Source organism: Neofelis nebulosa, chromosome X (genome assembly GCF_028018385.1).
Source record: "Neofelis nebulosa isolate mNeoNeb1 chromosome X, mNeoNeb1.pri, whole genome shotgun sequence".
NCBI classification, from domain to species: domain Eukaryota; kingdom Metazoa; phylum Chordata; class Mammalia; order Carnivora; family Felidae; genus Neofelis; species Neofelis nebulosa.
In genome coordinates this window covers 1,643,052-1,786,517 of record NC_080800.1, presented here as the reverse complement: position 1 = coordinate 1,786,517, position 143,466 = coordinate 1,643,052, and the positions used below count along the sequence as shown (strand labels likewise).

The window sequence follows — 143,466 nt, the reverse complement described above, 5'->3', positions numbered from 1 at the left end:
AGAGAAGAAGCCGTTTAGACTTTCTGACAGTGAATAGAAGCTTTTTCCTATTTGTACCTTTTTTTAAGAAAACACGGGCAAGATTGGATCTCGAATGAACAGTGACTGGTTGTGGAGGAAAGGATTAAAACGTGAGTATAACAGTGTTATCTTTAAACATCAGTATTCATAGAGCACTAGGATGGCCACTGACCTCTCCCGCGGGCACAGGGATAAAGCCGACAAAAGACCTGGGAAGACCCACACTGGCTTTGCCCCTGTGGCTTTACAACATCCGTGTCAGCTCAGGGAAATCCTTACACACCGTGAAACTCGTTGTCCCCGGGTGGAAATGGAGGTCATGTGGCGCATTCAAAAACACCCTAATCTGTGCTACACGAGCTGAGCCGTCATGGTGGACCACTTCCCTCCAGATTTGGGGAACCCAGTCTCCTCTGTTCCCAGAAACCGGAAACTGGCCAAAGCCCTCAAAGCTCCCATTTACAGCCCCAAAGTTCTTTCTAGTCCTTGAGAATTAGTGTTCCGTCACTTGCTTTGCATATGCGCATATGAACCTACAAGAACAGAACACTGCCCCCCTCCTCCCAAAAAAGGCTCTTTTTATGTCATTTTGTCATGGAAAAATACGCTCAAGAAAAAGCACAACTTCCAAGTGTGGCTTGATGGCGTTTCTGCTAGGTGAAAGGAACAGTGACACCACCCTCCAGGGCATCTAAATTGTGAAATATATCATATTGGCTTTTCCATTTCTCTTCCAATATTTGTAGGATTTCGAGTTTTGCTTCTTCTTTGACCCTCATATTGGAGGATCCTCTTTGACTTCCTTTCTGTCTCTGTCTCTCGGTGGTCAATCTACTTAGGAGTTTCAAGATGAGATGTGTTTCTCAGAGGGACAAACACCACTCTGTGGTGAAAACGAGGACAGAAATAGATCCGAGGAAAACAAAGAACTATGTGCATTTCAGTGTCGTAAAGAGGAGCTTGTTCAGAGGTATTTGTTACATGGTCAAGGATGAGTGCCAAAACCTAAGGTATTTAGACTGAATTAAATGCACATTAAAGATGCATCGGTTTTATTTTTTTTCTAATTGATTTATTGGGGGGGGGGCACATAAGCGGGAGAGCGGCAAAGAGAGAGGGAAAGAGGGAATCCCAAGCAGGCTCCACACTGTCAGTACACAGCCTGTTCGGGGTCTTGAACCCAGGAACCGTGAAATGATGACCTGAGCCGAAATCAAGAGTGAGACGCTTAACTGACTCAGCCACCCAGGTGCCCCTACACAGGTTTTATTTTTAAAACTTATGGGTCAGGAGTGCCTGGGTGGCTCAGCCAGTTAAGCGTCCGACTTCAGCTCAGGTCATGATCTCGCGGTCCATGAGTTCGAGCCCCGCGTTGGGCTCTGTGCTGACATCTCAGAGCCTGGAGCCTGCTTCAGATTCTCTGTCTCTGTCTCTCTCTGTCCCTCCCCTGCTCATGCTCTGTCTCTGTCTCAGAAATATAAAAAAAAAAAAAAAAAAAAAAAAAAAAAAAACATAAAAAAAATTTTAAAAAAAAGTTATGGGTCAATTCATAAATATTTTAGAAGGAACAGTTTTAAATTATCAACCTTATTGTGTAATAATTTACACAATATAAAATGGATGCAGGTTAATTAAATGTCAAGACCAATGACACGTGACAAGGAAAAAAATGTTAATGTTACACTCACGGAACTGCCATGAAAATCTATCTGCCCACGGCCAAATCCAAGACCCAGGCATCCATGGATTTTGCTTTCTGCAACGTTACATTACATTGCCGTTTTCTACAGTTTCACATAAATAGAAGATACTATAATACTGTACATACTCTTTTGGTGCTTTATTCCTTAATTTGAGGATACTGGGCTTGAAATTCATCTATGGGAGTTATACATCTGTGCTCTCTTCTTGTTCACTGTTGAGTACTATTCCATCCTAGGCAATTTGTTTATCTGTTCTTCTATCAATGAAACATAGGATTTCTGTTACTCTCTCAATGGAATGGAAGTAGTTAATGGCTATTACAAATACAATGTTTACCAGAAAGCCCAATGACCAAAGTTTAGAAGATAGAAAAAAAAACTCTGATAAAAATATGGAAAGGACTGAGTTCCATAAGAAGACAAACAAATCGATGCTGACGACATGAACACAACATCCAACAAAGCTTGGGTCAGAAGATGTGTAATTCTACTCCTGTCTTTCACCACAATCTGTTCCCATCTGGCTAGTTAAAAGTGTTGCCCCACGCATGTTGAGGATCCTAACCCATGTGTTAAACTGTCTCCCGCTCTAGACTATCACACACACAAGCTGTGAGGAATCCAGTAATTTGGAAACTTTGGGACATAGAGTTTACAACGAGCACAAGGTTATGCTGTTCCTTAGATGTCAGACAAGCCTCACTGTCACTGATGTGACCGTGATGTGCAAGCATGATACACATTTTATACATGAGTGGTTGTGTTTACAAGAAAGTTCAGACAACGTAGTCGTTGATTCATCTTTATTTTTCATTTTGAAAATTCTTTCATTTAGGATTTTCCTACGGTCGTAAGAGCACATCATGTGGATCTATCCTGTTGAGTTTTTACCTGCACTAAATAATACTGTTAACTACAGACACGATGTTACAGAATTTATTTATCTTGAAAACCTGAATGTTTATATGTGTTGAACAGCACCTCCCTATGCGTTTCTCCCCAAGCCTCTGGCAACTTCCATTATACTTCCATGTTTCTACAAGTCTGACTAATTTAGATGCCTCATGGAGGTGGAACATTGCAGCCTTTGAATCTACCCTGTATTTAAGCCCTGAATGTGTGTCTGGCCCCAGAAAATCACCACGAGGCTACAGAAGAAAAAGATACCTTCCTAATTACTGGGGACATGGAGATAATTCTATGATAAAGAAACAATTATGTATTCTTCCCTAAAACACAGTGATGATTCTAAGTAACTCTGTGAGTCCAAGAGGTAAAATCCCATACTCGATGAATGTGAAATTCCTGTGGTCACTTTAATGGTAATAGCAGTTGTGTGAGATTTACATCATAAATCAATTCATGATGCCTATTATTAACCTTTAGGGAGGAGGGATGATTACCTAAATTTTTTGGTGAGATTACAAGGATGCCAGCAGGTGACTGTCCTCAGAGATGGGATGAGTTTGGCCTTGGGGCTCAGTTTACTCAGTAAGGTTTGTGAACTCACTTCTCTTAAGCAAGAAATAATACTCTTGTTCCACTTGTGCAAATATCCTGAGGAGAAAGAACCTATGTACTCTTATTAGCTCATAGACACTTGAAATATCCAGGATTCACCCATGAAACTGAGTCACAAAAGCATAATCGTGTCCCTGAAGATCGTTGAACTGAATGACTGCCATGTCTGATCCCCAAAACCATTGACTCAAAACCATTGCTCTGACTTCTACGTCAAGAACGCATGAACTAGCTCCTGACAGACCTGTCTTCCCAGAGATCACAGCTATAATCTCTATACTAAATGCAAAAAACAAAACAAAACAAAACAAAACAAACCCAACACATTAAGTAGTGAAGGATCTGGAGAGTGAACACAACAAGGCGGGTTCAGGATGAGAGTCAACATGTGGAAGGAGGGACCATCAAAGGGTGAGGTTTCCCAGGTTTCAAAACTTCTAATCTGAGAGTACCAGGGGCAGCTAAAGCTCGGGTAGGATTGGAGGGTGGAGCCCAAAATATCCAAAATGCATGTAAAGGAAGGTGAACATGACAGAAAGAAAAGAAAGGGCTTGAATGGGATCTCTGGAAACACTGCATATGAGTGCTGCCCAGATCTGTGTCTGATGTCAGAACCACACACATCCAGAGCAAACACAAAATGCCCAGTTAAAGAGAAAACATGGGGAAAAGACTGGCAGCTGAGCCGTTACCTAGTAGCCCGAGCTCTTGATTTGAGTCCAAACACGTGAATTCCCTGAGAAAACAAAAACATCAACACTCTTTCGATGAATATAAGAGACACCAGATTCCTCACTCTACCATTCACAATGTCCAAGATAGAATCCCGAATTACTCAGTCTACCTACAGTCAGGAGGACGTGAGCCACTCCCAAGAATAAAAGAAACAAAAATATCAACAGAAATCAACCCCAACTTGGTTAAAACCATCTTGGTTTTAAAGATGGATGGTTTAAAGATGGTTGGTTTCAAACCATCCATCTTGGTTTTAAAGTCCTTGGTTTTAAAGGCCTTAAAGCAACTGTTATCTTTATGCCTAATGACGTAACGAAAAATACGTTCATAACAAAAACAAGGTTGGTAAGTCTAAATGTAATGAACTAAATGTAAACTCTAGAATCAAGCTATACAACTTCTATACTGAAAATGCCTAAAAACTAAATAGAGCACAAGGGGGAGACAGTCAATAATTTGAAAACATATCAGCAGAAATTATCCAATTTTCAGATCAGAGAGAAAAAACTGTAAAGGAAGTCTTACAAAACAATCTCAAAAAAAGTCTAATTTGGAGTCACCAGAGAGAAGGAGAGAGAAAAAGGTGGAAGCATTATTTGAATAAATTAGAAAATACTCAAAATGTTTTGAAAGACAAACAATTTACAGATTCAGGAAGCTCAGGAGAACTCACATAGGATAAATATGAAGAAAAACATGTCTAAGCACATCATAAACAAAATGCTAAAAGCCAAATGTAGAAGGAAAATCTTGAAAGCAGCCTGAGAAAAATGATACATGAGATCCAAAGGAACATCAATTCAAATGACTGTCACATGCTTGTGAAAAAAAGGAGGCATGGGGATTGATGTATTTAAAGGGCTAAAATAAAATAAAAATCAACAGATAAATCTGGAACCTGTGAAAATACCTGTCAAAAATCAAAATGAAATAAGTTTTAGATGGACCTTAAGGAAAAAGTTAAAGCTAAGAGAACCCATCATCTAAAGACCTACACTACAGGGGCGCCTGGGTGGCGCAGTCGGTTAAGCGTCCGACTTCAACCAGGTCACGATCTCGCGGTCCGTGAGTTCGAGCCCCGCGTCAGGCTCTGGGCTGATGGCTCGGAGCCTGGAGCCTGTTTCTGATTCTGTGTCTCCCTCTCTCTCTGCCCCTCACCCGTTCATGCTCTGTCTCTCTCTGTCCCAAAAATAAATAAAAAACGTTGAAAAAAAAATTTTTTTTAAATAATAAAAAATAAAAAATAAAAAAAAAATAAAGACCTACACTACAAAAAAAAAAAAATACTAAAATAATATCTTTAGTCTGAAGGGTAATGATGCCTAATGAAAACACAAGTCCCCAGAAAGAGACAAAGAACATGAGAGATAGTCAATATTGAGCTAAGCAAAGAAGACTACTTTTTTCTCTTGATTTCTTTAAAATATATGTTGGGTTTAAAGCAAATAATTACACTACTGGGGGCTACATCATACACATAGTTGTAATACAACACCCAGAGCATAAAGAATGATGGAGTGCTGGCAAATAGATATATGGAGTAGCAAAGTTTCTCCATTTTATGGGAAGTGATGAGATAAACTCTCATTAGACCATAAGCTGAACACATATATTAGAATTTCTAGATCCCTCACTAAAAAAATGCAAAAGAGGAATATAAGAAAGACCAAAGATAAAAGAATATTCTAATTTTTTAATGTTTCTTTATTTTTGAGAGAGAGAGAGAGAGAGAGAGAGAGCAGGGGAGGGGCAGAGAGAGAGGGAGACACAGAATCTGAAGCAGGCTCCGGGCTCCGAGCTGTCAGCACAGAGCCCGACATGGTGCTCAAACTCACACACCGTGAGATCATGACCTGAGCTGAAGTAAGACACCTAACTGACTGAGGCACCCAGGCGCCCCGAGAAGCACTTTAAATATAAAGCCACACATTGGTTAAACTGATGAGGAAAAGTACATCACTTAAATACTAAACAATTTTTAATGTAATTAAGTTTTAACATTAAAGCTATGTTTATTTCAGCTTAACTGGACTTCAAGATACATAGCATTACCAGATGTGAGGAGGTAATTTGCCTATTGATCAAAGATTCGATTAATCAGGAAAACAATTGTTTTTAAAGGCTTCTAGTACCAGAGAGCTTCAAAATACAGGAAAACCGAGTTAAATAAAGGGATAAAAAAATCCAAAATATTGGCTGTTGGTGTTTTAAAACTTTCAGCATCATTTTCTTTTTTTTTTTAATTTTTTTTCTACATTTTTAATTTATTTTTGGGACAGAGAGAGACAGAGCATGAACGGGGGAGGGGCAGAGAGAGAGGGAGACACAGAATCAGAAACAGGCTCCAGGCTCCGAGCCATCAGCCCAGAGCCTGACGCGGGGCTCGAACTCACAGACCGCGAGATTGTGACCTGGCTGAAGTCGGACGCTTAACCGACTGTGCCACCCAGGCGCCCCTCAGCATCATTTTCAAATAATAGTTTGAGGAGATTATTCTGTTCTCTTATAGCTTCCCTTGGGGCCATTAGCAAATCTAGTTTTGTTTGAATACTTTGTATTTTATAGGAAATCTGATTGATTTACAGATCTTTTCTTGGTCCTTTGTAATCTGCAGTTTTCTCATGATTCTTCAAGGTGTGAATTTATTTTTGTTTATCCTGTTTAGAATTGTTCTCTGCATGTGATGCCTGAATACCTTTCATCAATTAAAAACTTTTCCATCCATTTTTTTTTTTTCCATTTTAGATATGGCCTCTTCTCTACTCTTCCTATTCTGTACTTTAGGGAACATGATGAATTGCAGTTGACAACAATTACAACATTCATAACAATAACACCGATTTAGTGCTCACTGTACGGAAGGTGATTTCAGGTGAATTAATGCATGCGATGTTCACAGCCACTCCATGCAATAGATACCGGTTTCCCCCCAATTCACACAGGAACACACCAAGACACAACACATCCTCTGTAATCAAAAGTTGCCAGGAATCAGAACCAACACCTATAGGCGGGCATTTATTTTGTAAGCGGGAAGAGAAGGAAAGAAGAAAAGACCGGAAGTCAAGAATTGAAAAGTAGTGTGGGACCACTTCCACTATCATGAACACCTTCTGCTTCAGGCTGAAACAAAATGACTGATTACAAAAATAAGTCATCTGGACTTAAGATCCCCAAGTAGAAGTTTCTACCACAACTACGTAAAAAGGATGCCATCCATCCTACCATTTCTCACCATCTCCTAAGCGCCACGGATCCATAGGAATCTGCAGAAGGTTTCCTAGCTCTACCTTTTTGCTTGAACAATGACACAATTATATAAAGATATGACACAAGTTCTCTACTCCGGGGGCGCTGGTGTCCAGATCCATTTTTGCTTCGTCGAGCTCCCGGATGTGACTTGAAGAAAGAACTGAAGTCTGAGGGTTAAAAAAAATGGCGGAGGGCATAATTATTCATCCCACAAGGAAGGGAGGAATCAGCTGAGAGCTGCTTCCATGAAGTCTGTAACAGTGTGTTGGTGGTTGGTAACAAGTGGCCCCTTGCTGCTCACCAAGCCGTAGAGAGGATGTCATCTTCTTTGTCACACCCACAAAAAGGGAAAGTCCCACAGCAGGGCTGCAGCCACGGTTTCCAAATGGTGTTGAACACAGAGAACTGCTGTGGGACAGGTGTGAGAGTCCGGCGATGCTCTTTTATGGCCGCCTCGATTTTCTTGACCACTGAGCCAAATAAGGCTTCATTGTCAGGGCTAAGAGGCCGGGCCTCAGAGGGGTCTCTTGAGATGTCAAAGAGCAGTGGAGGATCATGGTGGGTGACATCTCCAGAACATGAACATATTCCACTTCCATAGCAGGCATCAGCTCCGTCCGGGGAGAATTTGGGAGTCACGTAATGGACCTTCCACACCGTTGCACCTGGAAAACAGAGCTCTGTTGAAAGTGCCATCGTTGTTATCATTTTAGGACTCGTTCCATGGAAACCTATTTCTCAAATGCTTTCGCCAACAATCAACCATCCTGTGCACAGAGTTACTTAGCAATTGTAGCATTTCCTCAACTGTGAGAACAACACACAACTTTGCTGCAAGTTTGAAAACTTTTTACCTTATCACAAGGGCGTGTGGAAATAATAGTTGTTACCTGAATGGCTGCTATAATTCCAGAAGTTGTGAGTCTGATCACTACTTTGCTCTGACTTGCCATAGGCAAAATGGAAAGTTTCCTTTTCTTTTTTCTTTTCTTTTCTTGTCTTTTCTTGTCTTGTCTTGTCTTGTCTTGTCTGGTCTGGTCTGGTCTTGTCTTGTCTGGTCTTGTCTTGTCTTTCCTTTCCTCTTGTCTTGTCTTTTCTTTTCTTCTTGTCTTTTTTTATTTAAAAAATTTGTTTAACATTTATTCAGTTTTGAGAGTGAGAGAGACAGAGCGTGAGCAGGGGAGGAGCAGAGAGAGAGGGAGACACAGAATCCGAAGCAGGATCCAGTATCTGAGCTATCAGCACAGAGCCTGATGCGGGGCTTGAACTCATGGACCACGAGATCATGACCTGAGTGGAAGTTGGATGCTTAATTGACTGAACAACCCAGGTAGCTTTTCTTTTTTCTTTTCTTTTCTTTCTTTTCTTTTCTTTTTCTTTTCTTTTCTTTTTCTTTTCTTTTCTTTTCTCTTTTCTTTTCTTTTCTTTTTTCTTTTCTTTTCTTTTCTTTTTTCTTTTCTTTCTCCTCTTTTTATTTGAGAAAGAAAGCGAGAACATGAGTGGGGGGAGGGGTAGAGGGAGAGAGGAAATCTCAAACAGGCTCCATGCTCCGTGCAGAGCCTGATGTGGGGCTCGATCCTGCAACCCAGAGATCATGACCTGTGCCAAAATCAAGAGCTGGACTCTCACCCAACTGAGCCAGCCAGGCACCCCAAAATTCTAAAGCTAAATACCACTTTCAGGTCTGAAATTGACAAAGGTCATCTGGCAAGGTCAATCATTCCTTGTTCTATTCCTTCTCCATCTGTCTGTCCTTCTTTCTTTTATCTTTCATTCTTTCCTTTCTTTCTTCCTGTATCAGTGGTTGGCAGTTCTATTTCCAGAGATCGATTTTAGACAGAAAACATCATAAGCATTTCTCAGCGTCCGGTCAATGAAACTTTCATAGAAGTCTGTGAGTGAGGTTTTACAGAAAAGATATGCTTTCCTAATCAATCACCTGACTTTACCCTTCCCCCAGATGGTGTTGAACATTGTACCACCTCTGTGCTTCCAACTTCTGAAATCTTGATTATGAAAATATAAGTAAAATTCTATTTGTTTAACCCTCCATCATTAAGTTTAGGAAGTTTTGCTGTTGGGGGGGGGGGCTGTTTTTCTTTCATTACTCACCATTGAACATGTCCCTAAGTATAGAGAAGCTAGAAGAAAGAGGTTTTTGTCAGTTTGTTCTTGTTTTATGTGGGCGATTAGTCCACACTGACATGAAGAATGGATCACACCACAAGTGATAGGTCTCGTGGGAGAAAATTTTTATCTTTTCTGCAGATTAAGTTAATTCCCATCACGTAAGGATTCTGAAACTTTATCCAACTGCCTTTGATAGAGCTTTTCCTACAGATGTAAGGAAATGAGTATCTTTTGTTAATTTACATTTGTTTTCATGAATCATCTAGCACGAAGGTAAGGCAGAGACAGTTCATTGGAAGGGGACAGGACAGTTGTGTGGGTTACACTGCAGAGCTTACTCCTTGTTGCTAATTACTTCACTGTCCTTAGTTGTGAGCATTCATATTCTCTCTCTGTCTCTGGCATATTCGTGCACATGAGTTTACATACACCTGTAAAATCCTACCGCAGTACAATGGCCGCTTATAATTAACTTCCCCAAGGAAAAAGAACCTCAAACAGCTGGGTGCTGTTTGTACATGGTACAACTTCCCCCAAGAGGGAAAGGAAACGGGGCTATGTTCTTATTGTGTCCCCACACTCCTGCCATCTCCATACTTACAGTCCTTCTGATGCCACCTGGCTGTGTGCAGGTAGACCCCACAGTAGTGGAAGAGGAACTCATGGTCCGAGTGGGATACCCTGCCTTCCAGCAAGGGCATTAGATTCTGGCCATCAATCACTCTTTGAAGAGAAGGAGAAATGCAGAATGCGGTGAGAGGGGCACGGTTTCGTCACACATCTTAAGACAAAAGGAAAAGAAGGGGAAGGGGAAGGGGGAGGACAAGGAGAAGAAGGAGAAGGAGAGGAAGGGAAGGAGGAGGGGGAGGACAAAGATGAAGAGAAAGACAAAGAAGAAGAAGGAGAAGGTGGAGGAGGAGAAGAAGGAGATGGAGAAGAAGAAGAAAGAAGAAGAAGAAGAAGAAGAAGAAGAAGAAGAAGAAGAAGAAGAAGAAAGGACTTTAAGCTTCACTACACATCTTCACCCATTATATACCAGTAACGACAACAACCACAAAAGAAAAAGGAGGAAATGTCACACAGTTTCCAAGACAGTGGGAGAGGTGAGTGGCTGGAGATACTATTCTGATACTTGGAAGACAGTATGAATGAGCGTCATGGATTAGAAAATTGAGCTCCTGACACTCATTTGATTCAAGAGCATCCCCCCCTCAGATGAGCAGATACCAGTCCCCACACACGGAATTAAACCACTAGAGCATGGACCACGTCTCTTCATCTTAAAGCCCATAGATAAGTACAGCCTCATTCATACGTTGACACAAATGCACTTGTATTCAGTCATTCACCTAATAAATATCTGCTTAATGTTCTGGACGATGTGGTGGATATAAAAGTGAATGAGAGTCCACCCCACCCATGAGGACAGCCAAGCCTGTGTCTGCATACGTGTAGGAGAGACAAAGTAGAACGTGTCCTAATCGGGAAACATCCATCCACCCACCACCCACTAAGGGGAGAAAGATGTCTGCCCATCTTAACGGAATATTGAAAATTGAGTGATATACCACACATACACATAGAACATTTTCTAACACATCCAAGTGCCTGTCAAATATATCTGCCAAGGTTAGGTGCAAATACCGTTTCCATACCTGTCCTGGGGCAATATCCCTCCACCTACATAAGACAGGGTCGGATAAATGTCCATTAGGCTTGTTGGTTCGTCAATCACTTTCCCAGCCTCCAGGACCGTCGGCCACCGGAATATTCCTGGGACACGAATGCCCCCCTCCCATCCGCCCATTCCTTTGCCACCTAAAACCAAAGATGAAAGCCAAGGATGAATTCAAGTCAATCATATTTCTCCACTCAGTTGGAAATTACGTCTAGATGGAATGTTTTCTGTCACTTGCCAAATTCTTGTTTCCAAGCAGTTGAAACTCCACTTGTGAAGCAAGTGCTGATCTAATACAGTGCTATTATTTTGTGATGACAATGATTGCCATGGAGTTTCAATACTATGAGAAAAGACAACATTCTGTAAGCTTTAAGAGAAAAAAAATGAGGTTCTCTGGGCTGGGTGAAAGGAAATTCTTCCAAAGTAGAACAAACATGAAACATTCATGGAACACCTTTTCCATGTATGTTACTCTGACGGTACAATTTACAAAGAAAACACAAGACAGTGTCTCTCTATGTAGAAGTGGGGAAAACATTAAATGGGAAAACATTTAGGGTCCAAGATACTGGTCTTGTCAGTGTTCAAAGCCCCCGCCCCCACCCCCACCCCCAGTCTACAGCACCATTCTTTATGGAAAACTTAACCAGCTCTCTGAACTGGATTTATGTTTGTTTTATATATGGATAAACAATGAACAAAAAAAGCAAACATAAACCCACCTTGACACATACTTGGTCATATTTAATGGCCGGCAACTGTGTAAGGCAGCTATAACAAAATTAATTGTCTGCCCAAGACACCCAAATTTGTGTGCCAAATGGACTCAGCCCCTCCTGGTGAGCCGGACACTGGTTCCAAAGGTAAAACTCCTCGACAACAATTCAGCCATGTCTCTTTCAGAGGTACCAGAAGGTACTTTTCAGAGTGATGGTCTTGTGCACACACAACCCCCCCCCCACACACACACACACAAGCAATGTGAATATAATTTAATAGTGACATCTCACTTGATGGCACATATAGAGTGACTTACTTTTACTACATAACTTTTTCCCTAGGATTGTCACCAATTTAGTCTATGCTAATTAATAGTATGCCTACAGCAAGTTGACATGACCTGCCAGAAAAGGTGGATACTTTTAGGAGGTCACTTGTTGTCAGTTACAATGTATAATGTACCTGTCCTATCTATCTTCTATCTAATATCTATCAATCAACCGACTGATCAATCTATTGATCTGTCAATGTATCATCTAGCCATATATCTTGTCTATCTATCTATCTATCTATCTATCCATGCATCCAACCATCAATCCATCCAACCATCCATCCATCCATCCAACATCTATCTATCTATCTATCTATCTATCTATCTATCTATCTATCCATGCATCCAATCATCCATCCATCCATCCATCCATCCATCATATCTGTCTGTCTGTCTATCCATCCATTCATCCATCCATCTATCCATCCATCCATCCATCCATCGATCCAACATCTACCTATCTATCCATGCATCCAACCATCCATCCAACTATCTATCTATCTATCTATCTATCTATCTATCTATCCAACCATCAATCCATCCAACCATCCATCCATTCATCCATCTATCCATCCATCCATCCATCCATCCATCCATCATATCTGTCTGTCTGTCTATCCATCCATTCATCCATCCATCTATCCATCCATCCATCTATCCATCCATCCATCGATCCAACATCTATCTATCCATCCATCCATCCATCAATCCAACATCTATCTATCTATCTATCTATCCATGCATCCAACCAACCATCCATCCATCCATCCATCCAACATCTATCCATCCATCCATCCATCCATCCATCCATCCATCTATCCATCCATCATATCTGTCTGTCTGTCTATCCATCCATTCATCCATCCATCTATCCATCCATCCATCCATCCCATCCATCCAACATCTATCTATCCATCCATCCATCCATCCATCCATGTATCTATCCATATATCTATCTATCAATCATCTATCTATCTATCCTAAATTGTTTCATAAAGTACAAGGAAATCCTAAAGCTATGATTTTTGTAATGATGACAACTTGGACACGCTTTCACTTTGTTTTGATTGGGGTTTGGAGTGGTAGGAGAGGAGTAGCAAACACCAAGACTCTTCTTTTTGTTGGCCCCGCTTTGCAGATCTGTAAGGGCAGGCTCAGGAGAGCTACTGAATAACCCAGCATGGCACACATCAAAGACAGGCAAAAGAACTCCCTCAATGAGGAGGAAGGCCCCCGTGCTAGATCATTAATTCCTTTCTTCTTTGTTTCACAGTGTTTGAAGCCTACTGATAACATGATCAATTTTATCTCATTAAGACCTGAATTTAGGTACTCAAGTGAGTATTATTCTAGAGTAAGTCATTCTCAGCTAGAGAGGACTTTGGCCCTGGGGGACACTGGGTAATGTCTGGAGACGCGTTTGGTTGTCACTATTTTGCTGGGGAGAGGAGTGTTAAGCATCCCTGGCATGTGCTGGGTGGGAACTAGAGACACTATTCAATGCCCTACAGGGTCCAGGACGCCCCATCCCAAAGTCATCAAGCTCCAAATGCCTAGACTGCAAGCCTGAGACCAGCTTTCGGTAGTCACAGAAACCCTGTGCATTTCCACTCAAGAGGCTTTCCTTACTTCAGGCACTTCTGTCTTAAGTTCCCAGAAATAGCCCCCAAACTTGCATCTTTTCCTATCTAGTTTCGCATGAGAGTATAACTCACACAAAGATCTCCAAACCGAGTTCGCAAATGAACACGCATGCATGCAAAGTTAAGTAGACGCTACTCGGGCATTAAACTAAAACATGCGGATTCTCCACACATCACCTTTGTAGACGCCGTTGGAGCCGCCCAGCTGGGCCCCGCCTTCCTGCACCTCCAGGCGACCCCCGTTGTCCGACGTGAAGTACACCAGCGTGTGATTGGACAGGCGCTCCCGGTCCAGGGCCTCCAGGATCCTACCTGGTGCAGGTGCGGACAGGAAGCTCTCAACTTTCAGTGTGACCACGGTCATCTCCATGAGGTGCTTATTATCAGGCACTTGTTAGCGTAACAGTGTAACTAAGGGTTATTTTATTGTATAGGTTGTAATAATATATAATAAATCACTGTTACATACTCTAGTACATGGGTAGTATATGTAAGGATACTAAGAGTGGATACATAAATATATGCTATATAGCATAGAATATATATGCTAAGTAGCATATAACACAAAATTGGGCTTTATATATTTATAATTACTTATTACATATATTTGACATTATATGTAATATGTTATATATGTATATAAATATATATTCCATATAAATATATAATAAATACTAAATTTATAATAGGAATAACTTATATAATAATAACATTATTATATATACTATATATATTATAATATATATTATTATATAATAACGTATAATATAATAAATATATTTAATAAATATAAAAGATGCTTCATATATCATAATGTTTTAAATTATAATAAATTGTAATCCACAACATATTATATGATAAACATATTATCTGTATGTAAATATATGAAAGTATAATTTATGTATTATAATCCTATATGCTTTTTATATTATAAAGTTCATACAATGGTATATAATATATGATATATAAATATGAGGAAATATGTATAGCTATAAAAGTTATGATTTAAAATATATTAAAATGTTATATTAAGCATATAATATTTTATATAATGATATATTAGTAACATATACAATGTATATAATATATAATGTAAATAACATATATATTAAAATATTGTATAATGTTTGATAACTATATATGATAGTATTATATATTAGTTATTTATGTAATATTGATGGATAATGTTTTCTGTACTGTGCAATTTTATATACATTTAATATATCATTTAGTACATAATAAATGATTTTATATAACATATATTAAGTATAATATATGATATATCAAATATAACATGTAATATAAGAAGTATGCTATATAATACCTTAAGAAATATATGTAATATATAATATACAGGAAAATATATTTATTTTAGAAATTATGTAATGATATGCACACACATTATATTCTATAAATACATTACGTATACACATAGAGTGTATGAGAACATATGAATACTATCTTCGCTCAAGGATCAAACAGCCAAGACAAAAGTTTTAATAGGCAGTAAATATGAAGTCTGGCAGTTAGAAGAGCCTTACAATCACTAATACAAAAGAGATAACAGATGAAACACTGACATTTGCAGGAATAAATAAGCAAAGTCATACCCTTGTTCCAGAGAGCAGCACTGTCCCCCCACCCCCCACCGGGATGTACTGTCCCCACCGCTCTCTGAAGGTGGCACCCGACCCGCAGGTCCTAAGCCTCCAACAATAATTAACATCTTCCCAGGCTCAGCAAACATTGTGTGTTGAGTGTGGACACTCTCTTAAGAAGACAAACGAGTGTTTGAAACAAACAGATGGAAAGCCACACTCCACACGATGTTGACTTAAGTTGTGATCCCAGCTGGACATCAGCCCTGGGCTTCTGTAGGTCACACCGCGGTCCTGCCGTCCAGCAGGAGCCCCTTCCCCGGCCACATTCCTGTTCTACTCAAACATGTAAAGACAACGTGGCTAACTGCAAAGAAAACTCCTTGAAGCATAAACTCGTTAACCTTTCTGTTTCGTTGTTGAAAAGCGGTTTGTTTCTGAAGCCACATTGGCCTTTTTTTTTTTTTATAGAAACCTTGTAGCTAGAAATCAATATATTTGAAAGCCCTGATTTTGTTTATTGTTTTTAATTTTTTTTAACGTTTATTTATTTTTGAGACAGAGAGAGACAGAGCATGAACGGGGGAGGGTCAGAGAGAGGGAGACACAGAATCTGAAACAGGCTCCGGGCTCCGAGCTGTCAGCACAGAGCCCGACGCGGGGCTTGAACTCACGGACCATGAGATCATGACCTGAGCCGAAGTCGGATGCTTAACCGACTGAGCCACCCAGGCAACCCTGAAAGCCCTGCAGCTGGCTCTCGTGTTTAGCATACAAAGTAAATGACACCGCACCGATGCGAATCCTGCTATTTTTCGGAACTGTATCCATGTAAGCCTATGTGTATGCAAGGTGTAAAACGTAGAGATGTCTGTGTCCATATGTACGTGCAAATGGCAACAGCATAATCATAAATATAAGACAAGATATGAGGAAAGACTGCAAAAATACACTGTCTGAAATATTTTTTTAAGGTCAAGTTTGCTTGAACACAGAGTCTAAAATGTTCCCGAACCCTGGACATTTTAGGACATTCACTCTCTATGTCACTCTGTAACATTGTTATGGCTTCTTGAGAAAGTTAATAACTTAGGAAATGATCTTAAGTTGTATCATCATATTGCCAACTAGACACACACACACACACACACACACACACACAAGACGCCTCTCTGGTTTTTGACCTGCCTCTGTTTTTGGTGCGCTTTTCAAAAGCCTTGAAGGGAGGGGTGCTTGGGTGGCTCCCTCAGTGAAGCATCCAACTTCGGCTCAGGTCATGATCTCACCGTGCGTGGGTTTGAGCCCCACATAGGGGTCTGACAGCTCAGAGCCTGGAGCCTGCTTCCCATTCTGTGTCTCCCTCTCTCTCGGCCCCTCCCCCGCTCACACTCCCTCTGTCTCTCTCAAAAATAAACATCAAAAAAAAAAAATCTGTTTTAATCCCTGAAGGGAAAAATACAGCAATGTATTTGGCAGGTGTCCTGCAGGGAAATGCTTACTCGGCATTTCTCCCACATACATCGGATGAGCCCCGGAACTAAATGCAATTAATAACGTTTACAAAGAACCTGTAACGCGGAGTTAACATAGACGGCAGAAGAAACTTAATTATCTGTTAGTGGCAAACTCTGCCCCTTCGGGTAAAACTGGTCTTGGACTTAAGATAGAAGTGCCTTGTTTGCAAAGGAGATTATCCTGAAGGATAAAACACTTCAAGGAAATAAATCACAATGTTGCAATGACACTAAGTTATCAGGCTATAGCTTGGCTTTACTTGTAGCAACTTTCAATAAGTTTCAGTGTTTGTGTACATCTGCCAGGAAGTTTAAAATATATATATATATTGTACTATGCACAGAGACGTATATAAATCATGTATCCATACATATATGCACATTAATATTTGACTTGCATGGATAGATTTTATTAACATAATGATACACTGTTGATTCATAGATATTAAATACATCAAATGTATTAATATTGATAGATATTAAATAGATATTAAATAAATAGATATTCATAAATAATGACTATTAAATAGATATTAAATATTGAACACAAGTTAATTGCATACTTAGTTGATTTAATATTCATAGGTAGTAAATAAATAGATATTAATAGATATTAAATTAAAATTAATAGATATTAAATAGATATTAATCTTAATAGCTATTAAAGAGTAACAGATATTAATAGATATTAAATAAATATTAATGGATATATTATATATTAATAGATATATATTATATATATTTAATAAATATTAAATATATAATTTAATATTAATAGATATGAAATAGATATTAAATACATTAAGTATAAAATTAATAGATATTAAATATAAATTGAATAGATACTAAATTAATGAATACTAAGTTAAATCAATATTAAATTAAATAGATATGAAATAGGTATTAAATATAAATAGATATTGAATAAATATTAAATAGAAATTAATATTAAATGTTAATAGATATTAAATGAATATATATATCTTCTATATGTAAGAGTAACATTTTCATATTTAAGGAAATTTGAATATATTTTAACACACATTTCAAATTCTGTGAATATCAGTGTAGGCAGTCTGCACAGAAATAGTTTTCAAGCTTCAAGGAGAGGGGGAGAAAATTGTACTGTGTGTCAAAAGTACAATACCCTAGGGGCGCCAGCGTGGCTCAGGTGGTTAAGCATCCAACTTTGGCTCAGATCATGATCTCAAGGTTCATGAGTTTGGGCCCCGTGTCAGGCTCTGTGCTGACAGCTCAGAGCCTGGAGCCTGCTTCCGATTCTGGCTCTCCCTCTCTCTCTCCGCCCTTCCCCTGCTCACACCCTGTCTCTCTCTGTGTCTCAAAAATAAAATAAATACATAAATAAATGCAAAAAAAAATCAAAATACCCTCCTTGTCATTCATTCCATTTGTCTTATTCTGTGTATTGATCGTATAGCTTTGAATCGAATGGCTTGGGTTTAGAATTCCCTCCTACATTTCTAAGCACTTCTCGTAAAACAAACTAATAAGAATAACAGGTTTCTTTTTATATGCATCAAAATAACGAGGAAGGACAGTATCCTTTAGTAACTTTACTAATTTCGTCTCTGTTTTCAAGACAGAAAACCCCATATTCGTCATCGTGACCGCTTTCTTGGGGGAATACTCACTGATTCTGCTGCACCTACGGCCAGATTTGAATTCGGTTCACGGGAACAAACACTTCTCGTCGGCCCCAAGACATGCAAGGGCCCGCCCGTTCCCAGAAACCCCGTCTTCCTCAATACTCACCCACCATCCAGTCCATTTCTTCGACGTTGTCTCCATAGAGCCCGTATTTACTGTGCCCCACAAACTTCTCTTTGGTGATCAGTGGGGTGTGCACGTGCAGAAAGGACACGAAGAGGAGGAAGGGGCCGCGTTTATACCTAACGGGTGGAACATTAACTGAGTTATCGCCACAGACAAAGGCGTTTTCTTCACTTGGCTATGACGCTGCACAGGTGGAAAGGTCTTGCAACAGTGGATAGAGGTTGTGCGAGTGAGTATTCTGACAGTTCTTCACTCCCTCCTCGTCCTCCTCCTCTTTCTCCCCAGTTGCTGTCTGGAACATAGGCGTGATGGCTGGAGCTTTGGCATTAACTTTGAGCCATGAGGCTGCTGGCACAGAATCACAGGTCGCAAGAGAGGATGCCAGTCCATGTTGTTTGTTGTGTTCTGCATTTTAACGTCACATGCAGCCATTTCAAATTGCCCCTTCACATACTCTTACAAGCGGGCATTATACAGGGTGAAGTGCACAGACACGGTGTGCGTTCTCCCCAGGACAGCCCTGGGGCTGAGTGAAAGCTGGGCTGAGTGACTATGTTCTGACCGCTGTGTTACGGCAAAGAACGAACGTGGGGGTCATGCAGGCATAGGAGTGAAGGAGGCTCCGTTGTCAGGGGTTAATCTCGTCTCCCATCTAGACCCCCATTCCCCATCTAGAAGGGAGCTTGTACTGAACATATAAAACCTGAGACGACATATCTGGAAATTGAATCACGGCCCCATCTTTCACGGACAGGGAGGCGTTTCCAGGCTGTTTCTGAGAAGAAGGAAAATCAGAAGCCATCCGAAAGCTCGAGTCCATTTAGACACCAATGCGTATCGAAGCAGTTTTGCATGAACAAGAGCGAGCGAAATATAGCTCTTGGCCATTTCGGTGTTTGAAATTGGCAGGAAATTTAACTCTCAATTTTATTATTATTATTTTTTTAATTTTTAAAGTTGAGTTTCAGAGAGAGAGAGAGAGAGCAGGGGAGGAGCAGAGACAGAGAGAGAGAGAGAGAGAGAGAGACAGAGAGAATCCCAAGCAGGCTCTATGCTGTCAGCACGGATCGCAATGTGAGGTTCACACTCAGGGACCGTGAGATCATGACCTGAGCCAAAGGCGGGGGGGCTCCTGCGACTGAGCCGCCCGGGCGCCCCTCAATCTTATTCTAAGGAGAGAGTCTGGTCCGTTGCAAACGTCACAGACACACGTGCGCACACGCACAGGCCCGCGCCCCCAAGACAAAGCCAACGTCTCTGCCGTGCAAACCAGAGCCCCAAGCAGGAAGTCCGGCCGGCAGGGACCCCGTACCTGTCGATAAAGGCGAGGGCCTCCTTGAGCAGGAGGGAGGTTACACGCTCCTCGCGCAAGGGCTGCTGGACGATGTCATGATTTCTCATCAGGATACAGTTCCAGCGTCTCGTGAACCCGTAGCTGGAGTACCAGGACAGGAAGAAGAGGAAGGCCAGCAGGCCCAGGGCCAGGAGGACCTTCCAGGGCACGGGGAACCAGCGGGCGTATTTGGGGACGAGCAGCAGGACGGGCACGAGGCCGAGGACCGCCGTGGACATCCACAGCTTTATACGCAGCCAGCGGTGCAGCTCGGGGGTCCTGGACGCCTGGCAGTCGCTGAGCAACCCAAAGGGCAGCCCATAGAAGTAGTCAAAGCCGTGGTTGAGCGGGTGGTAACAGTGGTCGTTCCGAGAGGCGCAGCTCAAGCCCTGGTGCCATTTGCCTGCAGGGGACACACCGCGTCACCGGGGCGCCAGGAACATCCGTCCGTCTGCAGAACGCATGGGTTCCCGTATTTCTCACCAACTCCTCAGCAGTCCCTACCACCCGCCCCTTGCGCACGAAAACAGGGCCACAGAAAACCGTCCCCGTGCTGCAGGGACGGGAGTCCCTGCTGGGGGCAGAGGCAACAATTAGTGGGCAGAGCACAGCCACCTTCTCCATCAGACCCTTCCCAGGGGTCTGGAAGGAGCCGGAAAGCCAGATTGCATGTGCTGGGTGTTTTCTCCCCTCCTCCGAGCTGCTTGCTGTAGGTTTGCCCCCAGATGCTGTTATCTGACTCCTTTGTTCCATGCCCCCGAAAGGGAACCAGAATTCTACACAAAAATCTGGTCCAAGAGCCCTGAGTAAGGATCATAAGGGAGCCACGAGGAAAAGGACTCAGGTGATGGTCCCTGTTCCTTTTAATGAGCACCTACTACATGGCTCACATATCATGCTCATTCATTTACGCACGTGATTATACTTAACCCACTCCAGACCCCTTACTGCCAGGGAGAAATTCACCCTCGTATTAACAGGCCTCAGGTCATGTTAATTAAAAACGACATGGGGCGCCTGGGTGGCGCAGTCGGTTAAGCCTCCGACTTCAGCCAGGTCACGATCTCGCGGTCCGTGAGTTCGAGCCCCGCGTCAGGCTCTAGGCTGATGGCTCGGAGCCTGGAGCCTGTTTCCGATTCTGTGTCTCCCTCTGTCTCTGCCCCTCCCCCATTCATGCTCTGTCTCTCTCTGTCCCAAAAATAAATAAAAAAATAAAAAACGTTGAAAAAAAAAAATTAAAAAAAAAAAAAAAAACGACAGAGCTGAATGGGAACTCAGGTTTGGCCGTGTCCTAGAATATTCCTGAAAGATTGCGTACAAGATCTCCGTCCACACGGTGCCCATTGGGGTTCATTGAGGGATGGTTGCGCTACAGGTCACATACGGGGGAATCAGGGTCATTTTTTTTTTTTTTTGACTGCTCCAAGCGAGGGCAGCCGAGATCCTCGAAGACGCCTGAAGAGACTGGGTACAGGGAGCAGGCGGCATCTTGTTGGCTCATCTCTTGGTGGGGGAAAAATGCACTCGATAGAAATTCCACGGAAAAAAAACTAGATGGGATGCTGTCACAGTGTCATGGGTCTCCCCAAAAGGGCGTAAGATATCAAACAACCCGTATAAATACATTTCCTAGCCCCAATTTCTTGTCTTTACCTTACTTTGTTGTAAGAGTACAGTATATACTTTGTTGTAAGAGTACAGTATATACTTTGTTGTAAGAGTACAATATACACTTTGTTGTAAGAGTACAATATACATTATCTACAACTTGCAAATATCTTCTCTTTAGCTTATTCTGTTGTAAGAACACAATATATACTATATATAACTTACAAATATGTGTTCATCAATTGTTTGTGTTATCGGTAAGGCTTCCGGTCAATAGCAACCTATTAGTAGTTAAGTTTGGTGCGGTGGGTTGGGGGGGGGGGGGGTAGTTAGAAGCTGTATGTGGATTATCAGCTGTGAGGGGGGTTGGTGCCTGTAAGAGCCTCATCGTTCAAAGGTCAAATGTAGTAACTTGGTCAACATTCATGCTTTTGGTTGAACAGGACATATTTAAAAATGCACTCACTCGGGCGCCTGGGTGGCCCAGTGGGCTAAGCATCTGACTCCTGCCTTCGGCTCAGGTCATCATCTCACAGTTTGTGAGTTCGAGCCCTGTGTTGCACCCTGTGCAGATAGCGTGGAACCTGCTTGGGAATCTCTCTCTCTTTGTGTGTTCCTCCCCCACCCCCCAACTCTCTCTCTCTCTCAAAATAAATAAATAACCTTTCAAATAAAAAAATAAATAAGAGTGCACTCACTTCCCGGCTACTAATGATGTCATAAAACTAGCATCTCCCCCCCCCCCCCCGCCCCCAACACACACACAGAATATCCCATCTTAGGGATAGGAACCTACAAGCTGTCGTTCCTGCCGCTGACTCCCCCAATACCCTGCTCTGGACTCGGGAAAGGTCCTGAGTAATCGTGCATCCGACTCCTTCCCCGCGTGTCTCCTGCCACCCAGAAGGCAGCTGGCGTGCACCCAGCGGACGTCCCCCGGAGGGCTGAGCCCCACTGCCAGGGGACGTGCGTCCCCACGTGTCCACAGCCCGTACCTATGAGTCCCGTGCGATAGCCCCGATGTTGTAGCAGCTTGGCGAACGTGGTTTCGTTGGTGGGCAGACCGCCCGAGCCTCCAAGCCAGGTAAGGACGCGGTTCAGGTTGAAGGGAGACGCCATCCCTAAACTCACACAAGCAGAGAGCAGCTGACGTACACAGGCCGCGTGGTGACACGAGAAACCCGGAATCTCACATTAACTGTGCAGGACTGTTCAGTACAGACACGTGCCCCGAACATTGCGCGGGGCGTATCTGTGCTGAAAATTTATTCACTGATTGTTCGAGGTTCAAATGTAACTGTGCATGTGACTCTGGTGACGTCTCTCTCTGACCCTCCTGCTCTCTCTCTCTTTCAAAATCAATAAATAAACTTTAAAAAAAAAGGCTTTAAAAAAAAAACGAGAGCCTTGATTTCTGCCAATCTGAGTGGTGAAAACATCTCATGAAGGTCCCCACTATTACTCTTATGAAGACGGGCGGACACTACATCCCTGTGTTCAAAATCTCGGTCTTGGCTTTATTTTCAGCCCGGCACCTTTCCTAAACTATTTTGCTGAAAGTTAGGGGTAAGAAACATTGGGAACTTCTCCATCATAAAAGGTGGGCTATGTTCTTGCTGAGTCCAAAACTTGGACAAGGAGCTGGGACACTGCTCGCCAAACCCGGCCACTGGATGCACACAGTGGGGCAGCCTGGGAGGCACTTGTCAAGACACTCGGCTGTGTAAACTCTGCAGGTACAAAAACATGACCCCCATTTGCACTGAGATTCTTAATCCCATAAATGACCGATCTCGAGAATCCTTACGAGGAGGAACGAACACTAAATAAGAAGGAAGCACGAGAGAAAGACAAGACTGTTGAGTTCCTGCACCTGATCTGACGGGGTACCGGCCGGTCAGGAAGGCAGTCCTACTCGGGGTGCACACGGACGCAGCCGCCAGGTGCTGGGTGAGCCGCACGCCCTCACTCGCCAGGCGGTCGATATTCGGTGTGCTGCGGGCAGACAGACAGACAGACGGATGATTCAGCACCTGTGTATCGCATTCTCAGCAAAGCACCGGACATTCGAAGCCATCCACTCTGGTGTGAGTCCCACTGACTCTGTTCCCACCAAACCTTATAAAACACACGCTCTTTAACCTTGTATCCATCCACCTGCTGGGACGCATTGATGCCCAGAAGGGACACGAAAACAGAGTTTACAAGAATATGTCTCCAGGCACAAGTGCGTGTACAATTCAACTATTACCTCCCCGGGTGCATTGGCCTGTCCATGCAAAACTTAGCCCGTTTGGTTATATTATATTCCCAAAATGAAGGGGTAACTTGGATCACATTAAATTTTACTGTAATTCTTCTAAGAAAAGGTGACTTAAAAAAAATAACCGAATTGTGACATTTTGGATGGTCCCTTGTTGCCCGGTTTGGTCGTCTGATGTTTTAAGGTCTCCAAAATCTTTCGGGAGAACAGTAGACTATAGGCTCTCCCATGACGAAAGCATGTCCCCAGTCCTGATGACGTACTGCTCACACAAGCGCACAGCGGTGTGATCGGGGAGGGTCTCAGATACGCCCAAAGAGCCTCAGCGTCGGTGTTGGCGACGGTCTGTGTGTACCTCCCAGTACTTTGTGTGGAGAGAGTCACCGCCTGGTTGACAGTCACAAGAATCCCGGACAGTATCTGCCGTCGTAACCACGACTGGAGGAGGTGACTAGAGAACAGTGCTCGTGTGGCCCCAAATTGCCCTTAAGAAGACCAAAACCATGCTTAAAATACAGCACTGGTCCATGACCCACGTTGCAAGGACAAATAATATCAACGCGTGCTGTTGACGGCCACACGGGATGTGCTGTCTGTTATGGTGGCCCTGGGACGGGATGCTGTATCCGTTATACCGCGGTCATATGTGGTAGGGACAGTCATGGGTGATAGGACTCCGCGGATGTGAAATTTCCAGAAGAAACCAATCCTGAGAGACAGAAAGCAGATGGGCAACTCGCAGTCGAGGGACCAGGGCGTCACCATCTGGGGACGGGCGGCCTCCTTACCTCACTGTGTTATTGCCGTAGCAACAGACATCTCCCACCCCAAGGTCATCCGCCATCAGGAGCACAATATTGGGCCTCGAATTCCTCGTCACCAGCGCTGAGCTCAGGCCCCCAAACAGGCACCAGAGGTGAACGGACAGCCAGCAGTTCCTGGAGGCGTTTGGGGACGTGACAAACAGAGGACTGTCAACCGCGTCTGCCCATCGGGCAACTGAAAATATGAAACACCGTGATTCCTCACCCATTCCAACTACACCAAGGACCTGAGTGGGCTTGCTCAGAGGCCACAAGTTTTGTGTTTTAAAGTCATGTGGGTTTTTTTTAACATTTATTTATTTTTGAGACAGAGAGAGAGACAGAGCTTGAGTGGGGGAGGGACAGAGAGAGAGGGAGACACAGAATCTGAAGCAGGCTCCAGGCTCCGAGCCGTCAGCACAGAGTCCGACGCGGGTCTCGAACTCACGAACCGCGAGATTGTGACCTGGGCCGAAGTCGGACGCTCAAGTACAGAGCCACCCAAGCATCCTAAAACTCATGTTTTGTGTTAACATACTCCCACGTTCAAATTAGTTTTATATGTCTGGTGATATTTAAATTCTTATCATGTTACACAGGGTTTTGTGATAGGAAACCCTTAAAGAAGACCAACAGTGCAGGGGCACGGGGGTGCCTCCGTCTGTTGGGAGTCCCACTCTTGATTTCGGCTCAGATCACGATCCCAGGGTCACAGGATCGAGCCCCACGTTGTGCTCAGTGCTGACAGTATGGAGCCTGCTTCAGATTCTCTCTCTCTCTCTGCCCCTCTCCCCCACACTCACTCATGCTCTCTCTCTCTCTCTCAAAATAAATAAACAAAACTTAAAAAAAAAAAGACTTAATAGCGATTAACCATGAGTGCAAGGCCTAATAGTTTGATTGATTTGAATAAAAACTGAAAATGGAAAATCAGAGACTAGCCACCAGCTAGTCAAGCCTTTTGTATTTTTTCAACATTGACCTGTCCTTTTTAAAATATTAAAATATATATTTAAAATAGCATCGGGAATCCTTTTGACACCCGAAAGGGGAAATGTAACCTACTTCTATATCCTACTGAGCGTTAGGCTGTAGAATCACCCATTTGTCACTGCTGAATGGTACCCTATGGGCAGAAAAGCACAAACAGCCTTTGACCAAAATCCCCACAAGCTGAGATGAGGACCATTCTCCGGTGCAAGAAGCTGGTTCCCCAACCCCGGAGTTTCCATCTGACCCATTTTACCTTCTGTTAGTTCCACCTCAAAAAAGAATATCTTAAATCCACTGGCCTCCATCCATTTTCAGAGCAATCATGGCACACCAATCATGGTGTCTCTCACTCAGATATCCGAAGACTCTCCTGAATGGCCTGCCTGGCCCTTCCCGGTTTTGCCACTTGGGCTGCACCAAAATGCAGCCAAGCACAGCGACCCTATCAATATACAAAGCTGGTTGCTATGCTCCCTAGAGAATTCCGTCTGGATACAAAGGACAGTGACAGTTTGCAAGGTCGCATACTTACCACTTACGGAATGGCCACATCATGGTTGCAACAGCGATATCTCTCTCATGGGCAGACGAGTCCACCCGTGAACGCGGTCACCCCCACGATTCTTTATACCTAATTGCAAACAAGTCGCGTTTGACCAGAGAGAATGTGAGAAACACCATGCGTGACCCAGTCATTCCTGGACACTTGTCGTGGCAGACTCCCGACAAACGATGATCTGGCCACAAAAACCCTTCATTCCAGAGTCAGTAGAACAAATAAGTCATCAACCCACTGACTGACATTTTTCAGGGCGCCTCGGGGGCTCAGTCAGTTGAGTGTCCAGCTTCAGCTCAGCTCGTGATCTCACGGTTCGTGAGTTTGAGCCCCGTGTAGGGTTCACTGCGGTTAGCACAGAGCCTGCTTCCGATCCTCTGTCTCCCTCTCTCTTTGCCCCTCTCCCCGCTCACGCTCTCTCAAAAATAAATACACATTTTTTTAAAAAAAGGAAAGAACCTTTTTCTGCCCAAGGTGCCTAATCAATGCCTACCTTAAAAAGCACAGTGATCAACACCGTGAACCCGTGGCCGCATTGGCCAAACTCATTGAGGTCAAGAAGGCATGTTTAGCCGCTGTAATTATGATGATTTTATAAGAGTCCAAAGACTGGAAGAGTCCTGTGTCCCCCCCCCGCCCCCGCCAAAGACCCTCAGATGGCTCCAGGTGGGTGAGGTTTTGCAGGCTGATGGGCCACCCCCAAGGAAAATGATATATAATCATGGTTAATGACCCCACCATAAAGTTTACAGGGTTTCCTCATCCCCAAGGCATTTCCACACACATGTTCCCATTGCCTCCTTAAAATATTTCACCCTGCTTGCCTTGAAGGGTTAATGACACTTTTGTTTTATGGGAGAAGGAGCTGCGGTGAGAGAGTTTTGAACACTTTCACGAAGTCCAGTGAATTGGAGAGGTCCCATTTGGATGGTCTCTGCCTCTCCATCGCGTGTGTGTGTGTGTGTGTGTGTGTGTGTGCAGTTCTCACCTTCTCATCTTAGACCTCCAGTGACAATCTCAAGTGACACAGTTCTAGAAGCTGACTCTCCTGGGGCATTTGGTGAGGCTCACACCCCACCTTTCAGTGGTGGCCCATTTTCTCTGACCCATGGTACCCAATCAATACCTTACTGAGAGAGAGGTTATCAGGTACTGATAAGGAAGAACCTTCGGGTGGGGCTTTATATGGGAATAGGGTCTTTGCAGATGTGATTAAGTGAAGGATCTGAGATGAGCTCATCCTGGATCAGGGTGGTCCTAAATCCAAGGGCAGGTGTCCTTGTAAGAGACAAGAGGAGACAGACACAGAAGAGAAGCCACGTGAAGGCCGAGGCAGAGACGGGAGGGAGGCAGCCACAAGTCCAGGGACGCCTGGAGCCCCAGAAGCTGGAAGAGGCAGGAAGTACCCTCCCCTGGAGCCTGTGGAGGGAGCACAGCCCTGCTCTGGATCTCAGTGATCCTTCCCTGCCTGGGTCTCAGCAGCCCTGCCCTTAGTTTGTGACCATTTGTTACACCAGCCCGAGGAGAGAAATAGAAGTAATTGTAGGGGAGTGGGGGTGGGGGGGGGGGGACCAGAAAACTTCCCTGTGCCAAGAGACACCATCAGCAAAGCAAAACTGGCATGTTCAGAGAAGGAGAAAACATTTGCAATATTTTCTATAAATAGATCGGACAAGGGATAAAGATACCGTAAAAATCAGACATAGGTTGTCCACAGGCAACTCACAGCACACAGACACGATTAATGAGCACATCGCTGTAGGCTTAGCCTCTTTGGCGACCGGAACAGGTACGTTTTAAGCATCACCAGGCCGTATAGCTATCAAACCTCCAGTAATTTCTCCAGGGTCAACAGCGGGCACTTGTGCTGCCAGTGGAAGCTTCTGTGGGGGTACGTGGCCATTAAATAGTAGATTAAAAAAATATTGTGATTTCTTACTCCGGACAAATGCTCGGCCAGCGCGCAACATGCAGGAGTGAGGGTGTTCAGGGCAACACTGCTTTTATTTATTTTTATTTTTATTTTTTTTTAATTTTTTTTAACGTTTGTTTATTTTTGAGACAGAGAGAGACAGAGCATGAATGGGGGAGGGGCAGAGAGAGAGGGGAGACACAGAATCGGAAGCAGGCTCCAGGCTCTGAGCCATCAGCGCAGAGCCCCACGCGGGGCTCGAACTCACGCGAGATCACGCGAGATCACACGAGATCGTGACCTGAGCCAAAGTCGGATGCTCAACCGACTGAGCCACCCAGGCGCCCCTAAGATTTTGTTTTAATGTGTATTTGTTTTGAGGGAAACAGAGACTGAGCACGAGCAGGGGAGGGGCAGAGAGAGAGGGAGAGCGAGACACAGAATCCGAAACAGGCTCCAGGCTCCGAGCTGTCAGCCCAGAGCCCCACGCGGGTCTCGAACTCACGCGAGATCACGCGACATCACGCGACATCACGCGACATCACGCGACATCACGCGAAATCGCGACCTGAGCCGAAGTCGGACGCTTAACCGACTGAGCCACCCAAGCGCCCCATCACACTGCTTTTAAATATGCCATGCTGAAGCCGGCTGAAATCGTGCTGCGGTGACATCGCTAATCAACCCGCCATACACTCTTAGTGCAGAATTCTGTGCTCTTTTCCTTAAAATAGAGAGGATGTACGCGTCGATCCTTTAGGGTTTTTTGATGGTAAAGCTGGATCATCCTGCGAGGCATTCGTCAACCCCAGCTGACATCAAAACACTAATTACTTTGACGGGACCTTTCATCCAGGGGCACACAGATGCTACCTGGGTGTCATGGCCTCACGCTTTGGAGGACGGGGGATAATCATATGATTTGTCCCACTCTTCCGCGGATACAGTGGGCTCCAGGAGTGGGGCTGTAGCTTAGGGTCAACCAATAAAGTCAACTGCAGCCTAATTAAAACACTCTCTCTAATTAAGACCCACTAGCCAAGACCTTCCAGGCATCGGAGCCAGTCCTTTCTTTGCCCTGTGCTCAGAGCCAAGCCCTGCAGCGAAGAGAGTCAAGGCAGCCAACGCAGACATGCATAAAGAAATCCCCACGGATCACGATCTCTCAGTGTCAGCACTGAGAGCATCATCGGGGGCTGGGTGGCTCTCGCATGGAGGGGAGGAGCGGTGTCTCTGGTCTCCATCGGCCACCTGCTATGAGAACCCCCACTCCACACATGACAACTGAAGTTATTCCCAGACATCGCCCAGTGTCCCCCAGGGGCATGACTCGGTCCTGTCTCCGTGGCAGGCTGCACTGAAGCAGCCTGATCGGAAATCATTCTCGGATGGTATCGAAAGCTATTGATTCATCCTGCAAGTTGCCGATTTTCTCATCCAGAGCTGTGGATTGAGACTAGACCATCTGTGATTCTCTTCTATGTTTTCCCTAGTTTATATATGAGACTGAAAACTGAAGTCGACGGTTTTGTGAGGGCTTTGTTTTACTGAGTCCTTCTGGAAAGAATTGAACACGTGGAGTATGGCTTTATCACCTTGGGTCTCCTCACACATCCGAGAGACTCCTAAAAACATTCACATCAATCCCCAAACTTCCTCCAACCTGCCTGATCTTCAGTGACTCTGGCAACGTCATTATGATAAAATATAACAAGGAATACACAACAGTAAGAAAAAAATTTAAATACGTCTGTTATTTTTTTCCCACTAACAACTCATACAAAAAACCCACGTTTTTCACAGGATGAGAAAAACTCATTACTTGCTTCCAGCTAAGAAAAACTCCACTAATAAAACATTCAATGACACCATTATGAAGTAAATTCAGAGACCAGAATCCTGGTTTCTAAATTGGCAAAACTCTTATGGTATGGGTCCACCTGTGGTTTTCAATATTTTAGTGTTTGTTCATTCACTGCAATGGTACATTATCCCATTCAAGGAGGATAACAGCTGAAAGAGAGAAAGAAAGAAAGAAAGAAAGAAAGAAAGAAAGAAAGAAAGAAAGAAACAAGGAAAGAAGAAAGAAAGAAAGAAAGAAAGAAAGAAAGAAAGAAAGAAAGAAGAGGGAAGGAGGAAGGAAGGGAGAAAGTGAAGGAGGGAAGGAGCGAAGGAAGGAAGGAGAAAGAAAGAAAGAAAGAAAGAAAGAAAGAAAGAAAGAAAGAAAGAAAGAAAGAAAGAAAGAAAAAGAAAGAAAGAAAGAAAGAAGAGGGAGGAAGGAAGGAAGGAAGAGATTGGGAAGGAGGGGGGAGGGGGTAAGAAACAAAAGGAAAGAAAGAAAGAAAGAAAGAAAGAAAGAAAGAAAGAAAGAAAGAGCAAAATTTAAAGTTTACAAACTTACTCGTAGAGATTTTACCATTTTACTACCAAGCAAAGGTCACCCACCTCCAAGACCTCTGATTACCCTCCCTACTTGTCTTCCTGGAAACACCATAAATACTCTTAAACACTTAACATCCACTCCAGAAAATACAATTTTATACAGATATCCCCTCACAGGTGAGTGGGTAAATCAACTCTGGGATATCTAGAATCCTATAGAATACCATCTGGCCACCATAAGGAGCAAACTGTCAATAACACAGGCAACACCAGGGAGGGATCTCCAAGTGATTAGGCTGAATAAAAAAAAAAAGCCACAAAAAAGAATATATAATATTTCACACTCCCAGTTATATAAAATCCTAGAAAACATAAAAAACAGAGAGAGAGAGAGAGACAGAGAGAGATGATTTAATACAACTAACACTCAACCCTTCATGCTCAACCTTGTTGACCGTTAAAATTTTCAGCACACCAAACTGGAATTAGTTTAACGTAACATCTTTTACATTAATTATATGAACTTAACATATTTTACTTACTTGAAACAAGGGGTTTCTCCAATTCCTACATTTGTGGACACAGGTCCTGTGCATCCAGCCTCCTGCCACGGATCCAAGAGACTGCGCTGGTTATTATAATTAAACGTTTATTAAGTACCAAGGTTGTGCCCTGCTCAAGTCTGTCAATTATCTTTATATTTAAATATAACCTTCCTGGCAGCTGTTACATACTTATTTACCAAAGGAATATTTCATCTCAGCTTTCAACTGCCACCAAATACTCATGTATAATTAAGGAGACTTAATTAAGTTGAATACGTTTTCTGCCAGGATAATTTAAAAAACCAAAATCTCCACCAAGGATTCCAGTTAGACTTTCAAAATAGCGACGAGAGGGTAGATGTACAAGAATTTCACCATCTTCAGTTCTGATGCCAACTTTCAAGAGTAGCTTCTGTCTTGTGGTCTACAAGTGTCTTACAAACACTGCATCATGTGTGGCCGCAACTTGCACCTCTGAGGAAGGTGAGGGTCATTAGCTGTGTTAATACCTGGAGACATAATGGCACTGAGACAGCATGCAATATTCAGTTAGACACTCCAAGAACAATAGATGATAGAAGAAATGCTTCGAGGGAAGATAGAGATAGGTAGATAGATACAGGGATGAATAGATAGATATACAGATGGATGGATGGATAGATAGATAGATAGATGATAGATAATAGATGGATGGATAGGTAGGTGATAGATAATAGATGAAGAGATACATGGATAGATAGATACATAGATGGGACAGATGATAGATAGATAGATAGATATTAGATGGATTTATAGGTGGATGGGTAGGGGATAGATAATAGATGGATAGATACATGCATAGATAGATACACAAGTAGATACATAGATAGATACATACACTGGATGGATGCATGATAGATAGATAGATAGATAGATAGATAGATAGATAGATAGATAGAGACAGAAACAGACATAATAGATAGATATACATGATGGATGGATGGATGATTGATAGATGATAGAGAGATAGATAGATAGATAGATACAGAGATAATAGATATAGATGATGGAAGGATGGATAGATACATAGATAGAGATAATAGATAGATATAGATGATGGATGGATGGATGATTAATAGATGATAGATAGATACATACATACATACATACATAGACACATAGATACACGGATATAGATATGATGGATGGATGGATGAATGGAGATAGATAGATAGATAGATAGATAGATAGATAGATATGATGGAAGGATAGATGGATAGATGTATGGATGGGAGGATATATGGATGGATGGATACATAGATAATGATTGATGGATAGATACATGATAGATGGATGGATAGATAGAGATTACATAGATAGAAGGTAGATAGATACATAGATAGATAGATAGATAATAGATGGATGGATGGATATATAGATGATTGATGGACAGATAGATAGATGATGGATGGATAGATAGATAGGTACAATTGCTTCTATCACAAGATTTTTTTTCTCATTTGATTGTACCCTGTTTTACAGTCTTATTATGTCTGTGAAAATGGGGTATGGGAGCCAGACAAGCAGTGATGTTCACACGAGCATTACCATGGGCAAGACAGGCACATCATCCCTGGGAAGGGATCTTCAGCCAGAGCTCCTTAATTTCTGGAGACACAACCAAGGAGCCAGCGTTGCAAGGAGGTCATACTTCAAAGACATTCCAGTCCTGGGATCCTGCACGCAGTCCCCTCCCCTCCTCCCCCGCAGGGCCCTCTCTGCCCACAGAGCCTCTCCCTGGGCAGCGTCTCACTTGTAACCGACGCCTGGGCTGTTGGGGAAGAGAACACAATACAGCTCACTCCAGTTCCCTGCAGCATCAATGCAAATACAACAGAGGAAGCCTGAGGGCCCGGAGGGCAGGGGGTACAGTCCCCATCAGAAGGGATCCTGGTAGGAATTTGGGAACACTCTGTACCCACACAGTGACACATCACCTCAGAGCCCCAAATGACTCCAGACCAAAAACACGCAAGGATCCCGTTCCGGGGAGTGCACTGGAAAAAGTAGCCAAGGGGAGAAACGGGGAGAGGCTGTAAATCCAGGTTGACAGCTTCAGTGTGCGACCTGCCCAGCAGGACTGTGACAGGGCAGCGGAAGGTCAGTACGCGCCAGGAAGCCTTCTGCAAAGTGCTGGATCACTGGAGGGTCCTCAGCAAGAGCCATCTTGGTCCCAGGCCACATTCAGGAACGTCTGCAGGCGTTTGGGGCGGTCACAAACTGGCCTCTGGTCTTATCCCTCAACGGGGAGCGAGGTGGGGTGCACCACAGGTCACGTGGAAATTCCAAGATGTGTCTCCGCTTAGTAGGGTTAAAAAAACTAAACTAAAGCAAACAGTCCACAAAACACAAGGAGTCCCGCTGCCCTCCTCCATCACCCGCATCCCCGGGGGGACGGAACCTTGTTCCTGTCCTTTGTTAAGTTCACAAAGAATGTTGGACGCCTGGAGCCGTTAAGACTGCTGTTATCTGCCAGGCGGGAGCCCCCAGTGGAAAGTCTGCAAGGCTCAGGCCCCCGGGTGGGGTGGGGGGGGGGGTGGTGAACACACACAAGGGGCTTTGAGGGGGGACGTGTTGATGGGACGGCACACGTGGGAATGCGCAGCAAGGTCTGATTCAGGAAAGCCTTTGAAAGGAAGTCTTTGGTGTGACGGCTGTGCCTCCGGCAGGAGGAAGCCGGCTCCCCGGTGAGTAGAAAAGAACAGACACAAACAAGAACAATGGCCTCAAACCCCAGAACAGCTCCCCAACGCGGGCATCCGCCTCGGCGGCTGCGAAGTTCCTGGCCCGTGATGCTGCTGGCCCGCGAAGGCACACCTATTTTCTGTTCCCCCTTTTCCTTGCGGAGGCAGACGCAAGGCTGCAGGGGAAGGGGCGCGGGCTGCGAGGAGCTGGGGAGAGGCATTTTCAAGGCAACCGGTTGGCCGCTTTGGAGGGAGACCCAGCACAGAGCCCTGAGCTGTGGACCGAGGTCAGGAGGTTGCCACCCGCTGGGGAACGAATGAGTCACCGGCCCCCGCGGGAGCCTTGTGCGCTGCCCCCCTGGTGCCTTGCGTGTTCTAATGAGTAACAGAAGGTCTCCTGTACCAACAGGCCGCTGGCCACGGCCCGGCCACTCTCTGCACAACCGAACTTGCTTCTCCTCCACCTCCTTGCTGTGGCTTTGAACGGACTGAGACGCTGTGCACATGCGTGCGGCCGGCCGGCCGAGGAGGCCTGGGCACTGGCGGCCGCCTCAGGACAGTCCCGCAGGACCAGCCGTGCCCCCTGCTGCACCGCCAGCCGATCCCTGAGGTCCAGGCGGCCCGGCCCCGACAGAGCACAGCCAGCCAGGTAACTGGGAAGCCCACAGAAGCGTGAAAGTATCACTGACTGGTCCCCCCCCACTCCATCTCTCTCTCTCTCTCTCTCTCTCTCTCTCTCAGACACACACACACACACACACACACACACACACACCGCTGGGGTGATTGCAAAAAGGAACCAGATTGAAAGGAACCAGAAAAATCATGCAGAGGTGGGGAAGCATGGAGACGGGATTGTGAACGGGTCTCAGAGCCTGTGGACTCGACGTGGCTGGGATCCCGGAGACCGGAAAGTGAGCTGGTTTTGGGAGCAGGTCCAGGCAGAGCCGGGAAGGCAGACTTGCTGTCTGGGGTCTGGAGGACAGCCGGGAAGCTGCGTGCAATTTCTTCCCACCCGGGGAAGACCCTGCATTGAAGGGCTTTTCTTTCTGTGTCCTTATCTTTAAAAAAAAAAAAAAAAATTGAGAGGGGCTCTTAGGTGGCTCAGTCGGTTGAGCGTCCGACTTTGGCTCAGGTCATGATCTCACCATCTCTGAGTTCGAGCCCCATGTTGGGCTCTGTGATGACACCTCGGAGCCTGGAGCCTGCTTCCGATCCTGTGTCTCCCTCTCGGCCCCTCCCCCACCCACACTCTGTGTCTTTCTCTCTTTCAAAAACAAATAAACATTAAAAACAAACGAATAAATGAAAAGACCGGGCATCTACGGTTCGTGGGGCGAACAAAGGTGACCGGATCTGTAAACGTTGTTTCAGTGGAAGTCCGGGACACCCAGTCACGTTCCAAAGGCAGAGTGGGGGTAGCAGCAACGTGGGCAGAAAAGCCCCAAATATTTATCGTCCTGCCCATGGCAGACGCACGGTCCACATTCTTAACACAGCGTTCAGCTTCCTTAAAGCCTTTCTGACAGAGAAGACCATTCTTACGAGTTTTCGGTAGCTGTTTTAAGGTTTTATTGACACGATCCGAGCGAATCAAAGTTTCCCGTTCGATAGGTAGGTACTATCTTACGTGTTGAACATCGTTATTACATACGTCCTTGTTTCTTACAGGAAATACGAGCGGAAAGAGAACATGTTACGTCTGGGGCACGCTTGGTAAGGTAGAAACACGTGCAATCGCCACTCTTCTGTTTGCGTCTCTACCTTTCTTTACGCCCCCTCGCTCAGGACGCACTGATGGAGCGCTCTGGCACACCTAGTAATTGGGGTTTATATCGCTGTCCCACACTCTGCAATCTGGGAGCCACTCGAAGGAATTCTATTCCACTTTTCCCAAACCGCGTCGTCTGGTTTTCCGGGATGCCCACACCGCAAATCTTCTTTGGAGACTCAGATCCCATGTTGATTTCATGGCCCCGGGGATTGGCACACGCTTGTCCCTCCGTATATGCACCTGCCCACAGAGACTTCCAGAAACAGGAGGGCCCCCACAGAGGCCCCGGTTATGGTAGCGATAGTGGTAGGAAAGGCACCACCCCCCCTGCCCCGTGCCAGTCTTTGGTATTTTCACATTCATGCTAGAATATACTGCGACTTTTCATAGACTCAGAATCACCAGATGGCATTGGTGAGCTTTTGCCCTGACTTGGGCCCTGACTCAGTGGCCCAGTTCCCACCAACGGGCCGCAGAGACCCAAGTTCAACACAGTTTACTTGTTTAAAGAAAAACGAGGAAGAGGCAAAGGCAGAGAGTTGTAGCTGTTCTGGGGACCTGATCCAAGCCACAAAAAAGGACTTTCCTCAGTCATGGTATGAGTCCTAATAACAGACCCCAGGGCTTCCAAAGACAAAATGTTTACACTTCAGATAAAATCATCAAGGGCCACCTGGGTGGCTCAGTCAGTTGAGCGTCCGACTCTTGATCTCAGCTCAGGTCTTGATCTCACCGTTCGTGAGTTCAAGCCCCACCTCAGGCTTGTGCGGACAGTGCGGAACCTGCTTGGGATTCTGTCTCTCCCTCTCTCTCTCTTCCTCTCCATAATGCTCTCTCTATCAAAATAAATATACAAATTAAAAAAAATAAAAAATAAAAAACCATCCCTCTCTCTCTCTTCCTCTCCATAATGCTCTATCAAAATAAATATATAAATTTTAAAAAAAATAAAAAAACCATCCAGAAGGTGAATTGTTTCCAACTTTAAAACAAAACTCAAATACCTGAGAAATGTAGTCAAACCCTTCCACAGCACGATGCAATATCCAAGTCCCCTAGTGACGCCCCTACAAACGTCACTATTTAACTGGAAAGCAGCGTTAAGCTTTCGTTGGTGCCTTGTCTTGCAGGACCTGGCTAGCTGTGACAGTCGGCGCACTTCTGGGTGCGACGCCCTCCGCCAGCAGGGATCTATTTGGCTCACGTCCAAACATCCTTCTTCTGATGGCAGACGATTTCGGCATTGGCGACATTGGCTGCTATGGCAACGACACCATCAGGCAAGGATCTGAGAACGGGTCCTCTGGCGTCTCGATGAAAACCCCATTGACAAGGGGTCAAACCTTTGACGTGTGCAGTCCGGACCTTGGCCGGATTCCGCACACGTCCGTGCCACGCCCCCTCGCCCCTCGTTCTGCCGTCACCAGCGCTAACCCCAGCTCAGATGCCTCCTACGTGTGACTCCTCATTTCACTTTGAAACGTGGTTTCTATCAGCACAGTCCATGAGGGACAGTGTCCAAAGATTCACTGGTGTTGCGTCTAAGTCAAACACCAGGGCTTCCTCACCCTCCACTTCCGTCCATCAAGTCAAGCCTACCCAACCATGCATGACTTTTCCCGTGCTCCCCGCTGGAAAGCCCTGCTTCAGTCACACAAATCCATGCCCCCGTCACCCCAACATACCTCACCACACTCACCTGTCATCGCTAGCCCGTCTCACGTAGAATGACCTCACTCCATCACCTGGGTCACATTCTAACTGCCCTTGGGCACTGAACTCAGCCAACACCAGGAAGTGTCATCTGAATCCCACCCTCGAGTCCCAACGACAGCGTGCGGCTGCCATGAGGTCGAATTTTCAGGTCCTCTCATGGTTCACGTGACGTCCGAAGTTCTCGCCACTGCCTTTTGGCCACTCCCAAGAACACCTTGCTGTGCTAAATGATGATGGGCTGATTTTTCTATGAAATATGTGGCAGTTCTTGGAGACAAAAAACCCGTGTGTGTCTTTGTTCAGCAACAAAACTGTTCGTGTTTCTTCTGCAGGACTCCAAATATTGACCGCCTCGCACGAGATGGTGTGATGCTCACCCAGCACCTCGCGGCCGCGTCAGTGTGTACCCCAAGCAGGGCTGCTTTCTTAACGGGCAGATACCCTCTCCGATCAGGTCTGTTCTCCCTCATGTCTCACCATGGCTCTGGAGAAGAGCGTGTTCCCTGTAACTCCTCTCACGCAGGTATTAAAGCATGGGTCCACTGGTATCGTGGGGAGAGAATAATCTGATATCGCCGTAGTTTTACCATCAGATATAGAGCCCCACCGATAATGACGTGACTCAGAGGGGGCGTTTCGGTAGGGAACAGACAACAAGTTGGAAGTCTGTGTGATGTTCTTGGACCCTAAGGACAAAGAAGGTCCATATCAAGGGTTTTCCCCTTTGGTTAAAGCGAGTTGATTGTACACGTCAACCGTATCTTGAAAGGCCTTCTCAGCACCATCTGAAGTAACGGGCTGGTGTGTGAATAACGACACTGGCCTGGCCATGTGACATATCAAATGAACTGTCACAGACCCTCCTGTATATGGGTCTCTGGCACCCTCTCATGTCCCAGGGAAGAAGGAATCCTGGCCAACTTAAGCTGAAACACCCCACCTGTCTTTGTTATGGCCGAGAACTACGTATGTTCCCCTAGTCTCCTGCGGAGTCAGATGCATTCTCAAAGGTTTGGAAAATCTCAGACAGAATTCTCCAGGTCCCCAAAAGGTGATCAGTGGGAACTGTGTTCACTCTTTGAACCGGGTGGATCTTCCCTAGTAAGACTGAGCTGCATTGGTGAAAATGGTCTAGGGGGCATAGAGCACCTTCCAAGTCAGTGGTTTTCAACTGTATACTTCAGAACTTCAGAAAAATGTTTAACCTACCTTTTGGAACACTCGCGTCCATGCCTTGGGTATGTCAGGGCTGGTAGGAATTATAGCCGTGGCTCCCTACCTTGCTGGCACATTTGAATCATCTAGGGCGTCCTGCAACCCACCCCAAATTCCACCCCCAACCAACTGAAATCAAACTCTCTGGATCGACGACCAGGTTTCAGAATAGTTTGAAGCTTCTCAGATGATTCCAAAGTGCAGACAAGTTTGAGAACCCCTGGTTATATCAAGAGTTTGGTGAAATTATAAAACCAATTTTAATTCCCCTTCCTGTGTCCTTTCATCCTCTTTGTGTGTATAACCTTCACACAGCAGCACAGTTAAGTGTTTTCGCTAATTGTTCAATTAATTTTTCACTGCCTGTTTTACATGAAAAATTAACCATAATGGCAAATGTCGATGTGTGATGGTAACATTTCTTTGAAAATGATTCCTCAAAGGTATGGTTTCCAGTAATGGTTATCGTGTTCTTCAGTGGACGGGAGTATCTGGAGGGCTCCCGACCAACGAGACAACGTTTGCAAAAATATTAAAGGACAGAGGCTATGCCACTGGGCTAATAGGTATGTGCAGTTTTTAAAGTATTAATCACATTACTTTTATATGAAGAGGATATTCAACCATAAAGCTTGCAAATTACGTGGTCATGACACACTGGGATCGTCCACCGGACAGAAAGCTCCCTCCGTGCATGCAGGAACGACCTTAATACCTGCAGGTTGCTTCGTGCAAAGTACATGCTCAAGAAATGTCCGCTTAATGAAACATCTAGCATGTCATACTATTTGCTGATGCACTGTCACAAAAAAATTAGAAAATTCTTTTCTAATGTCACCAAATGACCAACAATTTCCACAACGTCGTTCCCCCTAAATTCCGCTTAGAAATGTGCCTCTTAGTACATTCCCTCTCTGCTTCCATAAATACCATGCTTACTTTTCTGTATGTCAACAAACCATGTCATGTGTAACTACAATCAGGGACAGCAGTTTCTTGAGAGGGGACCAAGCTGTCACTATCGTTATCATCTTATACTGATAATTTTTATTAACAGTGCCATTTATTGATCAAAAAAAAAGCAAGACCACCTGGTACACTGAACATCAAATCTGATAGGCTCTTTGTTGTTTTGGGGACAGAAGTCTACCCACATGGAACATTCCTTGGAAAATTGATGAGGTTTTCTGGATGGGAGGCACCACTTGGGGTGGTGGGAAGATACACAGGCCTCTTTGTCAATACCCTAGTAGTGACAGTAGAGAAGCTAAACACCTGTGACAACACAAGTTCATTGGTTGAACTTGACAGTTGTGTTCTGTAGAACCTAATGTCCACCATGACCCTGACCATCATTTCAGTGCTTTAACAAAGAGAGGGACAGTCCCAAAGTCAAGAAATCTTTTCCCCACTGACTACAGCAGATTGCATTTTCTTTTTTTTTTTTTTAACGTTTATTTATTTTTGAGACAGAGAGAGACAGAGCATGAACGGGGGAGGGGCAGAGAGAGAGGGAGACACAGAATCGGAAACAGGCTCCAGGCTCCGAGCCATCAGCCCAGAGCCCGACGCGGGGCTCGAACTCCCGGACCGCGAGATCGTGACCTGAGCCGAAGTCGAATGCTTAACCGACTGAGCCAACCAGGCGCCCCCAGATTGCATTTTCTAGAGCAATCTGAGCATCCTGTGCCTTCCTTATTGACCTGCCAGAGACCTTTGCAAATTCAGGCACAGTAGATTGAATAATGCTCACCAGAGATATCATGTCCTACATGCTGAAGGCTGAAAATATTACTTTCTATGGAAAAAGGGTCTTTGCAGATGTGATTAAGTTGAGGATCTTGATATCACCTCACACCTGTCAGAACGGCTAACATTAACAACTCAGGCGACAACAGGTGTTGGCGAGGATGCGGAGAGAGAGGATCTCTTTTGCATTGTTGGTGGGAATGCAAACTGGTGCACCACTCTGGAAAAGAGTGTGGAGATTCCTCAAGAAACTAAAAATAGAACCACCCTACGACCCAGCAATTGCACCACTAGGCATTTATCCACAGGATACAGGTGTGCTGTTTCGAAGGGGCACAGGCATCCCCGTGTTTATAGCAGCACTATCGACAATAGCCAAAGTATGGAAAGAGCCCAAATGGCCATCGATGGATGAATGGAGAAAGATAATGTAGTATATTCATACAAAGAGTATTACTCAGCAATCAGAAAGAATGAAATCTTGCCATTTGCAACTACCTGGATGGAACTAAAGGGTATTATGCTAAGTGAAATTAGTCAGTCAGAGAAAGAAATATCATATGACTTCACTCCTATGAGGACTTTAAGAGACAAAATAGATGAGCATGAGGGAAGGGAAACAAAAATAATATAAAAACAAGGAGGGGGACAAAACAGAAGAGACTCTTAAATATGGAGAACAAACAGAGGGTTACTGAAGGGGGTGTGGGAGGGGGGATGGGCTAAAAATGGGGGAGGGGCACTAAGGAATCTACTCCTGAAATCACTGTTGTGCCATATGCTAACTAACTTGGATGTAAATTTAAAAAATAAATGAAATAAACATCACAGTCATGTTCACAAATGAAAAAATAAAATAAATAATAAAATAAAATAAAATAAAATAAAATAAGGATCTTGAGAAGACAAGATTGTTCTGGATGACCCACGTGGGTCTTATGTGCAAGGACAAGGGTCCTTTAGAGAGAGATGTAGAGAGGTATATGACACAGAAGGGGAGAAGGCAGTATGGCCAGAGGCAGAGATGGAAGGGATATGACCACAAGTCAAGGAACACTTGGGGCCTCCAGAAGACATAAGAGGCAAGAACGATGCTCCTGTGGAGCCTACAGGTGGAGCACAACCCTGTCACCCCTTGATTTCGGGCTTCTGGCCTCAGAACTACGACGGCACAAATTCCCGTTGTTTTAAGCAACCACGTTTATGGTAATTAGTCACAGCAGCCTAGGGAACAATACGGCCCATAACGCTGCCACATGAGGTCCGGGTCCAGGTTGTGCTTTAAATCACAGTGAGCACTACTCACACCCGTCTGCTGTCCTGCCCTTTTTCCGCTCCCAGCACAGTGCCTGGAATGTGGCGAGCACACGATACCCACTAACCGATGACCCAACTATTTTGCCTTTCAGGAAAATGGCACCTGGGTCTCAACTGTGCATCTTCCAACGATCACTGCCACCACCCTCTCAACCACGGATTCGACCATTTCTACGGAATGCCGTTTTCCATGATGGGAGACTGCATCCGCTGGGAACTGTCAGAGAAGCGTGCAGGTATGGAGCGGAAACTCAACGTCTGCTTCCATATCATGGCCTTGGCTGCCCTCACGCTCACCGCTGGGAAACTCACCCACCTGACGTCAGGCTCATGGACTCCAGTCATCTGGTCAACCATGGCTGCCATCTTACTCTTCGCGACCTCGTATTTCCTGGGAGCCCTGATTGTTCACGCAGACTGCTTTCTGATGAGAAACCACACCATCACTGAGCAACCCATGCACTTTCCAAGGACGACGTCTCTTATTCTCAAAGAGGTCTCGTCCTTCATCCAAAGGTGAGCATCCAAGGAAGGGTTGGCTTCATCCTAGGGCTCTGGTCCATGGTGAAAATGCATTTTGAAAAGTCTTTCTCTATAATGAGGATAAGACCAGTGAAATCACCGTAGCCCAGAAAGACGTTTTTGGTAAACTGTGTCATAGATGATGTTCAGTTGAGCCCCACTTGAGTCAGTCCCATTGCGTAAGCACCCACTGATCACCACCGGCCGTATTTAACTAACAAAACAAACTGAAACACCCGTAGATTTACAATAAATTCTAAATATTTTTAAAGCCCTATCATCAGAACTACATTGTCCTCTTGGTAACTTTATGCTAAATGTGAGTTTGAGTAACAAGGAACTTACTGTGTCAGAGCCCAGAGGGACTTGATGAAAAGCTATGCCAAACAGAGGTGGTTTCTATGCTCCCCAAGGGTGTTCCAGTAAAGTGGGGGCAGGGGGACCCCTGGTGAACCCCAGTTCACTTGGTGGTGATGAGGTTGTGATCATGTTCCAGAACATTCTTTTCATGGAAGTGCCTAACGTGAGTCTGAAATGATGTTGACAGTACAGTTGACCTTGAACAATGTGGGGGTTTTGAGACCCCCACACCATGTGCTGAGGAAAATCACGAATAACTTTGACTCTCCCAAAACGTAACTGTTAATAGCCTATTGTTGACTGGAAGTTTTACTGATCACATGAAGAGTCGATCAACACATTGTTTGTGTGCTATATGTATTCTATGCTGTGTTCTTACAATAAAGTGAGCTAGGGAAGCCCAGATGGCTCTGTCTGTAGAGCATGGGACTCTTGATCATGGGGTTGTGAGTTTGAGCCCCACGTTGTATATAGAGATTACTTAACAATAAAACTTAAAAAAAAAAGAAAGCCAAATATGCAATATCACTTTATCCTATACACTAAGGATTGAGGTGGGAACCTATACCGACATAATTGAATGAAATAAATAACTGAATTAAGTAAACTCCAGCCACCTGGAATTGTCTTACCTTCAGATCCAGAGGCACATACACCTATAAACTGCTAAAAACCAGGGAAAAAATACATGTCATATCTGTGCCATTTTTTAAGTTTCTTCATTTATTTTTGAGAGAGAGAGAACCAGCAAGGGAGGGGAAGAGAGAAAGCAAGAGAGAGGATCCAAAGTGGGCTCTGAGCTGTCAGCACAGAGCCCGATGTGGGACTCGAAGTCAGAAACCGTGAGATCATGACCTGAGCCAAAGTCAGACGCTCAACCAACTGAGCCACCCAGGCGCCCCTCAACAGACTTTAGAAGGGTGACGCCATCACATTAAACACTAGCAGGTAGACTTCTTTAAGGACATGAGATCTAGATCCCTATTTTGCATCTTCTAGGGCCTCGGTCTCTGCTTTACATAAAAGTAAACCCAGTCGTGTTATTTATTCTCAGAAACAAGCAAACACCTTTCCTCCTCTTTGTGTCCTTTCTACACGTGCACACCCCTCTGATCACCACCGAGAAGTTCCGCGGGAAGAGTGTCCATGGGCTGTACGGGGATAACACAGAAGAGATGGACTGGATGCTGGGTAAGTAAGTGCCTTTTCCCCATGCAGACAGGATGGTTGCTTCTCCGGAAACAGCAGCAGGAAAGGAGATTAATGCAGACTACAGACGGAAGAGGCAGTGTGAACAGTGCGATCTCATTGCACAGCAAGGCTGCGAGCGATTGTAGCCTTTTCATCTCTCTGATGGCTTTGTTTCTTCTCATCACACTGTCTTAGGTGGGTTGATGTTGGATTTTCCCCCAGGAGAACAGAGCTTAAAATCCCCATGGGGTAGGATTGTCTTGCCCTGTTCTCCCAGTGCATCCCCTGCGTTTGGAATGATGCCCGGAATGACAGAAAGGGCACATTTGTCCCATGAGTACATGGATACACACACACACACACACACACACACACACTTCCCTGCTCCTCACACGAGGATTCGGGTCCCCTCGGGCTGACGCACCGGTGGACAGAGAGGGCCAAGAGATGCAGAATGATGGGAATCAGATTTCAGGAGAAAACGTACTTTAAGAAATTCGCCGAAAACATCACCTTGGAGGAAAATGTATGACTTGAATGAACTGTTGGAGAAAATAGTGACGGTTGTGAGACCTGTAGGCAAAGATTGATGTCACATCGCGTCCCCCCGTGGGACTTTGTGATGCCATTTTCTTCAGGGCGAACTCATTCACCATTACCACTATGGTCCTTGTGTGGAAAAGATGAAAAATGACTGGAAAATCCAGAGTCGGATGGCCAACCAACTGAGCCACCCAGGCACCCTAGATATTGAGTGTTGAAAATGGAATTCACCATGTCACGGTTGGGGGAAAATCTGCTAAATGAATGCATGTGCAGGTGTATGTACTCAAACACTTACTGAGTGATAGAATCTGAAATTCTACAGTACAGAGCTAAGAACCCCCTAAGTCCATCAAGATAAGGAACCCGGGGCGCCTGGGTGGCGCAGTCGGTTAAGCGTCCGACTTCAGCCAGGTCACGATCTCGCGGTCCGTGAGTTCGAGCCCCGCGTCAGGCTCTGGGCTGATGGCTCAGAGCCTGGAGCCTGTTTCCGATTCTGTGTCTCCCTCTCTCTCTGCCCCTCCCCCGTTCATGCTCTGTCTCTCTCTGTCCCAAAAATAAAAATAAAAAACGTTGAAAAAAAAAAATTTAAAAAAAAAAAAAAAAAGATAAGGAACCCAAGATACATTTAAGGAATCTTTTCTATAGCCTTAGTGCCTCTGTGCTCCAATTTCAAACACAACCAAACCACAGTATGATCATTTAAAAAAAAATTTTTTAACATTTATTTATTTTTGAGATGGAGAGAGACAGAGCATGAATGGGGGGAGGGCCAGAGAAATAGAGGGAGACACAGAATCTGAAGCAGTCTCCAGGCTCCAAGCTATCAGCACAGAGCCCGATGAGGGGCTCAAACTCACAAACCGTGAGATCATGACCTGAGCCGAAGTTGGTCACTCAATGGACTGAGCCACCCAGGCCCCCCTAAAAAAATTTTTTTAATGTTTATTTATTTTTGAGAGAGAGAGAGAGAGAGAGAGCACAAGCAGGGGAGGGGCAGAGAGAGAGAGACACACAGAATCTGAAACAGGTTCCAGGCTCTGAGCCATCAGCACAGAGCCTGATGTGGGGCTCGAACTCACGGACCGCGAGATCATGACCTGAGCCGAAGTCAGCCGCTTAACTGACTGAGCCACCCAGGTGCCCCAGTAAGATCATTTTTTAAGTGACAATAATTGTCCTCACGTAGAGAGGTGGAGGACAAGGGATTTTTAGGACAGAAAAACTATTTTGTCAGTTACTATAATGCCACATACATAGCATTATGCACTTTATCAAAAGCTTTAGAATGTACAACAGCAAGAGTGAACCATGGTTTAAACTGGAGACTTCAGTTAATAATCGTTTATCAGGGGAGCCTGGATAGCTCAGTCAGTTAAGCATCTGACTCTTGATCTCAGTTCACACCATCATCTCACATTTGGTTGAGTCTGTGCCCCTTGTCGGGCTCTGTGCTGATAGCGTGGAGCCTGCTTGGGATTCTCTCTCTCTCCCTCTCTCTGCCCCTCCCCTGCACGTGGTCAATCAGGCACTCTTTCTCTCTCTCCCAAAATAAATAAACTTAAAAAAACAAAACAGTTTATCAGTATCCCTCACTGATATGACTCAACTTCTCTATAAAACCCAAAAGCCATTCTAAAAATAAAATCTATCCGTCAAAGGAGGGGGGTTCAATAGAGCCACAAATTTAAATATCTTTGTCCAAAACAAAGCAACTGAACACAAAGAGACGGCTGAACAATGAGTGGAAAAAAGAAAAAAAGAAACAAAAATAGCGACATGGTTCATTTAAAGCTACGTGATTGCGCTCCCTCCAACCAATTAAAATGCAGAGATCATCAGACTGTATGAAAAAGCAAGACTCAACCCAAAAGAGATACTGGTTAAATATAAAGAAACAGATGATAAGGTAAAAGGAAAAGCCAATAATGGGATCTCTTTGAGACCATAGTCAACCTCCATGACACCCCGTGCTCATGACAAAGCAAGTTGGAAGTTCTGTCTATTGTTAGGAAGAAATAAGATTTCCTGTTGAGGTAACTGTGAGAAACTTTGGGCCACACTGGTAAACTATTCTCCATTAATGGACATATATCTCCAATGCCATTGTCAGCCTGCTTCTTAGACCCTCTTGGTCTCTTTCCTTTTTTCCTTCTCTCCTGTGTGTGTGTGTGTGTGTGTGTGTGTGTGTGTGTGTGTGTTTAGGTTTTTTTTAATGTTTATTCATTTTTTGAGAGACAGACACAGAGCATGAGCGGGGGAGGGGCAGAGAGAGAGGGAGACACAGAATCCGAAGCAGGATCCAGGTTCCAAGCTGTCAGCACAGAGCCGGACGTAGGGCTCGAACCCATGAACTGTGAGAACATGACCTGAGCTGAAGTTGGATGCTTAAGCGACTGAGCCACCCAGGTGTCCCCTGTTTTTCATTTTTCGTTTTTGTTTAATGGAAGCATGGTTGACTCCATAATCTTCTTTTGCCTCCTTTTTAAATTTTTGCTTTTTTTTTTCCTATGCAATATGTTCCGTGTAGCTTGCCTGAAGCATGTTGGAAACAGAATGGGGTGCATCCGAGGGTGTATATGAACCTTGGGTCGGTGATGCTCGGGATAGCATGACTACACTGGTGTTCGCTCCCATTCATGTGCTAACACTAAAGGCTTATTCTCATGGAGAGCTCCAAAATACTCCACCACGCATGGAAGACTTTGGTTTAAGACGGCCTTCCCGTTTGACTGGCTCACATGCCATTTATTCTTTGCAGGGAAGATTCTTGATACTTTGGACACGGAAGGCTTGACCAACAGCACCCTGGTTTATTTTACGTCGGATCATGGGGGATCTTTAGAGTCTCGACTCCGAAACAACCAGTATGGCGGGTCTAATGGAATCTATAAAGGTAGGGAGAGTCCCAGATCCTTGTGTCTGGTCTTTATCTCCACCCTACAGTTCCCCACCCTTCCCTTGGAATGGGGCCATGCATGTCAAGAGAGTCACCAGAGACTCTGCTTTTCTATTCAGGGTAGAAAGTATAATTTGTCATACTGAAACTTGATTTTTTTTTTTTTCTTTTGCACAACGCTGTGGTTTTGGTAGAATCACAGAATTATGAAAACATCACCACCGCTCAATCGCAAAACACGGTCAATTCCTCAGAAAGAAACTCAGTACCCATGTGCAGTCATTCCCGGGTCCTCCCTGTGCCCAGCCCCTGGCAACCACCAACTCTTTCTCTGTTCGCCTCTTCTAACCAGTTCACGTAAATGAATCGTGCAGTACGTGGTCCTTGACAACTGGCTTCTTTCAGCAAGCACGATGCCTCTCCCAGGTCCGCCCACATCGTGGCACGTGTCAGTGCTGTGTTCCTTTTTATGGCTAAGCTTCCACTGTGTGGAGGGGCCACAGTTTGATTACCCATTGATTGAGTGAGGGACTCAGGAATTAGGCAATGCATCCAAGGAGGGTGGGTACCCGTGGTGGCCACATCATATGCAAACTAGAATGCTATCAACCACAGACATATCATTATCAGATGTACCCCAAGGATTGTAAAACACACTGCCAAAAAAATACGGCCCGATCACATTCTTTTCTGTTCGTGTTTACACACAGGTGGCAAAGGGATGGGGGGCTGGGAAGGCGGGATCCGCGTCCCGGGGATCTTCCGGTGGCCTGGGGTGCTGCCGGTCGGCCGAGTGATCCACGAGCCCACCAGCCTGATGGATGTTTTCCCCACCGTGGTCCAGCTGGGGGGCGGTGAGGTGCCCCAGGACAGGTACATAACAGCCCAAGGAAACTCAAGCAGCTCAGTTTTGCATGCAGACAAACGTGTATGTGAAATGTCGTTGTCACTTCTGCATTGTGTGACATGCCCGTGATATCAGTTTCTGGGAAAACACTCCAGGCCCCCCGTTATGAGCTATTAGGATCAGCTGTCCGCTTCATTTGATACACAGAATGTTTATTTCCCTTCTCCTGATTCATAAGTGGAGCCATGTTATTATGGTGGCCATTGAAAAAATCTAACAATTCATCGTGGGAAACTACTTTTCATGTAGTGTGGTAGAGATTTTGTACAGATTCCAATTGTTTTGTGTTAATAATTATAGAGACTTTTTGGGGAAATAGAAAATAATATTATTTCATAATCTAATTAATTATGTATATAATCATAATGATGCAAAAATATAAGAAATATATGATTCTCATACAATTATAAATTGATATATATCATGTCGATCTATCTATGATTTAGATACCTTTTCCATATTTTATGCATATTCATGTAAAAACATATATATTTAGACATCTTTCTGAACAGACAAAAAATTTAATGCCTTCATGGTATTTTCTTTCAACCATCCCCTTATAATTTTTAGCCTCGCTTTAAAAAAAATACTGTCTTATCATGTTACTGTCTGTCATGATTACCTCCTTATTAAGAATCCCCTAGAAGGTGAATTCCTGAGTCAAAGCGTATGACCATTTACAGATAAATCTCTTCGTGTATTTTGTCAAAATTTTCCTTAGGAACCACAACCAGACATATGCAAGATGTCTACTTTAAAACATAACAGAGCTAAGATAAATGTAAATTTTGTACAGGTAATTTATATAAAATTACTCATATGTGTGTATACAAATATACATATATGTGTGTATTATAATTTCCACCTTTTTATCCCTGGAGAGGTTGAATATTTCATACCTTTAGTCAACATTCTTCTGTTTTTTCTTGCATTGAATATCATATCTCTGGTTGATTTTTTTTTTTTTCTAACTGGGTGCTAATCTTTAAATTAATTTCTAATTTATCATTTGCTTTAAAAATAAAAATTTGACATGTATATTGCAAATGTGTTTCACTAGATGAAGAAAGAAATGCAGCCATATAATGCATATATTTATGTTATATATGTGTGTATATATATGGATATATGAGGATATACACATGTATTTATGTGTATATATATGTGTGTGTATATATACACACAAAACCAATGTTATATATTATATGTGTGTGTATATATGGATATATATAAGGATACACACATGTACAAAACCAATACTATATATTATATATATGCGTGTGTGTATATAAGAATATATATAAAGATATATATATATGTTTATGTGTATATAAACACGATGAAGAACATTAATGAAACTAGAGAAAAAGATCCCCTTTCCATGGGCATCTGTCAAAACCTATCCTCAGTATTGACGATTTACATCCGACCCACGAGATTCTGACAAGTAATCAAGACAATTAAGAAAAATCAAGAAGGATCGCTGCAGTTGTCCATAACGTCATTTGATTACCTTCAAGTATGGGGAAAGTTAATGGCCCGATACATCCACGCAACTTTACCGCTTTAGGAGTGGTGGGCAAGTCCCAAAGAAACGCAGACCTGTTTCCCGCCCTGAAGCAGTGGACCCCGTCACTAGGACGTCAAATGCTCAAGGCCATCCCTGCAAATCACAGGGGGTGGGTTTCAGCTGTCTCCTATAAAGTGTGCAGAAAACAGAGCCAGAGTCCCTAGAAGACCTCGGTCCTGAGTGGGATGGAGCCACACCTTGGAAACTGGAGAAGACAAGGAAGGGAAGAGGGAAGAAAGGCCAACAGGTGGGGCTAGGGGAGGGAACACAAAAGCAGGACGAGCGGCAGGCAAGGAAATGGTACTCAGTCTTGATGAATGCACCGTAGGCTGCAATGGCTTAGAACCCAGTACAGTATAAAACCAAAGAGACGGGTCCCAGAACCTTCGGCTTACGCTTGCATTCCTAACAAGGTCGGTCTGGTAATAGCTGGATCCTTGGAGATACTTTAGCCAAAGGTGATGTTGGCAGACAAAGAATGGAGGCACCTGTCCCAGTGCTTCCCTAAACTTGCTAAGGCTCGAGCATGCCTTCCGTGCATCCTTGCTGCACCCCTGAGTCCCTGTGCTCCTCGTCTGCAGGGTGATTGATGGCCGGGACATGCTGCCCTTGCTGCTGGGGACAGCACAGCACTCGGATCACGAATTCCTGCTGCATTACTGCGAGAATGTTCTGCACGCAGCCCGCTGGCACCAACGTGACGGTGAGTTCTCTGGAACACTATGGAGTCATGTCTTGGCTTGTACTCCCATGGCTCTGCTTCACATGAGCCCTTATTACCCCTTTCTTGACAGTATTTTCCCCCTCACAGCTTCCAGATGCAAGCGGTCAGTCACCTTATCACCATAGTACCATTGTTTAGGGGATTTCATTTGGCCTTCCAGAACACAGGTGTTCTAGTCTGCCTCTCATCTTTGAAACCTGTGCTCTTAACCTACATTGGTCTCCACCTGTCCCAACCACCTTATCTCAACGACATGATTTCATCCTGTAATAATCACAAGTTTATGATATAAGCAGCAACATGCATACCAAATAATTTTTGCATTTCAAAACTTCCTGGGCTATTTTGGCCCAACTGGCCTTTTAAAAGAAGTCTAAAATCATTTGCAAGGACTTTTTTTACTGTTTATTTTTTTTATAACTATTTATTTTTGAGAGAGAGTGCAAGCAGGGGAGCGGACAGAGGATCCAAAGTGGGCTCTGCATTAACAGCAGCAAACCCGGTGTGGGGCTCGAACTCACGAACCATGAGATCATGACCTGAGCTGAAGTTGGATGCTCAACCAGCTGAGCCACTCAGGATCCACTGCAAGATTTTTTTTTTTAATCCGATGGGACTATGATTTGGCTCTGCATCACATGTATAAACTGACTCTGAGAGAAGGTTGGTTATCTTTACAATATCAGATTTTCCTGACTGAGTCACATTATGCCCCTCTACTTAGTCTTTTTGTTTAAAAAATATTGATTTCATCAAGCACATTGTTCCCATCCCTACTAATTTCATTGTATTTTAATTGCCTCCATATTTCTATGCATCTGATCTCCATCATCACTTAAGTGGCATTGCTAAAGGTTTTCCATTGTTAGAAATTTTTTGTTTAATTCAGCTCTTGCATTTACTGTAGAACTGTTAGTTTTGAATTTTACACACAATTGATTTCTGCTGCCACCTTTGTCTTCTGGTAACAGGGTTTCATTCATTCGAGTTACTTTTCTTCATTTCTGTTTCCCTTCTATTACTCTTCTGTGCCTTGACATTTTCTCCTCTCCTTTGGATTTGCCCTATGGATTGATTGGATTTGTGACTTTATGATTGCATAGGTTTTGTGTTTCTTTTCTTCCTCCACTGTTTGGGAAGGGCTGTATCCTTCTTGTGATTTAACTGTTATCTTTCCATTCCTCAAAACCATCCTCTAGAAGACTCCAGCCATTGGAATCAAGGGTGAAGGAATACCTCTTGGGGTCTCCCTTATTTGAGGAAGTTACCATAGATTTTTTTTTTTTTTTTTTTTTAGTGTTTAGTGTTTTAGTGTTTAGCATTTTTTGGAGAGAGAGACAGAGTGTGAGCAGAGGAGGGACAGAGAGACAAGAAGAAACATAATCTGAAACAGGCTCTAGGCTCCAAGCTGTCAGTCCAGAGCCCGACACGGGGCTCCAACTCGTGAACTGTGAGTTTGTGACCTGAGCCAAAGTTGGACGCCTAACTGACTGAGCCACCCAGGTGCCCCCTATAACATACACAGTTTTAAAATATTTATTTATTTTTGAGAGAGAGAGAGAGAGAGTGAGCAGGAGTAGGGCAGAGAGAGAGGGGGGCAGGATCTGAAGAGGGCTCTGCAGTGACAGCAGCAAACCCAATGACGGGTTCAAATCCATGACCGTGAGATCATGAGCGCTGAAGTCAGACACTTAACTGATTAAACCACCCAGGTGCCCCTAGACTGTTTTCTTTAAACGTCCCTCCCTTTTCATCCATTATTTTCCATATTATTGTAATCTACGTCCAGGCTCAAGTTTGTTCTTTTACATTGTGGCTGCCCGTTAATGACCTCTCATCTCACAGTAACTGGGCGAATATCTCAATGTTTTTTCAAGGTCAGTAGACAGTGGGTGATTCTGGGAAGCCAGTGAGGGAGGGTGCTGTTGAAGAGGCTTGAACGTTGGGAATACGCCCCCTGTCTACTGCCCCTGCCCTGGGTTACACATGGCTTCTCCAGACTCACTGTCGGGATACATGCGTGGGGGCCTCCCTCCAAGAGCAGCAGGAAGCCGGGAGGACAGGCTGTGCAGCTGGCACCACCCAACTCTGGGCAGGAGGCCAGTGCAGCGACCTCCCCGGTCCCTCCTTCTATTCTTTCAAAATCCCTTCCTGAGGCAGAACTAGGATGGGTGCCCTCCCAGGGAGGAAGTTTGGTTGCTATAGCTTGCCCCCTCCTTTCTTCCTCCCTCCCTCCCTCCCTCCTTTCCTTTCCCTAGCTGCCCAGCGCCCTGGAGCAAGCTTCATGAGAGCAGCTAGTGCCCTTGTAAGCCTCTGAGCATCCTGCCTGGAACTACCTACCACACAAGGAACTCACTCCTTTGTAGCTTTATTGAGTTGCCCAATCTGCCCCTCCATTCATTGCATCAGACACTTGGGCTTCTCCCAACACCCGTCCTCCGTCTCCACCTCAACTCATCCTCCTTCTCCAGGTCAACCTTCTGAGATTCGTGTCCTTCCTTCAGGAGGAAGACTGTGGAAAGTCCACTACACGACCCCAGTGTTCCACCCACATGGGGCTGGCGCCTGCTACGGGAGAGGGGTCTGCCCGTGCTTCGGGGACCAAGTGGCCCATCACGACCCACCTCTGCTCTTCGACCTGTCCAGAGACCCCTCCGAGGCGCATGCCCTCACGCCGGACACGGAACCCGCCTTTTACCGGGTGATGGACACGATCTCACGCGCCGTGGAGGAGCATCGCCTGACACTCAGGCCAGTCCCAATGCAGCTGGACGTGCTGGGAAACATCTGGAAACCCTGGCTGCAGCCGTGCTGTGGCCCGTTTCCCCTCTGCTGGTGTGATCGGGAAAACGGCCAAGCATAAGCGCCTCCAGGGAGAACCAGGTCCCCCTTCCAGATCCCTGCAGGTCTTTGCTGGTGGAATTAAACCTCCCCTAGCGGGTTAAGTTATCCATTTGTGAGGGCGGACTAGTTTTGCATCTCAAAACAGGAAGTTATAAGGAAGAGGCTAGAAGGAGCCATTGGGGGGGGGGGGGGGGGAGGGTGGTGTTCAGACCACCCACAACGAAGTGGGGAGGAGCAGAGCCCCCCACCCCCACCCCAGGGACTTTCACCCACAGACCTCAGTGTCACCCAGAGGAGGCCACTCTGGCCCCATCAAGAGCTCCGAGTCCCAGCAGAAGGGAGGTCCGTGCCAAACAGATTTTCAGGCAAAGAGCAGAGCAGGTGCGCACCCAATATAATCAACGACCCCGAAAACGTGGGAGTCGGGCCAGTTCAAAGGGCACAGGCGGATCATTATTCTTGGTGAACAAATGCCCCAGTGATTTAGGGACACCCAGAATTTGGGGGCTGTGCTGAGAATTGCACGTCGTTCGGCTCCGTGTTGGAAGGTCACTGCGCGATGACCAACCTCCCTTGCTGGCTGGCTTTGCACCGCACCTGCCCAGGACGGGACACCGGCAGGACGGGGCCTTTACTCCAGACCCCGTGCGCAACTACCTGTCGGTGCACACACACAGACACCTAGTCCCCGCCTGTGACCCTCCCCTGAGCCCAGCATCTGCAAGGAACCACGGAGGACGCAGCTTAAACCACAGAAATGTATTCTTTCGAAGCTCTGCAGGCCGGAAGCCCCCCAGCAAGGCGCGGGCAGGGACGGGGGCGGTAGGGCAAACTAGGCCCACTCCCAAGCCAGCGGGGAACGTTCATTCCCAATTCCTATCTGCCCCAAATGCAGAACTGAGCTGGAAGGATAACACGGGAGCTAAGTAGCCCCGCTCACATTCTCCACACACCCCACCCCCCCCAAACTTGGACACAGAGTAGGAGTCTGCGTCCAGGACCTTGGCATTCACATCCTGCCTGCCTGCCCGCACGCCGTCAGTCCCCAGACCTTTCCGGAACTCGCTGGAAAGCGGGGGTCGCTGGCCGAGGCCTGCCGGAGGCTCCCCGTGCCCAGGCCCAGCCAGGAGGAATCATCCCCTCCCCTCCTGCACCCCAGTCTCCGGGGAGTGTCCGCCCGGAGGCGGCCGGACCCCGGAAAACCTGTTTCCGAGATCAATTCCCGGAGGCCCCCGGGCGCCTGCGGATCAAGCGGGTTGGGGCGGGGCGCGGCCCTGCTCTCCGGAGGGCTCAGCTGCCGGGGCGGGTCCCCGCAGGGGCAGGCTGGGGACAAGGTCCTGCGCGCCCGGCCCGCGCGCGGCCATGGGACCCGGGGCTCGGAGGGGACGCGCCGCGCCCGCTGCCAGGTGCGCGGGGCCCGGGGACGCGGCCACTCGGGGCGGAGATGGGGGCGCTGGGGGAGGGGGTGCACCTGGGCGAGCGCGAGTCCGGGGCCGGGCGGGCGCGCCGGGCGGGGGTGCGCCTCCAAAACGCAGCTGGAAGCCCCTCCCGCCGGCTGTCGGCTGCTGGACCCGAGAGCCAGCCTTATTGGGGGGTCGGGGGGAGGCCACAGGACGCCGGGAGGGGAGGGGAGGGGAGGGAGGGGCCTCGAGAGGCTAGGGAACACCCAGAGGGTCCTCACAGGCCACGCCCCGGCAGAGCGCGGCCGGCAGTGCCCCCACCCGCACTGCCTGGGACACCCCCCTGGGCCCCGAGTACCCCCCTTCCCCCCCAAAGCCCTCTCCTACCCCCGGAGCGCGGCCGTGTCCCCCAGCCCCACTGCCTGGGACACTCCCCTGGGCCCCGACTACCCCCCTTCTCCCCCAAAGCCCTCCCCTACCCCCGGAGGGCGGCCATGTCCCCAAACGGCAGAGACAGGTCCCACCCCCCCCCCCCTTGGGTCTCTTACCCCCCCAACAGCCGGGCGGCGTCCCCACCGAGCACAGCCCCTTGGCACCCCAGGCCACGGCCCCTCCCCCACCCTGTTCCGTTCCCGCCCCCCGCCGCAGCACGGCGGCACCCTCCCCCCTCGGACACACGTCCGGTCCAAACCCCAGTCCCCGCCCCGCTCAGGGCGCCGCTTCCTCCCTCCTGCTCGGTCCCGCCCCGTCCCCAGCCCTCGCGCAGGCGTCTGTCCCCACCCCCAACGCGACACAGGCCCAGTCCTCGCGGGTCCCCAGCCCGCGCGCTACCGTGTGTCTCCCCCCCCCCCCCCCCCCCGCCACCACCACCACGCCGCCCTCTAAGACGCGCCGGGCCCGCCCTTTCCCTGCTCCGCCTGCGCCCGGCCGCGCTCCCTCTGCCCCCTTGTTCCCTCCCCGGACTGCGGGCGCACCGGAGCGCAATGAAGGGACCAGACAGCCCTGGGGGCCCTGCCGGGGACCCCGGCGCACGCTCCAGCTGTCAGCCAGGAGCCAGGAATGGGGATCAGGGCGCCCCCGGCCCCCAGGCGCCCCCCTCGGTTCTGGGGCGGGCAGGGTCCGGGATCCGCGTCGGGGACGCTCCAGGTCCCTTCCACGCGGGGTCAGCGGTGCGCCCCGGCCTCCCCGGCGCCATGCGTTTCAAGTCCGTGTTGTAACTACTGGGTCCTATCATCTCCCTGTCGCGCCTGGGGTGCTTTTAATCCCACATTCTGCCTTTTGAAATGTAAATTGCCCCGGCTGTCTAGACCCTCTCCCTCCTGCGGGGTCGCTTGTGGGACGCCTGGCGCACCCGGGCCCGCTTGGCACCCTGAAAGGCTGGAAGGCGAGGCCCTGAACGCAAGTCCTTTAGAAAGAACCTCACAGAAGTGGCCTCATTACCAAGGGGTGGGCAGGACGGGCCTGGGTTAATTCACGGGAAGAAACCTCACTCGGGCAGACCCTAACTTTCACAACCAGACCCCAGCGAGTTCAAGTGTTCTGGGGCGGGAGTTACAAAGCAAGGACGAAAGGAACCCAGGGCCCAGATGCAGCCCTTGGGATGAATCCTAATTTGGTGGAGATGCTCCAGCCTCCCCAGCAGCCTGCTTTGAAATGTCACTCCCCTAACCCTCCCAGTCCCAACCCCTAATTTTCCCCTTTTGTTTCTGTCTCCAGGGACTCTTGGTGGGTTCTACTCGGTCTCAGTTTGCTTCTGAGGACTTCGGGGTTCCAAGCAGCAAATGCCTCTAAACCCAACATTCTACTGATAATGGCAGATGATCTTGGCATTGGGGATCTTGGTTGCTATGGAAACAATACCCTGAGGTACCCAGTCCAGCTGTTGTGTTTGCCTGTGTGGTGGGGGGTGTATTTGGCCAAATGATGCATTTAAAATCTGCCTATAGTGGTGATTCCTTAGAGCATCAGATCTGAACACTGAAAAATTGCTTTTACACAGGGAAGCAGGATCCCAAACTTTTCAAACCACACGGCACTCGGGTGAGTGCGTGTATTCCTGTCCTAGGGCTGCCTCCTTCCTAAAGGAGGAACTTTAGACAACAGGACTGTATTCTCTCTCCATCCGGGAAACCAGGACTGCTGAGATCCAGGCAGGACAGGGCTGTGGAGACCCAGGCAAGGCAGGACCGCTGAGATCCAGGCAGGGCAGGGCTGCTGAGATCCAGGCAGGGCAGGGCTGCTGAGATCCAGGAGGGGCAGGGCTGCTGAGATCCAGGAGGGGCAGGGCACTGAGACCCAGGCAGGGCAGGGCCACTGAGATCCAGGCAGGGCAGGGCTGCTGAGATCCAGGAGGGGCAGGGCACTAAGACCCAGGCAGGGCAGGGCCACTGAGACCCAGGCAGGGCAGGCCCCCTGAGATCCAGGCAGGGCAGGGCCACTGAGATCCAGGCAGGGCAAGGTCGCTGAGATCCAGGCGGGGCAGGGCCACTGAGATCCAGGCAGGGCTGCTGAGATCCAGGCAGGGAAGGGCCACTGAGATCCAGGGAGGGCAGGACCACTGAGACCCAGGCAGGCAGGGCCGCTGAGATCCAGGAGGGGCAGGGCCACTGAGATCCAGGCAGGGCAGGACCACTGAGATCCAGGCAGGGCAGGCCCACTGAGATCCAGGGAGGGCAGGACCACTGCGACCCAGGCAGGGCAGGGCCGCTGAGATCCAGGCAGGGCAGGGCCACTGAGATCCAGGCAGGGCAGGACCGCTGAGATCCAGGCAGGGCAGGACCGCTGAGATCCAGGCAGGGCAGGCCCCCTGAGATCCAGGCAGGGCAGGGCCACAGATCCAGGCAAGGCAGGGCCACTGAGATCCAGGCAGGGCAGAGCTGCTGGGATCCAGGCAGGGCAGGACCACACTCTGTCTCAAGGCTTCAGGGGAGGGTCCTTCCTGCCTCATCCAGCTTCTGGGGCTCCAGGCGTCCCTGGGCTCGTGGCTGCGTCCCTCCCGTCTCTGCCTCCACCTTCACGCGGCTTCTCCTCTGTGTCTGTGTCTCTCTTCTGACTCTTACAAGGACACCTGTCATTGGATTCAGGGCCCACCCTCATCCAGGATGAGCTCATCTCAGATCGTTAACTAGTTACATCTCTCAAGTCGCCACTCCAGGGTAAATTCCTATTCACAAATAAACACTGGGGATTAGGACTGGGCCGATCTGCCCCGGGGCTGTGGTTCATCCACGGCAGGGTGTGCGTGCTCCCAGGGGTACGTTTGCCTGCTTGGCTCCGTGCAGAAGGACAAAAGGGAAGAAAGCATCTCACTCCTTCTGTGAGCATTTCCTTGAGGACGACCGCCACCCGCAGATTCACACACGTCCGCCTTGCAGTAGGTGCCCACCTTAGGGCTGACCTACACAGACCGGGGCCACCCTCTTTCCGAGCGGCCTGTCCAGCACCAGGAGAAACCCCTGTGTTCATGCTTCTTCTTTCCCACGCGGAGCCCGCGCAGGGCGGACGATTCAGCCACCGAACATGGACAATTCATTGGCTTCCGGATCTTCCGAGATGGGCATCCATTGGCAAGAACCAGTTTAGGACAGTTTCATGCCCCCAGGGAACCCTTTGTTTTCTCTTAACCATCGTCCCCCCCCCTCCTGTGATGGACTGAATCGTGGCCCCCGGAATTCATACGATGCATCCCTAACCCCTCGGGACCTTCTGTGGCCTGCGGGTTTGGGGCTCAGAAAACCGCCATGAAGAAATTGGTCGGTTCAGTCCATTAAGCATCCGACTCTTGATTGCGGCTCAGGTGGTCATCTCACAGTTGGTGAGTTCGAGTCTTGCGTTGGACTCCTCCACTGCTTACGCACTCTTTCTCTCTCAAAATGAATAAACTTAAAAATATATTAAAAAAAAAGAAACTAATTAACAAAAGTACCCAGACCCTGGGATTAGCCCACAAAGATGTTCTCTTGCAGACATGGGGGCTGTGCCCTTCCAGGTCCGTCTGTACGAAATGTGGGCTCGAACTCACGGACTGTGAGATCATGACCTGAGCTGACATCAAGAGTTGGGCGCTGAACCGATGGAGCCACCCCGGCGCCCCTAGAAGACTTAACTTTTGTGTAAGAACCCCACAATTTAGAGAAACTGTCATTGGGTTTACGGCAACGTGGTTCCATTCCTTCACTTCATCGTTCAGTGATTTGCGATGAAATCCCTCCAACCCATCTGGCACATAGGCCATTCTCCCTCCGGTAGTAAATCAACGACATATCATTCTTATCAGCCGCCTCGGCGTTCGGTGCACATGTCTAAATACGTGAGAAGATGCTCACGTTCTAAATCAGGGGTCAGCCACACAGCACTCCGGTACCTTGTGTGGGCCACACCAGATCTGTGTTTCACACCCTCCCTTCTTCCCTTTTCATTTTTTCCAACTCGTGACACATCTTAAAAAGTTCTTAGCTCCACGGGGACCCCTAAAAACAGAGCTAGGGCCAGATTTGGCCATAGTGGGCTGACCTTTGTTCCAAAGCATGAAACTCCGAAGTATCTCTGATGGACGGAGCAGACCTTGAGGACCCCGTAGAGAGGTGCGTCCAGACTCCCTTCTGCCTGTTCGAAACACCGGTTCTCCCTCACTGTGTACAGGACACTCAATGGTGGCAACGCAATATCCCAGACACTTGGCCTTGTGAGAAAGGGACGTTGAGAACCCACGAGGTGTGTAATGAGTGTGTAGGCACTGAGGGGGCACAGGAGGTCAGGACAGAAGAGGGAGTCCCAGGACTGGCTCTGTGACCCCAACCCGGCTTCGGAATACCTAGTTAAAAGAAAAAGGATGTGTAAAAAATGAAAGGCATTTGAGAGTAATACTGTAAGACTGTATTTGGCAATCAACTTTTATATACATATATACACACACATATATATATAAACATTTTTCCTGTTTTAAGGTTATCTTTTAACAAGTGAAGGAATGACATTCTGCAGGAGAAGATTTCCATGCTGAGGTTGAAACCCATAGTGTTTTACATTCTGTTCCACAACATAAAGACATGTGTAAGAGATAAATACTTGATAGAAAAGAGATAGACAGACAAATGATTGATGGATGGAAGGAAGGTTGGATGGATGGATGGATGGATGGAAAATTGGATGGATGGATGGAAAGACTGAATAGCTGGCTGGCTGGCTGGATGTGATGGATGGATGGATGGATGGATGGATGGACAGATGGCTGGCTGGCTGGATGGAGGGATGGATGGGTGGGTGGATACATGGATGGATGGATGGATGGATGGATGGATGGATGGAAGGAAAGGTGGATGGAGGGAGGGAGAGATGTTATGGGATTCTGGAGTGATGGTGGGGTCCAGAGCCAATGGCTAACAAAGAATTCTTGAGACATCTTTGGTGCAAAAATGTGATTTTATTAAAGCACAGGACAGGACCCACAGAAAGAGCTGTACTGGGGTTGTGAAGAGTGACTGGTTATATACTATGGAGTTGGGGGAGGTAAAAGCCAAAGGGAGGCCTCCAGAAGGACTTTGATATGCTAAAGAGGACTCCTAAGATAGCTGAGACCTTGCTATTGTCAAGTCAAGGTGGTTTTTCCTCTAGTAAGGCGTTAACATTAGGAGGTAGGGGTTTCCTGGAGAAATGTTCTACTCTGTACTTACCTCAAGTATCTGTCAATGGGCTGTAGGTTATAAGGAAATTTCATTATATCTGCCATTTCCTTCTTGCCTTTGTTCCCTACATCATGATGGAGGGGAGGGTGATATTGGGACTCCAGGAAACAGTCTATAGGGTTCTGGAGATGAGGCTATTGATAGGGTTGCCTTTTTCTTGTAATGTACTAAGACATTTTTAAGCTGATCAAGACTCCTGTCTTGCATGACTGTGATCTCGATCAGTTAACCATTTGTTTTCTTTCCGTTACTTTGTTTTTGAGCATCAAGGGGTGTCTGAGGAACGTCACACATGTCCCACCCGGGCAGGGAGCTGTGTGCCGAGTCTCAGTTCGCCTTATGCTCCCTCATCAGGTGGATAGAAGAATGAATGGATGGATGGATGGATGGATGGATGGATGGAAAATTGGTGGATGGATGGATAGATGGATGGAAAGATGGATGAAGGATGGATACATAAATGATACATAAATTTGTAGATAATATATACATAGTTGGACTTTGGGATATCAAACTGGAGAGAAATTTTTGCCAACTGTGAAAAATAGGTCAATGCTAACAAAATTATATTTAATTGGTAGAATCCTATAAGCCCCTTGCAAATCATGTTCATAGCTGAGCCAAAAAAAAAAAAGAAAAGTAAATTTCTATAATTGGGTTATTGAAAACAACCAGCATGAGTACAGAATGGGTGCTTTTTAACAACAACAGTTATATCTCAGTTGGTTGCAATTAAAATATGAGTCAAAAGCAACCAGAACTATCTTGAATGACATTGACACAGCTGTTCTTTGGAAACAGAGGCTTGGCAGGGTCCCAGCAGTTGCCCTGAGGAGCAGGTGTCTGAGCTTCCCCTGTGGTTTCTGGGAAGGCAGGGAGGGCCTGGAAGTCACAGCTGATGGAGCTCAGGTATCAGCTTACACACAAGAGGGTGAGGGGCACTCCTTGCCTTCGAACAGGAACAAAGCGATCAGGAAAAAGGCTGCCACGGTCACAAAGTGGATGGGTGGTTGTAAACGATCAGATAATCCGTGACTCATACAAGATGTGACCCCCGATATCTAAGATGCTTGAGTCACAATGCCCCGTACGGCACACTCTGGATTTTTTTTTTAAGTCAAACAGATTTGGCATTAAGCCCTCCTTTGGCACTTTCTAGCTCCATGACCAAGGGTGAGGGGTTCAACCTGCAAACTTTGCTTGTCTCCACGCAAACGGGGAGATCGCTCCATTGGCCGAGAAATCGCCAGGGCTAAAGATAACACAGGGTGTCCAAAAATGCAGCTTTTCACTGTAATGACCCCCAAAATCATCATATGATTATATTACTATACCAGCTCAGAAGTTTACACCTTAACAACGGACATCTTTTGAAAACGATCCTCCTGCCCGTTACCTTTATGCTTCACTGGCTTTGAGGGTTTTGACAAATACATTTAATTTTTCATGTGTTTTTTTTTTCAGACAACATGTACCATGTTCAATCAAAGGGACCGAAACAAAAGCAAAAGTAAAACTAAAAATGTGTTCTTCAAAAGGTGAAACACCATTCGAGTTAGAAAGAAAGGTATTTAGTTAGTGCAGCATTCAGAGAATGGTCTCAGTGGTGGTCTTGATTCGTCTCACGTTCTTGAAGCTGAAAACCCACACTAGGACTTTGGGACGCCCACCAACTCAGAGAGGTCCTTCAGTTGACCTCTTGTTCCTTCACAGCTCATCTTGTTTCTATCCTCTGTCCATACAACCTATGAACACAGACCCTCTGGGACACCTGGAACCCCCCACTAGCAAGCAGTCAGTGTCACAGGGCTTGGGGTGTGCCTTATGTACAAGAAAATAGCGCCCATTAGTGCCATGACTCAGCCCGGGGCTGCCCATTCCCCCTCAACAAAGCCACAGTCACTTCAGCCTGATCCTCCTGTAGTGTTGGGTGAACAGGGAACTTTAGAGGCTCTTCTCCCCTGTAGATAATGGTTGTGGACCACACTCGACTCCCAGAATCCTCCACCAATAATCTTAATCTCAGCTAGGAAGTCCTCCACCCATGCCTCCAATACTGTCCAAAGGTCCCTTTCACCTTGAGGTCATTGGTTTTTGGACCACTTGCCCATAAGGAAGTTTTAGGTATTGGCTTTTGCAGATTCTGTTCCAGCCAGTGGCCTTGCTCTTCATGTCGTCCTCTCTCTCTCTAATCCACTTCCTCTCTGCTATTTATAACCCATCTGCGCAAAAACTTGGTGGTCTAGGCAGGAAAGGGGCACTTTGTCCCCATTCGATTGGGAAGACCATTTCCTGTATGTGGAACAGAGCATGCTCACAGAGCAGCAATGGGTATCAGGGGAAGCTTGTTCCTGACCCCCAAGACCCTCTGGTGACACAGTGGGCTCAGATGTTGGATATACAGGCAGTGGGTTGGGCTCCAGCTGAGGACCCCAGGACAAGGGCCCCGCATCTTTTATAGCAAGCAGTACTCAGTGCATGTGCTCATGCTGGTTGTTTTGGGGGTGGGTCCATCTGCCTCTGCAAGACACCATATGCAACTACTTCTAAAACCTATAGAAATGCACTCTGCCAGTACCTTCCAGTGCATGGATCCCCATAAGCTGAATGCATGTCCCCATCCTGACAGTGATTGTCTGTGTGGTTTGCTCAGGACACCCAATATTGACCGGCTTGCAGAGGAAGGCGTGAGGCTCAACCAGCACTTGGCAGCCGCCCCCCTGTGCACCCCGAGCAGATCTTCCTTCCTCACGGGGAGACACTCCTTGAGATCAGGTCGGTGTTGTTGGGACAATCGAGAAAGGGGTATGTCTACCTACCGCCACTCATTTCTCATCTTCAATATTATTAGCGATGCTTGAGATCCAGGGGAAACGGTGCAAATATAATCTGCAGAGGCATCACCTTGTAATTACATGAAGAATACTGTGTTTTATATAGTCATGCAATGATTGGGTTGACTGGGAAATCAAAGGCTGAAACTCTCCAAGGGTAGTTGACTATGTTTGACATTGTGTTTAGTTGTCTAAATATTTTAGTCAATCTTGATGTGGAGTCATGATTTCAGACAGGCTCTGGGTGAGTGTATAGGGGGCTGAATGAGGGTCTCCAAAGATCCCACATTGTAAATCCCAGAAGTGACGAATGTTCCTTTACATGGCAAAGGGGACTTTGGAGATAGGATTAAATCAAGGATCTTGAGATGGGAAAGCTATCTTAGATTATCCAGGTGTCCAGTGTCATGACAAAGGTCCTTATAAGGGGGAAGCAAGAGGGTCAGGGTCAGAAAAGGACAAGGAAGAGGTTGGTGTGATGAACTTCAAGGATGTAGGAAGGGGCCCTGATTTGATTCTCAGTGTCTGCTTAAGATAAATGCATGCGTACCCTGTGACCCAGCAGTTCCTGAGTATGTGCCCAATATGGACACACAGACATGTTCTACGAAAGATGGAATGAGAACGTTCACAGCAGCACTGTTTGTAAGATGCAAACACGGAGACAGTTCACCAGCAGAAGAGTGGGTTAATAACCTGGTATATTCACGTATTGGAATATTGTTGTATTAGGCTGTTTGAGATGCCACATGGAACGCCACAGGTGTGGCAGCCTAAACAAAAGAGATGAATTTTCTCTCCAGTCCTGGAGGCTGGGAGTCCAAAAAGCAGGTGGGGCTGAGGCTGGTTCCTCCTGAGGCCTCTCTTCTCAGCGTGCAGACACCATGTTCTCCCTGTGTCCTCATGTGGTCGTCCCTCTCTGCGTGTCTGTGTTCTCATCTTCTTTTCTTAAAAGGACACCAGTCCTATGGGATCAGGGCCCACTCTACTGACTTCATTTTACCTCTTTAAGACCTTATCTTCAAACATAGTCACATTCTGTGTGATTAGGGGTCGGGTCTCCACATGCTAGAAGCTAGTAGCACCCACTTTCCCCACCAAATTGTGACAACCAAAAATGCCTTCAGGCATTGCCAAGTATTCTCTGGGGGGCAGAATTGTCTTTGGTTGGGAAACACTGACATAGATCATGGAAAGATGATAGATAGATAGATAGATAGATATGATGTATGGATGGGTGGATGGATGGGTGGATGGATGGATGGATGGATAGATAGAATATATGTTGGGTGATGGATAGATAGATAGATAGATAGATAAATATGATGGATGGATGGATAGATAGATAGATAGATAGATAGATAGATAGATAGATAGATATAGACGGATATGATGGATAGATAGAAAGATAGAAACATAGATATGATGGATAGATAGATAGATAGATAGATAGATAGATAGATATGATGAATGGATAGATATAATGAATGGATAGATAGATAGATAGATAGATATGATGAATGGATAGATGGATAGATAGATAGATAGATAGATAGAGTGAAATAAGGATGGATGGATAGATAGATAAGATGGATAGATAGGATAGGTAGATAGGCAAGATAGATGGATAGATAGGATGGATGGATGATAGATAGATAGATAGATAGATAGATAGATAGATAGATAGATAGATATGATGGATGGATAGATACATATGATGGATGGATGATAGATACTAGATAGATAGATAGATAGATAGATAGATAGATAGATAGATAAGTGTGATGGATAGATAGATAGATAGATAGATAGATAGATAGATAGAAATAGGGATGGATGGATAGATAGATATGATAGATAGGTAGATACGTAAGATAGGATGGATGGATGGATGGATGGATGATAGATAATAGATACATACATTGATAGATGATGGATGGATAGATAGATAGATAAAGTATGATGGGTAAATAGATATGATGAATGGACAGATAGATAGATAGATAGATAATTGATAGATGGAGAGTAAGGTAGATAGATGATACAGATAGACAGACAGATGGACAAATGGATGGATGAGTAGATAGATGGATTGATAGATGACAGAAACAGATGAATGGATGGATGGAAGGATGGGAGAATAGATGATAGATAGATAGATAGATAGATAGATAGATATGATGGATAGATAAGTGATGGATAGATACACAGATAGATGATAGATGGATGGATGGATGGATAAGTGATGGATATGGATGGATGGATAAGTGATGGATAGATACACAGATGATGGATGGATAGGTAGATAGATAGATAGATTGATATGATGGATGGATGGATGGATGGATAGATAGATGGATCAATAAATGGTGGATAGATACACAGATAGATGATAGATGGATAGATAGATAAACTGAATCTCTCACGGTAAGGCAGGGTTTCTCAATCTCAGGACTGCTGACTTTGGGGCAAGATAATTCTCTGTGGTGGGGGCATCCTGGGCACTGTAGGGTATTTTCCACCCACCAGATGCCAGTACCACCCCTCCCACAATTGTGACACCCAGGCCAAGCCCAGGAATGGCGACGAGTCCACTGGTGTGGGCCAGGCTCCTCCCCAGGTGAGAAGCCCTGCTGTAGTCAAGGGAGAGTGAGCACTTGCTGTCTGCTCTGTTCCACAGGCATGGAAGCCCATGATGGGTACCGCGCCCTCCAGTGGAACGGGGGATCGGGTGGACTCCCTGAGAATGAAACCACGTTTGCAAGAATCCTGCAGCAACAAGGTTATGCAACCGGCCTCATAGGTACTCATATCGTTAGTGAACAGGAAGACCAACCATCAAGAGAACCTGTTTCCCTACAAGGCGGAAAAAAAAAGTCGTGTGTCAGAACCAAAATCGGGGGCTGGACCCTTCTGATCTCTCTTGGGTTTGCCACACTGTTGGAACTTCTGTTATTGACAGGCAGTTTTTCACTCAATCTCTTGGGAGGTGGCCCTCTTTCCTCCATCCCCAGCTTCTACATTCGGGGCTGTTCTCATAGGCACCTGCTTCCCGGCACCCATGACTTTTCTGGTCTCCATGTAGCAATCTGGGGGCGACACAGACATTCAGAACATAGCATATCACATCTTCGGGGACATTTTCAAGGACTCGTTGCACATCCACACTATCACCTTTCTCTTTTCACTCCCAAGAAATGGAGCAAAACTTCTTAGCCACCCAAATTGACTAGAACTTTCCATTAGCAACTCACCACCATTGGATCAGTGTCCCTGACCCCAGAACTGGAAAAGTAGATTTATTTTGTGTTGACTAGAATTGCAGACCTGTGTACCGGTTCCTTCTGTGCCTCTTCTGGTGCACACGTGCCATCTATATTTAGAGAAGGCTGTTCTTGACAGCAGGAGAGGTGGAGACCCTCCTGGACACTCTTCGTGTCCACCACCCTCACCTTGTTCGAACTTTTTTGCTGCCTTAAATGAAAGCAGGGGAATAAAGGAAGATACCTGGGCTTGCAGTTAGAACCCATTCCTACAGGTTCTGAAGACACTTTGTGAGTCGCGGGAGGGAGCAACAGGGCAAGGACCCGGTGTACCCTGTGCACCTGGAAATTATGGCAAATAGTACTTTGGACCCTTTTCTATCCTGTTTTGTAGCTAAACTTAAGGTGGTTGAAGGTCTGGAGTAAATGAAATAGAAAGTGCCCATAGACGGGCGCCTGGGTGGCTCAGTCAGCTAAGCGTCCGACTTCAGCTCAGGTCATGATCTCGCGGTTCGTGAGTTGGAGCCCCGCGTCAGGCTCTGTGCTGACAGCTCAGAGCCTGGAGCCTGCTTCGGATTTGGTGTCTCCCTCTCTCTCTGCCCCTCCCCCGCTCATGCTCTGTTTCCCTCTGTCTCTCAAAATGAATAAATGTTAAACTTTTTTTTTTTTTTTTTTTTTTTTTTTGGGACAGAGAGAGACAGAGCATGAACGGGGGAGGGGCAGAGAGAGAGGGAGACGCACAATCGGAAACAGGCTCCAGGCTCCGAGCCATCAGCCCAGAGCCTGACGCGGGGCTCGAACTCACGGACCGCGAGATCGTGACCTGGCTGAAGTCGGACGCTTAACCGACTGCGCCACCCAGGCGCCCCTAAACTTTTTTTTTTTAAAGTGCCCATAGAGAACCCAATTCTTGCATATCCTGCTGGAATTTGATATACGGGCTTACTCACGTTCCATCTCAATGATATTGTTGTCAAAAGTTCTTGCCTTTGGGAAAAAATCTATTATAAGCATTTCTTGCTTACTAGTTGGTGGAGTGAGATGGTTACTTCTACTCGGTCTTGAGATTTTGCAAGAACCAACTCCTGTTATCAAGCGGCTGTCTTCTAAGTAAGAAATAGCAGTAAATGATATTATGTGAGTTATTTAATAGGATAGTCCAGGGTGACAAACTTATAATTCCACACAGTCCAGAAAATCTTAAACCTTTAATCTCTTGATAACCGTCATGAGTATTTGTAATGTTCATTACTGTTTGCAAAGTGTAACGCACCCATTTAAAAATACCCCAATATCGAATGAATTCATTTCTTCCCTTTCTATTTTGAATTTCTATTGTGTTCCTTTCTTTAAAAAAACTTTTTTTAATGTTTATTTTTGAGAAAGAGAGAGAGACAGAGACAGAGCACGAGTAGGGGAGGGTCAGAGAGAGAGGGAGACATAGAATCCGAAGCTGGTTCCGGGCTCCGAGCTGTCAGCACAGAGCCCAACGTGGGGCTCAAACCCATGAACCATGAGATCGTGACCTGAGCCAAAGTCGGACACTTAACCGACTGAGCCACCCAGGCGCTCCTATTATGTTGCTTTTCTCGTTCAAGTTTTGCTGGTTGCATACCATCTTTTTTCATCAGAACATCCAAATTATTGAGAAGGTGATTCGTATCAGACAGAGCACCTTATTTGTATGTTCTTCTCTAAGGCCCTGCTCTCATTTTCAGGGAAATGGCACCAGGGCGTAAATTGTGAATCCCGCACTGACCACTGCCACCACCCACTGAACCACGGATTTGACTATTTCTATGGCATGCCTTTCACGCTTGTGAATGACTGTGACCCAGGCAGGCCCCCGGAAGTGGACGCCAGCACGAGAGCGAGGCTGTGGTTTTACACCCAGGTGGCGGCATTGGGAGTGCTGACCGTTGCTCTTGGCAAGATTTGCGGGTTAATCTCTGTGCCCTGGAAAGCCGTCCTGGGTGCGGCCAGCCTCGTCTTCCTCTTTTTTGTCTCCTGGTATGCCAGCTTCGGGTTTGTGCGTCGTTGGAACTGTATCCTGATGAGAAACCATGACGTCACAGAGCAGCCCATGGTTTTGGAAAGAACTGCGCATCTCATGCTACAGGAGGCAGTTTCCTATATTGAAAGGTAATAAAACCATCACCTTTGATTTTATTGTTTTAAGTTTATTTATTTATTTATTTTGAGAGAAGGAGGGAGAGAAAGAGAGAATACCAAGCAGGGTCTGCACTGTCAGCCCAGAGTCCGACGTGGGGCTCGAACCCATGAACCATGAGATCATGACCCGAGCTGAAATCAAGAGTCAGACGCTTAACCGACTGAGCCACCCAGGAGCACCAAAAACACCACATTTGAAAGAAGAGGTGACTTCTCAGAGCGCCTGAGTCTTTTTATCATCTTTGGGATTTCCTCAACCAGCCTCAATGGGGAGATGGTTTTCAGGGGCTCAGGTGGATCGAATAATGTCGAAATAGGTTCCATCGTGTCTGAAGGGTGTTTCTCTGCTTTCAGAAATAAGCACGGGCCATTCCTCCTCTTTGTGTCCTTGCTACATGTGCACATCCCCCTGGTCACCACAAAACAGTTTCTCGGGAAAAGCCAGCACGGCTTATATGGTGACAACGTTGAGGAGATGGATTGGCTGGTAGGTAAGTCAACGCACACCTGAGCCTCATTCACTCTTGGAGTCACTGCTCAAGTTTGGAAAACACATGGGCCATCTCACTGTTAACCCGGTTGCAATAAAGAATAACAGGTCATCTGGGTGGCTCAGTCGGTTGAGCGTCTGACTTCATCTCAGGTCATGATCTCACAGTTCGTGAGTTCGAGCTCTGCATTGGGCTCTGTGCTGACAGCTCAGAGCCTGGAGCCCGCTTCGGATTCTGTGTCTCCCTCTCCCTCTGCCCCTCCCCATTCACACTCTGTCTCTCTCCATCTCTCAAAAATGAATGAACATCAAAAAAGAATTTTTAAAAAGAATAATGAAAAAGGCAAAGAAGAGAGAGAAACGTCCCCATATCATTCACGTGCTCCTTCAGCACTTCTGATTCCTCAGTCTGCTTCTGCACAAAATCATCCTTCCATGAAGTGCGTTATTTAAAGCCATCGTGAGACATTACCGAAAGTGAAGCAAGAACACTGTTGTTCAGGACAACAGACCAACACAGCTTTCCTCCTGTGGCCTCGAGAAAGTCCGGACAGATCCAGTGAGACTGTAGATTCTATTTGTTTTCACTTTGGAGTGTAGCTGATACACAGTGTATCACACTTAGTGTCAACTGTATAGAGATTCTCAGAAAGACGTAGACATCTAAATCCTTGCAGGATCTGAGGGATGTCCTGGGAGAAACATAGTGATGTGGTACACCAAGTTAAGAGGCAAACAACCCCAAAATGGGAGGGTGGATTACATAATGTTTTAAAACTCTGCATTTCCACTGTTACGCATGCCAATGTGCTCTAAAATCTTCATTTTCAGTGCTTTAGATGTGCGTTCGGTTTCCATGGATAAAATGTGCACATGGCTTGTACGTGGCTCTGCACTCCCGAGCCTTGGGCTCCCTGTGTCAACACCCACAGATAGATGCTCACAGGTCTGGCTTACTCGTGTCCCAACAGGGGACTCCCATCAAACCTTTTCTCACCACGTTGCCACCCCCATGCACTCATCATGGACACGTGTATGCGTGCCAACCATGCGTGTTCAGAACACTCTATGACTTTGGGTGTTTATTATGTTCTCCGCATTGGTGATACCTTTGTAAGCAAGATTCTGAATCCTGTGGCATCAGAATAATCTCATAGGCATTGACCCTTTCTGACAACGTGCATTATGATGGTCTATGGTGACTGCAGAATCCACTTGGGGGACTTTCTAGCAAGAATGGGGAAATTTGGGTTGAATTCACTGATGATGGATTACTGGCTCTGTCCTGAAATGTTCCATTTTTCCTAAAGGTGAAATCCTTCAGGCCATTGAAGAAAACGGTCTGAAAAACATGACATTTGCGTACTTTACCTCTGATCACGGAGGACATTTGGAGGCAAGAGACGAACGCGGCCAGCTGGGGGGATGGAATGGAATATTCAGAGGTGAGACCAGTGGAGATCGGGGCTGAAAAGGCAGATACGTGGTCCACCAAATGACTCCCAGCAGTGGAGACTGGAGAACAAGCAGAAGGGGGAAAGAGTGTGTACTCACTTTCTTTCTCTCTTTCTTTCTTTCTTTCTTTCTTTCTTTCTTTCTTTCTCTCTCTTTCATTGTATTTTTATTTTTTTATTTTTTTATTTTAGAGAAAGTGAGAGAAAGAGTGTGAGTAGGGGAGGGGCAGAGGGAGAGAGAATCCTAAGCAGGCTCCACTCTCAGTGCACAGAGCCCAACACAGAGCTCAATCCCACAACCCTGGGATCATGACCTGAGCCAAAGTCAAGATTCAGATGCTCAACCAACTGAGCCCCCCGGGCACCCCAAGAGTGTGTGCTTTCAAAGGGGGATTTCTTGAGTAGCAGCTATTCACCAAATTTTACCAGATGCCAAGAGAGAGAAAAAAAAGACACCTGACCTTCCCATGAAGAGTTTACATTTTAGTAGAAGTGCGAGATATACAAATAAATGATTAAGACAAAACAAATGCCATCCTAAATAAAAGACAGTACAGTAACTATAACCCTAATTATATGCATCCTTGTATTTGACTATATTATGCGATACTTAGCCCATCATAACTTTTTTTAAAGTCTGACACAATCGCTCCACATGATTCATGGATTCCATATTTATGAATTCTCCTGCTTGCTAAAATTTATCTGTAGCCCCCAAATCAATACTTATGATGAATTTGTGGTCATTGAAAGAGCAATGAAAATACTGGTCACCTGACACACACATTCCCAGTTAAGGTTGGATGAGGCAACTGTGTGCCTATATTTCGTCTCTCAGACTATGAACACAGGTCTCTTTTGTGGCCACGTTTTTTCGGTTTTGTTTGCTTTTTGTTGGCGACTTTGCTGCTTCAAATGGCTCCCAACCATAGCGCTGAAGGCTGTGCCCTGTGTCCAAGGGCAAGAAGACTGTGATGTGCCTCATGGAGAAAATCAGTGTGTTAGATCTGCTTGGTCGAGACATGCGTTCTAATGCTGTTGGCTGTGACATCAATGTCAATGAATCACAGTATCTATTCAGTAAGGTGTGTTTAAGCCAAACGCACAGAAATATACCAACTGACTGATGAAAATATATAGAGACCAGAGTCTCCCTGGAACCGAGCCCTGTATTACTCCTGGGAGCTGGGGTTTCGTATTTGCTCATGGGGTGTTTTTGACGGCTCTGTAGAACATCACTCCGGGGGATAATGAGGGTTGACTTTATATGTTCCCATCCCTTGGAAGTGGATTTTTCTTCTGACCCACCGTATACATGTCCAAGATGTAGCAGGTTCACTTACAGTAGATTCTCACTGTTCCCGGTAGTATGTTCTACAAACCACCGAAACCTTGAATTCCGACTGTGGGACCTGGAACAGAATACCCGCCAACCCAGCATACAGAACCGGGACCAGATACACAGGAGTGAAGCCGCTGATTTTCAGTCACTCATCACACAGCGACAGAAAATGAAAGGAAACACATTATAATCTGAACTGTGGCAAAGAAGCCTTTATTTAGTGAGATTCTGAACGCATCCTTCCCTTCTTAAAACTCTCCTTCTGTAACATAAGATTGCTTTAACTCCCCTATGCAGAGTTCCTAGGCAACGTAAGCATGTTCTCTAATGCTCCATACTTGTGCGTGTTTCCCCAAGAGCCAAGCTGGGTCCCAGCTCATTGCCAGGCACCCCAGAAATGAGGAAGAACCAGGCAAGGGGTAAAAGAACAGGTGGATGGTGTGGTGAGCAGGTGGGAAAGGAGGAGAGGTGGGGGAGGGACAGTGGTCCCAGACCCAGTTCCCAGTCCTTCCGGAAGGAAAAAGGATGGAATAAGATAGGGGTCACCAGCCGTACACGGTGTGAAACTCCAGGGCCATTATGCCCCTGATGCCATGCATCGCACACCCCGTTTTTTCTGGCGGTCACAAAGACACCCTGAATCAAAAGGAGAGAGTGCACAGACTCCACGTGCCTGTGGGGGAGTGACGAGGTTCTGGAATTATTGCCACAACCATTTATGGGGAACGCAGCCTGCCGCGGAGTGAGTTGATGGGCGTAGGTGTCCAGGGAAACACTAGGTGTGCCCAGGTGTGTGTGTGGATGAGACTGTCTCCTGGACAACCCTAATGGCACTTCCTTACAGGTGGCAAAGGGATGGGGGGCTGGGAAGGCGGCATCCGCGTCCCGGGGATCTTCCGGTGGCCTGGGGTGCTGCCAGCTGGCCGAGTGATCCACGAGCCCACCAGTCTGATGGATGTCTTCCCCACCGTGGTCGAGCTGGGGGGTGGCCACATGCCCCAGGACAGGTACACGTACAATGAGACCCTCTGTTCCCCAGTTCCTGACAGCTACCCTTGCACTATTTCACACGTGGGGGAGAAAAACAACCACAACGTGAGAACATTTAAAAGGTTCTCACGTCCTCAAAGGTAGGGGTCAGCCTAACAACACAAAATAACCATACTCGCGAAAACATGATTAAATACACTATTGGGTCCATTGACCGGTTTTGCCGAGTGGGTAGAATTTGATAACTGTAACAATCGGGAGATTAAAGCAGTAGAAGTCAGTCCGTTGGAAAACATCCCCCTATGATTTCCTGAAAAGGCAGTCTTGCCCATAGGTGGATGAGGCTGTGACCTCGATATCTGCACATTACCAAAGGCTCACGCTAATACAGGGTAAAAACAAAAAAGTAAATCTTTTCACAATTATTTGATTTTAAGACGACAAATAAATACTTCTGAATAAAAGGGCAAAACCAATACAATATGTGCAGGTATGTGTCTGTGGGTTTATCAAGTAAGACCTTGATTTTAAGGAATTGGCTCGGGCAACTGTGGAGGCTGTTCAACTGAAATCCTCATGTCGGGCCAGCAGGCTGGAAATGCAGCCAGATTTTCCGTGTCATAGTCTTGAGGCAGAATTTCATCTTCTCTGGGAAACCTCAGGCTTTGCTCTTGGCAAGATTCTGAACGCATCCGTCCCTTCTTGAAACTCTCCTTCAACTGATTGGGTGGGGCCCACCCTCACTATCAAGGATGCTCTGCATTGCTCTAAGTCCACTGACTGTGGATGTTAACCGTATCTAAAAAAACGCTTTCATGGTAACCCTTAGGCTGGTGTCTCACCAAATCCCTGGGCGCCATAACCCAGCCAAGTAGACACAGAAGACGGAACCATCACAACTAGGGTACAATTAAAATAAAAGGGAAAATAACTCCATTTTTACATTCAGTTCAGATTAAGGACTTTTTTTGTTGTTAATATTTATTTTTGAGAGAGAGAGACAGAGACAGAGTGTGAGTGCAGGAGGGGCAGAAAGAGAGGGAGACAAATAATCTGAAGCAGGCTCCAGGCTCTGAGCTGTCAGCACAGAGCCTGACGCGGGTCTCGAACTCATGAACCGCAAGATCATGACCTGAGCCGAAGTCAGTCGCTTAACTGGCTGAGCCACCCAGGTGCTCCCAGATTAAGGACTTTTTAAAAATATAAGTTGTGGGGCGCCTGGGTGGCGCAGTCGGTTAAGCGTCCGACTTCAGCCAGGTCACGATCTCACGGTCCGTGAGTTCGAGCCCCGCGTCAGGCTCTGGGCTGATGGCTCAGAGCCTGGAGCCTGTTTCCGATTCTGTGTCTCCCTCTCTCTCTGTCCCTCCCCCATTCATGCTCTGTCTCTCTCTGTCCCAAAAATAAATAAACGTTGAAAAAAAAAAAATTAAAAAAAAATATATATATAAGTTGTTTGTAAGGAAGACACTTCAGGTCACGTGGCCGTTACTGGCTTCCCTACCCAGCTCCTATAGACATGTGACAACATGTCTTGGAATCTGTTATGATTTTAAATCATAACATAATATGTTATGTTATGATTTTAAATCATAACATAATATGTTATGTTATGATTCTGCTGCATTAACACTCAAATCAGGGGCCTGGGCAGTCTAGCCAGAATTTAAGATGACTTTGTGTGGAAGAAGTGACCCCACGACTTAGTGACTTTGTGTCTAAAAACAGTATGCATCCCGCTCAGCAACCTGCCATCTGCACGATACTGGGGAGATGGCTCGTCTCCCTTGCCCTCAGTGGGGGCCCCCTCCAAGCTTGGCGTTTCATTTGCAGGTGCAACACTGCACGAACAACCTTGGTCTGATTCCTTCCTGTGTCTCTTCACTGAATCAGGGTGATCGATGGCCGTAGCCTGGTGCCCTTGTTGCAAGGGACTGCCGAGCACTCAGCACACGAATTCCTGTTTCATTACTGCGGGAAGTATCTGCACGCAGCACGCTGGCACGAGAAAGACAGTGAGTACACACCCTTCTCTTGTGGCAGGAGGGGGCTTGCATTAGTCAGGGTTCCCCTGAGAGACAGAACCAAGAGTGTGTGGGATGAATGGACAGACGGATGGACTGTGGATGGATGGATGGATGGATGGAAGGGTAGACAGGTGATAGATGATGGGTAGATGGGTAGATGACAGATAAGTGATGGAAGGATGATAGGATACATTGATTAATAGCTAATGAGATAGATGGATGATAGGTAGATAGATGGATGGATGATAGAAATAGAAGATAAAGACAGATGTGGATGGATGGATGGATGGATGGATGGGAGGAGGGTGGATGGAGGGTGGACAGACGGGTGGAAGGGTAGACAGGTGATAGACAGATGATGGATAGATGGATAGATGACAGATAAATGATGGATGGATGATAGAAATAGAAGATAAAGACAGATATGGATGGATGGTAGATGGATGGACAGATGGATGGATGGATGGAGGGTGGATGGGTGGATGGACAGATGGATGGATGGTAGATGGATGCACAGACAGATGGATGGACAGATAGATGAATGGACAGATGGACAGACAGATGGATGGACGGATACGTGGGTGGATATAGAGTAGATGGATGAATGGATGGACAGATGGATGAATGGATAGATGGATGGATGGATGGATGGTTCGGTGGATGGATGAACAGATGGATGGATGGATGGATGGATGGATGGATAGATGGTAGATGGGTGGGTGGACAGATGGATGGAAGGGTAGACAGGTGATAGACGGATGATGGATAGATGGATAGATGACAGATAAATGATAGATGGATGATAGAAACAGAAGATAAAGACAGATATGGATGGATGGTAGATGGATTGACAGACAGATGAGTGGATGGATGGGTGGGTGGGTGGGTGCATGGATGGATGGGTAGGTAGGTAGGTAGATGGATAGAAGGATGGATGGAAAGATTGATGGGTGAAGGTTGGATGAATGAAAAGGTGGGTAGGGGGGGTGGGTGGATGGATCGATGGATGGATGGACAGATAGATAGATAGGTGGGTGGATGGATGGATGGTAGGTGGGTGGGTGGGTGGATGGTTGGATGGATGGATGGATGAATATAGGGGAATGATGGATGGAGGGATGGATGATGGATGGATGGGTGGATGGATAGGGAGGTAGATGGATGGATGGATGGGTGGATGGATGGATGGATGGATGGGTAGATAGGTGGATGGATCGATGTATGGATGGATGGATGGACAGATAGGTGGGTGGATGGATGGATGGATGGATGGGTGGATGGATGGATGGATGGATGGATGGGTAGATAGGTGGATGGATGGACAGATGGATGAATGGATAGATGGATGGATGGATGGATCGGTGGATGGATGAACAGATGGATGGATGGATGCATGGATGGATGGATGGATGGATGGATAGATGGTGGATGGGTTGGTGGACAGATGGATGGAAGGGTAGACAGGTGATAGACGGATGATGGATAGATGGATAGATGACAGATAAATGATAGATGGATGATAGAAACAGAAGATAAAGACAGATATGAATGGGTGGTAGAAGGATTGACAGACAGATGAGTGGATGGATGGAGAGATGGATGGATGGATGGAGGGTGGATGGGTGGATTGACAGATGGATGGATGGTAGATGGATGCACAGACGGATGGATGGATGGATGAATGGACAGATGGATGGACAGATGGATGGATGGATAGACAGATGGATGAGTGGATGGACGGAGGGATGGATGGATGGGTGGACAGATGGATACATGGATGGGTGGATGGATGTATGGATGGACAGACAGGTGCATGGATGGAGATATGGATGGATGGATTTGTAGACAAATGATAGAGGATGGATGCATGATTAGACGACAGATTGTGGACGGATGACAGGATAGATTGATTAAGAGCTACTGACATAGATACGATAGGTAGTAGATGGATGGACGGATGGAGGGTGGATGGATGGATGGATGAATGGATGGAAACAGGGAGAGATTTTAAAGAATTGTCTCATGCAGCCATGGGGAGCGGCAGGTCTGAAATCTTCAGGGGCGGCCAGCAGCCTGGAACGTGTGCATCCTGCCATCTTGAGCCCAGAGGCTGGAAATTGAGGCAGAATTTCTGCTCTGGAGGCAGAATTCCTTCCTCTTTAGGGGCCCTTTGTCTGCTCGCTTATGTCCTTCAACTGATTGGGTGAGGCCCAGCCACAATATGGAGGGTAGTGTACTAATGGAACTGTTCATCTCCTCTAAAAAAAACAACCCAAGAAAGTCCCCGCCGCACTGACACGTAGGCTAGTGTTTGACCACGTGTCTGGGTGCCGTAGGCTGGCCGCGATGACACGTGAAATTCACCCCAGGTGCTGTGGTTAGTTGCGCCTCACCCCTGACTGTTCTGCCATTGTTCTCCATGTTGTTGTCACGGTTCTCTCAGTGTGTTGCTGAGCACTCTGGGATGAGTCCCTTGGCCTGGGTGTGCCTGGAGCACACCATGCACACACGTGTGCACCCACACACACGCGCACACACACACGAGGACGTGACGTCTTTTCAAACTTGCAAGAGCACCCGCTGCTTATTCTCTCCTCTCCATTTGAACGGGACGTGGAAGACGTCCCCAGGGCTGGCTCTTGGCTCTGCTGGTTCGTCCTGCCCTGACCGCCTCCCTGTTTGCCTTTAGGCGGAAGACTCTGGAAGGTTCACTATATGACACCGCGATTCCACCCCAAGGGGGCGGGGGCCTGCCACGGCCAAGGCGTGTGCCCCTGCTCCGGGGACGGCGTGACCCAGCACAGCCCGCCTCTGCTCTTCGACCTGTCCAGGGACCCTTCGGAGACGCGGCCCCTGTCCCCTGGCTCGGAACCCCGGTACCACGCGGTGCTGGCGCGGGTGCAGGAGGCGTTGGAACAGCACAGGAGGACCCTGAGTCCTGTGCCCCCCCAGTTTTCCCTGGGCAACATCGTCTGGAAGCCGTGGCTGCAGCCGTGCTGCGGAACCTTCCCCTTATGCGCGTGCATGCAGGATGGAGACCCCAGCGAGGCGTGACCTCACCCTCGGCCACGGTGCCCGTCATCCAACACAGGTTGGCGACCGGGTGCAGAGAAAGGAGCGCTCATGCACCGTTGCTGGGAATGCAGACTGGTGCAGCCACCCTGGACAACAGGAAGGCGGTTCTTCAAACAGTTAAAAGCATACATGCCCTACAGTCTAGTCTAGTGATCGCGGTGTTGCATCCACACGACTCCTGAAACAGAATGCTATGGGCACCAGTGACAGTCACAACAAAGTTTATTACAATGAGAGGCAAGGCTGACCGATGGGGACCAACACTCTTGATAAGAGTGCGGCCCCGAACAGCCGGGGTACAGAGTTTTTAAAGCCGATCACATCGTTTTATCACTATCTGGGAACAGAACAGAGAAACAGTTCCCAGAGGAGTCAGAAACAGTTATCGAATGAGGTGATTGTTTTAGACTTTCTGCTGCTAAGTTGCAACCAGGGGATCTCTTTGCCCTTGTCTCTGATGCTCTTTTTTTGAGCTTTTGTTTCCTTCATTGGTAAAGCCTGATTCACAAGAGTATGAAGTATGATTTACAAGAGTAAAAGAGCGTAAGACTGGCTGCCAGGGTCTGGGGGAGGCGGGGAGGGGGGTGGTCGGAGGGCAGGAGCTTCCAGTTGTAAGAGGTCTACGTTGTGCCCGCCTCACGGTCCACGTAGATTATAGCTCCTAATACAGTGGTATATACTTGAACTCTGCAGAGAGCAGATGTCTGGTGTCCTCACCGCGCACACAGGGGGCGATCACGACTGCAGGTGGCAGCTGGGCTCATGAACGAGACTGGGGCGCTCATTTCATGATGGACACGTGCATTGAATCGTCACGCTGTCCTCCGTCAATACATACAATTTGATGTGTCACTTCTACCCCAAGAAAGCTGGGAAATAAATGCTTAAATTTTTTTAAATGTTTATTTATTTGTGAGAGAGAGAGAGAGACCGAGCATGAGCAGGGGAGGGGCAGAGAGAGGGGGAGACACAGAATCAGAAGCAGGCTCCCGGCTCTGAGCTGTCAGCACAGAGCCCGACACGGGGGTTGAACTCACAAACTGTGAGATCATGACCTGAGCCGAAGTCAGACGCTCAACCGGCTGAGCACCCCCAGGCGCCCTTGGACGATAAATGTTCACAAGCTCCCCAAAAGGCCAGCACTTGGCCGGGGGACCCAGAAGGGGCACAGCAAAAAGCAGAGCTTGGTTTCCCTTTCTCGAGGAGGATGTCGTGGGCAGGGAGTGCGTGTCCACTAGAAAGTGGAAACAAGATCCGCGAAACAAGACAATCCCAGTGGACACCCAATCATGCCCCCCCCCCACCCCAGTCCAAATCGTTTTCCAAAGCTCGGGGGTTATCAAAGCACCAGTGTCCAATTTCTGTAGCTATTAATCGTACAGCCTATTTGGGATTGCGTTGCCTCCGGGGACAGCCTTTCAATATGGGAGATAAAAGTATGTTGCCTACTCTTCTCAGAGATTATTTTGGGGCTGCTAGTAACACACCCTGGGAATAAATGTCATAAACGAGAGAGGGGAGCAACCCAGGGCCGGCAGGCTCACACCTAGTCTCTAACCATCCTAGCCTCTACCTCAGGGCCTCAATATAGCTGCAGCAGCTCCGGGCAGCACATCGACATTCTCAGCTGCAGGAGGAAGGGTATTCCTCCCAGCTGAGTCAGCCCTTGTGAAGGAGATTCTGCAGAATTCCTAACCCCAGCCTCCGGCGATCACCCCCCACCTCCCCATCCACAGAAGGGGTGCTTGTGCGGCTCAGTGGTTGGGAATCTGGATTTCGGCTCAGGTCATGAGCTCACACGTGGTGAGTTCGAGCCCCGTGTTGGGCTCTGTGCTGACTGTGGAGCCTGCTTGGGATACTCTGCTTCTTGTCTCCGTCTCTGCCCCTCCTCTGCTCTCTCTGTCTCTCTCTCTCTGTCTCAAATAAACTTAAAAAGTAGCTTAAAAAGAAGGAACAACTCTGGGAACTGAGAAATTGGGCTTTCAAGTGGGCGCTTACTTGCCCCGGGGAAATTCAGGGTTAATCTCGTCAGCCTATAGGGTGGCCCATCTTCACGGACGTGACCAGGGTGTTCGAAACATCATTTCATTGCCCAATTACCGATTCACCAAATGTAGACTTTCCAGGTGGCTTCTGAACATCCGAAATTTCTGCAAGAACCCCCACCCCCACCCCCCGCCCCGGGCTTTTCTTTTCTTTTCTTTTTTTTCCATCCTTTATGACTTTCTCGTCGGCTTCTAGTGAGTCAGAGCACAAAACACCAGTCACTGCAGATCTGCGTTATCTTACTGGATGCAAAACCAAGTCAGATAAGAGAAGTAAGTGCAGCAGGGAGGGGGGCGGGAGGGACGCGGGGAAAGAACCCCTGGGGAAGGGAGCCGCCCACCGACCCTCAGCCCCAGGACGGAGATCCGCGGGATGCCCTCCGGTGGGGGTTGGGGCCCTGGAGAGACAGAACAGGCCCCGTCTTAATCTCCAAGGTTCCTGTCTGTTGACTTACAGTGAAACCTTGGCCACTGGCCTAACCGGTTAGACCGGCTGTGGATTAAGTCAGTGCCCCGGAGGCGAGACACACCTCTCCCTCGAATGTTTGCTCCCACACGCCCAGCTGCTCAGTCTGCAGACACAGCAAATGAGGCTCTTTGCACAGGCTGTTGCTGAACCCCCAGGGCTGGCCGTCCCTCCCCCTCACCTTTATGCAAGCTCTGCCTGTAAAAAACAGCCAATGGGGCGTCCACACATTTAGACACTTGATCTCTCAATGGACTCACAAATCTGCCAGAGACCCACATGTGAAAGAGAAATCTGCCAAACCTTCAGGAAAAAAAAAAAAAAAAACCAAAAAACTCAAGGGAAGATCTTTATCATCTTCCCTTAGAAGAGACGTTTTAGATAAGACACCTAAAGCCTGAGCGTTTAGCAGAATTCAAAGCCCGTGTGCTTCAAAGAAATGAACAAAAGAAGAGATAAGCCACTGGTGGGAGGGAAGCATTTCCAAATGAATACAACTCTGTAATAATAGAACCATAAAATGTAAACACACACACACACACACACACACAGCCAACCCTCCTTCTAAGTACCAAAATACTTGTGATGGTATAGGTCACATCACATCTCTTGGGGTCTCAGCGTATACAACTGTGTAGTCCCGACATTACATAGCACAGATTCGGGCACTGGCTTTATTCAGGTATACATTGTATTATACCTCTTACGTGGATGTTTTGTAGAAGTCTCCAAATGTTTTTGAACTTATTTATTGAATAAGCACATGTCACAGTGCCTGCCATACAGAGAACTCAATAACGAGGAAGGAAGGGAGGGAGGGAGGGAGGGAGGGAGGAAGGAAGGAAGGAAGGAAGGAAGGAAGGAAGGAAGGAAGGGTAGGTGGGTGGGTGGATGGGGGGATGGATGGATGGGTGAATGGGTGGATGGATGGATGGGTAGGTGGGTAGATGGATGGATGGGTGGGTGGATGGATGGATGGATGGGTGGATGGATCGATGGGCAGATGAGTGGATGGATGGATGGATGGATGGATGGATGGATGGATGGATTGGTAGGTGAATGAGTGAGTGGATGCATGGGTCCGTGGATGGACGGATGGATAAATTGAATAAATTAATGAATATGTGACATTGAGAAGCAATGCTAGGAAAATGGGCAGCTTCCATAGAGAGACCTTAGGGAATTTCACACACTGAGAAGTAAATAGTTATATGCATTTTACTGCTACTAGCAATTCTGAAAAAAAAAAAAAACCAAAATTGGTGATTTAAATTGGTACAACACAAAGGCAACCACATCCTTTCCCGCTGTTACATATAAAATATGATTCTGCTGCTCACAACACGTGCACACACACACCAGAAGGGACACCATATTGCTGTTTTAAATTTTTAATTGAAATGCATGAGCAGACCAGAATGCGTAACAGAAGTCTTCGTCGAGCGTGTGTCTTAAGCCAATGCACCACTGTCCAGAAGCAGGAGTTCTCTTCCCCACAGAAGCTACGCCAGACTCAAATATTCATCATCTGGACTCCTCCTGAAGTATGTCAGACTTGGGCTACTGTTCTTTGTAACCCAACACCACAGCACAGAGCACCAGTCTTTCCCCAGAATAACTGTCCCGTGTTACTCTGACGGCTGAGTACCGTCCCAACCCAGTCCCTCTAAGGCTATATCCCAATGGCTATCTTCAATTAGCCCCGGGGGCATCCTGTGTGTGATGTCAGCCAAGACTGCCTCCCAGAGCTGAAGGAAGCAAACCCTCCGTCACTCACATCGTGCAAAAGCTGTCACCACAACTGATGTCACGGACGTGCCCAGATTCCCCTAGCCAAGGGCTCACCTGCTTGACAGGATGGAAACTCTGGTCAAACACACCCACCGGGTTATGACATAACCATCACCACGTGGTTCAAACTGGTCTACCAGACCCTTCGATGCTCCACAGTACGTGCAAGACAAACCATTCTAACTTTTAAAACGTCACATTTACCTCTCTTTAGCTCAGCGATGCCCGTCGTTAATTATGATCGTGGCGGCCACAAGCAGCGACCCTGTGAGCTGTTCCAACACGCGGCATGAATTCACAAAATTAGAACACTTCTGAAGATGAGGATTTCTCCTGGAAGAAAGCTTCCAGTCTCAAACAACTGAGAATTGTCCCCAAAACAGCTGTGTTCAAATGGTTTGGGAACGTGCTGACTTGACCCGTTATTCAGGCTGAGGTAGTGATATCCGGCAACGAGCAGTCACGTGGGACACATCACAAATGGATCTGCCTCTAAACAAGGAAAAGAACCTCTGGAGATTCTCTTAGCGTGAGCAAGGTGTCACCAGAACCACCTGGACTAAACCCTTGGTTCTTCCAAACTGAGATGACGCTCCCTGCCGCAAGCCAGCTAGAATCTTCCTTCCACATCATCTCCAGCGTCTCCCAAATTGGGCGTCAGTCAATGGCACGTGGCGGTCCAGTTGGGTTTTGCAGAAGAGAAACAGCTGTAGTGTTTCTCAGACGCGCTCTGCAAAGTCTACGTGAGACTCACCCTCAAGATGTCTGAACGTCTACCTAATCCTCAAGGAAAGGACTTTCCATCCTCGAGGGTTCCTGAACGGGTATACCGGTGTCATTAGCTTCGGGGCAGAAGGCAACGCGCAGTGACGTCTAACGCTACGTGGGATAGATACGATAGCACCTGCCCAAGGCAGCATCTCAGAGCTCCTTGGGGCAAGACCAGGGAGCACGAATAAGGGTCTACCAGAAGTTTATTGCTGCTCCCATCTGCTGAAAGTGGGGGGCAGCCAAGAAGGCATGGAGAGCTTGGATCGGCGGGGGTGGAGGGGAGGGCTTCAAGCTGGGTTTTGGATGGTCTACGTTATTTTTTTGAGGCACTCAGGCTGGTCAGCCCTAAACAGAGGCACATAGTTGAACACCTGTTCCCTCTGAAGGGCCGGAAGGAGATGTCCACGCAACGGGACCATGCAACAGCACCGTCTATAACCACACACGGAGCAACACAACCGGTCAGGTTACTGCAGAAACCGGTCCAGCTTCTCCTGGATGCGGGCAAACGCATCCTTCCCCATGTAATCGATGCGTCCCTCCTCCCAGTGTCTCCTTTCCTCCTCAGGACTCGGGGCCTTGACCTTCTCTTCGATGGAAATCTCGAAAACGGAGACGGCCAGGTCAACCTGGGGAAGACAAAGAGACAGGAGGCGGTCTTTGGAGCCATCAGCGGCACAACATGCCATCCGCTTCAGCGACTGGTTCTATGAATGAATCTCCGCTCTCTGGGACCAAATACGTGCTGCGTTTCACACCATAATCTTAGAAGAAGATGGTTTTGGTGGCCATGTTTTGTGAAGTCTTATAAAGTATCACTGTACTTGGGTTCACTTTTTCGTAAGAGGTGTTTCCATTTCTAGCCACTGAACCTTTTGAGACACACACCTGCACTGATTTAAGGCTTCTACCCACCGCAAACCTCAATGTTTTGAATCACTTGTATATAATCAAACTACGTGAAATCAAGAGGATGTTCACCATATGTGAATAAAGCCTATAGTAGTTTGGACGGCCTGGCAAAGCCATCGAAATAATAATCCCAGTGGTTTTCTGCTCACAAATGGTAAGGTTTCTACCTCCTTAAAGCAAAAAACTGAGACAACATATAAATACACACGTGTGCAAACACATATACACACACCCCTTTTGTGTGGCACTCAAATGGGTCAACAAAACTAGCAAATATGTTTGCTTTGAAAATTTCTTACCAAGAATTAGAAAAGATGTCTACAAATATGAATGTGGTAATAATACACACACACACACACACACACACACACACACGCACACACACAGAGACGCTAAACGTGACTCGGGTATTCCCCAGACACTATGTGTCAACGGGATGATATTAGATGCCAGATGGCTAAATTCGAATTTAGATGCCCCTGGGGGGACCTGGGTGGTTCGGTCTGTTAAGTGTCCAACTGTTGATCTCAGCTCAGGTCATGACCTCACCGGTCGTGAGTTTGAGCTCCCTAGTCGGGCTCTGGGCTGACAGCGCAGAGGCTGCTTGGGATTCTCTCCCCGCCCCTCTCCTGCTTGCATTGTCTCTGTCTCTCTCAAAATAAATAAATATTTTATAAAAAAACAGGATTTCGATGTCAGTGGGCTATGGTACTCTGTACTCCATTTGCAACCGTGTTTTTAAAGAGTTTGTACGGAAACCGTTCTGTTTTCTGCCCTTGTCCCCGTGTGTCGTGTTCAGGCCATCCTACTGGTCAAGGAAACAGCCAGAGTGGGAAAGAAAAAAAAAGGTCTTTTCCAGAATACCTTCTTTTCTCTGCGAGCCCTTGGATTTGGTCCCGGCACATCTCTGGGAACTAAAGCTTTCTGGAAATAACAGGACCCATAGCACACATGTCACACTATGCCAGCACAAAACGGTGTGCTGACTGCATCACCCGTGATAACCAGAGAAGGTGCGTATCTGAGAAAACCAGAAAGTCCCCCGATTCTGTGACACACGGAAGGATACAAGATACTGAGCATCGTCCGAGAAAGTGAATGCGCCCCAGTGAAGCCAGGCACCAATCACGGACTCTTGCAGAACACTCCTAGGTCTAATTTCCACCCCCATTCCCTCCTCAGAGAAGGCAGTGAACTCACCTACGGTCCCAAACCCACCACCCGGCTGAGCTGTTACATAAGGTCCTCCGAGCAGCGCTCCCAAACCACGTTCCCCTCTAAACACTATTCGTCTGAATCACAGAGCTTCAAAGCCGTACTCCCAGAGCTGAATAGGCTCACATTCCACATCCTGCCCAGCAGAACTGAAGAGACGCCATCACCAACCACTCTAGAATGCGGTTGAAAGTAGTGTATTTGGCATTTACTACCTTCACATAGAGCGAGACAGGGCGTTCACGTTTTCTCCAGCGCTAACGGCTAGTAAAGGCTTTGTGCCGACTGTCCTCCGTATTGTATGGTCAGCCAGATTCCAAATATTGCTATAAACTAGATATCTTTGTTCCCCCAAATTCCTACCAACCCCCAATAGGAGGGTATGAAGACGCGGGGCCTTTGGGAGGTGGTCAGGTCATAAGGGTGGAGTCCCCACGAATGCGACGAGTGTCCTTATAAAGGGGACCCCAGAGGGCTCCCTCCTCCCTTCCGCTGTGGGAGAGCACAGTAAGAAGACAGATGTCCATGAACCAGGAAGCGGGTCGCACTTCCATCTTGGACTTCCGCCATGCACAACTTTGAGGAACAAGTATACCCTGTGCGTCAGCCCCACGGCGTATCGTGTTCGGCTATGGCTGCTCAAACGTACTCAGGAACATGTGATCATTAGAGGCTCAACGCCCAGCTCTAGAGCCGTATTAACTACTCCTTAAAGACCAAGAGGTGTCATTCAATGGCTGTTAGAAAAAAAAAAAAATTAGCAATTGCTTTCACTAAATATACGCACAGAAAGAAGAAAATTTAAGAACAGAACGTTCTGGAAGAGGAAGGAAAGCAGTACATGGGCCATTTGGATCAGAAGGCTCACCCCCAGAATTTTCTGCTTTTATCCGCTTCCTTCGAGACAATGGCTCCCTCAGCATTCGTTCCCACGCTCGCCATACAGAAAAACAGCAAAGCCCCCGATGGGTCAGTGAACTTTTGCAGAACGGCGTTTAAAAGAGAGAAAGGCCATCGTGATTAAGGACGGAAAAGAAAGTGACCACAAGCAACCCAGGCAAGTGCTGCAAAGGACAAGGACGCGGATCAAAAGCACCAAAGAGGCTGGGGGAGTCTTATTGCAAGAAAGTCAGGCTGGAAATTGACGTAGCGGTTGGTGCGTGAATACGGCTGGCCTCAGACATGGCGGACGGCATCCACCAGGAGTGCCGGACAAGACAATTAGGGTACCACCTCCAGAGCATCCTGAGGACTAGGGTCCCCGGTGACATCCACAGGGGGCTCCTGGCTCGGTTCCACGGCTTCCACACACGGGCCACTTTCTGCTTGATCCGCAGGCCGCTAGAAACACAACCAGGCCATCGTTAGTCTGCGGACGGCTTCAGGACAACTACAGCCTTAACCACGAGGACAGAGAACTCTTTGCCGGGGGAAAATAAAATCAAAGGCACACATTGTGCTAAATGGCCTCTTCTGCAAAGTCTAGAAATGTGGGCTCCACCACTCCCACCTTCTCCTCTGACACCCACCGTTTCTCGCACAACACAAGATGCCGCAAGTTCTTATGGGATGTGCCAAAGCTAATTTTTCACACAGGGATTCGATTATAGTTCATCCCCGAGCAACACGGGGCTAGGGGCATTGACCCGCACACAGTCGAAAATCCATGTATACCTGTGGACTCCCCCAAAAGGTAACTACAACTAGTTAACCAGTGACCGAAAACCTTACCAATAATATAAAAAGTCGAGTAACACGTTTTTTTTTTTTTTGCATGTTCTATGTATTATATACTGTGTTCTTACAAAATGTAAGCTGGAGAAAAGCAAATGGATTAAGACAATCATCAAGGAAGAGAAAATACATTTATGGTACCGTACTGCATTTACTGAAAAAATCCGTGTACAAGTGGACCTACGCAGTTCAACCCCGTGTCATCCAAGGGTTGACTACAGGTTACACCAAATGCCCACAGGAGCATTTTACTAAGCTTGCCTCTTGGGCAGCACAGCAGCCTCTGGGTTCAATCTTCTGATGATGCAAGCAAATGACAGCCCAGATTCACGAGGGCAAATTTAGAAAAAAACAGGGGTAGGACTCCTCATCCTTCAATACTGATATTAAACATGGGTCCAAAATCGTACCAAATTTTTTTATTTAAAAAAAATACATATATGGGAGAATATATGTCATGGTGATGTTACACCTTTGTCGTTTCTAATGCTTCCTAAAGGAAAATGGAGTGACCAAATGGCCGACAGGAAACAGAAAGATGGAGGAGAAAAAAAAAATCTGAACAGATGACCAGGTCCTTTATAGACTAGTCACCACACAACGTATTTGAGGTGAGGTAAACCATTCAGAAAGGTCATGGGACGAAGAAGAAAAGCATGGGGAATCTTTGGTATTGACAGACACAGACACATTGAGAAAACAACACTAGGAGACACAGATGTGCGTAAGGAGTACAAATGAGGTGTACCGAGGTGGTCTGGGTCTCTGTGGAGTCTGCACATTGGGGGGAGGGTGGTGATAATGGGTCACACCTCACTCCAGCGGAAGTCTCAAGTTCAGGCCACCCTATCGTCTGTTATAAAGAAAGAAAGAAAAGCAAATTAGGTCAGCCCTCCTGCAGGTATCTGAAAACACCCAATGTCTTTTTTTCTGCATCCATGATACAAGGGCAGCCCGTTAAGGAAGACGTGTGGGACAGACGCTGCCGGGCTCACCGATGCCTGTGTCTACTCCTCAGTCTCGGGCTCACGCGTCCCAGCCTCCTTGCCCCTACATGGAGCCACACAAGGACTTCTCACCCACACGCATGAGATCTAATGTGACTCACCTGGAGCAAGGCGGAATACACGTTCCTTAACCTCTCCACTCCCAGGTCAGGTGAAGCCTACTTCAACTGGGGTTCCACCAGAAAACAAACCCCGACCGAAAGTGATTTGAGTGACTATTTTCTCACTTTTTCCAAGGATGGTATGCAGCCAAGATCATTCCAGGTGCACGAGAGACAGCATAACGCATTGTGTTCAATGGCTGGCTATGACACGAGATCCTAATTGTCCCTCAGGGAGTCACGGCAGAGAAGGGATGTCCTAGAAGACGCTGGACCGGAATAAGAGGAGGATCCTGGACCCCTCGGTGACTGCATGGAGCCACACATATCTTTGTCACCACAGTTGACTAGGACATGGGCACGGATTTTTCCTCATTTGGGGATGTTTGTTACACGGCAAGCCTGACCAATTCACAATCGGGAAGCAAGCTTGCACCCACAGGCTGGGGGCCATAAATGCTCTGAAGGCTTCTGCAAGACTAAGCTAATCAGTCAGCCACAGCGACTAGAGAACGCTGAGTATGTGCCCAACTCTCTGTGCAAAAACACTGCGAAAATCATGCAGGTGGACTGGGCTGAGCTTGTAAGATGGATATTATAAATACACCTGGCACTTTATTTCCCCTTGAGGCAACCAAGATGCTGTCGAGAAGAATCTGGGCAGACATTTTAGCAGTGTCATGAGGCTGAGGACCCCATAAATGATGAGGCATCCAAGAGGGACCCTCTGAACGCCACAGGCTTTCACATGGGACCACACTAAAAGGAGGGCCAGAAACAGCGACTCTTACAAACACAGAAGCCCGATTTCACACCAGCTCAACCCCTCATAGGGTGTGGGCACACCACCTGTATGAAGACTTCCCTCCAGGAAAGACGAAACAGAACAAAACACAATGCTCTCTGGATGAGGATAATATGATTCAGAGCTTCCAATGACCCCAGCAATTTTTCCATGTACAATGAATGTCTTGAAGGCTATTCAAAATCAACTAGCATAGAGCAAAACAAGATCAAATGAATGAAAAGCAAGAGGGAACAAAATCAAACCACAAGAACATGGGGCGCCTGGGTGGCTCAGTCGGTTGAGCGTCCGACTTCAGCTCAGGTCATGATCTCGCAGTCCGTGAGTTCAAGCCCCACGTCGGGCTCTGGGCTGATGGCTCAGAGCCTGGAGCCTGCTTCTGATTCTGTGTCTCCCTCTCTCTCTACCCCTCCCCCATTCATGCTCTGTCTCTCTGTCTCAAAAATAAATAAACATTAAAAAATTTTTTAAAAAACCCACAACAACATGAAATCCACATATATGACTTATCAGACACGCACTATAATCAATAATCAAGTCTAAAAAATACTTTAAATGAAATAAAGGGGGAAATTAGAGAATTTCAAAGGAGTCCAGAAACTGTCCTATTAAATATTTTCTGTTTACTGGAATTAAAAACACAGTAACTGGGGCGCTTGGGTGGCTCGGTCTGTTAAATATGCAGCTTCAGCTCAGGTCATGATCTCATGGGTCGTGGTTCAAGCCCTGCGTCAGGCTGTGCACTGACCGCGTGGAGCCTGCTTGGGATTCTCTTTCTCCCCCTCTCTTTCTGCAGCCCCCCCCCCTCAAAATAAGTAAACTTAAAACAAGCTCACAGTAACTGCAGTTAGGTGTCCAGGATATGGGTTTAACAACTGATTAAACACAGCTAAAGAAAAGATCGGTTAACTGGAGAACAGGCCAGTAGAGTGAAGCATGGAAAGCCAGATGGGAGGGAAATGTAGAGAAGTGAGTCACAGATACAAGGAACATCATAAAAAGTCATACTAAAGATCTAATTACAATAACAAGAGAGTAGGTGAGTGGGGAGAAGGAAGGAGAGAAAGAGGGAGAACAGAGAAAGACAGAATGCTCAGAAGGAACACAGGGTCAAGGAATGCTACAAACTCCAAGGAGGACAAACACAAAGAATAAACAACCCAGAGCCATCGTGAGGAAACAGATAACCAAAGCCCAAGAGACAAATCTTACAAGCAGCCAGAGCAAAGAGACAAATTGCCCTCAAGTGCAGAAACAGGATCCTGGAAGACGGACTTGCTAAGAGATCATGGAGGTCAGAAGACTAAGAAACAACATTTTTAGGGTGCCCTTGTGAAACTACCTGCCAGGGGAGAATTCCACATCCAGTAAAATATGGCCTAAAATGAAGGTACATAGAACATGTATGAATGACATTTTAAGAAATTACTATACAATTTTTCACTTGGAGATGATGTGATTTAGCATGTCGACTGACCAAAAGAATCGAGGCAGAATCTGTTCGTGTGTAAAAATTTAGCAAGGTAGCTGGATTTCAAAACTCAAACATATTTCTATACACCCACATCAAGTAGTAAGAAAATTAGTTTTTACAATGATACCATTTATAGTAGCCTCAAAACACACCAAAAACGAGGAATAAGTCTAGTAAAATGTATCCAAGATCCCTACCAAACAATTTAACATATTGACATAAAATAAAGAAGATCTACCTAGAAATATACTATGTCCACAGAATGGAGGGCTCAACATTTTGGAGATATCAGTCCTAAAACTGATCTGTAGGTTCAGTGCAATCACAGCTGAAATTCCAGAAGACTTTTTTGTTTGTTTTCCAAGACACTGTAAAGCTGATCCTAATATTCACAGGCAAATTTAGAAGAGGCAGGGAAAGAAGAAAAAAGTTGAGGTACTTGTATGACCAGTAATAAGACTTATTTTAAAGCCATGGAGGCGCCTGGGTGTCTTGGTTGGTTAAGCGTCCGACTTTGGCTCAGGTCATGATCTCACGGTCCGTGAGTTCCAGCATCGTGTCGGGCTCTGTGCTGACTGCTCAGAGCCTGGAGCCTGTTTCAGATTCTGTGTCTCCCTCTCTCTCTGACCCTCCCCTGTTCACGCTCTGTCTCTGTCTCAAAAATAAATAAACGTTAAAAAAAAAAAATTAAAGCCATGGTCATCACGGCAGTATATTACTAGTGCAAGGAAGGGAAAGATAACACAAAAGAATATAGAATCTGAAAACAGATCCATCCACAAATGGGCACAGGAATGATGGCAAAGGCAACATGACAAAGCAGTGGGGAAATAACAGCTTTGTTGTTAACCTGTGCTGAGTTCATTCTAGATCCACATGTAATAGTAATGAATGTTGACCCCAAGCCCATTCCCTACCCAACACCCATTGCAGGTGGATTATATACTTACATATAAAAAGAAGACACAATACAAATTCTGTAAGACATGCAACGTCTTCATCACCTTAGTTTTGGGACAGATTTTCCTGAACGGTGAATAAAACAGACTCTACATAAAGGAAATACTAAAACCTGGGTAAACTAGGAATTTCTGGGCATCAAAGGATGCCATTTGGGGACTGAAAAGGTAACCGAGTAGGAGAAAGTATTTACCGTACTACTGGAAAAGAGCTTGTATCTGGAATATATACACATTGTTAAGACTAACTTTAAAACAGGAGACCCTGGAGGAAAAAAAATGTTCAAAATATTTGAACGAGCATTGCCAAAAGCGTCACAGCTTGATAAGCATCCAAAAATTGTCTCATGTTAATTCAGCCTCATCTGATACATGCACACTAAAACCACAAGGAGACGCCCTACGTGCTCACTGGCACTCTGGAAGGTTGCTGACGAGGTGAAGCCACCAGGATTCCCACTAGGGGTGCCGCCACATGCCAAATCCTTGGCAGAAATCTACTAACGCAAAAGGGTACATAAAAGCCCACCCTTTGATCTAACGACCCCGCCCCTAAGTATCACCTCACCAAAAAAGCGTGTGCAAGGGCAACGCCAGGCACGCACAACGTTGTTCCCAGCAGCGTTATCTGTATCGCCCCAAACGGTAGTATCCATCAACGCTAGAATCAATATATCGTGTCCTCCTACAATTTGACACCATGCAACCCACAGAATAAACCAACTACTGACTCACTCTGCAAGACGGAAGGATCTCATAAATGTGTCGCGTGAAGGAGACCAGACTAGAAAGAACATACTGTAGGATCCCATTTATAAGGAGCTCAAGAGCACTCACAAGTAAGTGGTAATGGTGGGCCAAGGTCAGGGTAGCATTTTCTAGTGACCAGGAGGGTGAAAGGGGTCTTTTGGGGTGAATTTTCAGGTCCGGATTGTGGCTATTTAGAATTTTTTTCACTCTGAAAATGCATCAAGGTATATACTTACCACGTGTGTCATTTTTTACACATATGTCATCCCTCAGCTTGAAGGGAGGAAGGGAGGGAGAGAGGGAGGGAGGGAGGGAGGAGGATGTTCTACAAACAATAAAAACAACTGATAACTTCAAAAAAATAAATGGCATTCCTTGTCTTTTCACTCACTACATTTCCCCACCCAAGATACTGGAGGACAAAACACATGACTGAGAAAATAATAAATGGCAAGTATACTTGCCTAATACATCAATGTACATGGGAAGAAAATTAGACCTTCGGCTGTAACTTTTGGAAACAGATACCGAGTTGTCAGTACTGGTTGCCATATTTACAAAGGCTCCTGTCTTCCATCAGGATCCCAAGGTCAGGACCCAGCTCTTGTACATTTATAGGAATTTATGAAAATAGTTTTTTGTTTTTCGACTGGGTTCCAGCTCCCCAGATCAAAGACCCAGAGTCAACAATTCAATACATGGCCGGTAGGTGGCAGTGATGCTGTGTAATGAATTCCAAAATAAAGCACTTCGGATACAGCGAAGGAACGCGTTCCTTTGGTGTTTTTTCTTTCAAGTTCTTCTTTAAGTTCTAGTTGGTTAACAAAGAGCATAATACTGGTTTCAGGACTGGAAGTTACCGATGCGTCCCGTCCTTTTAAAAGTGTGAGGACTGGGGACGCCTGGGTGGCTCAGTCGGTTGAGCATCCGTCTTCGGCTCAGGTCATGATCTCACTGTCCGTGAGTTCAAGCCCCGCGTCGGGCTCTGTGCTGACAGCTCGGAGCCTGGAGCCTGTTTCAGATTCTATGTCTCCCTCTCTCTGACCCTCCCCCGTTCATGCTCTGTCTCTCCCTGTCTCAAAAATAAATAAAAACGTTAAAAAAATTAAAAAAAAAAAAAAAGCGTGAGGACTTCATCGCTTGTAGAGACACAAGGTCATCATCAGAGAATCGAGCCACTGGGATCCTCAGAGGTGACCCCTCCCTGGCCCTAATGACACATTTCAGCAGACGAGTCGGATGTCTTCCCTTCCTGCCTCTGCACGTCTGGAGGCTCCCTTCTGCCTGAGCACTTGAATGTGAACCCAAGTTCTACCTCAAGGTGGATGGTTCTAGACTCCTTCCTCGGCAATCTGCACACACTGGTTACTCATGGCAGGCACCCGCCGTTTGGAGATGTCTGGGAAGCCTGGGGCGTGGAGGCATGGAGGTGCAACAAACTGTAGACTGCCTTCCACAAAAATGTCCGCTAAACTTTAGACATCGCTTTTTCGCCGAGGCGCCTGGGGGTGGCTCGGTCGGAGAGGCGTCCAGCTTCAACTCAGGTCACGATCTCATGGTTCGTGGGTTCGAGCCCCTCATCGGGCTCTGTGCTGACGGTTCGGAGCCCGGAGTCCACCTCGGATTCTGTGTCTCCCTCTCTCTGTGCCCCTCCCCCACTCATGCTCTGTCTCTCTCTCTCTCTCTCTCAAAAATAAATACACACTAAAAAAAATTAGACATTGCTTCTTCTCACTGAGAAACAGCTCCCCCAAAGCCGTGTACAGCACAGAAAATTTAAGGGGAACAAAAGTGCCTTCCAACGTGAAGACTTAAATCCAGAAATCTTTCAACACCGGATATTATCGCAATGTATTCACTTGGAGATACGGGGTCTAGGAACACCAGTGTCCTTTGGGATTACCCGTAATCCTTTGGGATTATGTCCCCCACGAGTATCTCCGGACTGATCGAGGTGTGGGCAGCCTCGAGCTCCTTCCAGCGGCTCCCACACAGGGTCTGTTTCCTGGCTTTCTCCCGCTTCTGGAGACACCGGAGGCCCTGGCTTGTGGCCACGTTCCTCCAAAGCCAGCGGAGCTCACGTCTTCTGTCTCTGCCTTGCTCAGAATCCTCTGATCACGAGGTCCTCATCCGGATAAGGTAGCATTTTCAGGTTCCCAGAGTCAGGACGTGCCCGTGTTGGTCGGGGAGAATCATTTGATGTACCCGCGGGTGCAATGATGCACGTGAACGCAGGAGCCCCCCCACATAAAACTGTGCAATGATCCACGTGAATGCAGGAACCCCCGCCCCCCACGCCAAAGCCAGAGCCTTGGAAGCAGGCTCTCAGCTCTGTGTCCTTGGGGAACCAGCGTCTGACTCTCCCATCACAGCCGTGTGGACGTCGAGTACTCACGTCCTCCGAACGGCATCCCTTGGGGGAAGGCGGGATGTCCTCTGTGACCACAGTCTCCTCCAAAGGGCCCTCAGCTGGCCAAGGCTGGCTGGACCCTGCTGATTCTGCACACGGCTCCCCGACGCCAGTCTGCAGAAAGATGAACACACTAGCTAAGTCCTCCTCCTATGTTTCCAACTCTGCAGCTGCCCTGGGGACCCCAAGACTCATACCATGCCCTGCGAGGCCAGTGCTCCCCAACTCGGTAAACATAGCCTTGCCCAGGGAATGCACACAGACCTGGGAAACCAGGACTCCAATGTTCTGAGTCGGCTGTGCAGACAGCCAACTGCTCTGGAAACAAACCCCAGCACCCCCACACACCCTGGCCGACAGAGAGCCCCTCGGGCCATAGGGGCTGCTGGCCACGAGACACCTGCAAAGGTCAGCTGTGATCAAACAGGTGACAGGTGGTTCTCAAGCAAGCTGCCCCGTTCTCGTGAAAACCACCTGTGTCCTCACTGTTCTGGACGCCGTATTTCCCACAAGCACCTGACTCCACGTCTTATTTTCCTCCCCCCACAACCTGACGCCTGGCTCACCGCCCGGCGGGAGCACGGTGGCAACCTGAACGCAGATAAACTTGTATGCGCTCCTGTGACACGACCCGAGACCCCGAGTCCTCAGAAAGAGAAGAACCACTTGGTTCCACCAGACAGAACCCGCAGCAAAGACTGAACGACGGGTTCTTTGCGATTTCCCATCAACGCAATGAACGAGCCGGTAAGCAGCGATCAGGTAAGAAAGTTCCCTGAGACCGAATTCCAAAAACTCTTTTGCGAGGCACCTGCCGTTCCCCTAGTCGGCGGACTGCACACACATCGTTTCGTAGTGCGTTAAGAGTCACCGGGACAGGGGCGCCTGGGTGGCGCAGTCGGTTAAGCGTCCGACTTCAGCCAGGTCACGATCTCGCGGTCCGTGAGTTCGAGCCCCGCGTCGGGCTCTGGGCTGACGGCTCGGAGCCTGGAGCCTGTTTCCGATTCTGTGTCTCCCTCTCTCTCTGACCCTCCCCCATTCATGCTCTGTATCTCTCTGTCCCAAAAAATAAATAAAAAAAAAAAAAGAGTCACCGGGACATTAAAAAAAAAAAAACATATCAGCGCCAATCTACAGTTTCAGAAATACTCTTCACCCACGCGTCGCAACACGTGCTTCAACTGATGATCTAAATTGGAAAGTGTGTCCTCGCAAGACATGGTAATCAATCCCCCGCGGCCACTCATCCCCCAGCGGCTCTTTCCCTTACACAGGCAGCTAATTGGAATGATTTATGCACGAATCCTGTAAGTCTCAGCAACACTCTGGCTCATTAAACATTCACGATTCTGAGCCGAAGGTGGGGGTGGGGGGAGGGGGACAATAACCACACAGGGTGTCTGTCTGTTCAGCATCCTTTATGAAATACAGCATGTGGGAACAGAAGCCTGAGCTTCTAGAAAGTACACCGGGCATTTGGGTCACGCACAGCATCTACCCGTGCCCAACGCCTGTTTCCAGAGGGCGTCACCCGCTTACGGCGTGTCCCGGAGCCACGTGCTCTCCCGCATCCCGGAAGCTCTCGTAAAGAGGCAGGACGCTGTGCTGGTAGACTGTCCACCACAGGTTGAGGAAGGACGTCTGGTGCTGGGTCCCCAACCCGGAGCCGTCCTCCAGCACCGAGCCCGTCTGCGGATTGTACTTATAGTTCCATGGCTTTGTGGGCCCCAGAAAGTGCACGACCTTTGCACTCGAGCCGAATCTGAGGAGGAAACACACAGCATTCCACTTTCCACTTGGAAGTGACCACACACACACACACACACACACACACACACACACACGGAAAGCATCACGCGGCCATGAGACACGTCAAAGACAGCAGCAAGTAAACACCTGTCTCAACCCTACTAATTGGACCCACACTTAGGTTTCCTTAAAGATAACGGTTTCAACACTCCACATTTGCAGTATCTGGTTTTCTACATACCAAGGAACATAATCATAACCCACTGGGGTATTCCCCCCAAAGCAGAAGAATCAGTCGAGAACCCTATAAACATGGATACTGGGGGATGTAGCCCAAAGCATCAGCTCCTTAAACCAGTAGGGATCAAAACCAAAATCACTTTTATAACGGATGGCACAGGATCCAGATGAGAAAAGTGACTTCTCTCCTCTCAAGATTGTGGATTTTCTCCTCTCAACCTTTTTTTTATTTAAAAAAAAAATTTTTTTTTAATTTTTTTTTTAACGTTTATTTATTTTTGAGACAGAGAGACAGAGCATGAACAGGGGAGGGGCAGAGACAGAGGGAGACACAGAATCTGAAGCAGGCTCCAGGCTCCCAGCTGTCAGCACAGAGCCCGACGCGGGGCTTGAACTCACGGACCATGAGATCATGACCTGCACCGAAGTCGGACGCTTAACCGACCGAGCCACCCAGGCGCCCCATAAAAAAAAATTTTTTTTGACGTCTATTTATTTTTGAGAGAGAGACACAGAGCACGAGTGGGGGAGGGGCAGAGAGAGAGGGAGACACAGAATCCGAAGCAGGCTCCCGGCTCCAAGGTGTCAGCACAGAGCCCTACATGGGGCTCGAACTCGGAAACGGTGAGATCATGACCTGAGTCGGAGTTGGACGCTTAACGGACTGAGCCACCCAGGCGCCCCATCTCCTCTCAACATTTTAAAACATTTTTTCCATATCCGTCTTCCCATGAAATTTTAATACTATATTTGCACTGTAATGTGTGTTCCGTATGCACATCTCTGGTTTATACATTAAAAAGAATAGGATGTTTGCACTCCCCAAGGACCAATTTCTGCCCCTTGGAGGCAGTCTGGCCCGTTAAACATGCACACTCTAGAATTATTCTGTCCCTACATTTTGCTCAGATTTTCCACTTTTCTTTATAATAGCATCACCCAGAGCAGCAAATCTCAAACATTTTGGTCCCAGGACTTTTTGAAATTCTTAAAGTGCACGGAGGACCACAAGCCTAGATTTGTTCACGTGGATTCTATCTGTACATATTTATTGCAATGGAAATTAAAACTGAGGAATCTGAAAACAGATTTAACCAATTCATTAGAAATCAATCACCCCCTGAGATGTTGATGTTCATTTCGTACTTTTTTCATGAAAAATAACTGTATTTTCATGGACCATCCCAAGAGGAAACAGCCAGCTTCTTATATCTGTGTGCATTCAGGACACTGTTTTTGGTTTTTTTGTTTTTCAGTGCATTTTTTATTACATCATAGAGTGTAAAACTCCTATACACTCATGAAAAAGTGAGAAGAAAAGAAAAAAATAACATCTTAGAATTATTTTTTTAATTTTATTTTTATATATCTTAGAATTATTTTTCGAGTCATTTTGACTTTGCAGACATTAAAAAGAACTGTGGGGAACCCCTTGGGGGTTCCTCGGACCACACTCTGAGAACCACTACCATTAAAACTCCATGCCTTGACTTCCTATAATTTATAATTACAAAAGGCAAATGGAGGGAGGATCTAATATTTTTTAATTTTTGTTAATGTTTATTCATTTTTGACAGACAGAGAGAGGCAAAGCATGAATTGGGGAGGGGCAGAGAGAGAAGGAGACACAGAATCCGAAGCAGGCTCTAGGCTCCCAGCTGTCAGCACAGAGCCCGACGCGGGGCTCAAACTCACGGACCGCGAGATCATGACCTGAGCCAAAGTCGGACGCTCAACTGACTGAGCCACCCAGGCGCCCCAGGATCCGATTTTTTTTAACCCAAATGCCAAAAGCTGATAAAGATTCTAGAGACAGGGTTGCCGGAAAGCAGCTGCTCCAGGAGGATCTGGAACACAGAGAACTTACCGTTTGAAGGCGGGGCTGTAGGTGTATGCCGTGTTACTGCTCAAGTTGTAGATGAACGGTAAGTGCTTGTGGATGTCTGCCGTGGACCAGCTACTGAAGAAACTGTTCAGTAAGCCTTGATCTGCCCCTAGATGACAGAACAGCACTCAGAGAGAATTCAAGACTCGTTTGAAGGGCTTAATATACACACCCAGCCGCGAGGTCCCATTACGTGTCTCCTCTCTGCCCACTACAACACGACCGTTCGTCTCAAAAGGGAGTGGTCGCCCACACCGTTAATCTTAACACTGCATATTGTCTCCAAAATTCTCCACCCATAACCTAGACCATTGATGATAAACTCACACGTTGTCTCCAGAATTCTCCATCTTGCCCACAATGAACCCCATCTGGTAGCAACTCTCGATCAGTCTCGTGTTTTCTTTTACGTGACAACAGTCGTAGCACGCTCCCCCTCTATTAAAGCCTGTTCCAGCCAAATATCGGCTTCTCGTTGGGTCACTTTATTCTACTCCAGGGGCTGGCCAACCAAGGCTTACCTCCTGTATGATCAGGATTGGGGACCCATCCTTCCTACTCACTGCGGATGTTTTCAATGCTTTTCTACATTGCGTATTTACTGACTGACTTCACTAATTCCTAACACGCTGCCTGGCCCTATTCTCCCACACCCGTCTTTAACTCACTTCGATTTGCCATTCACATATCTGGGGGAAGGTGAGCATGAGGCAGGGATATGGCTCCTGGGAAGAGCCCCGTTCTCTTCCACCCACGTCCGGCTTCCCTCGCTTACCGTCAAAGCTGCCGTGGTCCACGGCATGTCGCAGCAAGAGGCCGTGCGTCTCGAGAGACGGTTGGAAGACAAAGACGCCGCTGTTGAAGCAGTCCGGCCACCCGGGATCCGGGGCTGCGGAAAACTCCACCCTGTCAAACAGCTCATCGATATTGGACAGCACCTGGCAAAGCACAGCATGGGAAACCGTGTGGCCACAGGTCTCTTACCTCTGGGATGCGGGTGAAAACGCCACAGACACTTAAGGACGGGCAGACTATGTCCAGCGACTGGAAAGCCGTGCATGTTTTTTGACCGACTCTTCTGTTAGGCTTACAACAGACACAGGAGAGCGTTATGAGTAAGACTGCTCTCCGGCTCATTTCAGGCGACTGAAGTAACACCATCTCTGAGACATTATTTTCTCAAGGTTTTTAAAATCCTGCGTACAGCTTGCCCACCTGAATATCCTCTTTAATCCAGCAAAGGTGGCCAACGAAACTCTGCAAACCCGTGAACGGAGAGGTTTCCGAGTCAACGTGATGTTGCCTTCCAGAGCTTAACTATTAATTCCAGATTAATCCCTCCAACACCCATTGCCTTTCTAAATTGTGCTCTGCTTGGAAAAAGAAGACGTTACTCCCATGCTGCTACGGGTCTTATTTTCCTTGGCACCTCCCCGTCTTCCCATAGAGATGCTTTTGCCCCACCAAGACGACCTACAATGGACTGGCGACATCCCAACTCCCTCTCACGCTTTAGCTTTCCAATGGCTGGTTTTGAAGGCAGCCAACATAGGCTCCCACCCTTCGGGTCACTACCCTAAATGACAAAGGGAGGGAGCCGCAGCCTCAGAAGCCAGCTGTTCCAGTCCCATTGGGACTATGCATTTCAATATACAATCAAGGCAAAATACTTTTTTCTAATTATTCGATTTCGTGTAGATGAAACGATGTGATTAGAAATCCCTCCTAGGGAAGGAGCGTGGCTTCAAGTCCCTTAGTGTCCCGAACGGGGACTACGGCAGTGCAAGTGCTGTGTTATACCTGGCTCCGATGCGCTGAATGTCAATGCTGGTGACAGAGATGGAGGTAGGGACCCAGCAGTAAGAACCAGCAGGCGACTTAAAAGGGGTCTTTGAGGGGTTCCTCGCTGTCCCCCCCGTACTCACCAGAGTATCTGCATCCAGGAAGACGCACTTGCTGTAATGGGTGAGGGTCCAACAGTGAAGCTTGGTGAGGGTGACCCCAAGCTCAGGCCTCTTCAGAAAGGCCAGGTGGATGTAGTCTGCACTGTCCATCAGGTTCACCTCGATCACCTCATCAAACACCTTCGACAGGATAACCCTGGAAAAGAGCCACACCAAATACTAGGAGAGCAAGGGAATATTCAACACAGGACATGCTATCCCTTCAAGACGACACCCCTTTGCTACTCACAAAACGGAGCACGGATCCAAAACCCCTAGCAACTTTGGCAACCTCCTTAGCAAACTCTTTGCTACTCACAAAATGGAGCACGGATCCAAAACCCCCAGCAATCTTTGTGTTCAGGCTTTATTTTTGCCATGGAGTTTTGTATACTTCCCACTCAGGCTTAAGCCTTACACAAACTTAAAAAGCTTGACAACTATACAAAATTGTCTTAGACTGATTGTGGTCATCCCTTAAGAAGGCAATTCTCTTAGAAAAATGTGTGTGCTGTGGGAATGAATGCTGAGCAGATACAGACAATCTTTATCAGTTTTTGTTTTATGATCATTTTTTATTTTTTTCATTTTATGTATTTACTTTTTGCTTGTATTTTATGTATTCAAAACCTACATTGTTGGTTGCATACAAGTTCAACACTCAAATGTTGAAAGACATTTTGTCAAAATGAAATTTCCCTCTATTCCATTAACTTATTTTTTTGCTTACGTTCTACTTCATCATAGACCAGAATGTTTGGGGATGCAAAGAATTAAGGAAGAGCTAGAAAAAGGATGGTGGAAGGTCAAAAGGATACAGGGAGCCAATCAGGAGAGTTACCCATGCCCAAGCTGGAAGCACTTTGAACAGGAAAACAAATAAGAAACCCAAAGTATAAAATGAATCTTCATGGGTCAATATTAGTATGAATATTAGTATCAAAAATATATTAATATCATATTAGTATTAACATGCTAATTAATAGATAAGTAAATGGGAAAGAAGGACTAGCAGAAGAATTCCAAATAATAAATGTATTAGGAATGAGGGAAATAGAAAATCACCATTGGTGGCTGGGTGGTTCAGGTAAGCATCCTACTTTTTATTAAAAAAAATTTTTTTTAACGTTTATTTATTTTTGAGACAGAGAGAGACAGAGCATGAACGGGGAGGGTCAGAGAGAGGGAGACACAGAATCTGAAACAGGCTTCAGGCTCTGAGCTGTCAGCATGGAGCCCGACGCGGGGCTCGAACCCACGGACCACGAGATCATGACCTGAGCCGAAGTCGGCCGCTTAACCGACTGAGCCACCCAGGCGCCCCCATCCTACTCTTTTTTTTTTTTTTTTTAATTTTTTTTTTCAACTTTTTTTTTTATTTATTTTTGGGACAGAGAGAGAGACAGAGCATGAACGGGGGAGGGGCAGAGAGAGAGGGAGACACAGAATCGGAAACAGGCTCCAGGCTCCGAGCCATCAGCCCAGAGCCCGACGCGGGGCTCGAACTCACGGACCGCGAGATCGTGACCTGGCTGAAGTCGGAGGCTTAACCGACTGCGCCACCCAGGCACCCCACCCCCCATCCTACTCTTGATGTTGGCTCACAGATGGTGAGATCGAGCCCCGCATCAAGGTCTGTGCTGACAGCGTGGAACCTGCTTCAGCCTCTCTCTCTCTCTCTCTCTCTCTCTCTCTCTCTCTCCCTTACTTGTATGCATACCCTCTCTCCCTCTCTCTCACAATAAATAAAATAACATTTGTAAACAAGAAAAGAAAAGAAAATCACCATTAGGCTAACACTGCAGTAATAATTGCTGTTGACAAGGTTCTCCGATGGATGCTAAAATCAATGGGTGAAGGTTTTGAGAAGCAGCAGCATGTTTTCATAGTCTGAATGTATCTCCCCAAGATATTTATCAATTACAAAGACAAAAATCATAACCCCACAGACAGAACCTTACCCATGTGACCAAGGTTAATATCACCCTAACAGGACACAGCCACATCACATACTCCTTGATAGGATGCCCTAAAAGAGGTACATCACTCCTGCAGACTTCTTTTTTTTTGCCAAAAATGCATAACCTCTACTAACGAGAAAATATTGGACAAACCCAAGCTGAAAGGAATTCTATAATATAACTGACCAGTACTATTTGAAAATGTCAAGATCATGACACGTAAGGAAAGAAAAAGAAAATGTGATAGATGGGAAGTCACAAGGGCAGACGTGATAATTAATGCAGGGTCCTGGATGAGAACAGAATCATCTAATATCAAGCACATCCTTTCTTTTCCACATTTTGTGTTGCTATTGAAGGTGCCTCCTGTACACATCCAAGATATGGCTGGATTTTATGCTTTTTTTCCCCTGGCGGTAGTCTCTCTCCGTTAAAAGGGGTTTTTAACCCATTCACCTTTAGTATCATCATTGACATATTCTTACTGAGTCCTGCAGTTTTATTCTTTCCCTTTTTTTTTTTTTTACATTTATCATACTTTCTTCTTTGTAATCCTTTCCCGCCTTCCACTGCATGGATTAGATTTTTTTTTCCATTCCATGCATTTTTCCATTAATGCTTGGGAAGCATACATACCCTTTATAGTCTTCTGGTGGTTATAGTCTTCCTCAGACTGTCAACACACATATTTGAACTTATATTTTCTGGGGCACCTTGGTGGCTCAGTTGGTTGAGCATCCAACTTCAGCTCAGGTCATGATCTCATGGTTCATGAGTTTGAGCCCCATATTGGACTCTATGCTGACAGCTCAGAGCCTGGACCCTGCTTCGGATTCTGCGTCTCCCCCTCTCTGCCCCTCCCCAGCTCGTGCACGGTCTCTGTCTCTCTCAAAAATAAAACATTTAAAATTCTTTTAAAAATATATTTTCTACCAAACGTGAAGATAGTCGGCATCTGTATGTTCACCCCAGAAGAGGCAAGAACATCACCTGATGTTCACTTCTGTCCCTCCCCACTGCACTCCACAATCACCTTGTTGTGGAGTGTAAATCCCAGACTATTTTCGTAATTATGCACAATGCATTTACAATTTAATCCGAGTTCTACTTAGTTATTTGTTTAGCAATGCTTCTTATATTACAAGTTCCTGCCTGGATTCATAGTTCATTCTGGTTGAGTACATCCTGAAGTAATTATGTTCCCAAAAGGTCTTTGAGCGGTAGAATTATTAAGCTTTTATGTATTTGGAACATCTTTATTTTGCTTTCGAACTGCATTAATGTGGCCGAATTGAGAAATCCCGTTCCACAAGTACTTTGTGCTCCAGAGAATGTGAGACATCCACTGTCTCAACCTGACGGATGCTCAATTGCACTTAGCGCCTTTCTCCGCTCTTTGTTGGGTTCACTCATGTGCTCAACGCTCACGGGGCATTCGCAACCTAAAATCCTTTCTCAAAGCGGAAGTAGGAGATGAGTTCCTCCCTACAATCCGTTCTTTTTCTCTTTTTGAAATTTCCATTATTAGGCAGGTGTTGGCATTTCCCAGTCGATCCGTTGTATCCCGTACCAGCTTTTACGCTCGAGCCTTACGTTTTTTTGTGTGCTTCACTGAACAGTATTGAAAGTACCTACGTGTCTGAAAGAGTACTGTTTCAACGCCAAGTTCCCCTTGCTTTTAACCCAGTTATTTATGGAATTTATGGCATCCTCAGGGTTGTGTAAAGATCCGGGAGCCAGGAGGGTGGAGGGCAAAAAAAGCATCACTCAGTGTTGCTACAAATAAATGGTGGTGTCACGTCCTTGAATTCTTTTGTTCAGTTCTGCTTGTTTTCTCAAAAGAAATCCCTGGTCTTGGAGTTGAGTGTCACGAATACAATTAGTTTGAAGCTCTGAGCACGTGCTCCTGGGTTTGTTTCTGTGCAGAAAGATGACTCCACTCTGCACTTGGACCCTACAGCGGACAAAAGCAGAGTGGTGGTCCCCATGCTCACACCCTTGGTCACTTGCGGTCACCTGTCACTGTCTGTCTTCTACTGGACCACAGGGCACCGTTCCTCAGCTCTCCCGACGCCTGCAAACCGTGTCATGATTCTCCAACACTGGACCTTCCGAGGGTTACTGAACGTTTCTGAATATTTTACGGTTCGTCTTCGGTGGACCAGAAGACTGCCAGAAAGTCAGTGTGGACAGCTTGTACCGACCCCGAGGAGACGGGAACAGAGGAGGGAATCACATGGGAGTCATGGGGATGCTTTGGACTCTTTGAGGACTGTTCTCTCTAAAAAAATATGACTGTCCCCAATCACCGGGGCAACTGATGGGACAGGAGGCAACCAGGAAGTACCCCACGTTTTCCATCTTAATCCCAACCAAGACTAACCTGTCTGGTTACGAATATCCTCCAAAGATATAGTGATGCTTCCCACCCTCCACCCCTGTTACGTCCACCTGTCCGTCTGTGCGTCCTGTTTGTAAGACTTCCTTGAACGTGATACAGACAATAAGCCTCGTCCCCACCGCAGATCTCCTTAATGTGCCCCTTAGTTTATTTGTTTGATCTTCCACGTTTACACATGGTATTTCTGACCAACAGAGGTCTGGCTCTCAGCCTCTGATTTAATTTAGAATGGTTTTCCCAGCTTTCGGATGAATGGCCCATCCATCATATCAGTGTCTGGAGACACGTGTCTTTCCGACAACCGCAGGGAGGGTCGTGGGTGGTGACTCTACCGGCATATCTCGAATGGAGACCAGAGATGCTGGTCAGCACCCAACAATGCACAGGACACCCCACAACAGACAGACATCCAGCCCCAAATGGCAGTACTGCCCGAGCCAAGGCACCCTGATCTACCGACTTCTAAGATTTGTGTACACTTTAAAAAATGTTACACTTCCTCATCTGGATTTCATCCTGGTACACGTTTAACTTTATATTAAAAGGATGGGATCACTGCCTTTCTCTGTAAATCAAGTTGGGGTCTCAAGCTTACGATGGTTTGTTAACATAAATGAACACGTTCATTTTCCCCCCTAGGTTCTGAGATAGTACCTATCACATGGAAATGAATTTCTTGTGGCCAACGTAACAGAACATCCTTGATCAACTGCCCAGTCTCAGGACCTTCTCACTGATAAGTCTCTGTTCCCCACCCCCAGGTACTGGGTAGCAATGTTTTCTATGCCTTCTAGCATTCTTTTTTAAGATTCCGGGTTTTTTTAAGTTTATTTATTTATTTTGAAAAAGACAGAGAGAGCGCCAACCAGGGAGGGGCAGAGAGAGAGAGAGAGAGAGAGAGAGAGAAAGCAGAATCCCAAGCAGAGAATTTCTGATTTAAAATGTCTGAGGGTAATGCTGTTTTTTAAATGTGTTTTGCTCTTAATGTCTACGTTTGTCACATTACAGTCAAAGGACATAACATCCAATTCCTGCGCCAAGTAACACATTAAATGCCTCCTTGTGCCGTGAGTATAAAATCAATTTTTCTAAGTGGTCCGTGGCAGATGAGAAAAAGGGCCATTGTTTATAGAACACGTAACGTTTAAGAGATACCTTATGCTTTATTCATTAGATCAACTTACTTACATGTCTGCTTTGTGAGTTAAAAACCAGCAAAACGCTATGAAAAGACTCTCCCCCTACGGTTCTTTCCGTTTGCCTGTGTACCAGATAGGTTTTATTTTTACGTGCTTTGTATAGGGATCGTTGGTGCATGGTCTTGAGCGGTATTATATAACGTGTGAATTCTCCACTTGATTAGATAGCGTCTCTTGCCTGGATCCTTACACTCGGAAAAACCCTCTGATCGCCTCTGCTCTTCCTTCCTTGTACGTGTGATCCAATCCATCTGTCCATCCTTTATCAAATGAATATATCAGATAGAGGAGGAGGGGTGGGGGTTGGGGAACAGGTGACAAGGACGAGGAAGGGCACCTGTTGCGATGAGCCCCGGATCCTGTATGGACATGTTTAACAACTATATTATACACCTGAAACTAAAGAGTATATATGAACTATCCAGGGGTTTAAATAAAACCTGATAACTAGGGCACCTGGGTGGCTCAGTTAAGTGTCCGACTCTGTTTATCGCCCCAGGTCATGATCTCACAGTTCACGGGTTCGAGCCCCGCGTCAGGCTCTGTGCTGACCGCTCAGAGCCTGAAGCCTGCTTCTGATTGTGTCTCCCTCTCTCTCCGCCCCTCCCCCGCTCATACTCTGTCTCTCTCTGTCTCTCAATAATAAATAAACGTCACTCAGAGCCTGACTCTCGTCTCCAGCCCCTGCCTCCAGGAAGGCGTCCTCTGACCTCACCCCACGGCCCCCACAGCCAAGGATAAAAATGCAAGTGCTAACGCCACGTCTCAATGACCATCTCCTCCAAACTGCAGACATCCAGACGGTGCCTCCAGGAGCCCTGAATTCACACAAGTCTGTTCTTACAACAGTCACCTTCAAGACAATTCTCTTTAGTAGGAAGATGAAGAAAAAAGAGAATTCTCTTTATTAGAAGTAAATGTAGAAAAGGAAAAATGGGCAGTCATGGGATCTGCTCCTGGAGTCATGACCGGGGTCACCCGGAAAGCACCCAGAAGGAACGCGGGGTTGCCCTGGCAAACGAGCACCATTCGTGACCGTGTGGTGACACCCCTACGCGCGTCTGCACAGACGGGAGCCTCCTCACGCTCGGGTGCGAATGCACAACCCGCTCTACAGAACCAGGACGTCTGAGGAGCTCATGTGTCTGCACTCGCGAGCATGCACCCATGGCCGTGAAGGCGTCGTGATCAATCTGAGCTTGGAACCGTCCTCGACCTCCCGTGGCAAACCTTGCGTGGTGATCTCAAGGTCCCGGACTGTGGAACGCCTCAATTCAGATCGCTGCACAGGCGCCCCCTGTTCCCAGGACACACGTCAGGGGCCCGTCGAGGCAGGAACCTGCACCTGCTTCCTTGTCCCTGCCTGTACAGACACTGTGTCCGCTGACCGTGGGCCAAGTGGGGGTCCTGTTTCTACTGGGCTGGTGCTGTGTGCCCGCAATGCCCCCACCCCACCGCCCCCGCTCTCCTTCATGGGACCCTCAACCCCACCCTCGCACACTGCCGACCTCCCGACCGCTCCCAGTGTCTCGTCCTGGGGAGCAGGTGGCAGGCACAGCGTGGATGTGCAGGCTGGGATCCCAGCTGGGTACGCCCGCCCGCGGGGTGCTGCTAACAGGGGGCCAGAGAGGGGCACCGACAGCACCCAACCCATCAGGCACCGTGAGGCTTCTCGATCAGCCGTCCCTCGCGCGGCTCGCCTGGTTGTGACATCCCTGTCACAACCTCGCGCTGGCCGACCTTCCCCAGCCTCTCTCTCCCAGAGTCACCACGAGAAACCCAGAGCTCTCCTCCGTACCCAGACGCGCACTCACCACCACGACAGACAGACGCCCAGAAATCTGCGTGCAACACAGGGACACGTACGCACTCATTGGAAAGCAGAGCCCCGTTCCGCCCTCCCAAGGCTCCTGCAGAACCGCCTGAGGATCCCCCGACTCCCGAATTGACATCTCTACCTTCCTTTGGGGGACCTGCCTACGTGGATCACAACTGGCGCGTACCAGACTCACACGCCCCCCCGTGACGGCCCGTGCTCCGGACCCCCCGCACCTCCCTGAGCCTCGGCGGCCTCGCGTCCCTGCACAGCAGCAAGAAGCGGCCGAGCGCGTGAGAATCTCCCCGTCTTACCTGAGCAGGCTGGACACCTGTGAGGTGATGAGAACCACCAGCTTCCTGGTCGCCCGCTGCGTCCTCAGAGACTGTCCCAGCACCAGAGCGCCCTGGCAGTACGTGTCATTGGTGGCCAGCGTCACAAACGCCTGGTCCAACACTGTGGACGGGGACAAAAACACCAGAGTGACGTCCCGAGGCGTCTCCCCAGGTGGCCGGGTTCGAGGTCAGCCCTGTCTCTGCCTCTGAATCATCGCAAACTGCTCGATATTTCTCAAACGTTCCCTGGGAACACTTTCCTTACATCCTTCCTTTTTTTTATGTTTTCCTTTATTTTTTTTTAATAGCCTGTACATCCCACGTGGCCCTTGAACTCACGCCCCCGAGATCAAGAGTCACACGCTTCCCAGCCGGGCTCCCTGACGTCCCTTTTCATTGCAAAATACACACAGGGGCGTCTGGGGGGCTCAGTCGGTTGAGCGTCCGACTTTAGCTCAGGTCACGATCTCACGGTTCGTGAGTTCGAGCCCCGCGTGGGGCTCTGTGCTGACAGCTCAGAGCCTGGAGCCTGCTTCCCATTCTGTGTTTCTCTCTCTCTCTCTCTCTGCCCCTCTCCTGCTCACACACACTCTCTGTTTCTGAAAAATAAGTAAATATTAAAAAAAAAAAAAACTAAAAAAAAATCACACAGACACCCATGGAGTGTAAGGAGACCCCACCCGTGAAACACAGCCCAGCAGAATATGATCACAAGATACTGATGCTCCAAATATCTGATCCTGAGCCCGAGCACACGGAAACGAGTCAGCCACCGTCCGATGATCCGAGCTACATTCTAGATGCCTGTGAGACTCGCCACAAAAAAGCTACGCCCGGTTTCCCAACGCGTGGACAGGACAGGAGGAAACGGTAACAGCAGATCCCATTGAGGGCCATTTGCAATCCAAGTGCATCGTCCCTCCCGGTGTTCGTGTCTCCTGGGACTTCCAGACTCAGTTCCTGGTCCGCCCAGAGCGCGTTGCCAGGAGAGACACAACAGCGTAAAGAAATCCTGGGCAGGCTCCGTGCTGTCTGCAGAAATTAAAATTCGCAGCACGCGGCGTGGGGCCCGAACACACAGACCTCGGTTCTCAAAGGCCAGAGAGCCGAGCGGAGCCCTCCCCTCCCCTCCCCTCCCAGCAGGGCTGGCGGCTCCCAAAGGAGGGCCTGAAGGACTCACATTCACAGTAAATATAACGTGACAAAGGCAAGCTTCTGAGCGAGGCCTGTTTCTTGGGGCGCCTCCCTGACCTTTACATGCCATGGGGCTACATTCCACAGTGCACTTGTCACAACAGGATCCCGTCTGCACGTGGCTGCTGCTGCGTTAAGAGGAGTGGGCGAATTCCACCGTCTCCTCTGTGGCTTGAGTCTTACCCCACACTTGAGAACTCAACTTTCTAGGCGCCAAATACCCATCTACCTACCTGTTATCTATCTGTCCATCCATCATTATCTATCTATCCATCCATCAATAAATCCATCCATCTATCCACCCATCCATCATATCTATCTATCATCTATCTATCTATTTATCTATCTATCTATCTATCATCTATCTATATTTATCCACCCATCCATCTCTCTAACTATCCATCTATTTCTGTGTCTATCTATCTGTCCATCCATCCATATCTATCTATCTATCTATCTATCTATCCATCCATCATACCTATGTATCTATCCATCCAACTATCATCTATCTATCTATCTACCTATCTATCTAATCCATCCATCATATCTATCTATCTCTCTATCCATCTATCTATTATCTATCTATATCTATCCACCCATCCATCCCTCTAACTATCCATCTATTTCTGTGTCTATCTATCTGTCCATCCATCCATCATATCTATCTATCTATCTATCTATCTATCTATCTATCCATCCATCATACCTATGTATCTATCCATCCAACTATCATCTATCTATCTATCTACCTATCTATCTAATCCATCCATCATATCTATCTATGTATCTATCCATCTAACTATCATCTATCTATCTCTCTATCCATCTATCTATTATCTATCTATATCTATCCACCCATCCATCCCTCTAACCATCCATTTCTGTGTCTGCCTATTTGTCCATCCATCCATCCATCATATCTATCTATCTATCCATCATATCTATCTATCCATCATATCTATCTATCCATTTATCCATCCATCCATTCATCCATCAATAAATCCATCCATCTATCCATCCATCGATCCATCATATCTATCTATCCATCTATATCTATCTATCCATCAATCCGTTCTATCTGTTATCTATTTATCTATCTATCATCTATCTATCTATATCGCCAACATATCAATCAGCTACCATCTATCTATATATCCATCATCTATCATTTACTTACCACATATTATGCACCACCTGTCATCTGTCAACCATTTATTACAATCACCTATCTATCCATTCATCCATCCATCATATCTGTTTGTGTGTCTGTTACCTATCCGCCCACCCATCCATCCATCCATCCATCCATCATCTAGTTATCTCTTTTTCTTTCAATCTAGGTTTTTTTTGTTTTTTGTTTTTTGTTTTTTTTTACACAACTGGCTTTGAATGCTGTTCAGTCTGCAGGGACAGGGAAAGCACTCACAGAAATCTGGACAACAAAAAACAATGTCGTGGGAAAAGCAAGGAGGGTAGTTTTGCCACGAGGTGCTAGAAGGCCGAGGAGACACCCCTGCGATGTCTGAGACATGGGAACAAAGACTGGGGTCCCCCAGAGACCTCACGCTGACAAGAGAGAGCCCCGGACCAGAACGGATGACCCTGTGACAGGATGGCCATGCAGACAAGAGGCAAGTGTTGCTCAACTGGCCCGAGATAAGGTCCTGGGTGGAACAGGACACGAAAGAGTCCAAAAACTGGTAACGGCACACACTGGTTTTACAGCATTTCATAGGGACATAAATGTACCTGATGTATGGGGCGCCTGGGTGGCGCAGTCGGTTAAGCGTCCGACTTCAGCCAGGTCACGATCTCACGGTCTGTGAGTTCGAGCCCCGCGTCAGGCTCTGGGCTGATGGCTCAGAGCCTGGAGCCTGTTTCCGATTCTGTGTCTCCCTCTCTCTCTGTCCCTCCCCCGTCCATGCTCTGTCTCTCTCTGTCCCAAAAAATAAAATAAACGTTGAAAAAAAAAAATTTAAAGAAAAAAATAAATAAAAAAATAAATGTACCTGATGTAATCGATGGGTGTTATGAGCTGAATTACGTCCCCCCGCCAAATTCACACAAAATCTTCCCCCCGGGACCTCAGAATATGGATATATCTGGAGATGGGGTCTTTGAAGAGGAGATTAAGGTAAAATGAGCTCAGTAGGGTGGGCGTGATCCCACAGGACTGAGGTCCTTATAAGAGGAGTTTAGGATACAGAAAGGCACAGAGGGACGACCATATGAGGACATGGGGACAAGACGGTCTACACACGAAAAAGAGAGGCTACAGGAAGAACCAGTCTCAGCCCCACCCGGATCTGACTCCCAGCCTCCAGGACCAGGAGAAAAGACACGTATGTTATCTGAGACACGTCATCGAGTGTATTTGTCACAGGAGTCCAGTAATGGCACACCCAGCCCAGGGGAAACGCAGCAGAGAAATCACCCAGCGACCCTTCCTCACAGAAAAAGAAAATCCCCAACGAAGCCTGCTCGGATAGCACCCAAAAAAGAACGTCAAATTCTGGCCGAGCGGAAGGTAACAGCACGACCCGACAAAGACCCAACTAGGTTACTCCTACTCATTGATCTTTTCGATGATCAGGAGCCCGGCTGCCCTGTACCTAAGGCAACCATCAGGTCCAGAACAATTAATTAGATTTCCAACCATCTCACGTTTCAGAACGACTGGGATTGGACACATCAGTGGCTTCCTCATGAGGCTCGGGGTCTCCAGGGACCCCAAATGACGCTCTCCGGACAGGCAATTCGTTCGCTGATTCCTACAGAAGTCACAGCCGGGGCTAGGACCACTGAGCAGGTTGGACACAAGGACCCGGGCCTGACTCTGCTCAGGACAGACGGCTTCGTGATCCCGCTAACAGGAGTGCGCAAAATCACTCATGGGGAGGACCCCCATCAGAGGAAGCAACGCAGACCAATGGGTCTCCACCTTGACAAGGATGAGAATTCACCCACCCACACAGTCCTGCTTTTAAGAAACTACCACCGACCAAGTTTCCATAAGGCATCAGCCAATGCGGGTTTAAGAAAAAAAAACAAAACAGATATTCCTGCAAAAGCGAGTTCAGCCGGACAAACGTGGCAGCTGAGAGTTTCCCAATGGGTCTGGAAGAAACCCGTTTATTTTTACCCGTGTCTCTTCCTGGCCTGTCCTCCACTTGACCTGTCTTCCATCCGCCCCCCTCCGAAATAACACAGCCGGCTGGCTCCCTCCTCCGCCCCGTCCGCTTTTACTCAAAGCTGGTTTCTGTTCCCCCCGCCCCCACCCAAGGAAAATGTGGAATCCACAGTTGGGGTCTTGGAGCACATTGCAGGGCTGACCGGGATGTGTCCCAAAGCCTCTCACTGAATGCTGCCATTATCCACAGGCCCCAGCAGCTTCGGGAAGGTGGTTTCCCCTGTGCAGGAACGCAGGCCTCTCCCTGCAACACAGGACCTGTTTTCCTCCTCCTGGGAACAGACTCTTAACAGCGGGAACCACAGGGAACCATGGTCCTGCGTCCCCGCTCAACAAGTCTCCTTTCTAAGGCCAGAGAAGAGGAAAACACAGATTTACCAACCTCTGAATAAAAAGTAACGTGGGTTTTTTTTTTTTCTTTCTCTAATGGGCTCGTGCATGGTCACTTCTGGTCTGGTGCAAGACAGGGGATGGCTTTGTGCCAGCAGGAGGACAAGCATCTTTCTCGGGGGCGAACGTCACACGCTAATCACCTAATTGTGTGGCTCCCTGAAGTGTCCACGTTTGACGTCCACAAAACCCAAGGCCACGTGCGAAGGGCTGGATCTGAGCCCTCGGGGTCAGGCCCGGTCTTAAGTCCCAGGCGTGTGGCCACCCTAAGCCTGCTGCCATGAGGGGAGATGACCCGGAACCTGCTATCTGTCGCCCAGTTGCTGAGAACCCTACACAGTGCAATCCTGTGGCCAAGAAACTAGCCCACTGGAACTCCCCAGGCAACGACTGACAGGAGAGAAATTCGGGAGTCTCCAAGCCCCCTGCCCATGCTATAAATGGCCCCTCCCCGCTGGTGAGACTCACCCCAACTCCGCCCACCTGGCAGCCCCAGGCTCTGCGAAAGCTTGGAAACACTCGGGTGGCACTGGGGTGGCACTGGGGAGGCGAGGGGCTTGGGGAGACTGTGGGGGCACAGCGGGGGTCTCTCCGGATCAGATGGATCTCACAGGTGCCGGAAGGAACAGGGAGGCTGAACGCAAAGCCTTCTCCGACTCACCCGGCATGGTTCCACGCTCGTCGCCTGGCGCACAGTGGGGCTGACCGTCTGGGCTCTCCTGGGCGCGCGGGTGGACTTCGCCGGCTGGAGCAGGGCCTAGCAGAGGCGGCGGCGTCGTCGTCGTCGTCGTCTCCAAGGGACCCGCGCGGAGCTCCAGGCCTGCAGGCGACAGCTGCACTCCAGATACCCACAGCTGCAGCCCCAGCCCGGCGCGCCCCGACCCTGGGCCCTGCTGAACCCGAGCCCCCTCCACGACCCCCGTGCCCTGCAAGTCCTCGTCCGTACTCGTGGGCAGCCTCTGTCCTCCAGCCAAACTCCCTTCGACCCTGTTTCCCCGACCCGGAGTCACCTGCGACCCCTCTGCGCCCCGGGACACCCTCAGGCTTGCTCTGGCCCTAGCCCGTCCGCCCGGGTGGCAGAAGCGTCCCCGCCGTGCCCGGCACTCCCTCCAGCCTCCGCCCTCCAGCCTCCACCGTGCCCCCCCGCTCCCTCCGGGGGCCCCTAGACCCCTCGAAGCTCCCGAGTCACCTGCGGCCCCGCCGCGCCCCGCGCCTCCTACTAGCGCCCGGAGGCCTCGGCCCCACCCTGGCCCCGCGCCCCTGTCGCCTCCTTCCCTGCGGGTCCCCCACAGCGTGAGCCACCCTCCTCGTCCCTCGGCTCCCCCGCAGCGTCTCCCGCCCGGTCCCCGCCACGCCCCAGCAGCCTCCGCGCCCCCGCACGTCCCGAGCTCACCAGCAACCCGGAGACACCCTCCCCGGACTCCTGCCCAGGACCCCGCAACCCCGCGCCCCCCACACCTCCTGCGCACTCCGGCAGCCCAGCGCCCCCTCCCCAGATCCCGCCCAGCCCCCTCAGTCCCGCCCCCCCATGCCTTCTGCGCGCCCCCCACACCTCCTGCGCACTCCGGCAGCCCGGCGCCCCCTCCCCAGATCCCTGCCCAGCCCCCGCAGCCGCGCGCCCCCCAATACCTTCTGCGCGCCCCCCACACCTCCTGCGCACTCCGGCAGCCCAGCGCCCCCTCCCCAGATCCCGCCCAGCCCCCTCAGTCCCGCCCCCCCATACCTTCCGGGCGCCCCCCACACCTCCTGCGCTCCGGCAGCCTCTGGCCGGGCAGGCGTTGAGAGGCCCCGCGGCCCGCGCCCCGCGATTGGCCGCTAGCCGGAAGCCAGGCCCCACCCCCGCTCGGCCGCAGGGGCACAGGTCCCCACCTCCGCCGCAGACCCCGCCCCCCCCCCCCCCCCCCGCCCCGGGCCAGCGCCAGACTGAGCCGCGAAAGCCCTCCGTCCCCGCCCCTGCCCCCACCCCACCCCCCACCCCCAAGCCCCCTCCTTGCCAAATCCTGGAGCCCCAGGTTTGGAGGTTTGCACATTTAACCTTCAACCAGCCCGCCCCAAAGTAAATGTTTGCAGTGGCCCGGCCGGCCTGGGCTCAAGGCCAGCGAGCTGCCCTGCGGAGGCCACGCTGGAGACCTACCCGCAGGGACCGCGACGCTGGATCTTAACCGAATTCGGGGCGAGCGCAGGGAAGAGCGAAGCGGGCGCGCGCAGGAAGGCGGGAGAGGACCACAAGATTAATGAAGTCTTGGCGCCTCCGCGCTTGAATCCGTGCGCGCCTGGGCCAGGACACCTGTGAGTGTGCGCGCGAGTGGGCGCGCGTGCGCACGCAAGGGTGTGCCTGTGACCCCGCAAAGCACCAGAGGGTGGGTCTAAGACTTGGATATGTAAGTGACGGACCTCAGGCATGGATGCAACAGTGAGCGAGCCTATCCGCCGGTGACTGAGGAGTAGCGAAGGGAATAACTGAACGCACGCTTCAGTCAAAGGAGGAGGGAATCCATGAATGAGTATAGGAGTGCGTGCAGTGCATGCATGAGTGAGCTCTTGCGCCCTCGCTGGGGAAAAGGCTACCCATATCCACGCATGAGTGAGTTCCTGCACCGTCACTGGGGGAGGGGTGCCCGTATCCACGCATGAGTGAGTTCCTGCACCGTCACTGGGGGAGGGGTGCCTGTATCCACGCACGAGTGAGTTCCTGCACCGTCACTGGGGGAGGGGTGCCCGTGTCCATGCACGAGTGAGTTCCTGCACCGTCACTGGGGGAGGGGTGCCCGTATCCATGAAGGCGTGAGTTCCTGCACCATCGATGGGGGAGGGGTGCCCGTATCCACGCATGAGTGAGTTCCTGCACCATAGCTGAGGGAGGGGTACCCGTATCCATGCATGAGTGAGCTCCTGCACCATAGCTGGGGGAGGGGTGCCCGTATCCATGCATGAGTGAGCTCCTGCACCATAGCTGGGGGAGGGGTGCCCGTATCCATGCATGAGTGAGCTCCTGCACCATAGCTGGGGGAGGGGTGCCCGTATCCACGCATGAGTGAGTTCCTGCACCATCGATGGGGGAGGGGTGCCCGTATCCATGAAGGCGTGAGTTCTTGCACCATCGATGGAGGAGGGGTGCCCGTATCCATGCATGAGTGAGTTCCTGCACCATCGCTGGGGGAGGGGTGCCCGTATCCATGAAGGCGTGAGTTCTTGCACCATCGATGGAGGAGGGGTGCCCGTATCCATGCATGAGTGAGCTCCTGCACCATAGCTGGGGGAGGGGTGCCCGTATCCACGCATGAGTGAGCTCCTGCACCATCGATGGGGGAGGGGTGCCCGTATCCATGAAGGCGTGAGTTCCTGCACCATCACTGGGTGGATGGGGAAAGGAGAACATGGGTACCCAAAAATGCTGCCCTGAAGAGACGAACGTCTTGGACGCACAACTTGAAGGGTCAGCAGACGAACGCAGGGTAGGAGTTAGCGTTAGGACAGGAGACACGTGAGCCATGGAGAGTCGCAGAGGGAGGGAAATGGCAGCCAGATGGGCCAAGAACTCTTGAGACCAGACAGCTCGTGACTGGGGCCATGGGAGAGCGTTAAGGACCAGTGGTCAGAGAGAGCAGGCAGTTCCTTCTGGAACTCTTCATTCTCTGTGGCCTTCCTGGATCCAATGAGCTGTCATTGTCCTTCTGGCTCTGGGGTCCAGTGGGCATATATCTGCAGGGGGAGTTGACATGCCTGTTGTTCAGGGACAGAACCGGACTTCCCACTTTGCGAAGTCACCTGGGGTAGGGGAGGAGGACAGAAGAGTCACAGAGGAGGTCACCTCCCCACAACAGGACTTTGGTGGATTTCATGATTCCCCATTGTGATAAGTGGCCCACTAGTGACTGCATGGGGAACAGGGGCTTTGCATCCTTAAAAGCCGCAGGCCTCAGGGGGCTTGGAAAAGAAGGACCTTGGGCGTAACAATGGCAGAGACAGAGAAGGGAAGGGACCCAGGTTCCAGCAGCCCGTGTCCACAGAGACAGCAGCTTGATGGGTAACCATCCGCCTCAGGGCACAGGTGCTGGTGGGGTTATTCACCCCAGGGCCCAGGGGGGCCCAGAGCTGTTACGACCTTGCAAGCCGGTGAGGGAAGTGGGCAACGCCATCTGGAACACGCGGGGGCAGCGCCACGCCTCATCATGCTCACCGTCTCCAGAACGCACACCTGGTGAGCCACGAAGGTATCGTGGGTCCGACGCCACTGGAGAGGGCCTTATGGAGCTCCCTGCCCCCACCACGGGCTGTGTGCACCTGCTTGGCCACTTCTGGGGTCTGGAAAGGTATCTGCAGGGCTCACTGAGCCTCTAGAAGGTTCTCTGAAATCTCCGCAGCCTCCAGACTAGCAGTGGGAAGAGGAGAAACGTTCTCAGGAAGGTGGACAGCATGGGGAAGAGTTCCCGTGTGAGTCCTGCTCGGCCCCCCATACCCCCCTCGCTTCCAGGGGCAGGGGGAGGCTCCCTGGCCTCTGTGGTGGTCTTGCTTCTGGCTCCATTATTTCCCGAGTGTCCCCACACATCCGTGCCACGGGGTCATTCTGTTGGGCCTCATTCTGGCCTGTCAGTGAGCAAAGTGTGGAGTGCTGTGTGCAAAGGCCCTCCTATGAGGCATGGGGTCCTGGGACGGGACTCCAACAGTAAGAGATCCATTTGCAAATGTCCCAGACGGGTCCTGCCTCCTTTACTACATGGGGCAGTGAGGTTCCCAAATTGTCCCCTTTCTGTGGGTTGGAAGCTGTCTACCAGCAGGGTTCCCCCCCCCCCCCCCGCCGGCACCGGTGACGTGTGGGGCAGGGCATGCTCTGATGTGCGGCATCTTGGGCACTGTAGGGTGTGCAGAAGCTTCTCTGGTCTCCACCCATAAGTGCCAGTGGCACTTCCCTCCCCTCCCTCAGTTGTGACCACCACAAACAGCTGCACACATGGCCAACAGTCCCCTGAGGGGCAGAATCAGCACTAGGTAGTTAGCCATAGGGAGGGAGGAGGGGAGGGAGGGATGCATGGATGGATAGATAGATAATAGATACGATGGATGGATGGATGGATGGATGGATGGATCGATAGATAGACAATAGATAGGTACATACATATACATACTATATATATATATGATGGATAGATGGGTAGATACATACATAGAAGAGATGAATGGATAAATGGATTGACAGATGGATGGATAAGATTGATTGATTCATTCATTCATTGATTGGATGGATGGATGGATGAGTGGGTGGGTGGGGGGATGGATGCATGGATGCATGGATGAATGGATTGATTGATAGATAATAGATAGATGGATACATACATACATATGATGGATGGATAGATAGGTAGGTAGGTAGATAGATAGATAACAGTTGTATAAATAGATGATGGATGATGCATGGATGAATGGATTGATCAATAGATAATAGATAGGTACATACATACATATGATGGATGGATGGATGGATGGATGGATGGACAGATGGATGGATGGATGGATGAGTGGGTGGGTGGGTGGATGGATGGATGCATGGATGAATGGATTGATTGATAGATAATAGATAGATGGATACATACATACATATGATGGATGGATAGATAGATAGATAACAGTTGTATAGATAGATGATGGATGATGCATGGATGAATGGATTGATCAATAGATAATAGATAGGTACATACATACATATGATGGATGGATGGATGGATGCATGGATGGATGGATGGATGGATGGATACATAGATAGATAGATAATATATATGATGGATGGATGGATGCATGGATGAATGGATTGATCGACAGATAATAGATAGATAGATACATACAGACAGACAGACAGACATACATACGTTGGATGGATAGATAGAGAATAGTTGGATAGATGACAGATGGATGGATGGGTGGACGGATCGATGCATTGATCGATAAATAATGGATAGATACATACATACATGCATACATACATATGATGGATGGATAGATACATAGGTAGATATGATGGATGGTTGGATATTTGGATGGGTAGACGAATGGAGTCTCTTGTCCCGAGGCAGGGTTTCTTGCCATCAGCACTGCTGACGTCTGGGGCTGGATGACTCTTTGACACGGGGCGTCCTGGGCACCGTGTTGCCCAGCGTCCCTCCCTGGTCTCCACCCACCATCTGCCAGGAGCCCCCTCACCCAGTTGTAAGAACTGAAAATGTCTCCAGACTTTGCCCCGAGGCCTCCGGGAACGAAATCACGCCTGGCTGAGAATGTCCGTCCTGCGGCAAGAGAGCCTTCTGGGTGGACGCCAGCTTGGGGCCGCACCAAGCAGAGCCGGCTGCCAGGCCCTGAAACCGGGGCGTCTCCGCCCCCGCGTCAGGCCACATCATGTGGGCGTTCGTCCCAGGGGTGTGTGCGCGCGGAACGAAGGCTCAGTGGGCACCGTGGGGGTCTGCGTGCGCAGTGGAGTCAGACCTGGCGCCTATCCTGAGTGTCCCCCCTGCGGCCCAGGCACATCCCTGTCCAAGCGGAGCACAAGCCTCTAGCTTTCCATTCACACGCACGTCACGGACCTCCGGGGCCCCTTACCAGGGGCCTCTGTGGCTTCTCCACGTGCCCAGCGTGCGCTGGGGTGGGGCGTCCTGCGCACAGCAGGGTCCACCCTGCGTCCTGGCCTCCACCCCCACAGGCCAGGGGCACCCGCCCACCGGCCTCCCAAGCCAGAGGCAGGAGCTAAGGGCGGGGGAGGGGGGGCCCGGGGGGGGGGGGGGGCCCTCTCCCTGGGAGCCTGAGGGGCAGGGAGGTCCGGCTGGAGCGCGCAGATGGCTTCTTGTCCTCCCTGCGCCAACCTTTCCCTGTGCTGAGTCGCAGATAAGCGCTCCCAAAGGGAAGCTGGAATTCTGCTGTGTCAGCCAGCTCTCAGAGGACCAGAAACAGGGCCAGGGGCTGGGTGGGCTTCACCCCGCCCCCAAGCCATCCACCAAACGGGAGCCCTGGCTCTGCCCCCACCAGACAGCAAGAGCAGCCCCTCCCCCTTGGCACCCCCCCCCCCCCCCACCCAGGGAAAATCTCAGGAATGCACACCCTCAGCTCTTCCCCCGGCCCAGAACCCCGAGGAACAGAAAACTGAGTCTGGGGGCCAGGGGGTGCTGTGTGCGCACAAGCCCTCCAGATGCATCATCTAGGAGGGGGTCTGTTCTGATCCCTGGGGGAAGTGGGAGGGGGCTCCAGGAGGGGGTCAGCCCTGATCCCTGGGGGAGGTGGGGAGGGGGCTACGGGACTGGGTCTGTTCTGACCCTTGGGAGAGGTGGGGAGGGGGCTCCGGGACGGGGCCTTTTCTGACCCCTGGGGAAGGCGGATGGGGGGCTCCAGGACAGGGTCAGCTCTGATCTGTGGGGGAGGGGGAGGGGGCTGCAGGACGGAGTCAGCTTTGATCCCTGGGGGGGGGGGGGGGGGGGGCTCCGGGACGGGGTCTGTTCTGACCCTTGGGAGAGGTGGGGAGGGGGCTCCAGGACGGGGCCTTTTCTGACCCCTGGGGGAAGTGGGAGGGGGCTCCAGGAGGGGGTCAGCTGTGACCCCTGGGGGAGGTGGGAGGGGTCTCCAGGAGGGGGTCAGCCCTGATCCCTGGGGGAGGTGGGGAGGAGGCTCCGGGACGGGGTCTGTTCTGATCCCTGGGGGAAGTGGGAGGGGGCTCCAGGAGGGGGTCAGCTGTGACCCCTGGGGGAGGTGGGAGGGGGCTCCGGGAGGGGGCCTTTTCTGACCCCTGGGGGAAGTGGGAGGGGGCTCCAGGAGGGGGTCAGCTGTGACCCCTGGGGGAGGTGGGAGGGGGCTCCAGGAGGAGGTCAGCCCTGATCCCTGGGGGAGGTGGGGAGGGGGCTACGGGACTGGGTCTGTTCTGACCCTTGGGAGAGGTGGGGAGGGGGCTCCAGGACGGGGCCTTTTCTGACCCCTGGGGAAGGCGGATGGGGGGCTCCAGGACAGGGTCAGCTCTGATCTGTGGGGGAGGGGGGAGGGGGCTGCAGGACGGAGTCAGCTTTGATCCCTTGTGGGGGGGGGGGGAGGGGGCTCCGGGACGGGGTCTGTTCTGATCCCTGGGGGAAGTGGGAGGGGGCTCCAGGACAGGGTCAGCTCTGATCTGTGGGGGAGGGGGGAGGGGGCTGCAGGACGGAGTCAGCTTTGATCCCTGGGGGGGGGGGGGGAGGGGGCTCCGGGACGGGGTCTGTTCTGATCCCTGGGGGAACTGGGAGGGGGCTCCAGGAGGGGGTCAGCTGTGACCCCTGGGGGAGGTGGGAGGGGGCTTGGGGACAGAGCCTTTTCTGATCCCTGGGGGAGGTGAGAGGGGGCTCCAGGAGGGGGTCAGCTCTGATCCCTGGGGGAGGTGGGAGGGGGATCCAGGACGGGGTCAGTTCTGATCCCTGGGGAAGGTGGGGAGAGGGCTCCGGGAAGGGGTCTGTTCTGACCCCCGGGGGAGGTGGGAGGGGGCTCCAGGACGGGGTCAATTCTGATCTGTGGGGGAGGGGGGAGGGGGCTGCAGGACGGAGTCAGCTTTGATCCCTGGGGGAGGTGGGAGGGGTTCCGGAAAGGGGTCTGTTCTGATCCCTGGGGGAAGTGGGAGGGGGGTCCAGGAGGGGGTCAGCTCTGATCCCTGGGGGAGGTGGGAGGGGGGTCCAGGAGGGGGTCAGCTCTGATCCCTGGGGGAGGTGGGAGGGGGCTCTGGGACAGGGTCTGTTCTGACCCCCGGGGGAGGTGGGAGGGGGCTCCAGGACGGGGTCAGTTCTGATCCCTGGGGAAGGTGGGGAGGGGGCTCCGGGATGGGGTCAGTCTGACCTCTGGGGGAGGTGGGAAGGGGCTCCAGGACAGGGTCTGTTCTGACCCCTGGGGAAGGTGGGGAGGGGGCCACTGGACCCTGGGGGCAGGAGAGGGTGGGCCAGGATGAAAGGCAGCGGGAAATGGCCAATCACCCGAGAGGTTTAGGAGAAGGTTCAGGAACCCCAGCAGCCGTCCTGTATCCTGAGACCCAGTACCCCCTGCCCCACTCCCCGGCCTGCCCCGTGGGACCCTTGCAGTCCTGAATTTGGGCCTGGAAACCAGGACCAAAGGCAGTGACCCCAGGGGAGCTGCCGGGCTCCTGGCCAGAGGGTGGGTCCATTTTTAACCCCCCAGCGGAAGGTGCGGTGTCCTCTGCTTTCCTGTGATAAGGCGTTTGCTGCGGTTGCTGACTGCACAAGGGAGTCTGTATTCTCCCCAACGGAGCCCTGGGGAGAAAATGGAACTTTTTTTTTTTTTTAAGTTAATGTATTTATCTATCTTGACAGAGAAGCAGAGCCGGTAAGCAGGGGAGGGGCAGAGAGAGAGGGACAGAGAGTCCCAGGCATCAGATCCCAATCCAGGCGGGGCTCCTATCCCCAACCCGGAGACCCTGACCTGAGCTGAGGTCAAGACTCTGAGGCTTAACCGCTTAACTGACCGAGCCACCCAGGCGCCCCGAGAATGTGACTTTCGTCCTCCACCAGAAAAAGTATTATTGCAGACGTAAAGGACCTTACTTTCTTCTTCTTCTGGTTTCCTTTTTTATAGTCACTATGTGTCGGGGTAGATTTCTAACCCAGAAGCTACAAAAACAAAAACAAAAACCCACCAACCAGTGTGATTGTGCAACGCGCTTTTGAGACAAAGGCCAAATGAATTAACTTGAAAAACAAGCAAAAGGATGAGAAAAAATATGCCTATTACACGATTATTGCAATTGCACATTAAACGACTGCAATTGTATATCCGTATTGTAGGACACGGTCATATCTAAAGAACTATAATTGCAAGTCGCTGGATAGAAAAAGAAATAATAATAATCAAAGGACTTATATCTACTGATTAACTTTCAACCTCCATCCCTGCCCCGAGTCAAAAGCATAAACGGATAAAAGATAAAACCGGAATGCAGATAAGAAATGGGTCTTAATTAGGGCTCCGGGGATTGGTGGGAGGCAGGCTGTGACAACTGGAGCTACGGCAGCCATCTTGTGCCATCAGTAAAACTGGCTAATGGGCTGCAAAAGCTGAGGTCACCAAACAGACAACTGGACCACGGGAGGAAATTATTGAACCCTCAAGTTACCCCACCCCAGAGGCTCAAACCTCACTAGGTCTTCTTATGTGATAATATCTTTATGGTTTTATCCATTTCGAGATGGCTTTGTGTGGCTTCCACAGAAAAGCATCCAAATTCATACAATCTAGCAGAAGTTCTCAAGCCTTCTGGTCACAAGACTCCTTGATACTCTTACATTCTGAAATAATCTGTCATTGCCCGCTTTCCTACTGAAATAGAATACACATAGGTCCTGGCGTTCACTGTTCCCCATCACAACGTCATTTATTTTATGAATTCTAAATGGCTACCCGTTGACCAACGGATTCATCACTGGCTGGATGAAATAATCTATCATTGCCCATTTTCTAAATGGAAAATGTGTATGTGTAAAAATACATAAAACAGAGCAGGACTTAACTGAATTCATTAATAAAAGAAACGATGATGGGCCTTTGTGGTGGCAAAAAACGTCATTTTAAAAGAATCTTGGTCGGGGGTGCCTCGGTGGCTCATTCAGTTGGGCGTCTGACTTCAGCTCAGGACATGATCACACAGTTCATGAGTTTGAGCCCCGCGTCGGGCTCTGTGCTGACAGCTCGGAGCCTGGAACCTGCTTCTGATCCTGTGTCTCCCTCTCTCTGCCCCTCCCCCATTCATGGTCTATCTCTCTCTCTCCCTCTCTCTCAAAAATTAATAAATATTTTAAAAATTAAAAAAAAGATTCTCGGGGGGGGGGTGCATGAATCATACATACCATTGTCTCTCTTTTGTGACTCCTTCCGAATTTTTATTCTTAAATTTAGCAAACACAAATAACCAACACTCCTCTTTTATTGATGATTTTCTGACATGGTTGTGCACGTTGTTTTAAAAGGTTTTTAAGACTGTAGACCTAGGAAGAATATATAGAAAAAAATGAAATTTCTGAAGCTCTAAGACCTAGCTCTCCTGAAATATATATTTACAAGCCATATACATATATATTAAAAATATATAAATATTGGGGCGCCTGGGTGGCGCAGTCGGTTAAGCGTCCGACTTCAGCCAGGTCACGATCTCGCGGTCTGTGAGTTCGAGCCCCGCGTCAGGCTCTGGGCTGATGGCTCGGAGCCTGGAGCCTGTTTCCGATTCTGCGTCTCCCTCTCTCTCTGCCCCTCCCCCGTTCATGCTCTGTCTCTCTCTGTCCCAAAAATAAATAAAAAACGTTGAAAAAAAAAAAATTAAAAAAAAATATATATAAATATAAAATATATTCTATACATTATATTATATATCCCATATCTGTATATCTATATTATATTATATTATTATATTATATATATTATATAAATAGGAGATATCTTTATCTTATATATCCCATGTGTGTATATCTTATATATGTAAGATATTATATATAATGTCATATAAAATCTATATATCACATATTATAATATAGATAATTGTATATTATATATGATATATATGATTACATATTATATATGATATGTATCAATATATATTATAAATCACCTATATATCTGTCTATATTATATGTTTAATACATAATAATTATAATATAATATATGTTTATATATGTTTATGACATAAACATATATAAACATAATATATAATTATATATTATATATGATATATATGATTACATATTATATATGTATCAATAATATATATTATAAATAACATATATGTCTGTCTATATTATGTTTATTATGTAATAATTATAATATGTGTTTATATATGTTTATAATATAAACATATATAAACATAATACATATAATTATATATGATATATATGATTACATATTATATATGATATGTATCAATAATATATACTATAAATCACATATATATCTGTCTATATTATGTTTATTATGTAGTAATTATATGTTTATATGATGTGTTCATAATCTATAGATTATATACACCGTATATTATATTTTCCTATACTAATTTATTAACAAATATAATAATGTATATGTATAATGCATATATAATTACATATACATAAAATATGTATCTTTTTCTCTTCACCAAAGCTCATTAGAATCACAAGACAACACAGGAGCCATCATCCGCTAACCTACCTTATCTCCACGTGGAATTCTGCACCCCAACTTTTGTCCTCAGCCCCAAGGTCTCATTTGCGAGGGAACTTGATCGCATGGCATAAAGTCGGTGGCTCTGCACTGCACAACGTCCCTTCCACTCTGAACAAAGCCCTGAACTCTCTAAGGAGTCTGCAAGTGCATAATGTAAAACATAACCCTCTGGGGAGCCTGGGGACAGCAGCACTTGGTGTCTCGAAAAGCAATTATCACCTGCACCCAAATGCCTGACACAGCTGCAGAATCTCTCGCCTCACAGCCCGCAGGGAAGCTGTCTGCACCGTGGTTCGCAGCAGTGAGGCCAAGAAGATGAGGAAGATGTCACTTTTGCACAGTGCTCTTAGCAGGTGTATTTTGGGCACGTCCAGAAGTCCGATGCAGGCACAACAAGGCACCTGTATGCAAGGACCATCCCGTCAGAACTCCAGAAGAGAAGTCCTTCAAAGTGTCGGGAAGGAAAAATTCCTCCTCTACCCTTCAAGGTGTTCCAGCTGGTTCAGGAACTAAATCAACGTGAGACAGACTAACCAGAGGAGAAAAAAAACCCAAAAACCAGGGGCGCCTGGGTGGCTCAGTCGGTTAAGCGTCCGACTTCGGCTCAGGTCATGATCTCACGGTCCGTGGGTTCGAGCCCCGCGTCGGGCTCTGTGCTGACAGCTCAGAGCCTGGAGCCTGTTTCAGATTCTGTGTCTCCCTCTCTCTGACCCTCCCCCATTCATGCTCTCTCTCTGTCTCAAAAATAAATAAACGTTAAAAAAAAAAAAAAAAACCTTTAAAAAAAAAAAAAAAAACCAAAAACCAAAAAACTTCGAAGTTTTGTTACGTGTGCACAGAGGCCAATGAAACTGATACCCGAAGAAATGACCAACGCAGGCAGTTTTTATACGTTTTAGGTGAAAATGATACATTTGTGAGAAATGGACAAGATAAAAAACAAACAAACACACACACACAGATTTCAGAGGCTGTACTAGTAAGGAATTCTGAACAGAATTTGGGCCGAGGCAGATCAGAAAAAGGAAGGTTTGCATACACAGCTTTTTCAGCTTTAAAGCCCCAATTTCTGGTGATAAGGGTGTCTTGTTACTTGTTAGTAAGGGAAGGTATTTTTCATACAGGAAACCTGTTTCTTGCTTTCAAGGGGACAGACGAGGGTCTGAGTGAACTTGCACTGGCCATGAATTAACTAACTTCTATTTAAATAATAGGTTTTGTTTCTTAAATTTCACATATGCGTGAAATCATATGGTATTTCTTTCTTTCTCTGACTTATTTCTCTTAGCATAATACACTCTAGATCCATTCACGTGGTTGCAAATGGCAAGATTTCATCTTTTTTTATGGCTGAATTATATTCCATTGTACGTGTACATATATATCTCTAGACATACACAGATATACATATATCTAGATAGATAGATATAGTAATAAAACTTTCCAAATCGAGGGTCCCATCACTAGTTTATGAACAAAAAGAAGTAAATAATATTTTTTGTTTCAAGTAATTTGTTTGGCCATGTTTCTGACATTCTGACAAACAAACAAAAAATTCAAGGCCCGTGTGAAAGTGGATTAACATGTCCTGGAAAGGTTGATGGGTTCAGAGCAAGAATTAGCTTTCAGAGTCCCACATTACACGGCTCGAGGACAGAATAAGTATCCTGAAGAACTGTCCCAATGAGCAGAGCCCCCTTGGTGCAGGTTGGGGACCATGTGTCATCACTGCTTTGCAATACCGGATCAGAACAAGTTTGACGGGCTCTGAAATCCACCCACCCTCCGTATCACATTCCAACATGACATTTCTCAGCCATCAAAAAGAAAGAGCTTTAAGGACAACCGTCTCACACAAGGCAGCAAGAACAGACAGTCTGGGTGCAAGTCCCCATCTTCAGGGACACATAAATCTGATAAGACACCCAAGGATGCAAAGAAAAAGGAAGTAAACTCAATGAGCAAACAAACACAATGTCAATAAACACTTGCTCAAGATAGAGGTCATGGTGGTAGGGATGGGGGGTAGGGGGTGTCCCTGGGATTGGGGACAAATGCACGAGTCCAGGCAGAGCCCTGGTGATGCATCATGAGGAAGAAATTTTAAGAAAATGATTAATGTGCTCTCATCAATGCTCAAATTCTCTGGAACAAAAAGCAACCCAAGGTACAGTGAATAGTCTGATGGAGGATAAAATACCAGTGCACATGCAGATCCCGTTTACAAGTTTCCACAACAAGCAAGCTTCATGTAGCCAGAAAAAAAAAAAAAGGCAATTTGAAAGTCAGATTCTGTAATGTCAGCCCAATCATAAAGCCATTACTGAACCACATCTATCTATCTATCCATCCATCTACCCATCTATCTATCCAACCATCCATCATATGTATCTGTATATCTATTTACCTATCTACCCATCTTTCTATCCATCCATCATATCTATCTATCTATCTATCTATCTATCCATCCACCCATCATATCTATAGATATATGCATCATATCCATTTATCTATCCATCCATCATATCTATCTATCTATCTATCTATCTATCCATCCATCCACCTATCTATCCATCCATCCACCCATCTATCTATCCAACCATCCATCATATGTATCTGTATATCTATTTACCTATCTACCCATCTTTCTATCCATCCATCATATCTATCTATCTATCTATCTATCTATCATCTATCTACCTATCTTTCTATCTATCCATCATATCTATCTATCTATCTATCTATCTATCTATCTATCCATCCATTCACCCATCCATCATATCTATCTATCTATCCATCCATCCATGCATCCATCCCCATCTGTTATATCTATCTGTCTATCTATCTATCTACCTACCTACTTACCTACCTACCTACCTATCTATCCATCCATCATATCTATCTATCTATCTATCTATCTATCTATCTATCCATCCACTTATCCATCCATCCACCTATCTATCCAACCATCCATCATATGTATCTATCTATCTATTTACCTATCTACCCATCTTTCTATCCATCCATCATATCTATCTATCTATCTATCTATCCATCCACCCATCTTATCTATAGATATATGCATCATATCCATTTATCTGTCTATCCATCCATCATATCTATCTACCTATGTATCACCTATCTATCTATCCATCATCTGTCTATCTATCCATCCTATCGATCCATCAAATATATATACATATTTATAGATACATATTTTTATATATCTTATATAGTATACATTGTATATATATTTATCTTATATAGTATGTGTTTTATATTTATATTTTATAGTATTTATATACATAAGTATATTCATATATAGTTATATACATGATTAGAAAAATATATTTTAAAAATAATATATTTTATATTTATATTTTATAGCACTTATATACTTAAGTGTATTCATATATATGTATACATATATAAATATATATTTTATAAATAATATGTTATATATAATGATACATAAATTTATATGCACAAATATGTTGTGTATATATTATATAATGCCTATATGTCATTACAAACTTGTATTGAATTATCACCACGATTACATTTATAGTGAATTTACGTGGAAAGAAGAGGGGAATCTTCCAGAGTCCCTGAAAACATCATCTGTGCGTGTCCAGCGGTGGACGCCTGCAGACTCCAAGCGAACACGCTCGTGGAGAGAGATCAGAGCTCGCCCGGGTGTGTTGTACAATTGTCCTACCACATGGTGTCCGTGTAAAGTGTGCACGGTGGCACGGGACACACTCCCACGTTGCCGCGTCTGCTTTGTGGCGAGGACGCCGAAGACGCGTGGGGTCCACAACTGGAAGCTTGTAGCCTTTTATTAGTAGGGTCTGAGGGTCAGGACCACAGGAGAAGGGTCCCTCCGTGGAGACACCCCGGTTGTGGCACAGCAGCCCCGCCCCCAAATACACCCCAGATCTCTTCATTGCAGAAGGGGATCATCTGCAGGCACATAGAACTCTCCTGCAGCCTTAGAAATAGAGGTGGCACGCCATTGGCCAGAGCTGTCACATGACTATCATAGCGTGCAAAGGGTTCTGGGAATTGTAGTTCGCCTGGGAAGCCTGGAGCCTGGCTAGGGCGCCGTTGATTCAGAAGAGGCACGAAGCAGGTTTGGTGGGGACAGCCTCTATTCTCGAACACTCTGTGTGTTTCATTAGTGTCCGCAGATTTGATTTCACGGTCTCATCTTCTCATCTGACTCTAAGAAATATCCTATATATTTCATTGAACCTCATTCTATTTATAAAAAGAAAAAAAGGTTATTTGTATTTTTTTTTTTCACACATCTGCACCTGCAGACCTCACTACCTACCGGGCACGGCTGGGACTGCTTGTGACACCTCAGCTCCTACACCCCCAGCATCCGGGCGAGGCACAGCCCCGTTATTCCACCCACCCTTCAGGTGCAGCTCCTGCAGCCCAGAGAGGTCGTGCAGGCGAGGTGCACAGGAAGTCACACATGTGGATGCAACATGTCACGGCCTGTGCGTGAGTTTCTCAGGGCCGCCGCAACAGAGTCCCACACACCCAGCAGCTGAAACAACAACACACGTTGATTCTCTCTCTCAGGTCTGCAGGCAAGAAGTCTGAGATCCAGGCGGGGCAGGGCTGCGCTCCCTGTGAACATCGTACGGGAGGGGCTGTTGCAGACTTACCAGCTTCCGGTTCCCCTCTTTTCCTTTTTTTTTTTTTTTTTTTAAAGTTTTAAAATTTATTTTTATTTTTTATTTTTTAAAATTAATTTATATATTTTTTATTTTTTTTATCTATTTTTATTTTTTTCACGTTTATTATTAAGAGACAGAGAGACACAGAGCGTGAGCAGGGGAGGGGGTGGAGAAAGGGGAGACACAGAATGTGAAGCAGGCTCCAGGCTCCGAGCTGTCAGCACAGAGCCCAACCCACGGACCGGGCGGAAGTTGGATGCTTAACCGACTGAGCCACCCAGGCGCCCCATAATCCGTCTAATTCCAAATGGTGCCAACCTCAACATTTCTGGGGGGAGGGGTGAAGGAAGGCCACCCAGTCCTCAGATACCTGCCAGGTCCCCCGGGATGGAGCAGAGACCATCTCAGACAGAACACACACCCAATGGACACATCACCAGGCCCAGGAGGGGATTTACTTGCCTTATGATTTTTATTTTCCAGTGCTGTTTCATCAACGTCGGTGGGAAACAAAGAAGACAGCCATCAACCTGGGGTTGATTCTTTTCTCCTTTTACACTTACTTTATTTATTTATTTTTTTTACATTTCTTTTACACGATAAAAATGTACTTATGGCAGTTACAGGAAACCGATGGACGTTATGTCGTTACGAATGCTTCCATTCCGTCCAGGAGTGTCTGTGACGGTGTGCATGTGTCTGTCTGTCCACATACACGCATACTTTTTATCAAGACTCAAAATAAACTCCTACCGAAACCCGCAGAAAAGAGTACAGAAAGAGTGTTGGGGCCACGAGGCTTTGTCCCTCGATGGGGACACTGGAGAAACGTCAGAGGACATTCCCATCCCAATAGCAACCAGACGGGAACCACGGCCATCTTGAAAGTGCTGCAATCACATATGAATCACATCACATCAAGAGCGTTAGCTGTAAATTCCCTTTTCTATTTGGGGAATTATTTCTAGGTCTTTCTGCATTCAAGTCCTCCCTGGAGACCTACCTCCCAGTCCATAACCATGAGTGTGGTGTATACAACAATTTAGGACTTTCCTGGGCCCTCCTGATGAGTTCTGGATTGCCGTAACTGTCTTTATGTTCAGTGCTGATATTTAGGGCAAACGCCGAAAGTCCTATAAGCATTTACGTTAGTTGGATGAAACTCTTATCAATGAGCCCAAATCCTTCCTTTTTCCCAGCTTCCCCTAAAATGTCACTAAAATAGAAGCAATTACCTAGTATGCTTTTTAGATGCCTGAGGACTTAGAATTTTCTACTCCAGTAAAAAGGGGCGGAAAAAAGTAGAAACCAAGGAAAAGGATGCCATCGCCTTCAACACAGTTGCCTACAGACTATCACATGAAAAATAATACGGGAAGACTCAACAGGCACAAATCATGACTGTTGGCCCCAATTTTCTCCCTTCCCAAAATACCGAAATCATAAGATTTCGCAGGAAAAAAAGAGAAAAAGTCTGCACAGATTGCCCACGATGTCTTGCACATCGGGGAGTGTGTGCACCAGCAAGTGGAAATGCCAGCCTTACTGGGTGCAAATAAGGGTTACGTGGTCACGGCCAGCACTGAGCAGCGGGAATCCTGCTTGTTCCAGCTGGAAGGGGGGGGGGGGTGCTGGCTCCTTGAGGAAGACTTCCCATGGATCAGGTTTCTCCCCAGAGCCCGCTGGAAACCCTCGGAGGGTCCCCCGAAACCCCCAGAAGGAGACAGCAGCCCACAGCCCGAGACCCCTTATGCCTTTGCACCCCTGTTGTACTTTGGGACAATGTGTGCATCCTGCACCGTGAGGTAGTTCTGGGGAACCCACCACAGCCTCGCAATCTGGCCAAAGGAGTCATCGAATGTGCAGATCAGACCGTCTTCTTAGGACCCAAGGCTTGGCTAACTTATCTTTATAAACACCCCCCTCCCCCGTCCGGCGGATCAGAAATTCTTTGTCAGGCAGTCGGTCCCCTCCAGACAGAGATGCTTTAGGGTGGCGATGACGTCCGCAATGGAAGGAGCTGTCACGGAGCGATACACGGGGACCTCGTCTACACTGAGCTTTTCTCAAAGCAACCACGGGATCCTGAAGCCGTCACACATGCTCTGGTTCTGTGAGGGAAGACGGGGAACACAGTGTCACCGCCAAGGACAAGAAAACTCCTCTGTGGCTTGATTTTCAAGCATTACCATCCTTTTTATGCTTTCGGCTCTTGAGGGCTTTGAACACCCTCAACGAACAAGCCACTCTATCTTTTTGGTCACAGCTAATATTTTTTTAGGGATGTGGTTTTCTTAACCTTCAAAGTCTCTGATGCGGGTGCTTTCATTCCTTCCAGCTTACAAAATAAATGTGAATCGTGCTCAAACAACCCACTGTAAAGGCACGGGTGTCTGTCACCCTGTAAGTGTCAGCCCGACCCGATAACCATGTCCCCATAAGCTGTGCTAGGCTAACTGTGGGGCTGTGGCACACATACAGTTCACGAGGTTGTGCACTGCACCTCATCCCCCCTAGAAGGGGCCAGTTCACCACATCGTGTGCACCCTTGCTTGTCTGAGGTCCCTAGTGTGAACAGAAGGTTAAGCGTCCGACTTGGGCTCAGGTCACGATCTCACGGTTCGTGGGTTCCAGCCCTGCGTCGGGCTCTGTGCTGATGGCCTGGAGCCTGCTTGGGATTCTGTCTCCCTCTCTCTCTGCCCCTCGGCCGCTTACACTCTGTCTCTGTCTCTCTTTCTCGCTCTCAAAAATAAATAAACATTTAAAAAAATGAAAAAATAAAATAAAATAAAATAAAACCCAATTCGGCTTTACACTCCTGCTTCTCCAACGCCCACACGTTGTTCACAGACTCGGTCCCCCTCTCCTGCCCCCACCCCCGCCGGACTTTTGTGGGGGACCCGGGGACAGCGGAGACGCAGGCTGGCTGGTCCCAGCCTGCGTTTGGTCAATAGCCCGCATCCGCCAGCAGGGGGAGGCCCCGGGCAGGCTTTAGGGGTTTTGACATCCCTTCTGGAAGGCTGGTTTTCACAGCGACCTTAAGGACAGGAAGGAGGGGAGGGCAGACACTCCCTGCAAATCCCAGACCCCGTCAGACGCAGGGGGCTCTTGGGACCCAAACTCAAGACACTGTCGCTTAAACTTGGAGCTGCTGTTTCCACAACAGAGGCCCCGTGTCTGTCCGAGGACCCTCCCCGCAGAGATGTCCTCAGGGCCCTTCACTGACCACCTCTGTTCCTCAAGGACCGCCACCAGCCGGGCACGTGATTCTTTAAACCCAGGAGCCTGTACCCAAAGTGGGACCAGAAAACCACGTGTGCTGGCTTCTCCCAAGTCCCCATGTGTCCCTCGCAAAAATCCCCAGTGAAAACCGTGTCCTCATGCCAGGGTGCTAGGCTGGCCGTCACCAGAAACAGCCCTGCTGAGTGACAGGCTCCGGAAGGAGCTTTCCAGCTCGAGACACTTGCCTCTTGTCCTGAAACAATTTCTCCTCCTGTTTCGTTGGAACCACCCCGTGGCAGCACCCACCAGCATGACCACCAACACGGACACGATGGGGGACACGATTTTCGCTATCGTGTTACCTGCCAGGTGGAGAGACCGAGAGGTTCTGAGAAAATACCCCGCGAGAAAGCCGTTCGTGTTAAATGCCTCCACATTCTCACGTCCCGCCATCCCTGCCCTCAACTCCGGACAAAAAAAATACATAGAATCCGAACGAGGAGCTAGAGGAAAGGGTTCTGCGCCTACCCCGCGTGGAGATCAGTAAGCACGCCTTCCCCGTGCAGGACGTTCAAGATAGAACGGTGCCTGTGAGAGGCATTTGATTGGTTTTTCGTCTGCCTGTTGAATTTGACGGGTTTGTACCGTTTTCGAAGTAGAATGTTTATGCAGGCCAAAGAAAAAAATTTTTTTTTCTTCAAACCAAAACGTGTCCTGACAGCCACAGGTCTGGACTCATTCACACCCCACAGGCTGACGCCTTCAAGGGAAGGTTACCGCACAGCTTTGGTTTCTCCCGTGCAGGACCTCGCGTGGCAAAAGTCAACACTTGGAAAGAGAAGTCGTTGCCTGTGTGGACACCGACCCCCTGCGTCTTGTGTCAGGCGGGGTCGAGCCCCTGGCGGGTCGTAGGCAAGGATCCTTGGCCCCCATGGCACCTTGGCTTGGATATCATCACCGGAGGGAAGCCTCGCGTGCCCGGACCCCACCCCAGCCTGCCATCGTCCCCCCCTCTTGCCGCGGGACCCCATACATTCCGTGCAGCCGTGTGTCTGGGCCGGATGTTCGTCGGTCCCCTGGACCGCACCCCTGCCCTGGGGCCGGCCGTGCGCTCTGGGGGCTTCACGAGGGCACAGCGCCCGTGCCCTTCTTCCTGTTCTCCTTCTCGGCCTCCCGAGCTGTGCGTTCAGCAAAGGACAGCCCTCGGTGGCACCGACACAGGCCCACGATCCCCACCGTGCCCTCGCGGCCACCAGGCATCCGGCGGCCTGGCACGCGCCCTCCTTTCTCCTTCCCTGAACCCCCGGGGCGCTGACCGCCCCCCGAAGGCACACAGGGCTGTTCAGGACCTTCCTTCCCAACGTGAAGACGGCAGGTGCTCCGTCAAAGACCAGAGGTGGGGACCACGCGGGCCTCGCGCGCCCAGTGAGAGCGTGTTTTTATTAAAGACGCGGGGCGTGGCCCCGACCCGTTACCTTGCTGGTTGCCGTACGTGGAGTATCCGTCTCCGCCTGGAAGGGGAAGGGGAAGGGCACACAGTCATGAGTGTGTTCCGAGGCGCGTCCAGCCCCGGGCGCTGGGCTCGCGGGTCCAAGCACAGCGCATGACCGGCCCCCATCGCGGGGAGCCTCCCGCTCCCAGGGAGGCAGGGACAGCCACAGGGGGAGCAGGTGTGCACGCCACACGACATGGTGAGGGGGGGCAGGCCGCGGTGGAGACACACGGGGGTACAGGTTCCGTGTCAGGGGTCGGGGTACGTGCCCATGCACACATATGCAACAGATGTGAGCTTCCACTCATATTCATGCATGTGCACACACGAACCGATGTATGCACGCACAAGCACACACACGTGCATGCCTCCGCACGTGTACACTCCCACACACAGGCCCACACACGTGCACACGCCCACCTCCACACATGGACACACACGTACACGCCTACACACATGTACACACCCACACACATGCCTACACACGTGCACATGCACACATCCACACAAGTATACACACGTGCACTCCTCCGCATATGTACATACCCACACACACACCTACACATGTGCACACACCTCCACACACGTGCACACGCACACCTCCACACATACACACGCACACACGTGCACGCCTCCGCATATGTACACGCCCACACACACACCTCCATACACGTGCACACGCACACCACACACATACACACGCACACCTCCACACATGGACACGCACATGCGTGCATGCCTCGGCACATGTACACGCCCACACACAGGCCTACACACGTGTACACGCCCACCACACACGTGCACACGGACACCTCCACACATGTAAATGCACACACAGGGTTACACACGTGTACACGCCCGCCTCCACACATGTGCACACGCACACCTCCACACATGTACACACACATGTGCACGACTACATACATGTACACACCCACACACATGCCTACACACGTGCACACACCTCCACACGAGCACACGCACACCCACATGTACACACGCACACCTCCACACATGTACACACACACACGTGCATGCCCCCACACATGTACGCGCCCATCTACACACAGTGCAACGCACACCTCTACACATGTACATGCACACACATGCACACCTACATGCATGTACACACCCACACACATGCCTATACACGTGCACACACATCACACACGGGCACACGCAGACCTCCACATACGTGCACACCCACACCCACATGTGCACACACAAGCCTCCACACATGTACACGCCCATCTACACACATGTGCACTCACACCTCCACACACGTACACACATACCACACAAGTGCACACGCACACCCACACACGCCTCCACACATGTACACGCCCATCTACACACGTGTGCACTCGCACGTCCACACACGTACACGCACACCACACATACACATGCCTCCACACATGTACACGCCCATCTACACGCGTGTGCACGCACACCTCCACACATGGGCACATACCCACCCACACATACACACGCACACCACACATGCACAAGCCCACACGAACACCAGACACATGCACACACACCTCCACACACACACGCACACGGCCACACATGTGCAAGAAACACTTGCACACGCGCACTGCACACTACCACAGACGCACATGCATGTACACACACAGACACATGACGAACTGTAAGCAGGGCTCACTTCCTTCCAAGAAAGGGAAACAACTTCTCTGACGAGAAAAGCACACGAGTTAGACCCAGCTGGTGACCTGGTGTCCACACAGGACACAATGCGACCCGCCCCCCGCCAGCGTGCAGTCGGTGTTAGTTCTCCCCGAGGACAGCCCGTCCTCGCACGGCGCGAACAAAACAATCCCTTTACCATAATTATTTCCGTAAGAGTTGGGTCTAGAACGCCCTCCTCCTGCGGGACAGAAAGAGCACGTGAACTGGAACCCCGGAAGTTTCTGGGGCGGCACCGAGAACAGCAGCACACCCGACCCAAGATGCCGCGTGAGGCTGGGGAGATGTCGAGGCCGCCCTCCCCGTGCAACCGAAAGGTGCACCGTCCCCACGGCGTGGCCTCTGACCACAGGGGACTGGAAGCTGAGGCCACACTGCACGGCCTTCGGCTCAAGGGGCTCGGAACTCCTCACCCCAGAGGATCAGGGGCCCCGTGTGATGATGATTGCCAAGTTTCAAAGAAAAAAATCTCTTTTCCGGGCACTTGGATGGCTCAGTCGGTTGGGCGTCCGACTTCGGCTCAGGTCATGATCTCACAGCTCTCGAGTCCAATCCCCACGTCGGGCTCTGTGCTGACAGCTCAGAGCCTGGAACCCGCTTCAGATTCTGTGCCTCCCTCTCTTTCTGCCCCTGCCCCCGCTCATGCTCTCTTTGTCTCAAAAATAAACAAACATTGAAAACAATTTCTTAAAAATGGCATCTGCTTTTGGCCGACAATTTCCCATTGTGTTATGGGGACAGGGCCATCTATGGGGTGACGGAGGTCTGTCCCTGTCACCTTTACTTTGTAAAACGGGCTGTAAACTATTATTTCCTCATCCCAAGGCTGCGGAGATTCACGGACCACATCTCCAACAGGACCCCGACGCCTTGCAAATGCACCCATATCAGTCACAACCCACCAGACCGTGACTCCATTCAGTTCTGATGCTGAAAGCCCGTAACCAATGGCAAAGAGAAAAGTAAATTCATGCTTTGCCTTTGACCGGTAAATTGACTGACGGGTGAACCGAATCAGAGGGACAAGTCTGCATTTATAAGCCCCAGGACGTCATGGGCAGAACGGAGACGCTGATTAACGACCCTGTATCACATCATAATGCGAATGTATCGCATCTCAAAATTGCTAAGGGAAGGGGGCGCCTGGGTGGCTCAGTCGGTTCAGCCTCTGACTTGGGCTCAGGTCGTGATCTCACGGTTCATGGGCTCGAGCCCCGCGTCCAGCTCTCTGGTGTTGAGGACCCTGCTTCTGCTCCCCTGTCTCTGTCCCTTGCTGCCTCTCTCCCACTCATGCTCTCTCTCAAAAATAAGTAAGCATTAAATTATTTAAGTTGCTAAGGAAGTAAATCTTAAAGGTTCTCATTTCGGAATAAAAAAAATAAATAAAATTTGTAACTATGCATCCCGATGCGATGCGGGACCGGCGGAATTACAGTCCCAATAATTTTGCAACATGTCACCAATAGGGAACTGTTACTTTATATACATAGAATGAATACAATGTTTACGTGCATTGTGTCTCCAATAAAAAAAAGGAAAAAACAATCCGTGGCGTTTTCTTTTCCCAGCATGACATTTTGTCATCAGCCTTCCCTTACAGAAGCAGACAATGGCTGAGAGCTTCAAGATCGCCCGCTTACTCTGAGATACACTCAGTGTAGACGAGACCCCCGTTACTTCCTGCTGTGGACACTTCCTTCCCCTCCTGCCAGGATCTGCCCGCCCAGAGTGTTTTCTGTTTGCAATGGTCAGCCGCTGAGCCGCGTAACAAAGATCCCCGCACACACCGATTCACCGGCTGCTGTTCCCCTAGTGTCAGCTGCTCTGTTTCTCACTACCTGCGTGCACACCTGGGTCCCTGGAGGGCAGGAGGCAGGCCAGCCAGAGGGTCAGTGCAGACAGGGCTCCAAACCCAGCACACCAGCACAGAGCCAACACCCAAGACCGCAGGAAGAAATTGTTGTGGGATGCAAACAGGAGCCCTGGAAATATGACACCACCTCCCGCCACCCTCGCCCTCCGGGGGGCCCAAGTGCTGGACCTACCATAGGCATTTCCGTGGCCGTCATTGTTGGGATAGTAGCCACCACCGCCAGCTGTGGGACAGAAGGCAGATTTCAGCTGCGCTCTGCTGGGGCGCACAGGGTTGCAGCAGGCGTCTGCTTGGGTCGCTGGTGACGGCACCAAGCCATGCCCAGGAGTCACCCCAAAGGGAGCCCCATACGGCAGCCAAGAGCAGGGGCCGTGAGGGCACATCCAAGGGTGCCCCCAAAGTCACAGCTTTCTGTAGGAAAATTCATGCCCAGGCAGGCACCCCCACAGAAAGCTCTGTGCGGGGTGCCTGACGGGGCTTAGGCGGTTAAATATCGGACTTCGGCTCAGGTCATGATCTCCCGGTTTATGGGTTCGAGCCCCACGTCGGGCTCTGGGCTGACAGCTCGGAGCCTGCAGCCTGGAGCGTGGTTCAGATTTTGTGTCTCCCTGTCTCTCTGTCCCTACCCTGCTCACACACTCTCTCTCTCTCAAAAATAAACATTTGAGGGGCGCCTGGGTGGCGCAGTCGGTTAAGCGTCCGACTTCAGCCAGGTCACGATCTCACGGTCCGTGAGTTCGAGCCCCGCGTCAGGCTCTGGGCTGATGGCTCGGAGCCTGGAGCCTGTTTCCGATTCTGTGTCTCCCTCTCTCTCTGCCCCTCCCCCGTTCATGCTCTGTCTCTCTCTGTCCCAAAAATAAATAAAAAACGTTGAAAAAAAAAAAAATTTAAAAAAAAAATAAATAAACATTTGAAAAATTAACAAAAAAGAAAAAAGTTTGTGCCTTCAGAGGGCACGTATGTATCCTGATGGCACCAGATAAATGCAGGTGCATCCATCCCTGTCCTGCAGAGACATCTGAGCAGGACCAGAGACCCAGACACAGGGTCACCATTCTGAGAAGGAAGGCTGGGAAGGCGGTCCCCACCATCAGTGCTCTGTACCAAAGGCTACGCATTATTATCGTGTGATCATTACTGCAATAACGAGTCAAAGTTATTTGTTGGTGGCGTTCCAACATTGCAGAAAAGATGCGTGTGTGCATCCTGGTCGTCCAGATGACAAAGAGGCCCCTCCGCAAGGTATCGGGGAGAAGTCCTCACGTACCTCTTCTGGACACGCAGAACTCGACCCAGCAGAAACCTCACAGCCGTGCACTAGAGCCTCATACGTTACCCCCTGGCGGACACAGCACCCGTCTGTCTCACGGAGGGCATGTGCTTTTATTCACGTATGAAAATGCCTATGAAGGGGGTCACTTCCCAGTCACACAGAAAACACTGCGTGAAAGCTTTCTATGCACGTGCGTATGTGTATGTGTGTGAGGGTGTGTGTGTGGATAAATACACACACATAGATATACACACAAATATACATATCTACATATGTAAAAGTAGATATACACATACACAGATAAAGATATACAAGTAACTATATATAAAAATATACCTACAGATAAATATACATATACACAAATAAAGATATATTTATCTGAAACTACATATATAATGATACACACACATAAAAGTATACATATGTATGTATAAAGGTATATAAGTATACATACAGATATACAAGTAACTATATATAAAAATATACCTACAGGTAAATATACATATACACAAATAAAGATATATTTATCTGAAACTACATATATAATGATACACACACATAAAAGTATACATATGTATGTATAAAGGTATATAAGTATACATACAGATATACAAGTAACTATATATAAAAATATACCTACAGGTAAATATACATATACACAAATAAAGATATATTTATCTGAAACTACATATATAATGATACACACACATAAAAGTATACATATGTATGTATAAAGGTATATAAGTATACATACAGATATACAAGTAACTATATATAAAAATATACCTACAGATAAATATACATATACACAAATAAAGATATATTTATCTGAAACTACATATATAATGATACACACACATAAAAGTATACATATGTATGTATAAAGGTATATAAGTATACATACAGATATACAAGTAACTATATATAAAAATATACCTACAGATAAATATACATATACACAAATAAAGATATATTTATCTGAAACTACATATATAATGATACACACACATAAAAGTATACATATGTATGTATAAAGGTATATAAGTATACATACAGATATACAAGTAACTATATATAAAAATATACCTACAGGTAAATATACATATACACAAATAAAGATATATTTATCTGAAACTACATATATAATGATACACACACATAAAAGTATACATATGTATGTATAAAGGTATATAAGTATACATACAGATATACAAGTAACTATATATAAAAATATACCTACAGGTAAATATACATATACACAAATAAAGATATATTTATCTGAAACTACATATATAATGATACACACACATAAAAGTATACATATGTATGTATAAAGGTATATAAGTATACATACAGATATACAAGTAACTATATATAAAAATATACCTACAGGTAAATATACATATACACAAATAAAGATATATTTATCTGAAACTACATATATAATGATACACACACATAAAAGTATACATATGTATGTATAAAGGTATATAAGTATACATACAGATATACAAGTAACTATATATAAAAATATACCTACAGATAAATATACATATACACAAATAAAGATATATTTATCTGAAACTACATATATAATGATACACACACATAAAAGTATACATATGTATGTATAAAGGTATATAAGTATACATACAGATATACAAGTAACTATATATAAAAATATACCTACAGGTAAATATACATATACACAAATAAAGATATATTTATCTGAAACTACATATATAATGATACACACACATAAAAGTATATATATGTATGTATAAAGGTATATAAGTATACATAGAGATATACAAATAACTATATATAAAAATATACCCATATATAACAGTATATATACACTCAAAATACATACACAGATATATAAAGCTGTGTATATGTCCATATATAAAGGTATGTATATACATATATAAAAATGCATCTATACACATGTATAAAGATATGTACAAAAGTAGTGATATAAACTCTATCTATAATCATGCACATACAAATATATATACATAAATATAAAGATATATGGAAACACATACATAAAGGTATGTATACACACTGTATATAAACACGTATGTATTTATAAAAGGTGTATATGCAGAGATGTATAAATATGTACATACACATATAAATGTGTATATATAAATATATAAAAACGGATATATGATAAATATGAAGACATACAAATATGGGCATATGTATATAAAGGTACATATACATAAAGATATATAAAGATATATTCATATATAAATGTGTTTATGTAAACATATGTAACACGATATATACATAAAGTATAAATATATCAAAATATGTACATACATCTTATGTATATAAAGATGTACATGTAAATATATATAAAGGAATATATACATAAAGAAAGATACAGGGACTTATATATCCAGAGGTGTGTATGTAAATATACATAAAGGGATAGATATGTAAGGAAAGATACAGGGACTCATGTATCCAGAGGTGTATATGTAAATATACATAAATGGATATATATGTAAGGAAAGATACAGGGACTTATGTATACACAGGTGTGTATGTAAATATACATAAAAGGATAGATACGTAAAGAAAGATACAGGGACTTATGTATCCAGAGGTGTATATGTAAATATAAAGGGATAGATACGTAAAGAAAGATACAGGGACTTATGTATCCAGAGGTGTATATGTAAATATACATAAAGGGATAGATATGTAAGGAAAGATACAGGGACTTATATATCCAGAGGTGTATATGTAAATATGAAGGGATAGATACGTAAGGAAAGGTACAGGGATTTATGTATCCAGAGGTGTATATGTAAATATACATAAAGGGATAGATATGTAAAGAAAGGTACAGGGATTTATGTATCCAGAGGTGTATATGTAAATATACATAAAGGGATAGATATGTAAGGAAAGATACAGGGACTTATGTATCCAGAGGTGTATATGTAAACATACATAAAGGGATAGATACATAAAGAAAGATACAGGGACTTATGTATATAAAGGTGTATATGTAAATATACATAAAGGGATAGATACGTAAAGAAAGATACAGAGACTTATGTATCCAGAGGTGTATATGTAAATATACATAAAGGGATGGATACGTAAAGAAAGGTACAGGGACTTATGTATCCAGACGTGTGTATTTACATAAAGGGACGTGTGCATACATGCAGATTTGGAGAGACGTGCGTACATAAAGCCCTGCACACAAAGCGGTACGTGGATACGTGGACGTATGGACGTGTATGCATAAAGGCCCGTATGCACACGTCCGAGCAGAGGCCGTAAAGGTATGCGCACACACAGGTCCATTCGGGCACACGCCGCGCACACGTGCGTACACACGCCACCACCACCTTCCAGGGGAATCTGCCCCGTTTCCAGCCTCGCCCGCAACCTGCGCCTCCAGAGCGTCAGGGGTGTGAGGCCCACTGCGCTGCGGCATCGGAGGGGACGCCCCGCGCCCCATGTTCGCGGGGTGCACCTTGCACCCAGGCGGGACCCGCGGCCTCCCCCCAGTCAAGTGAGAGAAGCCATGGGCGTACCTGCGGGCGGCCTGGGCCTGGGCGGGTAGCGGCCGTCATCCTGGTCCCTGTTCCCAAAGTAACCTGCAGGGTGCAGCACAGAGCACTCCTCAAACCCCGCGCAGACAGCCCTCTGTAAACCCAGCCCGTGTGACCCGACGCGGGCAGCTTACGGAGGGCCGGGCGGACCCTTTCCAGGACGCCAGGGCGCCGGAACCAAACTGTGGGTGGGATGCCATCATTCCTGCGGGGAGAGCGCGGGGGGCGGGGGGGGGGGACCCAGCATCCCGGGAAGGGCAGTTGGTAGGACGGACCCCGTCTGATCAAGGGAGATGCAAAACGGAGAAGATGACACCCAACCCCAGGACCTTTGCACATGCCCTCTGCACTCAACACAGGCTGCACTTCCTGCCCCACGCCTCCCACACATATCCATCCATTTGTTTCTGCCCCCTAGCACGCTGCAAGGGGCCACATGCCGTCGATGATGACCGAACCCCCATGCCCAGCACCAGGCTTGGCCCATACAGAGTGCTCAATTAACCGCGTTCAAAGTCCTCCATGCAAGCACATAGTAAGTGCTTAATTAAACGCTCGGCATTTCCTCCCTGCAGGCACATAGTAAGTGCTCAATTTGATAAAACTATGACATGGAAAAGGCCTGTAGAGGCTTCTCTGATTTCTTTCTGCAAGAACTTCTCCCTCAGTGACGCTGCCCCGAGCACTGGGGACCCCAGGAAAGGGCTTTCCTGCCCTGGAGGGCTCATGACATCTCACTGATTTTGCTTAAAGGGGCATCTCCCGAAATACGTGTGAGCAGAGAACAGCCTCCATCATGAGCCCTTACTAACATCGCACCACCAAGGGGACAATTCCAGGCGTGAGTAAAGGCCACACCCCGTGCACCCCGAGGGCTT

General features: G+C 47.6%; 6 protein-coding genes and 1 long non-coding RNA gene across 19 annotated transcripts in view; 2 read left to right on the top strand and 5 right to left on the bottom strand.

Moving 5' to 3' along the window:
* Positions 1-6,961: 6,961 nt before the first annotated feature.
* ARSH (arylsulfatase family member H) lies at positions 6,962-26,259 on the bottom strand. Its single transcript, XM_058714621.1, has 10 exons — positions 26,176-26,259; positions 24,636-24,785; positions 23,458-23,579; positions 22,580-22,705; positions 19,956-20,379; positions 18,623-18,759; positions 13,915-14,049; positions 11,018-11,180; positions 9,964-10,085; positions 6,962-7,897 (listed from the first exon to the last, which is right to left on the bottom strand). Exons 1-10 carry the CDS (start codon positions 26,196-26,198, stop codon positions 7,530-7,532), a joined length of 1,770 nt encoding a protein of 589 aa, XP_058570604.1. The 5' UTR covers positions 26,199-26,259; the 3' UTR covers positions 6,962-7,529.
* Positions 26,260-33,793: 7,534 nt separating this feature from the next.
* On the top strand, positions 33,794-53,197 carry ARSL (arylsulfatase L). The gene is made up of 12 exons (XM_058714849.1): positions 33,794-34,048; positions 34,171-34,410; positions 35,433-35,477; positions 36,666-36,815; positions 37,584-37,705; positions 38,910-39,032; positions 41,625-42,048; positions 43,469-43,605; positions 46,910-47,044; positions 47,758-47,920; positions 50,106-50,227; positions 52,753-53,197. The coding sequence occupies exons 1-12, from the start codon at positions 33,798-33,800 to the stop codon at positions 53,109-53,111; spliced, it is 2,271 nt and encodes a 756-aa protein (XP_058570832.1). The 5' UTR covers positions 33,794-33,797; the 3' UTR covers positions 53,112-53,197.
* Positions 43,117-45,001, bottom strand: LOC131503239 (uncharacterized). Its single transcript, XR_009257355.1, has 2 exons — positions 44,775-45,001; positions 43,117-44,523 (listed from the first exon to the last, which is right to left on the bottom strand). It is a non-coding gene; the product is annotated as an uncharacterized LOC131503239 (long non-coding RNA).
* A 648-nt stretch (positions 53,198-53,845) lies between the features above and the next one.
* On the top strand, positions 53,846-78,713 carry ARSD (arylsulfatase D). 3 transcript variants are annotated; one of them, XM_058714850.1, is made up of 10 exons: positions 53,846-54,498; positions 56,209-56,358; positions 62,830-62,951; positions 65,691-65,813; positions 67,992-68,415; positions 68,800-68,936; positions 70,246-70,380; positions 72,576-72,738; positions 74,612-74,733; positions 77,435-78,713. In XM_058714850.1, exons 1-10 carry the CDS (start codon positions 54,455-54,457, stop codon positions 77,797-77,799), a joined length of 1,785 nt encoding a protein of 594 aa, XP_058570833.1. In that variant the 5' UTR covers positions 53,846-54,454; the 3' UTR covers positions 77,800-78,713. The 3 variants fall into 3 exon arrangements, with proteins under 3 accessions (XP_058570833.1, XP_058570834.1, XP_058570835.1); XM_058714851.1 differs by lacking the exon at positions 53,846-54,498 and adding an exon at positions 55,476-55,777; XM_058714852.1 differs by lacking the exons at positions 53,846-54,498; positions 62,830-62,951 and having other exon boundaries at positions 56,246-56,358.
* A 2,993-nt stretch (positions 78,714-81,706) lies between these two features.
* Positions 81,707-114,978, bottom strand: GYG2 (glycogenin 2). Of its 5 annotated transcripts, none has more exons than XM_058712439.1 (11): positions 114,698-114,978; positions 113,225-113,383; positions 107,769-107,910; positions 100,060-100,234; positions 98,910-99,072; positions 98,117-98,243; positions 95,800-96,022; positions 94,246-94,374; positions 87,503-87,607; positions 86,254-86,361; positions 81,707-83,522 (listed from the first exon to the last, which is right to left on the bottom strand). In XM_058712439.1, exons 2-11 carry the CDS (start codon positions 113,229-113,231, stop codon positions 83,361-83,363), a joined length of 1,341 nt encoding a protein of 446 aa, XP_058568422.1. In that variant the 5' UTR covers positions 113,232-113,383; positions 114,698-114,978; the 3' UTR covers positions 81,707-83,360. The 5 variants fall into 5 exon arrangements, with proteins under 5 accessions (XP_058568422.1, XP_058568421.1, XP_058568425.1 ...); XM_058712438.1 differs by lacking the exon at positions 114,698-114,978 and adding an exon at positions 114,287-114,392; XM_058712442.1 differs by lacking the exon at positions 114,698-114,978 and adding an exon at positions 114,096-114,215.
* A 15,388-nt stretch (positions 114,979-130,366) lies between these two features.
* XG (Xg glycoprotein (Xg blood group)) overlaps positions 130,367-143,466 on the bottom strand; it is a 34,516-nt gene continuing 21,416 nt past the window's right edge. For 2 of the 5 annotated variants that reach the window (XR_009257235.1, XM_058714065.1), the window contains exons 7-12: positions 142,571-142,633; positions 137,907-137,957; positions 136,001-136,042; positions 134,138-134,173; positions 132,908-133,024; positions 130,367-131,551 (exon numbers count right to left, since the gene is read on the bottom strand). Coding sequence is in view for 4 of the 5 variants with exons in the window: in XM_058714065.1 (XP_058570048.1) it covers positions 131,535-131,551; positions 132,908-133,024; positions 134,138-134,173; positions 136,001-136,042; positions 137,907-137,957; positions 142,571-142,633 (326 nt within the window). In the remaining variant the exon portion in view is untranslated. The other 3 variants (XM_058714066.1, XM_058714067.1, XM_058714068.1) reach the window with 3 other exon arrangements.
* Positions 134,182-135,814, bottom strand: LOC131502889 (keratin-associated protein 5-1-like). Of its 3 annotated transcripts, none has more exons than XR_009257233.1 (4): positions 135,525-135,814; positions 135,041-135,427; positions 134,844-134,966; positions 134,182-134,754 (listed from the first exon to the last, which is right to left on the bottom strand). XR_009257233.1 is itself a non-coding variant. In XM_058714064.1 (3 exons), exons 2-3 carry the CDS (start codon positions 135,403-135,405, stop codon positions 134,202-134,204), a joined length of 918 nt encoding a protein of 305 aa, XP_058570047.1. In that variant the 5' UTR covers positions 135,406-135,427; positions 135,525-135,814; the 3' UTR covers positions 134,182-134,201. The 3 variants fall into 3 exon arrangements, 1 of the variants encoding a protein (XP_058570047.1); XR_009257234.1 differs by having other exon boundaries at positions 135,047-135,427; XM_058714064.1 differs by lacking the exon at positions 134,844-134,966.

What these genes read in the sequence shown, in the direction of transcription:
- ARSH (XM_058714621.1), bottom strand. Translation starts at nt 26,198, where the DNA reads ATGATGTGGCCATTCCGTAAGTG. An exon ending in CCGGTACCCCGTCAGATCAG is followed by an intron (nt 22,706 to 23,457) that starts GTGCAGGAACTC and finishes GTGTGAGTTTAG; the next exon opens with GGATGGCGTCTCCCTTCAAC. An exon ending in GGGATATTGCCCCAGGACAG is followed by an intron (nt 10,086 to 11,017) that starts GTATGGAAACGG and finishes TTCTCTTCAAAG; the next exon opens with AGTGATTGATGGCCAGAATC.
- ARSL (XM_058714849.1), top strand. Translation starts at nt 33,798, where the DNA reads ATGGCCTCAAACCCCAGAACAGCTCCCCAACGCGGGCATCCGCCTCGG. An exon ending in GACAGAGCACAGCCAGCCAG is followed by an intron (nt 34,411 to 35,432) that starts GTAACTGGGAAG and finishes TGTTTCTTACAG; the next exon opens with GAAATACGAGCGGAAAGAGA. An exon ending in AGAGATGGACTGGATGCTGG is followed by an intron (nt 43,606 to 46,909) that starts GTAAGTAAGTGC and finishes TATTCTTTGCAG; the next exon opens with GGAAGATTCTTGATACTTTG.
- ARSD (XM_058714850.1), top strand. Translation starts at nt 54,455, where the DNA reads ATGGGACCCGGGGCTCGGAGGGGACGCGCCGCGCCCGCTGCCAG. An exon ending in TATGGAAACAATACCCTGAG is followed by an intron (nt 56,359 to 62,829) that starts GTACCCAGTCCA and finishes TGGTTTGCTCAG; the next exon opens with GACACCCAATATTGACCGGC. An exon ending in ACGCTGGCACGAGAAAGACA is followed by an intron (nt 74,734 to 77,434) that starts GTGAGTACACAC and finishes GTTTGCCTTTAG; the next exon opens with GCGGAAGACTCTGGAAGGTT.
- GYG2 (XM_058712439.1), bottom strand. An exon ending in TACAGCCCCGCCTTCAAACG is followed by an intron (nt 96,023 to 98,116) that starts GTAAGTTCTCTG and finishes TTTCCTCCTCAG; the next exon opens with ATTCGGCTCGAGTGCAAAGG. An exon ending in GTCCTCAGGATGCTCTGGAG is followed by an intron (nt 83,523 to 86,253) that starts GTGGTACCCTAA and finishes TGTCTTCCCCAG; the next exon opens with GTTGACCTGGCCGTCTCCGT.
- LOC131502889 (XM_058714064.1), bottom strand. Translation starts at nt 135,405, where the DNA reads ATGGGCGTGTACATGTGTGGAGGCTTGTGTGTGCACATGTGGGTGTGG. An exon ending in GTGTGTGTACATGTGTGGAG is followed by an intron (nt 134,755 to 135,040) that starts GTGTGCGTGTGC and finishes GTATGTGTGGAG; the next exon opens with GTGTGCGTGTGCACGTGTGT.